General features: G+C 38.0%; 1 protein-coding gene and 1 pseudogene across 1 annotated transcript; both read left to right on the forward strand.

The window, feature by feature from the left end:
- The first annotated feature begins 11650 nt into the window (after positions 1-11650).
- Positions 11651-111271, forward strand: sema3bl (sema domain, immunoglobulin domain (Ig), short basic domain, secreted, (semaphorin) 3bl). Its single transcript, XM_020922335.2, has 16 exons — positions 11651-11955; positions 42531-42691; positions 55724-55786; positions 76121-76240; positions 88256-88346; positions 92669-92785; positions 93143-93285; positions 95138-95252; positions 96455-96524; positions 96670-96814; positions 100778-101009; positions 102095-102186; positions 102303-102344; positions 102495-102720; positions 105487-105617; positions 108855-111271. Exons 1-16 carry the CDS (start codon positions 11853-11855, stop codon positions 109356-109358), a joined length of 2355 nt encoding a protein of 784 aa, XP_020777994.1. The 5' UTR covers positions 11651-11852; the 3' UTR covers positions 109359-111271.
- Positions 111272-126538: 15267 nt separating this feature from the next.
- Positions 126539-131450, forward strand: part of LOC129412342 (taste receptor type 1 member 1-like) — a 6959-nt pseudogene continuing 2047 nt past the window's right edge.

Consider the following 131450-nt stretch of genomic DNA (forward strand, 5'->3'; position numbering starts at 1 on the left):
TAATGAACAAATACTTAATTTAGTCATTCAGGCTTAATAACTACTTAATAACTACCTTAATTAGCACTTAACTTGCACTTAATTAGCCTGTGCTGTAAATAGTTACTCATAATTATTTCATACTTAGTTACTCATGAACTAACCACTTGTGCCTGTTTGTAAATGCATATTTAAGTACAAATTTGAACATTTATTAATGATTCGTAAGCCATGAGAGAATGATTTACCAATACTGCAATGTAATGCTAATTCAGGCAACTATTATCTGTTAGTTAAGTGTTTTTGAGAGCTTTGAATTGAAGACTAATTATGCTTTATAAGGCATTTGTTAAAGCTGGCCATATTCCAGAGTAAGGATAATAGAATCTTCACATTATTTAGGCATGTGATAATGATTAACAAATGTCTGAATAATACCATTAGTTAATGATTCATTTAACCAGTAGATAATACTTTCTGTAAACTCTTCTGAAGTGACTATTTGAACTCAATTTCTTAAGGTACTAAAGTTGCCATCACTTAAGCCTGGAGCATTATAACTGACTTTTCACTTCAACAGAGATGGCAACCAATCTTCACGGAGACTAAACCAGACCAGGTTACAGGTCAGTTCAGTGGAGAGAGAACCCCTCTCACAATCAGAATGCCTGTTTAATGTCATAGTGTGGAATATTCCAGGCAATGACATATCCATAGCAACAAGCAGGTGACGGACCACTAACCAAAAAGTTGCATAGTGCACCTTTAAGAAAAAAAAAACAGTGATGCTAAAATTGTGTAGGAGCAAATTCAGTAAACATACTGAGTTCGTGCTTCTGCTGACCTTAATGCCATAAACTCAGAGAGCACTCAGAGAAAAGCATTTGGAGGTTGACATGTTTCACGGCACTTAGAGCAGAACAAACAGACTTAAATGATTTCCTCATGCTTATCTACAGGGCTTATACTGTGTCTTTAGCACAAACCCTGTCCCTATGTGGTCCCCCTGTGTATCTGGAAGTCATTAATGGTCACTAGTGGTCAGTTTTAGGGTCATGACTCGCTAAGACTCTATGAACTTGCGTGTGGGGGAAAAGTTCAGCAGCTCAGCCAGGCTCTAATCAGTTTAAATTGGCACTCAGGGCACCTCAGGGTCCACAAAGAGGACCCTTGCTGCGTTCAGTTGCCTAAAATGTCCGCAAATAATTAAAATGTACCCTACACGTGCCAAACAGAAAAATACATATGGAGAGTTTTACAACCAAATGCCAGAAACAATGCATTTAAGAAGTGATTGTGTAATTCCCCAGCAGGATCCCAGCACAATGACATATGTAAACACTTAAGGCCACTGAGAGTCACTTGTTTAGGATCATTTATTTAAACAACTATGGCCATTATACAGTAAGACCAACCCTTGCAGCATTTTCAAACGCAATTTTGAGTTGAACTTCCAGTAAATTCCCTTTGGGCGGCAGAATTAGTGACACAAATATAGTGTACAAACTTGTGTGCAGTAGCTGGAAAAACTTTACATTTGGAGGTTAGGAGATGTATTTTGTTTATTAAAGATGCACTATGCAAATTTTCTTTTGGCTGGACGGTCACATTATTGTCTCTATTTTATTGCTGTATGTTGTGCAATACCACATTTAACTTATCTATCTTCTAGGCTCAATTATCTGTGTTGTATTGCTAAAAAAAATCTTGAAAATCATGAATTCCTACACAAAATCATTCAAAGTGCTTTACAGAATAAGAAAGACTTGAAGGGCTAAAATCACAATACAAACAAAAGACTTACCCCTCCTCTGCCCCCCCCCTTTTGCATTATTATGCTTTTTTAATATGCATTGTCCTTTAATAAAGAACAACCCAAAAAAAAAACAACTTTATTGGGGAAGATTTCATGGTAGTGTGCCAGAGAAGTTTCATAATGCTTCTTTAAGTTTCAGAATGCACATTTCTCATAAGAGCCAAGGCCATTATGAAACACTCAGCACATGACTTTGTGCAGTATGTTCATATACCGGAGAGACTTACATCTGATTTTCCACTTAACACTCCAACACTTGTATCCTGCCAGATAACAAGCTCTGAGCGATTTGCAAAACTTGGCTGATGGAGTTGTGCAGGGATTTCTCTTAAGTGTTGACTTTGATCTGTTTACGACAACTGTAAAAGAGACACAGTGAGAATCTACAGAGGACATGCAGACTGACGCCCCCTGTACTGAGGAAACTGACAGTTAAAATATAGTAGCATGAAACACCTCTTAGGTTTGGCTGCATCATTAGTGCATTGCTCACACAGTGTAGTGTCAGAGTTTTTTTTTTTTTGAAGAATACTGTACTTGCAAAACTGACTCTTGTGAGCTTTAGGCCATATTATAATGCTGTTACCTCATCAAAAACATACTTGGAGTTGTGCTTTATTTCATTCACACATGTTTGAGTAACCCTACATTTTTATCCTGTCTATAATCCCAACACTCAGAATGCTCTGTTCCACATTGTGATGTCATGAGGCAGTAGTTTTCAAGTTAACCCCTTAACATCAACCATCACAAATAAGCAACAAACTGTTTGGATCAGGATATAAGCTGAGATAACGGCTGCATTCCCCCAATGCTGGTTAGTGCATAATGCAGTACCTTCCTAGGAACCTTTGGCAAGCACTTGTTTCTAGTTGACGCAAATTTGCAACATACCCACATTTCTTAACATCTACTTCAAGGCAAAAACACACACAAAGCATTTTTTTTTATATATACATATATATACATCTATATAAATTCAGGCGTTAATGGGTTAAGGGGCTCAAATCCTTAAAATTATTCTAGTGAAGTGTGTGGAGTTCAAAAACACAGTGGAGAGCTTCTGTATTACCACATGACATCACAAGGTGTTTTCTGTTTGAGAGAAGATCTCTGCCTAAATATGCAGGATTTGTGCGTTAAACATGTGTGAATGAAACAAAACACAACTCCAAGTATGTTTTTGATGACATTGATCAGAAAATATCATAATATGGACCCCTGAAATGAGATTTCTTTTGTAGCAAGATTCTGTGCAGACATTACAATCACTATCATCAGCGTGAAAACTATACAATTTAAACTATAATAGAAATACAATTACCTTTTAACAAGCTACAGCTACAAAGGTTTTCTCAGACGATTTCAGTTTCTGAAATCACTGGCAGCAGTTTGGTTGAATTCTTGAAAAATGTTTCTTGTGCAAAGCCCTGTAGAGCTCCAGTCTTCTAAAAGAAAGACATGTGCCAAAAACTGTAAAGGGGCCAACCCTGTGCCCTGTCCGCCAATACAGGACACAACATCTCACTCACTCACATCTGTATTCTTATATGGGACAGTCGCAGTGCAAAACCATATGTGCTGTTTGTAATCAGAGAACAAAGGACCTATTAAAGCAAAGCTCACAAACAACTTTCAGATCAATCAGTAGGATTCCAGTGCTCTCATCAGTGCAGTGGAATGACTCAGAACCTTCCAATAAAACTCATTTTGATGCTCATATACTCAAGTGTGGAGCTAAACGCCATGCCCTAAACTGGGATCTGTTTTAAAGATGTCACTAGTGCTTGCCATAAAGCATATTTTCTGTCCTCAACGAATCATGAAGTGTAGTTTATTCATGCGTTTTTAGCTGGAGTGTGTCCCAGCCGCAGTAGGCCTAAGGCGGGATACAGTTGAAAGCCGACAATGCAAATCACAAATACAACAGATGTTCACTCACCAAATGGAAAGTTGGTGGTTTGATTCTCACTACTTGTTGAGAAACCGATGTTGTGTTCATGTGCATGTCACGTCCTCCTTTTATTTTTCAATACATAGTGTTGAGAGGTTTACCAAATAGTGTAACCGCTAGTTGTTGAAGTTGCTTTTTGGCAGGAGATGAATTGTGGAGGAGGCTATTTGAACTCTACAATTATCAAAAAAAAAAATAAAAAAAGAAAGAAAAACTAAAAGAAAAAATCATAATAATAATGTGTATGGAACATCAATTGGGTCAAATAATATGGAGATCTGCTGATGGAGAAGGATTTGGGTGTACAGGAGGAGGACAGGACTACATCACCCATAATGCACTTCAAATCCAAACTGATCTGGGAAAATTCACTAATGCCTGGCGTACACTGTGTGATATTTTCGATTGTTTCACTCAGCCCCCGCTCAAACTGTACGACCAAATCGCAGGGTTTAAAAGTTCACTGCTCACGTTTCATGTTCTGACACGATACGAACTTCTTCAGCAGTGTGAAACCCTCACGAGAGGCGACTGGATTTCAGACAGGTTTGATATTCTTGCGACTTACGACTGTCGATCAGGAGTTGGTTGAGAGGTGTTAATCGGTTCTCGTTACCCCATGTATACTACATGAAACACAACACACGATAAAGTCAAAACTTGTCTTGATCTCAAAAACAGTCGCACGAGTGAAAAATGTGCTCAAAAAGGGCCAAAAATTGCACAGTGCACACCCGCCTTAAATGAAACAAGATGTGCCTGTGAAGAAAATTACATAATTATCAAATATCTGTTTTAGATAGGCCTTTTTGCATTCAAGAAAATAACTGCTGAAACTCAATATATTATTTTTGATATTTCAGACCTACGCAGAACAAGGCAACAATCCATGGGCAAATCTGTTTTGAGTAACACGAATCACTACCCCCTCAGCTCCTCGTCCTTCCCATGTCTCCTCCTCTCTGATTGTGAGAAGTTTAAACATTTACAATAAACCCAGTATCAGTCGCTCCAGTCGCCTCTCCTCTTCTCAAACACATTTCATATTTACCCCCACTCTCTCTCTCTCTACCTCCTACATCGAGAATTCATGAACTCCTGAACTGTCCTTCCCAATCATCTCTGTGCTAAGGGCCAGCTGCATTTGTCAAAGTGACGCAATGTCAAGACGCAGCTAAGTGGTTTTATGTTTCATCCGCACTGACAACATGAAGGGCATAATTTAAACCCACAGGACTGTAGCGGGGTCTGGAGGACGGACTTCTCCTTCATATGTCCGTGTAATCAGACAGCAGACCACAACTGTGAGGATACATGGACTCACAGCGATAGGGTTCACTAAATGACTTCACTTACAGATATATGAAGATGCATAATAGAAGCAGAGCATGTTGTTAGTGATTGACTGTGACATGCAGGAATGTATAAAGTGGTTTTGAGACAGGAATTACACTACCACAAGATTTTCATTCTAGCTAACCAGTCAAATGGACACACTTTTTCATGTTTATTTTATCTTGTGAGCTTTAAGACATGTTAAAATGTTGTTGCCTCATGTAAAACATACCCAGAGTTGTGTTTTGTTTTATTTACGCATGTTTGAATAATCCTGCATTATTAGTCTGTCTGCATCTCCAAAGCTCATCATGCTCTGTTCCACCTTGTAATGTCATGTAGTGGTAGTTTTCAATTTAACCTTTAGTTCAGCAGAGACTGAGGTAACAATATTAAAACAGGTCATTTAATAAGTGCTTGTGTTTGCATTGTACACAGTGTAAAATATTAAAAAAAATACAATAACCCTTTCCACATGCTACAGTTTTCTCACATGATTCCTTTTTCTGAAATCACTGGCAGCATTTTTGGTTGAATTCTTGTAAAAATGTTTCTTGCTGAAAGCCCTGCAGAACTCTAGTCTTCTAAAAGAAAGAAAGGTGCCAAAAACTGCAAAGGGGCCAACCATGTGCCCTGTCCCAGAGGACACATCTCACTCACTCACATCTGTATTCTCATATGGGAGAGTCACAGTGCAAAAACTAGTGTAGTCAGGACCGCACTAATCAAGACCAGTCCAAGACCACAGAGTCCTGAGACCAGGACAATACCAAGACCTCTGAGGGTCGAGACCGAGACAGGACCAAGACCACAGCCCATTGAGACAAGATCAAGACCATCTTTGTAATTTTTGACATTTATTTGCATTTTACAGTTATTTTGGCACATTATATCAATGTTTTTATAAATCTATCTCATTTTTATCACTCGTCGAGGGTCAGACCTCGAGTTCAAGACAAGACCGAGTCCAAGCACCTTCAAGACCAAGACAAGACAGAGTCCAAGCACCTTCAAGACCGAGACAAGACCCAGTCCAAGTACCTTCAAGACCTAGACAAGACAGAGTCCAAGTGCCTTCAAGACCGAGACAAGATTGAGTCCAAATGGGGTTGAGTCCGAAAGGAGACCAAGACCACAAAAAAAAAAAAAAAAGGTTTTTGAGACCAAGAAAGGTCTCGAGTGCTGCAACACTATAGGAACTACACTACCACAAGACTTTAATTCTAGCTAACCGGTCAAATGTTAGGACACACTTTTTCATTCAATGTCTTTTCTTTATTTTAATAACTATTTGCATTGTAGATTTTCACTTATGGCACCAACATGTGAAATAACCCAAAACATGTTTTACATTTTAAATTCTTCAAAATGTCTGCCTTTGCTTTGATCACTGTCTGTGTTTACATGTACGCCATAACGGATTATTATCTGAACATTTTTAAGATTTTATTTAAACGACGTAGAAACCTCAAAATCCGATGTGAGTAATCAGAGGGACCATGATCAGAAAGAAATCAGATGATTTGGCTGTTTACATGTCATTTTAATAATCTTATAACTCAAACAAATCTGATTTTGAGTGTGTATGTAACCACATCCAGTGCTTACACTCTTGGCATTCCACTAATAAACCCTGACGAGGCAAATCTGTGAAGTGAAAACCATCTCCTCATGAATCTGAATCTATTAAAAAATGCAAAATAATAAAGAACTTTGCTACATAATTCTGTACATCTTGCTTATTTTTTTATGTCTTCAATATCTAAGCATAAAGGAAAAAAACTGAATGAGAAGGTCCAAACTTTTGACTTGCAGTGTGATTAGTTTTTTTTTTACTCACGATGATTAAATAATAATAATAATACATAAGACTTAAATAGTGCTTTGCAAACAATAAACAAACACATTTCTACATGAAGAGCTTAAAGGTGCACTGTGTAACTTTTTGGTTGGCAGTTCATCACCTGCTTGTTTCTATAGATATGTCATTGCTCTGCCTCGAATGTTCCACAGTATGGCATTAAACAGCTCTACCTTACATTTATTAAATTACAGGTGCTTTTATAGCTCAAAAATATCTAGAAAAACAGGCATTCTGACTATGAGCGGCGTCGCCTCTCCACAGTTCTTACCTATGACTTGGTCTGGTTTGGTCTCCATGAAGATAGAAGGTTAATAAAAATTTTAATTGCTAAAATTAAAACATTAAATTGTTTATTATTGTGCAAAAATGTGTTTATTCTTGAAGCAAATGTAGATGCTGGGTTCCATAGCATTGTGAGCGCAGCAGTGCCTTGGCAGAGGTCCACACTTTGTGCATGCTTCAGTACAAGAGTGTAGGGTTGCCTTTTCTCATAGTTTATGCCCATCTAATCAAAGTAAACCACAACTGTGAGGCTACACAAGAAGACATGTGTTGTTTATAACTGATAGTGACAAGTAGGAATGCGTATCAAAGCAATCCTGCTAAAGGTAACCATTTTAGGTCCATTGTTACTTAAGCCAGTGTTTCCCAAACTTTTTTTCTGGGGACCCATATTTTAAAAGTCACAAACCTTTGCAACTCAAGTGAATAGACATTATTTGTTAATCACAAAATAAAAGTAGACTGGACCATTATTGAACATTATACTGAGGATATTTTATTGTTGACTGAGTGCTCATGTCTCTTTGAATAATTAGAATTACTCAAGTTTTGAACAATGAAAAACAGTAAATGAACCAGCAATAAAAGGATCCATAAGCTGCCTGTTTGGACATTAAATGTAGTCCATTTCTTTTTCTTTTCAACATTCAACTAAACCAGCAATATTGGAACAAAATAGTCTGTACAACTGTATATTGCAGACCTACATGCAGATCGTGACAAGGCGACACACACACACACTCACACACACAAAAGTAATCTCTTGTGTCCCGCCTGAGCCTTTGGGAAACAATGACTCAAGTAAGAGTAATGTTACTTCTAGTAAAAAACACTCAAGTAGAAGTACAAAGTAGAGCCCAAGAAATCAGATTTATAAACTGAAAATAACATAATATAAATATCTTAAATTTCCCTTGGGATCAATAAAGTAGCTCTCTCTCTGTAATAAAAGGACAAAACATTTGATCACAAAATCTATTGGAAAAGTGTTTTCCCCCAAATTATATACTGTATATGAGCAGTGCATGAAACACTACTGATTAAATAATTTAATATTGTCAAGATGAAAATTTTGTCACCTGTAGACTTACTCTCAGTGGGAAGAGTAACTAAAACATTTACCCAATTAGTATTACACTCCAAAATATATTCCTCAAGTAGGAGTAAAAAAGACTGTCTGAAAACCCACCTTGCTACATGTGTTTTAATGCTTTTCTCTCAATATTTAATAGTAATAGTAGTAAGAATAAGTAATTTCTTGTCGTTTTTCTAGTTTCTCTGTTCCCATGTTTGTCAGTGCTTCACAAAGACACAGTTTCAGAAAAGGATTTGGTCCAATCAGAGGAGACCAGAGCTGAGAGCACTTCAGCCTCACACAAAGACCATCAGAGCAGCTTCAATCACACCACAGAGGAGAGGGGATGGACCACACCACCGCGACCCGTACTAAACATGAGCTGATGTTTCACTCTCCTGCATTTTGAGTGGATGCAGGTTGGCTTTAAGTTCAAACGCGTGTAGTAAAAAATGATTTAAACTTACATTAACGGTCCTGTACTGCGCAAAATGGACTCTTGTAAATTTTAAGCCATGTTAGAATATTGTTACGTTATCAAAAATGTGTATTCAACATGTGCGAATGAAACAAAATACAACTCTGGGTATGTTTTTGATGAGGAAACAACAATATAAAATAGATCAGAGTATAATATGGGCCTTTTAAAGCCTGTTGCAGATAAATCCAGCAGATATAAGACAAAACAGAGAATGAAGCAAGGCAGTATAATGAATAAATACATGTTAAGTATGGACTAACCACAAGAATACATTTTTGGTTGAAAAAAGGATACAAACCAACCCCAAATCCCTAGAGACACTAGAGACCTTAGCTTCCATCTACCATAATGTTGTGGTATTGTTATTTAGGGACCACAGAAACATAAAACTAAGAAATCACTCAAGAGACAAAGAGGACGAGAACAATGTAACATCTTTATTTCATCAGTCAGGGTTTCCCAAAATGAAGAAGTGTGATTTTCAAAACACACATTAAAATAAAGAAGTTTTCTGAATCAACACAAGGACCTGGTTAAATTCATTTTGAAACAAGACAATACGAGTCTATTTACTATTGTCATAATATTTTATTTTTGAGAAATCGTTGCTCTGAAACAATCAAAACACGTAACAACCAAGTTATGTTTTGTGATTTTATGTTTGGCCTGTGGTCACAGTTGCACAATATAAGGCTTCGGGGGAAAGTACACCACCTGCATGTCTCTGTGGAGATGTTATTGTTTTGCCTGGATTGTTCCATGGCACTGAGCTTGTCTATCTCACTTATATTCAATTACAGTTTTTTTCTGTCACCTCTATGACCTGTGTATGACCTGTAACTTGTTATGGCATCACCTGCTTCCCTGGACCCTCCATTAGAAAAAAGTTACATGATGCACCTTTAAATCAAGTGACCCAACATTAATGAATATTTAGGAAAACTATGATGCTGCTATAATGTGGGTATTCAGTTGACTTTGAAATGAGCAAAAACAAACATTACATTTCTACATTCGTTGAATATCTGTTACACAGCCTGTTTATAATTTGGAGTAACTTGTTGAGATTATAGTGTAGAGTGGCCTCCCTATATTTACCCAGGACAGTCCCAGTTTTGAGCCCTGTGTCCTCTGTTCCAGTGAATTTATCAAAAACCAGTGATTTTCCCCAGGTGTCCCTATTTTTGACCGCGAACAGTAAAGAGGAGAATATATTGTTATATATATTCTCCTCATCATTCATTCTGCTGCTGCTCCTCCACTAAAACAAGTTTGATTCTCTGAGCTGTGAAACCAACAGTGGAACATGTTACCAACAGAGCTGATCACATGTACAAACTAGGCACATTCTCACACCTGGCGAAACAGTGGCTCCTTTCAAACCAAACCTGCGCCCATAATGTGGACTGAGGAGTGTTTGGAGAGAGTGTGATGTTCTGGAGTGAATCCATTGAATGATCATTTTGATGACGTTTTTAAGGTGCTGAGAGAACTGGTGTGAATGATGATACAGAATTTTTATGATGCCTTATGATGTCATTTTAAAGACACTCTCTTTGTTTGATAATTAATGAACTATAACATCAACCTGCCCATGGATAACAGGTCGAAATTAGCACTGGCGCTACAACCTGATAAAATACATCTCTCCTGTTAAGATTAATGTATATTATGCACTGTCTCATTAAATAAACTAAACTAAACTAAACATTGGTTTAGCTAAAATACCTCCTCAAGACAAGTGAGTGGTGACTGGACAATGTTACGTGCTCTTGTCACATTTTTATTTATACCAACCATCCCAACCTGGGTGTATCCCAGTATTGAATTTTGAAAATCTAGCCAGCCTAGTTTAGAGGTTGGATACAAAATACAAAAATAAGATTTTCATAATAAAAGTTACATACATGATGTGAGACTCTCTTCTTCTCAATGAACACATCAAACTGCAGCTTCTTTGTCCTGTCTCTGATCCATGGGACAAAAGTTGACAAGGGACCCTCTTCCTGGCACCAACAACAAAGCATCAAGACGAGCTGTCAACTCCAGCTCCCAGGATGCCGGGCAGCCGCACTCAAACCCCCATCCCCCTGTCCCAGGCTTGTACTCAGAGCCGATGGGAGCAAACAAGTGCCTCTCAAAGACCCATGGGTGGCTCTAACTGCACTTTCAATAGCCCCTGCCCTGTGAATGATAGATGCAGAAAGAGAAGAGCTGCTCAAAACACATCCAATGTCTTCATTAAACTCCGGCTCACGTCCCGGAGGAGCAGGAGAGGAGCGAGGGATGAGGAGGAGAAGGTCATGTAAACAGACGTGTGTGTGAAAGAGAGGAATGGGCACAGAAGGATGCCACTTGGAGCACACACAAGTTGTTATTGTAAACTGTGGTCTGTAGAAGTGTCTTTCAAAATCATGCAAACTGCTACACTCTATTGAAGTTCTCAGATGATTGTGGAAGCTTTTAGCACAGATTTTTAGCATTCTTTGTACATTTGAAATATTTTTTTATGCTTCTATAATCAAAATATTCATACACAAACTTTATTTCCATCTGTCATTTGGAAATTGCTGTGCCTAGTTCTGACACACCCAATAATACCTTAACAATTATTGTGGAAATTCACAGCACACGGTCATGGTATGGTGGACTATTGGTATATAGGCTAATAACTCAATTTTAAGTGTAAAAACTTAAAGATAATTCGATAGGCCCATTAATTATTTTTAGAGACCTAAGTGCTAGATGCGTTGTTAACCGCTCGCGCGGAGCTCCTCGCACTTCTCTTTAATCTCTCTCTCCCTCTCTCTCCAGAGTAGAGGCGTGGTGCGTGCCTCTGCCTCTCATTCCAGCACAGACTCGTGTTGGAAGCTGCAGCGGAGCGCGGAGAGACGCAGGAGCCGGAGCCGACCCGGAGCAGTGCTGGTTCAGGTCGCGCTTTTACGCACGGGAGCAGACTGTCCGGACATGTTGTGAACTTACATTTCTGACAACACGTGCTGGAATAATCACTTTAGACGCAGAGTACGATTCAAAATTAAATCAAGTTGACAGTATTGTAGCAAAATGAAGGTATTTACACAGTTATTTCCTTTGATCGCGCTTTTGTGCGTCCACGCTGTTTCATCCTCCAAGTCCAACGTGCCACGGTTGAGGCTTTCGTATAAAGGTAATTGCTGCAATCAAATTCTATTACGTTCATTGTTCTGATTTGGATGCCCATGCGCTGTTTGCAAGGATTCATTTGATTTTGATTACAGCAGTCTGCTTGTTTAGACAGAAAGAGACAAAAAGGCTCAAATAAAATTAAATTAAGTTAAAATTGCTTTGAACTTGGCAGCTTATGATATGTGCGTGTGTTAAGACTCACTTTTGTTTTCCTACTGTTTACATTACATTGCTTGTTTTGTATTGACCGAATGGGCTACTTATTTTAAAAAGTAAAAACATGTGCAGAGCGAGTTACCACATAGATAAGTTGGTGTAGCCTACGCATTATGAGGAAAAGACACGTTCCGGCGTCTCATCCCATCACTACAGACACTAATACAGTGTGAACCTGAGCGCATGTGGCTACTGTTGATTCCAGTGTTTTGTTGTGTGTTAGATGAGGTATTTTTGAACGTTTCCAAGAGAAAGCAGTGCACTATAAACCAGATAGATGCACGGCTGGAGGAGCTTTTGGTCCTGGTTAATTTCTGTGTGGTTGGACGCACCACTGTGAGTTGAAAGTTTATGAGAGGCACAGTAACTGCACGGAACACCTTCAGCTACTATAAAGGCTTAATAAGGATTTCTCATCATCATCACAGTTAACACGTAGCCCGCCTGTGAGCTCTTGACAAGGTTACAGAAGGTTTATGGCCACAACTTGATTTATTATGTATCAGTTTATATTTGAAGCTATAATGAAGTATTTTAGATTTTACTTTGTCCCTTGTGACTCCAGTATCTAAATATGAGAATTATATCAAGTGCATATCAAAGAGCAGAGGTGGAGCGTAATGAAGTTAGTAAAAATACTGTACTTTAGAATACATGATTGGGTTTTTTGGATACTTTTTACTTCTCACTACATCCAAGAGCAGCTATCTGTACTTTTTACTCACATACATTTTCAAAGTATTGTTTTTCTTATTGTTTGAGGCCCAGTGACAAGCCTGAGGGGTTTATTTTTACACATTTGTAGTCTGAGCAAACAAAAATATAGGCTACAAGGAAAACAGTTAGGATTCAAATCACTAACAAAATCATTAGATTGGAAGGTTTATTAGATCTCAAAATCTGTGCACAATACTTTTACTTTTTACTCTTAAAGTACAATTTTAAACAAGTACTTTAATATTTTTACTTAAGCTGACTTTTTCATATGATACATTTTCTTTTACATGAGTATTTCTTTGGTCGTGTATCTGTACTTCATATGTACTTCATCCACAGCTCTCAATGACCCAAACATTCCATTTTCTTATTTTTTATGTTTTCCCTCTTCTAATTTAGTTTTACAAAATCTACAAGTGAGTTATGAAACCAAACTAGCAGTACTTCTCTTGACCACAGACTGTCTCCTCTTGCCTGTGCCCTGTTGTCCAGTGAAACATCCTTTACATGTGTTATTGTGTTAAAGGTGCATTGTGTAACTTTTCTGGTGGAGGATCTGTCAACTGCTTTTTTCCATGGAGATGTCATTGCTTAGTCTGGAATGTTTCACAGTATGGAATTAAACCTTTCTATCTTCATGAACCAAAGCAGACCAATTTACAGGTCAGATCTGTGGAATAATGACCCCACTCACAGTCATTATATGTTTTTCTCAGCTATAAAACCACTTGTAACTGAATAAATGACCAGGGAAAGTAATGACAGGGAGCAGAGTGTTTGTCCACTGATCAGAAGGTTGGTGGTTTAAATCCCACTTTTGACATAAACATCAGTGGTTGAGCGGCCCGGTCCACTGACCCACAGGTTGGTGTTGTGATTCCAACTTCCAAAGATGAATGGAGGGCTCCCATGGTCATGGAAATCCTGGGAAGGTCATGGAAATTGTGAATGTAATTTTCCAGGCCTGGAAAGTCATGGAATTTTGTAAGTTCAATGAAAGTTTTGGAAAAGTCATGGAATTTTATTATCTTTTTCACGCAACTCCAGCAATCTGTTAAGTTCTCATTAGGTTATTATGATTATTTCTGAACATATGCTCCTTTTTTTTTTTTTAAAGAGATGACAATAAATGCACTGACAATATTCTGAATGTTAAAAAAACTATAATACCAAACCATAAGGTGAGTGGATAGGGTTAACATTTTATATTTAGCCCTAAAAGCACAATTCTACACATGTAGGTGCCGTAAAGTCATGGAAAATTTACTTTAGGCCATGAAAAAGTCATGGAAAGTTTTAAAGTTTTGTCAGTGAAAAAGAGTGGGAACCCTGTGAATGCTGTTGTTTTGTCCTTGGGCAAGACACTTCACCCACCTCACCCCTAGTGTCTGCAATGTGTGAATGTGTGTGTGAATGGGTGAGTGGTTCCTTGTGGTAAAAGCACTTTGAGAGCCTTGAAGGTGGAAAAGCACCATTTACAATAGACATAGAATGACAAAGGTGACAGACCCACAGCCGAAAAGTTACATACTGCACCTTTAAAGAGCACAGAGAGTCAGATCTGCGCTTGTATTTACCATCACACATACATATCAACAGGATTTCCTTTGGTTCAGTTCAGGTTTTCATGATAAAAATCCAGTGCAGTGTGAGGTTTTCCTGTCAGACTGACCGGACACAGTGCTAAGAGGGACAGATCAGAGCTGATAATGAAAATAAAGACAGGCTTTAAATCACAGACTCCAGTTCAGATACTATCAGGGAGAGTTCAATATGGAGTAATCCTACGCCATTCCTACCTCCTACGTAGCCTAGACTATAATATGTGTGGTTAGTATGGAATTTTCATAGTTTTTCCTTTCTTTTCTTTGCAAATATTTAATATAGCTTTTATTTTGATCAGTTCCCCTGGACCAGCTTTTTCAGAATGAGTGTAGAGAGTGAGAGACATAGCCAGATTTTACACCAAATGCCCTTCCACGATAATTATTATATTATTTATTGCAAGAAGTGCAAATACTCAGATCATGACATAAGTTATAGTAGTGAACATGTTTCTTTGATGTCTTTATATGCTGTGAGAAAAAGAGCCCACCCATCACTAACCAGGTGGAGGTCCATGTTTTTCATGAGTAAGAAAAAATATATTACATGTCCCGTATATTTTAACTATTTAGTACATAATTTTGAATTCTATAGCTACATAGTAAATCCTGAGATCATAAAAGCCCAGATTCCCCTGCTCACTCGTGCTCCTGCATCTTGAACCAGAAGTGCTCATTAGATACAGATTGCTGTAAATTTGCTGAACATATGCGCTCTCTCTGGAGGTTTGACCTGTTAATTTTCCCTGACCTTTCCTCCTCACCTCGATCTGCACAGGCTCAGCTCCACATCTGTTATTCTCCGTGTAGAAGAGCGCATTCTGATCAGCGTCTTTTTGTATCCAACCTCTCAAGTCTGCATCTAATACTAAAAATGGTCATAGATTTTTAAGATGTTTAAGATACTTTATATATATATATATATATATATATATATATATATATATATATATATATATATATATATATATATATATATATATATATATATATATATATATATATACCTTTTAAACAATCTTTTACTGAGTATTAGAAGCCTACATAAGAGCTCAAAGTTGAGCTATAAAACCATTTGTAACTGAATAAATGTAAAGTAAAGCTGTTTTCCCCTTGAAAGGCTGACGGTTACAGCTTTCCGAGCATATTTCCGGCGTTATCCTATGTCACACGCACGTTGTGTGATGATGTTGGGAAAACGAAACCGGTCAAACACATGCCCTCCATCCATTTTGTTTGGGCCAAACTTTGCCAAAGAGTGTAGTGAGTCAAAATGGTTGACTGTTCTGAGCGTCTGTGTTCGTAACAATTTTTAAAAACTGCTCTAAGTGCAGTTATTTCTCAAATAAATGGCAAATTATGCATCTTGGGATACGTAATTGCACATCCCTTGCTATTTTTATTTGAAAGGTTTATTTCAGTCCAAAAGCACAAAACGTAATAAACACCATGGAAATGCAGGAAGTGAGGTGGCTCTGTGCCCTGGACTTGACATGAGCTGTTTCCATGACTGGCACCAGGAAACTCATGGGGCCATTGCACTTTTTTTGTTTTTGTTTTGAGGGCAATAAGGATATTTTTAGTTTACTTACACACTTGATTTTGCACTTTTGTAGCTAAGGCACTAAATTAAGCATTTTCATACATACTGCGTGTTTTGCATGAAAGCCGTGTACATTTTATTTTCCTTTTTTTTTTTTTTTTTTGCCTATAGCTTTGATTATTAAAAAAGGATATATGACACTTCATTAGGTGGTAAAAAGGTGAGTTTTAATAGAAAAATTAAGAAAAAAAAATCTAGGCGAGTAAAACTGTACTATAATTGCCCTTAGGTCTGGAAGGGTTAATATAATACTGTGGAACATTCAAAGCAGAGCAGTGAAGGATCCACAACAAAAAAGTTACGCAGTACAGCTTTAACGCGCTCAGAGACTCAGATCTGAGCTTGTATTTTAGTGAGTATTAGAAGACTGCATGACATCACACGGTGGAACAGAGCATTTTGAGCTTTGGAGATGTAGACAGACTAATAATAAAGGATTACACAATCTGCTCTCTTCTGCATATTTTTGGTCGGCATCTTTTTGCACCCAAACTATCCATCTAGGACTAACAATTGCCATAATTTTCCAGCTGACTTAATTTTAAGATGTTTAAGGTGCATTTTTACAACCTCTTAGTGAATATTAGAATCCTTTCTCTCAGCACGCAAACTGAGACATGCCCATCGCGAGCACAGATACAAGTATTCTGTCATAACTTGTTGTAAATTTTAATAAGACATATTTGAAAGCTAAGCTCAGTTAGATAATTACTGTTCTTGTTGCTCTGTGCCTAGATGAAGCTGCACTGCCTATGTGATCGTCATTAGAAAACCAGCCACTTCCTCACATCCTGTTTAGTTAACCTTAAATCCGAGCTGTTTGAACCATAATTTCCTCCTTGTATATTTTCTCATGTGTGTCCCTCACATTTGACCACAGTGTGAAATACTAAATACCACACACACCTTTGTTTGATCAACTATTCAAATCCTTATCTTGCAGCACAAATACAGAGCTGGTGTGGATATAGGTCACTGTAGGATTGCTCAATACAGAAATGCCAACAATCAGAATGAATGTAAGGAATTGTTGTTCTTGTGAGTAACAGCTGAAATTGTGGTGTGTGTCAATTTCCTTATAACTTGAAGGTCGGGGGTTCAAATCCTGCGTTCCCCAGTCATGTCCTTGGGCAAGATACATCATATATTATTATTCAAAGCTTGGGAAGGAGTCATATAAGATTGTGATCACCAACCAATAGTTCAGTGGATTTGACCTTAAAGGAACACTGTGTAATTTTACTTCACATGCTTGTCTTGTGGTAATGTTGTTTTTCCTGCTTTTCCACTGTTTTCTATTAAACATATCACTTTAGTGTTATTTTACTACAGATGCTTTTATTAGTATGTTTAATGCCACACTGTGTAACATTCTATGTAAAGCAATAACAGGAAGGTGTACTCTTGGAAAAGTTACATAGTGCAACTTTAAATGTTTCACAGCAGGTATTAAGATTGCAATAGATTTGTGATTTATGTTTAAAGGGCCTATATTACTCTTCTAATCTATGTTATAATGTTGTTTCATACTCAACAAACCAAGCCAAACATACACAGAGTTATGTTTGGCTTCATTCACCCATGTTTAACAGATGTTAACCTGCATATTTAAGTTGAGTTATTCTCTCACTTGTGATATCACGTGCACCACTGTGGTTTGAAACTCCAAACTATGAAAAACAACAGGTTCAGCCATTTTTTCCTATAAGAAAATGGGGTATTTTGATCTTTGCAGCAGATATTCTATTATCTAAATATTTTTTTTCCCAAAGAGTGGGTCATGACTCTCAGGTGGGATGCAAGAGATTTTTTTTTGGGTCGCCTTGTCACGATCTGCATGTAGGTCAATTGGATAATGAAAAGAAAAAGAAATGGGCTACATTTAATGTCCAAATAGGCTAACTGTTCAAAGAGCCATGATCAATAACAATAAAATATCCTCATTATTGTTCAATAATGGTCAAATCCACCTTTATTTTGTGATTTATCTATTGAATTGGGTCTTGAAGGTTTGTGACTTTTAAAATATAGGGCCCCAGAGAAAAGTTTGGGAAACACTAAATTGCATAAATAATTGCAGCCTTTGCGATTTGATTACTTTGGTTTTGATTTGACTGTGATTTCATCCAGCCCTACCCATAATGATCTCCGTCCTTCACACATCACAATCTTAAACCACTAAGTCCTATCTCCTCTTGTCTCGCCCTTCTCCACTCACCTCTAGTCTTTCCCCTTTTCCCTGAACTCATCTGGGTTCCCATAATAACTTGGCGATGCCCGGGAGGTGTTTGCAATCCCGGGAGGATGTAGAGGTAATTCAGCCACAGGAAAAGCTGTCATTATCTCATTTCAATCAATTAGTTTCAACAGGAACTCAGCCATTTTGAAACCGCCAAACCGCTAACATGCATGCACAGTGCTCACCACTGCACTTAAAGTCATCGGATTTGGTGATTTATGGAGGTTTTGAGTTTCGGGTACAATTTGTTTAATGCTGTGTTTATCTAGTTAAGGAAATTTAAAAGCTATTACAATCTTTTGCTTGTGTTTCTTGTTAGCGGTTTTGTTTGTTCAGTATTCCGGAGGGTATTTAGTTTGCTTTTAAATATTACTCAATTGTTAAGCTTCAGTTACTCAAATAGATGAAATGCCTTACTAAGTATAAAACCAGTTGCCGTTAGAAAACATGCAACATGTAGTAGCTGGAACAAAAGAGTTACAAGTCTACTGTATAGTACTAGCAGCATTTAAGGTCCTATATTACACAAAATTGACATTTGTGAGATAAGTCGTGAAGTCATGTTAGAACATTGTGACCTCCTCAAAAAGAGACCTGGAGTTGTGTTTTGTTTCATTCACACATATTTGAGTAATTCTGCATTATTGGTCTGTCTACATCTCCAAAGCTCAAAATGCTCTGTTCCAATTTGTGATGTCATGAAGTGGTAGTTTTCAAGTTAACAGCTCCTTTTACCTTTAGTTCAGTAGAGACTGACTCTTCCAGTGTTAAGCCCAAGTGTTAAAGACAAGTGTTAAGTACACTGTATGATTTTTGGCCCCTTTTGAGCCGATTTTTCACTCGTGCGACTGTTTTTGGCATTTTGCAGAGTTTTGGCTTAATTGTGTGTCGTGCTTTGTGTAGTAAATGAGGGGTAACCAGAACTTATTAATACCTCACGACCAGCTCCCGATCTGCAATCATAGGTCGCAAGAATATCAAACCTGTCTGAAAGCCAGTTCACTTTTAAACCCTGTGATTTGGTCATACAATTTGAGCAGGGGCTGAGTGAAACAATAAAAAAATATTGCACAGTGTACGCCAGGCATTAGTGAATCTTCCCAGATCAGTTTGGATTTGCAGTGCATTGTGGGTGATGTAGTCCGGTTCCCTTGGTCCTCCGTCAGCTCCAGGTGTTCTGCATTAAGTCCTCATTAGGCCCATAGCAACAGTCTCCAGGCTTCAGAGCTCAGGAAAGTCTCAGGAAAGTAATGAGGATGTGCACAGGGACAGTGTGGCTCAGCTGTCAGGTGCACGGGCCGTTTAGTACAAAACCTCATTCAACTGTATTCAAATCCTCCATAGGAAATTAAAAAAGAAAACTGAAGTGATTCTGAAGCCTTTGTAAACAATTACTATTACTCTACTGCTGATGTTCAGTTTTTCAGAAGATATGTCTTAAACAGATTTGTAGTTCCTTAAAGGTAGAATATGTGTACATTTATATTTCAAATTTTGTAAACATGACCTCTGTGCCCCAAGATATAAGGTAAACATGTTTAGTTGGGTTATTGAGTTATTCTTAGTTACAAAAATGGGTTGCCAGTTTCTTTGACTAAAACAAGTTGGAGATGAACTGGACTCTGAATCCTCAACCCCCAGCATGAGCAGCCTATCATGAATCAGTGCTAGAGCAGCCTCTGCACCTCAGTTAGTTTTTTCAGGCCGATAGAGAACCATGTCGGTTCCAGGTCCCTCACCTAATCCCAAACCAACTGTTAATGCGTAAGGGAACCGAAAAGTTGGTTCTCAACGGGAAATCAGTAAAACTTGTTTTTTCCATGTGAACCGTGACGACACAGTAGACGTCAGCAGGTTCATCCAGGTCATACGTGGTAAAATAAACAAACAAAGAAAACATGTGGAATATGGTGGAGAAAACAAGTGACAAGAAGATTGTGAGACCAAATATTTGCTATATCCGTGTTCGCATGGTAAGGTTACATCTTTGGATTGGGCGTCGCTGCCGCCTTCTCCACAGTAGATGTTGTAGCAGAGCTTGAAGCAGATAAATAATGATTTGTATGAGGACAAATGCTTGTTTGTGTCCATGATTGCTATTTTCCTTGCTGCAACATCCACTTTCGTAATGGCTTGTTTTTAATTTGGTGACAAATCCACTCCCTCTGTCGATGATGCATACCATAAATGGTATGAACGTGGGTCGTTCACTGGTAAACACTTTGGTTCCCGGCACCGGCACTGTTCTGGCCGGCCTGAAAAAAGCTAGTGAGGGAATTTTGGAGGTTCTGAGCTTTCACTTGAGACATCTGTCATCAACATGCAGGTTTAGGCACTGACAAGGTTCAGTAATGATTGTAGATCTTTTTTTTTTTTTTTTACTAGCAATATTTTTATCAATACAGTACCACAAACACTTTGTTGTTTTTAAGTATTCATTCATTATTTCCCACATCTTGTTCTCAAAGGTAAAAACTTTTCAGGACTTCAGTTTCAGAGCAGCATAGTCCAGTACATCGACATCCTTGTGCATTTTGTCTTGCATTTGCCCAGAGGGTTCAAGTTAGTGTTTCTTTTTCCTTTCTTTCTGAAGTCGTCTTATGTGTTCCTCCTCCTCTACTCTCTCTCTTCCTCCTCTCTTCTCTCTCTCCTCCTCTCCTCACTCTCTTCTCACCCTTTCCTCTGCTTTCCTTTGTGCATTGGCTGCAGGGGTGCACTCTGGCTCGCAAAGACTCCTGGGGCGTAGTTTTGATCCGATTTTATTAGTCAAAAGTCATGTTTTGTTTTCATTTCCATGTGGTGAATTAATTAGTTTTATGTCTGAGTGTTCTGAGTGCTGCTACAGTTCAGCGGGTGCTCACAGTGCTGAGGCGGGGCATTGTAATCTGTCAAAGGGACACCCGAAATCTGGAGAAGTAAGGGGTGGGTGTAGCACTTTAATCTTTTGGCTGCTTTTCAATGACATATCATCAGTTTTCAAGTGTGGTGGTTGTAGTTACTGAAAATTGGATAAGAAGGAGTTGTGATAGTAATAAGCTGTTTTGATAAATACTTTTTTCATGTGTTTAAAAGGCCAACTCTGTAACTTTTCTAGTGGAGGCCTCATCACCTGCTTGTCTCCATGGAGATGTTATTGCTTTGCCTGGAATGTTCCAAATATGGCATTAAACTTATCTATCTCCATGAAAACAAGCAGGTGACGTTACCAGGCCTATAGTAACAGGTTAGATTTGTGAACAGGAGACCATGCTCACGGTAAGAATGCATATTTTACGAGATTTTGTTTTGTGTGTGTGTGTCTGTTTTGTTTTATTTTGTTTTGTTTGTTTTGTTTTGTTTTTTGCAAATGACTGTATATGTCATAAATGCAAAATGGTTTAATGAGAGAAGTTTATGCTATATTGTATTTTTAGACTGTAAGTGGCACTTTTTTTCATGGTTTGGGTGGTCCTGCGATTTATACTCCGATGCAACTTTTATATTAAAAATTTCACACTGACAGCCGCAAGAAGCTCTAGGCTTGTGTGCCAGTATCTGCTACTTCTATTACTCCTGTACCACTGTCACTTCGTGTTCTACTGCGCATGTCTCCAGCAGAAAGAGCCTCTGTCCTGTCTGTATCATGTCAGTCGATCGCACCATTACTTCTGTACCACTGAAAATGTAAAATTTAAACAAACTGATAAAAACAACTGAACAACTGAGAAGACTGAACACAAATGCCCCCAAAAAGAAAATCATATTTTGCAGATAGCTGCAAGTAGCGAAATATGCAGCTGAAAACAGTAATCGAGCAGTAGAAAGAAAGTCTGGAGTGAAACTTGTGACAATCGGGAGGGTGCACCATGCAACTTTCCTAGAAGTCCTTGGATGGATCGACAAAGCCTGGACTTCAGTGTCAATTGAAACCATCCTGTCGGGATTCAGAAAGGCTGAAATAATTCTAACTGAAACTGATGCTGAGTCTGACGACAGCTATGCAGAAGAGAAAGCGGCACTCTGTTTACCTCTGTAAGTCATGGAGTTGCTCAGAAGTGACACTGAGGATGAAGAATTCAGTGGATTTAGTAATTTGGAATGAGATGGAGAGTTTGGTAAACTTGTTCTGTTCTGTTGTTTATGCTATAGTTATCTGAAGAACTGTTCATATGTCCGGTGCGACTTATATATATTTTTTTGGCTGATGCAACTTACAGTCTGAAAAATACGGTACTGTGGAAGATTCCAGTCAATAAAGACATGGAGACATCCACTGAGAGAACCAGCTGGCCAACCGTGCATCAGAAGAATTACACAATGCAGCTTTAAAGGGCCCATCTTACACTATTTTCTGATCTATGTTTCCACTTCACAAACATACCTGGAGTTTTGTTTCATTCACACATGGTAGTACAGGAAGTGCTCCACTGTGTTTTTAAACTCCATGCACCTTTATTAGAAGCATTTGGACTATTTTACCCCTGCAATTGGCAATCTCTACAAAACAAAAGATAAAAGGTAGCTGTTAACTTGAAAACTACTGATTCATGACATCACAAGGTGGAACAGAGTATTTTGAGCGTGGGAAATGTATCCATGTCCCCTATAGAGCAGAGGAGATAATGCAGGGTTACTCAAACATGCGTGAATCTCAAACTCCGTCTCACAAGAGTCAATTTTACAAAATATAGGAAGTTTAATGAGTGAAGTTTGTGCCATACGCTGGAACATTTCAGGCAAAGTAACAACGCCTTCATGGAGACAAGCACCTGGCCAACCCTCCATCTGAAAAATGTCACAATGCAGCTTTAATTTTAGAATGTAACTCATGCCAACCACTGATTAATTTTAGGCTTTTTCTCACAATCAGTGCAACCATTATTTCTTCCATCAAAACTTTAAGCACTCCCAGACTTTTGGCCTGATTGAAATACCAGCATTTTGGAAATACACTGTACGGTAAAGAGGAAACCAAAAGGAGAAAAGTAAGGGTTTAAATGGAGGCCAGTTGGCATGTCCCGGGCTCTTGTTCACTGTGAGCTACAAGCAGGAGTATTGAAAAGACATCTGACAGATTTTACTGTTTTAGTAATGGTTGACATGTGTTTCAATTTCCCCGTTGGTAGAGGTTACATTGTCCGTGAACATGCAGCCCCAATGCCCAGCGATTTACTGTTTATGAGACACGTCCAAGAGTTTACTACAAGAAATAAATGTTCAAACGCTGCATAAAGCACAATCAGAGGTATTGTTGAGTTACCGGGGAGGGTTAATGGCTTTTTGAGAAGAATAAATGAGGGGAATTGAAGTTTTATTGGCTTTATAATCTTGACTCTAATTTATGATGAATAAATGCAGTGTTGTATATCCGTCAAGAGAATTTAAGGAAATGTCATAATTATAGCACAGGTGGAGGGACTGTGTGAGCCAGATTTGAATGTTATTGTGTGAACGGGATGACAGTGTTTTCCAGGGACTAATAGAAAGCACCAACAGGATTTTATTTTTTGAACCACAGTGCAGACATGCTGAAAATCGAAATATTATGGATAGTAGTAATGTGACGTATGGATACATAGTATAAAGAAATGGAGTCACTCATAGCTTTCCATTCCAGTCAAGTGAAGCCCACAGAGGCACTTACTTGTCTCCTTGGAGATGTTATTTTTTTTTACCAGGAATGTTCCACTGTGTGGCATGAAGCTTTTCCAATAATTATGTATTTACAGGTGATAGGTGATGCAGCTCCCTTTATGTTATTAGGTTCTTTTTTTCAGACCAAGAGTTTCTTTCCATACCTGACAGTTTGGACTGCTCACTAGCGGTCTTCCTCAGCGTCACGTGATGCTACTGTGACGTGTTTGGCCAGCTGATTTAAACAGGTTTTAGCACTGTCTTCCTACCAGTGGAGGCAGCCTGACAGCGAAATCTACAGTCTGACTTCCTCAGGACAGTATCCCAGGTGTGTGAGAGTAAAAAAGCCCCATCGTCCCATTTTAAAGTCCCGTGGGCACGTTTCCGTATTTCGATTGCCTCTTTAATCCAGGAACAGTATTTGTTTTCCTCTGTCCCAATGATGTTTGCTGGATTAAAGAGGCAATCAAAATACGGAAATGTGCCCATGGGACAAAACCTGTATCAATCAGGTGACCAGACACGTCACATTAACATCACTTGACCACTCTGCAGAAGACCACTAGTGAGCAGTCCAAACTGTCAGGTATGAAAACAAAATCTTGTCTGAAAAAAGAATCTAATAACTCAAATTATCGGAAGACCAAATGAACCTCAGGCATTATCTGCTTGTTTCCATTGAAATATGTATGTGTAATGCCATACTGTGGAACTTTATAGGCAAAGCAGTAACAGGTGGCACATCCTCCACCAAAAAGTTGCATAGTGCCTCTTTAATATTTCACAAAAGTTCCATAAAATATATATATATATAAACAAAAAAAAAGAAGTTTGCTGTGTGTAACTTCAAAATTATTTTCAGTGAACAGATGATTGATGAACTGAATTCAAGAGCTCCTGCAAAATATGCCGTTATCAGTCGCAGACATCTGTGTGGATCAAACGACTGGTCCAGTGTCAACACAATTATGTCTTTATGTGGGCACCAGATAAGAGGAGACAGGGGCTTAGACAGGAGAGCAGGGAGAGGTGTGAGAGATGGACATGTTTGAGATAAACCTGAGAGCAGATCACAGCAGAGGCACACGGTCCTGTGCTGATAACTGCAACTGTGTCCTGGAGCCTTGATAAGAGACATGAAAAAGTGTACGTGCAAACACACACATCACATGCTCTGCCAGCTACACATAAACACTGAGATGGGACTGACCAAGACCTTCTGATGGACTGAAACGTGATGGTCTGAAACTATATTTACCAATCAAGTCTTTATGGAGCCTAGATTACAGGTGAAATGGTCATGGGCAGTTTAAAGGGTGAATATTACTCTGTTTTCTGATCTATGTTATAATATTTCCTCATCAAAAACACACCCAGATTCTGTTTTGTTTCATTCACACATGTTTAACACAAACTGCTGAAGTGAAATAAATCTAGACAAATTACATAGTGGTGCTTTAAAATGCATGACAATGACACTAGCTGATTGAAATGTGTTTTGTTTTTCTGACTTTCACAAAGTTTTTTCAATGTTATTTGCGGTTTGTAGACTCAATAACCCACATTCAAAGTGGCTTTATTTACTGAAAAAACACAGGCCTGGCCTCAGCATGTGATCCAGGCCGAAAGACCCATGTGAATTTAAACATGCGAAGCTTAAGCGATGAATGCAAGAGACATGAATGGAGGGATGAATGAGGGGGGAGTGAATGAATATCTGTGAACAGCAAACTAATGGTACGGCTATGAAAGACTGGAGCAGAAATACCACGCAGGTCATGGCTCTACCGCGAGTCCAGATAAAGGGATGAGGAGGGGTGGAGAGAAAGGAAGAGACGGAATTTGAAAAGTTTCGGGAGAGATGAGGGAGTGAGTGAATGAACGACTGACAGACGGAAGGATGAAATAGGACAGAGGTGAAGCTAACACTAGAGCCTTTGAGGAGAGGTTTGAAGCGGTCGCATAGAGACAATGCTGCTTTGAACCTGTGTCATGTGGAGTTTAGGAAGTCCACTATAGGACGTAGGAGCAAAGGGGAAGTACACGGACCATGACTCGATAATAGTTGAAACGTTTGTGCACTGGGCTTTGTTTAGTATGTTAATGTGAAAGTATCAACGTAAACATGCTTGGTATTCATAGGTTTCAGCTTCATGTTTTATAGATGATATATTGAGTAATTTTGTTCATTCAAAAGTTGTTTTTGAGTTTTTGTTTGATACTGAAAAATTTGCTGCATCAGTGATCAACTTCCAAATATCGATTCAGCTGATATAATATTTGGATATATAACTTGATGTCATGAGACTATTTACTGGTCGTAGTTGGCCCAGAAATTCTCAGAATGTTTGAACTTTTATTTATACAAGCTGATTAGCAGTTACTCGAGGAATCAATAACAGTTATATTACAGATTTTGATCAGTTTTGTCTTATTTTATTTTTGTTATAAGGAAATAAATGCTGGGTAACACTTTAGATTAGGGATAATGCATATTAAGTGCTAAATTACACCTTTGTTAGTATTTCTGAAGTACTTTCAATGCATTTTTTTCTAAGGCTGTATTTTGCGAGTACTAACACATTAACTATTTTCTTCCCATTAAAGTGGTGGAGATTACAATAGATGTTTTTGTGCATTCACTGTAATCTTAATCAGGATGAATAAGTGTTTGATTAATACCAACTAACAGCTAAGTAACAGCTAATTAGCAAACCAATTACCACCGATTAATATGTGGTCCCTAAACTAAAGTGTTACCAAATGCTGTTTTCAGCCTCTGCACCGGTGTCGGTTGATATCGAGTATCAGCAGATACTTAAACCTATCGTATCAGAATCAGGATCAGAACTGAAAAAGCTGCATCAGTGCCTTCCTATTCAAAAGATATAATATTTTGTTTTTTAATTTAAATGTGTTACGGCAAATGTGATATGTTTTCCTCATTTAGAAACCGATGCACAAGAAAAGGAACAAGAAAAGGAATTTATACTATTTTACATAACACATATTTCATTTTAATTTCTTCTATAATGCTGTTACTATGCTCATGAAGTAAATGAAGCTAAAAACTATACAATTTTAAAAAAGGGGAATTTAAGAGGATTTCAAGGGAAAAGGAACATTCTTATCCGTCAGCTGGATAAAAGTTTAGGAGTGAAGACGTTCTGTATAATTCCTGTCATCCAGTTACTTTTGTCCTGTTGACTGATTTGAAATTCTCTTTTGCTATTTATCACACCCGGACAACTGGGGGACGTCTATTTTAAGGGTCAGTATAGATTATGTGGATATTTGTAGTCTGTCTTTGGAGTCTGATCCTTCTAAGCCTGAACAAAAACATTTAAATCAACTTTAATGGAGCTTTTAATTGTTCAAATGACATAATTGAGTGCAGTATTTATTTAGTCATTATTTTATTTTACGTGTAATGTCTTTCTTCTTTGAATAATCTATAGCATATATCTAGAATGTCTAGAATGTAGCAGAAGCCAGATATAGTGTTTGATTTGGACGACTAAAGCAATTTAGACCTGTGCCAAAAATAACCCTGTATCTGACAATTCACATCACAGCAATGGATCCTCAGTTACATGAAAATGAAGAGGAACTATTTGTTTAAACTTTAGACAGTTGAACACACCCTAAGAACAACACAGCTTTGCCCATGGGGATCTGACCCATCCTGTAGTCTATTATTATTGTAGGCTTTATTAATACTATTTCAGATCTAATGTAATATAATGAGAAAAATTTGTTTTTGGTGGAGATGAGCCACGAAATCACCGCAAATTCAGAGTCGGGAATATGCGCAATACTCTAACCACCACATGACAGTAATGGCGAGTGATTATGCAAAAAAATTACACAGATTTTAGTTAAAACAAAAGCAGCACACTGACACTAAAATGTTTCTGTAAGCCCGTTAGTTTTCTTGTCTTACACCAACCTCATTAAGAAACAGACTACATTTTTGGAAATATAACTGTTTTATCAATCAAAGTACATTGTACACTTACATGGCCAGCTTACAAACTACTGACCACAAAGCCTGTCATAAAGGGGGTCATAAAGGGGGATTTTCTGGACTGGCATTAACATTATGGCCAAATGTGAAGCAATAAAACTGTAATGTAACCAAGGATCTGCCATAGACGCCAACCAGAGTTTCTCTAAACCAAACTGCACAAATTCTTCCAGGACTTTGAATCTGAGCTTCTAACAACTCCTTGTCTAAACTCCACATGCTAAATTGTGTTGAACTTGGACTCGCTGGTGGGATTACTGGGGGCCAAGTGCATGCTGGGATGTGGTCACAGCTACGACTTACCGGTTCCAGTCTCTTATTCCCACTGAGATGTGAAAACATAATTTGCATTGGTTTTCCTACAGACTTTAATAATGATTCATTTTGTTATCCTAGTTTGATGTGTTTAAGTAATATAAACTGTAAGAGTCCAAGAGGCATGGAAATATTAGTGTAGGAATTTTATTTTTGACTTAATTTGATCAATTTTGTATTGACACTAAAGACTTATTATGACATAACCTTAAAGGTGCACTGTGTAACTTTTTGGTTGGTGGTTCGTCACCTTCTTGTTTCTATAGATATGTCATTGCTCTGCCTGGAATGTTCCACAGTATGACATTAAACAGATAGATTTTTTTTATTTATTTATTCAGTTTTTCATGTTTTGTGTAAAAAAAGAAACAAACAAATACAACCAATGCAAAGCTTGGGGTGCTATTTCACTGCAGTAAGGATGTAGAAGGTGGATCAAGTCTCATTTGTCTATATTTCAACCATTTTGTCCAGCGTTTGAGGAAGAAATGTACTTTGAGTTGTAGAAAAAAAGTCAGCATATATTTCTTCTATGATATCGAGCCACTGATTCACTGACGGTGGGTCCTCTTTAAGACATCGTCTTGTTATTGCTTTTTCTGATGCCAATGGTAGAATCTTAAAAAGGTATCTGTCCGCTTTTTCGATCACTTCTCCATGCGGAGCCAAAAATAACTTTGGGTTCTTGGGGGCAACATAAGTCAAGATTGCATCTGTTTTTTCAAACACATTGTCCCAGAATGATTTTTATTTTGTACATGTCCAAAAAACATGAGAGTGATTCAACTATGACAATCAAACCCTTGTATTCTGGCTGTAATTTGAGGAGGAATGAGTTGTTGTTTGCTGTGTGCTGCACATCAAAAGCCAATCATCCTCTGGTAAAACAATATTCAGCTCCTCATCCCATTTAGATTTAACATAAAATGTGCTGTTACTCTTCTGTATTTGCAGCCATTTATGAAGTTTAGATTTGATAAGCATCTGTAAATACATTTAGAAGAACAGCATTACTGTTATCATCTTGGCTTATTTTCAGTTGCTAGTGGTTTTGTCTAATAAGACAGGCATTCTGACTGTGAGCAGTGTTGCCTCTCCACGAATGTGACCTGTAACTGGAAGATAGAAAAGTTTAATGCCATACTGTGAAACATTTCAGACAAAACAATAACATGTAGAAAAGCATTTGATGGATACTCCACCAGAAAAGTTGCACAATGCACCTTTAAAGTCACAAACCTTTTCAAACTTGAGTAGAAATTTGTTTCACACGAGACACACACCAACATACAGAACATTAAATATTATTAAAGAAAAAGAAGATAACATCCACATTTTAAACTTTCAAAAAAGCAACAAAAAAAAATTAAATACAAAACTGAAACTTAATACATTCCAGGAGATTCAGAGGTCTCGATATGCCTGTATGAAAATGTGAAGAGTAAATACAGCCGTACTGGAGTGATGTTAGTGGGAGTGCAGTTGTGTTGAGAGGCAGCAGCAGGTTGTAGGAAATCCCAGACTTCCCTCTGTCTTGAGTCGTCAGTCACACAGGATCAGCCTGTGTCTCTTATCTGCACCATGACTGATTTGAGTGAGCTGCTAATGAACACGGCCTCCGCAAGTCTGACAGCACATTCAAAGATAGGACAGAACTGCCGCCTCTCACCTAAATTTTATATAGTTAAATCTCATATTTTTGAGGCACTTTGACAATGCAGACTTGTGAAAAGGTTAGAGTGTAATGAAAAAACAAACAAACTGCATTCAGACTGCAGGGCTTAATGCTCAATTTGGATTTTTCTGTGAAATTCGTTTTTTTTGCGAGGTTGTTCACATTTCCAATTCTATGCGACTTGTATGTGATCTCCAGTGTGAACTTTAAACGCCCTAAAAGTGTCCTGCATGCGCATTGGAGGACACAATAATGCAGGGCTTGTCTCCCAAAATACAGTCCAGTTATTTGTAAAATGGACAGGTTACACGTCCACGGAAGCTTTGTTTGTTTGAGTCTTTAGCCTCCTTCTATTTGGCTCATAGGCTCTTTATTTTTTGTTGACATTGGAGCTAGGACCGCCTGTAGCCGCGCTTGACCATTTTTTGGCAATCACTTCAAAAACTGCCTGGTTCCGATAAGACCTCTCCAATTTTGCCTGAATACAGCGATCCTCCCAAATATTAATTAAGTCGCTAACCTCGCCCTCCATTGACTAGACTCCGAGCCTGACGTTTAGGTGGGATGAATGTGACCTGGCTGTTCAGACTGAAGTCACATGTCAAAAGATCAGACGTGTCGGTTTTAAGACCACATATCCAAGTGGCCTGGGTCGCATTTGAAAAAATTGGACCTGTGTCGTTCAGACTGTTATTAAAAGATCAGATACGAGATCACATAGGAGCGAAAAAATCAGATTTGGGTCACTTCAGGTTACAATCCGCAGCCTAAATTAAACTTTTGAAACATACAAATCTAGTTCACGATTTTCAGAGTTTCAATTTTTCCCAGATTGTTTCGACACAGGTAGAAATACAAAGATCTCTCCTACACTGTTTTCACGTCCATAAATCATCACTGGACTTGTTTTGACTGTTCCTGACGTCAGGCTGGCAGTCATGTTGTATAAATGGCAATATTTTTCATGGTTCATTCCTACTGCTGACAGAAAATTATGTGCTAACACCAAATCAAAGTAGAGGGAGTGCAGCTTATGAAAAATTAAGTTTTATAGGCATTATTTTAGTCATGTAACATGGTACTACCAAAGCCAAGGTACACAAAAGCATGTTTAAAGGCCAATAGCAGTACAAATATGTGTCCTATCCTATTCAATAAACTTGTTCAGACTATTCCATTATAAGATCATATATATAAGAGAGCTAATTACCAGCTGCATTGTCTGAACAGATGTGTGTGTGTGTGGAGGGGCTTGAGTGGGAGAACCGCAGTGGGCCAGCATGTTGTGTACTCAGCAGATTCCACAAATACTGTGCTTTCTTCAACAATATACAGCCCCCATGTAATGAATCTCTGCTAATACGTGTAATGAGGCCATATTTGCTTGTTCGAGGCGTTATTTATGTATCTGAACCCGTCAAAACAAAAATCCACTGAGAAATGTTTTGAGATGAAATTGACAGTGGATTTAGTTGAGAAAGTGGATCAGACCAGAGCGTGACTTATGGATTCCTGATGGCATGTGAGTATTAGACCCAGGGGTGTAATAGGCTTCAGATGGGTCCCTCTCTCACAGTAAGCCAATGCTAACAGATCATATCGCCCTAAGTGTGAGGGCCGCTGTACAGGCGGGATCTATGGAGCTTAGCGCAGATTACAGAGGCCTGGGTGCAATTTGTACAGGAGAGATCAGCCACAGATATGAACAAGGCATGTAGTGAAGGTCTGATATAGTTCACACATCTACAAGGGAATTTTTCAAATATGTCACTCAAATTTGTATTTTTTTTACATTGCAATGCACATTTTGTTCAATTTTTTTATTTAAAGATTTTTTTCCAAAAACAGACTAAAGTAAAAGATTGTGTTTTGATTCTGGATGCATTTATTGCATCTGAAAAACATACAAAAACATGTCCTTATTGTCGGGCTTGCATTACCACAAACCTGACTCTTATTTTGCCTGGAGGAGGGCATGCTTGTTTCCATGGTAATCTTGTTCATTTGGAATCATGCAGCTGACTTTTCACCTCTGGAAAGTTACATACTATCACTTTAATTGATTGATGACATTATAAAAATATTATTAGCTTCCACTGGCTGGATGTTATTACATTTTATATGAACCCACTGTTTGTCAGTAATTATCTTGAACCTTAAAATATGTCATCATTATTATCAAAAGGTAATTTATATACCATAATTTCTGGACTATTGAGCACACTTGAATATAAGCCACCTAAGCTAAATTTTAACTAAAATTTTAAAATTGTACATTTATAGGCCACACCTGAATATAAGCCGCAGGTGTCCATGTCTTCAAGAACATTTTCAAGTTCGCAAGCTTTTATCGTCTTTTTGCATTGAGTCAGTTCGTCATTCTGCCGCCGCCAAAATCTCACCATCGACTCATTGATGCCGAGCTCACGTGCAGCAGCTTTGTTTCCTTTTTCGACAGCCACATCAATCACCATTAACTTAACTTAATCAACTGCATCATCTGTATTTCTTTGTGTATTTTTCATAAGGAGTGTGTGTATGAAGTGCAAAATAACTTCAAAACACAATCAAACTAGAATCTTCCTTGACACATCACTCTCCCCGAGCTCTACAGCGCATGTCTCCTGCAGAAATAATCTCTGTCCTGTCTGTGTCATTCAGTGTCTTGTAGGATTTCATCAGATTTCAGTCTCTCTTGGGAGCAGGGTTAATTGTATTGGTCAGGTATGAGTGGATGTCCGGCTACTGAAGTTTGAGAGTTTCTTCTTGTCATTTACGCATACGGGTAAGACATATCCCCCTCACTAATGTTCATTTAGCATCATAACTTATTTTATCACACGGTGATAAACAGTTTGAGTGCGCTGACAATATCACTAGCTAGTGTAGCAACTTCATGTTAACCCTAGAGCTATGTGTTACCCGCACAGACAGCGGCGCTTTCTGCACTCAGGCTGTGCACATCCGCTGTGTTACCAAACCATAGACCATATATATGAATGGACAATGTGTCAAACAAATAATCTGTCCATATATTCGCCGCATCGTTTTTTAAGCCGTAGGGTTCAAAATGTGAGAAAAAAGTAGAGCCGTATAGTCTGGAAATTACGGTAGGCTACATTTATATTTTAGGAATAGTATGGTATGTATGGTATGTTATTTTTCTTTTGTATATGACTTTATTCTTAAGTTTTTTGTTTGTTTGTTTTGTTTTTAGTTAGTTTTTTTTGTTTGTTTGTTTGTTTGTTTTGTTTTTCATTATTATAATGTGGAAACATTTGTACCTGATAAAAAAAGCAGCTGCAATGAATCTTGAAACACATAAAACAGTAAATCATTTTAGATTGCAGCCTGTTGTGTAGTACAAGAGAAACCAACTTGTCTTTCCTTCTACGGGAATATGAAATGAGATAAAAGAGTACTTTTAAACATTCATTTTAAAAGTACAGATTATCATGACTTACATGAAGGCTGTAATATGTTCACTGAGTCAAGTTCTACTTTTAGAAGATGACGTGTGAAACCAGACCCTACTGTAGTTAGCCCTATAAGGAACTGACCTATGATTTGAGAATAAAAAGATATGCTCCCAAAGCCTCCATAGACAAGATTTTTTTTTTTACAAATCCATCATCAGTTTTTAATAATTTTACTTTTCATTTGGCCTATAGTTCATGCTGTATGCCTTGCACTTGTCAGCTGTGCTTATATTGACAAAAGCACAACCTCAGTGCCACCTTTGTTTAATTACTCTGGACATGGGAGTGATGACAGACACATAAAGATGCAAATAAGCAGAGGATCTCTCAGCGACGGCCCTGGGTTCTCTCACAGTGCGTGTGTGCTGCTCCCTGTAAACATGGCTGCCTCTTTGCCTCTCTGTGGTGTGGGTGTTACAGTGGGTTTTGACACCTCAGTGAAACCAGATGCACACATCGCGTGTCGCATGGTTTGGCAGTAGTACAAGCTCCTATGGCCCGGTGCATGCTGGGAAATGAGACACATTGAAGACAGATGTGGATGCTTCCCCCGTGAAAGACAGAAAGTGATATGGACATGGGAGTGGAACAGGGTGAAAGATGGGAGACATGGTTTATAGCAGAATTCTCTCCAAGTTGGATACTCAATATTGGGTCCTATATCCATGAAGGTATAACTGAGTAAAATACGGTTATTGTTAAAAATGTTGAATGTATATTTAAAAAAAAAAGAGTAAAGTCTAAAGAATATATCAATATAAGCTCTGTCTGAGCTCTTGAGTGTTGCTTCACTGTCATCTTGCGTGCTTTTAGAACTGCAAGAATTAGCACGAAACAAAAAACTAATTTGGATTTTTCTGACAAGTACTTTGACATATTTTTATAAACTAGGATTCTATTCAGAGTGGACATTGTAAACAACTTCAGGGGGCATTTGAGAGAAAACTGAAATAAAATTCAATAAACTAATCCCAGTTCAGAACATGTTTGTAGAGCTCTTATAATAGGTAGATTTCATTGCGAAATATTGAGCAGCCGTAGTTTTTAATGTTAATTGTATTGCTGTCATACTGGGGTATTTGGTCTCTTTTTGTATATATGTATGTGTATTTCTATGTGTCTATTAGTCAAAGATCCAGATTGATTATTCTAAATGTGTTTTTTTATAATCCTAGGTGTGCCTCTGTTGCTCCACCTCTAGAATTTTTAAGATATTAGAAGAGAACTGGAATAGAAACTGACATCCTTCAAATTGTTTACTTCCCATTTGAATATCAGTAAAAAACAAAGGTCATGAGTGAGTCGCACTGTGAAAGTCTCCCATCTGTCAGTGCGCCTCCACCTCTGTGTGTACTTAGTGTATACTGTATAAAGTTGTGGTACTACAGTTGTGGTATTTGCGTACTGCATATTTGTGGGGGATTTGTGTGGAGCTCTGAGTGATTTACGAGAAACAGAAGTGAAATGTGAAAGCCTCAAACGGGGCAGTTCGTGTGGTGGATATAAGCAATGTTTATGGAGAAACAGCTTCACAAACTGAACACAGAGTCCAAATACTAACATGCCAAGTCAAATCAACTTGAGTACTTCATTCACGCAAACAGGTATTATACCTCATTTTATCTGCCAAGCCATTGCACTGAATACAATAAAAGGTCTGTGGCCACTTTTAATTTCAAGATTATGTATGTGTAAGACAGTACAGTATTTTTTGAATTATACCAACCATAGTAAAGTTTAAAAGGCCCATATTACATTATTTTCTGATCTATGCTCATGAACAGACCTAGAGTTGTGTTTTGTTTCATTCATACATGTTTAACACACAAACCCTTAGGCTGAGTTCTTCTCTCAAATGGAAAACAGTCTGTTCCACCTTGTGATGTCGTGGAATTGCCAGTCTCTTCTTAACAAAAGGTAGAAGGTAGCCATTAACTGGAAAAATACCATAACATAACTTCACATGGAGCGTTTTGAGCTTTGAAGATGCAGATAGACTAATGATAAAGGATTACTCAAACATGTGTGAATGAAACAAAACATGGTGATTTATTCTTAATTGCAAAAACAATGTTATCCCATTTATTTATGTTATAATTTTGGCTGGCTCTCAAGATGATTAGAAAGTAGAAGGGATGGGTTTCCAGCTGCTACAGTCCAGTTGGTTTGAATCTAAAATGCCTCTGATCTGACTCCTCACTAAACCTGGCACATGCAGACAATCCTTAATCAGTAGTATAATCAAACCATAGGTTGAAATTATTTGGATAATGGAACGCCATCACCAAAAACAATACTCTGTGCTTTGAGAAAAATCAAATCATGAGCTCAACACTACCTTTTGTTCAGTAGAAAATGGTAATTGTAGGGCGAACAGTATCTGAATGATTCAAGTGAAGGTGTGTGGAGTTTAAATACGCAAACTTATTTCTGTATTACCACATGACATTACAAGGTGGAGCAGAGTGTTTTCTGTCTGAGAGAAAAAAACTCTGCGTGTTAAACATCTGAATGACACAAAACACAATTCCAGGTTGTGATGAGGAAACACGAAGATCCACTGATCGAAACATTTTCATTTATTTGGGAGTAAGTGTGCAGGCTTTTCTCATTTTCATTGATGAGGAAACAACATTAAAACAGATCAGAAAACAGTATTATGGGCCGTTTAAATTAATATTTTTATGAACTTCTTGGAGTTCCCCTAACCACTGCTCTTCTGAGATTTTGCTGGACCCTCCCATGGTGTTCCTTACAGACACTGGGCCACACATAGTTTTCTTGTCACTTTTCATCACCCGCTCGAAGGTCAAAGGTCATCTCATGCTAAGGAGCTGTGTGGAAAGAGCTGAACTGATGCAGAGCTGCTAAAGACATGAGGGGCGGTTCAGCTGTCAGTGTCAGATATACAACACGGACATGCCCATCACATATTCTCTTTTGAACTGAATATTTGTGTAAAAAAAATACGATAATTTTCAACAAATATATAGTAATATAAATAGTAGAAAAATATATAGAAGTAAAATGATTAATCGCTTGTGATGGTGCTTTGCATTTCATTTATTTTTTATCACTACAAGACCATTAACCAAAAAGAGAAAAATGGAAACATAAACTACAGAACCAATGGTATTTCAGAGCATATTTATAGACGCAATTGAAGCAGAACAGTTTTTGCAAAAGAAATTTTGTTACAAATGCAGTCAGGAGTGAGATGAGATGTCCACAAAAATGAGAAAAGGCATAATTTATTATAATAAATTATATGGTTCATTTCACAAACTTGGCCTCTCAGTTTCTTTTATTTTATTTCATATTTTTGTGCTGCTCTTGAAGCCAAATGTAAATAAACTGATGGAAATGAAATGTGCGCACAAAGAAGCACAAAGAGATGTTGCCCCATTTTTAATTACATCTTTTCCACCATTGTTCTCATTCCAGTAAATAGTGATTTTGATTTGATTGCAATAAATCCTGCAGTAATAATGATTGGGGACATAACTGTATAAATTGGGTGAGCTCAAACACAGCAGTGGGTACAACAGCACATGTTAGAACTCCCAAACCTGCCTCCTCTCTGCTGTCAAACCACATCTGCCCTTACAGTTACCTCACACTTGGCACCATGTATTTTGCCTGATGTGCACCTAATAATGAGACCCAGTGCTCATCCCGGAGTGAACAGCCTTTGCCAGGTTCAATAACTATGTCATACATCACTGCGGTTGTGTGTGTGTGTGTGGTGGTGTGTGTGTGCGGTTGTGTGTGTGATGATCTGTCTGTCTCTGCCCATTACTGTCTCCAATCCAGACCCATCCTTTATCCCAGCTGCTCTCTCATTGTGCTCCCTCGTTATTTCTTTTGCATGAGTTTGAAAGTTTAGCTTGTGTTTTACTTTTCCTCATTATTTTAGTGAGATGAGGCTAATGGGCACACTGGGGAATCGTGCTGTAAGGCCATTCCAGAGACATTGAAGAGCTCCATAATTAACTAAAGGAGATTTATTTATGCGCCTTTGTTTCATTATTTAGTTTATTCGGTTTATTTAGTTGGAATGTAGTCTCGTTCATTTTGTTAATGTTGTTTATAACTTTTATGGACTTGAGTTATGAAATATGTCTAAATTGTGATAACTTCTTCATTATTATATATTATTGTATAATTCAATTGTATCATTAAAATGAATCATTGCCATCTTTGCTTTTTGTGGAGTTTGCATATTCCTATTTCTGGGTGCACCTTAAAAATGCAGCAATTAACATATTGTCAACCTCAGTATAACAAGATAGTTTTTGTTTTTTTGCTAAATTTACTTTTTTTTCCTGTTCTATTTTTAATACTGCTGCATCTGTAGGTTTCTTTGGCTCTGTTCTTAACCAATCAGAGCAAGTTTTACAGCAAAAAAGCCCAAAACAACAACAAAAAACAAACCACCTAAAGTAAAAATAATATCCTGTTTCTAAGTAAACAAATGAAGGGAAGTTCCTGCCTGTTATACCAACCTTTAATGAATATAACCATAGCATAAATTCGTAAATGAGAACAAAATAATGATCTCCAAATGTTCTGGTGTGGTGTGTGTGTTACAAACCATATTATCGTGCTACATAACAAACCCCATGGGCCCTTCTAAAAACAGAAGTATAGTTTGCATGTGATGCTGCTGTGAAGGCCAAACTGTCAGGGCCTGCTCAGTCTGTGGACAGGCAGATGTATCATGTGTTTGTGTGTTTGACAGGTGAAGACTAGCGCTCCTGTCAGAGGCCAATGACATGAGGACATAGAATCTGTTTAATGAAAGCAGTGATGTTTGGGTGATGTTCATTTCTCTGGGTCCCAGACTGATGATAAATAAACTTCTACTGTGTTAAGTAGTGCTCAAGATTAATCAGTTTGAATTAACGCAATAATCAAATCGCAAAGGCTTTTGGAAATAACATAATTTCCTCCACAAACAACAAAATAGTTTTTTCTCTACTTTAGATCCAGTATGTACAAACATGTTCTGAAATGTGATTATTATATTAGTTTGTCAGTTCATATTTTAGTCATTTTTTTCCTGGACACATTTGAAAATTCTTGTCAATGCTTGTCAGAAAAATTGGAATTTGAAATTTTTCCCAAATCGCTCAGTCTTTGTTTTAGACATCCAGAGTCTCCTGCCTCATTTTACAAGTCTCATGCTACTTGTTACTCAGTTCGTGTGGCTCAGATGTGGATCAGGCTGCACAATTTTGTGGAGTTGGTCCAGAAGTGAACCAGATCTCTCTAAAGCCCAGATAGTACCCTGAGGACTATTCACATGCGTTATCATGCCTCAAACTCCTTTTTACTGAAATTACAAGCGTTTTATCTGCAGTGCAAAGACTATGATGTACTGTTGACACAATACTAACATTTTAAACTTGATTTCAATAGGAATACGCTTGATACTCAATACCACAATGTTAATTAAAATTTCTCCTTTTTAAATTTTTATAGTTTTCAACACAAAATAATTGCACTTTTTTATGTTGTGATCTAGTTCTGATACAAGATCATTCTAAAAGTGTTGTGGAAATGTCCAATAGAGATAGATCAACAGATCTGGCAGATATTTAGACTTTTTAAGGTCTTAAAGGGACACTTCAGAATTTTGTACATAAGACCTCATTTCCTAGCCAGAGTGTTGGAGACGTGTGGTGACACTTTTTCAAATATTCCATCCTTGGATTTGCAGAGGTCGCTGGTGCTAGACTAGAGCATGTCAATGGCCATAGTTATCATGCCACTAAAAACTGTCTTACCCACTCCACAAAGCACCCAAAGCACTTATTATTAAATTATATTATTACACCAGACTGTCGATGTAAATGTCTGTGTCAATAGAATAATTTTATAAGTAAAACCAACCCTGCGTTTGAAGGATTTATGTCTGAGCAGTACCAGCGAGTTGAACTTCCTGATAGAAAGCTTGGCAGTGGTGGCAAAGTAAAATTCCACTGCTGCTGAGAAAATAGTCCCTCAACATGCAACAATTCATGCAATGCAAGGTTAGTTTTATTTTAAACATTATTCTATCAACACAGACATTCACTGGCGTAATAATTGATTTGCTTTAGGTGCTTTGTGGAGTGGGTAAGACTGTTTTTTGTGGAAGGCTAACTATGGCCAAATGCAAATAGATAACTACTCAAAACGTGACTGCACTGCTGTCTTGAAGGTTTGTGGTAAAAAGGGACTTTAGGTGAGTTTGTCGTAAATTAAAATGACATAATTTGGCTAAAAAATAACACAAATCAGCCATATATGCAGTATATTGGCTCAAAAGATATGAGCAGAGCTTATCAGCCATCATTTTCCCTGCATTGTAAACATACTGTATCTGCACTGGCCATGAAAAAACATCACAGTCGATCTTTAGTGTCCAATTTCATTGTGTTTATATACTTTTTTTCAGTATTGACACTGGCTCAAATAGATATCCTTATTGGATACTAGTTGAACTATGGTTTAGCAACTGATTTTCTGTACTTTTGACACCTGTACTATGGAGGAATAGCAACAGTTTCCACTCACAACATACACAAATAAAGGATGAATTTGAAAAGAGTTCTTAAATGGTCCCATATTTCAAAAACACGGTTGGATTAACGCAGGAAGGTTGTAGTTAATAATTCTATGGAAAGAACACGGCGGCTGGTGAGTGGTGAATGCCCAGACTTTTCCACATCTGATGATAAGTACGTTTCCACCTGTCTCAACACAGACCCCCTCCGTACTCCTGATTACACACAAATAAACCTGCCTATCTAGTTACATGTCTCATTTGGCCTGATTTAAAAAGCAAGGATCTGCATGCTCCAGAAACTGCTCGAGTGCAATAAAAGCACGACCCATTTGTCAAATCATTATCATTCGTCATCATTCATGCTTATTCAAAGTTCAATCATTAATTACTGCTTAGTATTACTTACAATCACAACTGAATAGCATCTAACATGTGGATTGCAATGGGCAAACACTAACAGCATATTGTAGTAACTTGAACTGAAATATCTGGTCTGAGCCAAATAATTAAACTAAACACAACAGGGAATTTTCACCAAAAAGCTTTACTTTGTGAAGTTTTCATTAGTTTGCGTGAGTGTATATCATGAATGTTATTAATGGCTAGAGAAAATGGAAAGATAATCCTTTATAGCTCACTGGCAACTGCATAAAGAAACATGTGAAGGGCTGCCAAACTAGAGCATACTGTAGGTAATAAAAAGCTTATAGAAAATGACTGCCCCACCATGAAGTTGGTCTTACACACAAATACATAAGACCATGTCCATCAAAGTTGGGGTTCCAGACTTTTTTCTTAGCATACAGCATATTGTAAATGCTGCTTACAATTTATCTATCTCAAAGCAACAGTATAGCCTTTTAGAGACTAAAAAAAAAACTCTGAGTGGACTTGCATGTCCACAAACCTGTTCCCTTGGAAATTTTGTTCTTTTGGTTTTAAGATTCCACAGTATGGCATAAAATTTATGTGGTTTTAGCTTTCAGTTTCCATGGAATCCTGTAGGTGACATTCCACCTCCAGAAAGTCTCATACTGCACTGAACACTAGTCCAACACTTGGTGAATTCTGCTTCACAATGATAGGAAGAGCCAACATTGTAGCATCAAAAAGACAACGTAGCTATGAACACTTGGCTGCCACAAGCCAGTTTTCCCTGTGGTAACTTTTCTGACACCTCCTGCTTAAAACCCAAAAAGTCAGAAAGATCGTGAGGCTCCACTTTCACGGTCTGTATTCATACTGAAAATCAAGATCAAGAGAGCTTTTGCCCTTCTGCTCCAAAGGGATGCACAGCAATGGTATCACCAACAGTGAAAATTTGCTGAATAGTTATTTGAGAGATGCTGTGTTGTAAGGAAATAAGTGTCATTTAAATATGAGTGTCCCTACACTGGTATCTGTTAATATTTGCCATCAGAAAACAGTATCAGATAGAAAGTCAAAGTATCGATATCAGTATCAGAACTGAAAAAGCTGGATTGTGCATCCCTAGATATAAATACTTTCTTCCACTGTTTGAAAATCAAGTATCTCTGCTTTAACATAAGAAAAACTCAATCACTCTAGTGCCATAATCAAAAGTGCCCCTCTTTACCTCCAGTCTAAATTACCTGGGATAAAAGTATAAACTTTATTAAACAAAATGTGCTGTTCAAATGAATTACAATCACTGAGTTGGATCCTAGTCAAACTAGTGTCAAGCTGAAATACTGCTTTAATCTAAAACATCAGAACCAATAACTCAGAGGAAAACAGAACCTCAAATCCACTGCACAGTTTCACCCAAACAAAAGAGCCGCTGCTACTGTGAGGTGGCCCCGGGGTGCCCTCCATGATCCTGGGCTGAGTCAGGCTGGATCAATAAGAGAGCGAGGGGAGGGCATCTGGCTCTGCTCTCCTGACAGAAGCCTCACAGTCAGAGGTGGTTGACGGTTCAAATCTCCACAGGAGGCCGAGGTGAAATTGAGTTCAGTCAAACCGGGGTGCCTCCTTTTCTAACTTTCAAATCCTGACGACTCCTACACTTTTGGCAACCTACAAAAAAATAGAAAGTAGGAGTAAGTTGTCAACATGTTTTGTGAAGCAAAAAGTTAAACGTTTGTCACACTGATTAATATCAGATGCATGGTAAGGAAAAGAGTATAGGGACTGGGTTGTGCTGATGGTTAAGACTAGCTAGAGTTTGTTAATAATAATAAATAAATAATAATTTAAAAAAAAATAATAATAATAGTAATACATAAAATTGGAACAGTTCCATATTGAAACCCAACCTGTCACCATGACAACGAACAGGAAAGGCAAATAGCAAAGAGAGTTAACAGTCATAGGATATTCTATCTAGGCACTACTTTATCTGTATTAGTTTATTATTACTTCAACTGTGATTACTATTAGAATTTTATTGGCATATTTCCCAGCTCTACTCCAAATGTTGTTCAGATGTTCCTATGGTAAAACTATGATACCTGTTTATCATTTTTTGTATTGTGATTCACTCCTCCTTACCTCTCCACTCTTATGTGTCTGCAGATCTGGTGTCTTCTAACCGCTCCCTGGTCTTCAGTGGACATCAGGGACATCTCTCTGTGTCTTCTGTGTTTTTGGACGAGTACAGAGACAGGCTGTTCATCGGAGGGAAGGACGTGCTCTACTCACTGCTTCTCAAACCCACAGGACAGGAGTCAAAGGAGGTCAGGAATTTTTTTTTAAGACTTCAAGGATTTTATTTTATTTTTTTAAATATATTTGCATTCTTATTACAGATATTTGTACATGGGACAGTGCAACAATACAATAATACAACAATACATTCATCAAGACAAATGTCAAAGATGCTTGTGCCAGATTATAGCATGATACTAATTTACAGCTGTAGTCCCTGGGCAGGTTGGTGGAAATACTGAAAATACAGATTCAATATATACGGATAAAATAACCACAAATAAATTAACTGTACTGAATGTACTAAAATGTACTAAATTCATACAACTGGGGCAACATAATCACAATTTGCCCCACATATCGTCCAAAAAATATCAACAGAATTTATCGGACATCGGCTTCACTGGAATCCAGAGGTGGTGACTTAAGTCACTGTTTTTAGGACTTGAGACTTGACTTGATAAAATGAACTAAGACTTGGGACTTGACTTGGACTTGAGCCCTGTAACTTGAGAAGACTCGATGCTTCTCCTAAAAAAAATTATGTTTTTAGAAAATACTTTCCTCTTTTTAGTTGATAAATGTGGTGCTGAATTTTACAGTAACACTTTTACAAGAACACGTTCCTCCCAATTCTCTGTTTGTTACTTTGGATGTAACTGAAGTACTGTGAGATGGTATCCTCAAATGTACTACAATAATACACAGTACAATACAGTAAAACGGAGGGAACTAGGCAGAACATGATATTATTTAGCACTTTTAAATATGAATTCTTCCTATTCTGGCCGTAATGATTCACACTAACATCTTGTCAAGACATTTAAAAAGGAAAATTGGCATTTCTACAACTCTTATATAAATACTCATATATAAATATACCAATACTTTTAAAGTACAATTTAGCTTAAAATTAATATAAATTGCAAAAATCTAAGCTATATTTGGTACTTTGGTTTAAAGACTTGAAATGACTTGAAGCTCAGAGCAGACGACTTGGACCGATCATGAAAAATCATATTGTTCAATCTTAAGTTCTTGTAGTAATATAGAAAATTGTACAAAGCTACTTTATCACATACAAGTTTAATTATTTTAAGTCAAACAGTCATGTTCCCAAATGCAAAACTGTTTTTTAAAATGAAGACTGGCATAGTTAAATGTGGTAACAGCTATTTCTAAAAGACAGTGGCACCACAATGTATTATTAGAATAAAATTATGAATAATTAGTTTGAGTTTAACTTCATGTTGGTGTGGTTTTATTTTGTGCTAATCCCATCATATGTTAATCATTTCAATACAATTTCTGTTCCAAATTACAATCCTCAGAATATAAAAACACTGAAATTCTTCCATTTTCCACTGTACATTGTATTATGATTTAAGTAGACATGTGTTTATGGCTGTTTAGTTTAACTTTTGCACCTGCCTTTGACTTTTGCTTGAAAAATCCCACTTGTATATGTAACATGAATCAGCTCTGTCCCCTGTATTACCTGCACTCCACAGAAGAATCCATTACCCTGTCAGACAAAGTACTTTTATGCAGGAGTCTGCTCTTTTGGCCCATACAAAAAGTGAGATAAATGATTATATTCAACTATATTCACCAGCAGCACGCCTCCGAGCTCACACTAAACCAAATATTATTATGTTTTGATGCATGTGAGATTATTTCAGCTGGTTCTTGATAATGAAAGAATCCAGATCTGCTATAAATTTTGAAGAGAAAAATGTGTGTTTGGAGCATGAAGTCAATATTTATCCCTCCTACTAAGATATTTATGTGCACTTGGCTCTGCTGTGTGTTTTTTGATTTGTGATTTGTGAGGGGAGTGATAAAATATGGGGCAGGACTCCCTCTGAAGCAAAGAGCTGTTAAGTGGATTCTTAAGTGAGTGTTACTATGTGGGAATTATTAACAGTATTGTGTGTTGTTCATTTTTGAGCATTTTTTAAAAAACTATTATTATTTTTTTATTTTATTATTTATTTATTTATTATTTTTATTTTATTTTATTTTTTTTTTTCAGTTTTGAAATTTTATATTATGAAAAAAATAAAATAAAATCTCACAAGGCGGCAGTAGCTCAGTTGGTAGAGCCCACTGATCTGAAGGTTGGTGGTTCGATTCCAGATCTTGACATAAACATCACATGTTGAGTGGTCAGATCCACTGACTCACAAGTTGGCTGGTGTGATTCCAGCTCCCACAGATGAATGCTGCTGTTGTGTCCTTGGGCAAGACACTTAACCCTCCTTGCCCACAGTGTGTGCGTACACTGGTGTGTGAGTGGTTCCTTGTTGTACAGCGCTTTGAGTGCTTTGAAGGTGGAAAAGTGCTATAGAAAAATGTGACCATTTACCAGAAAAATGTGACCATTTAACCCACCCCCTCTCTTCACACTCATCACACATACAAAACTACACACTGGGCAAACGATGTTCAGAAAAGGTGTAAATATATTCATTTGAAGTCCAGCTGTTTCCATGAATCCAATAATTTAAAGGTGCTGTGTCTGATTTTCACAGTCTTGAACATGAAAACACAACTAGTCCATTTCAAACCTGTTTGGAGCCGAGAGTTCCGAGAGTTTATAAGCACTTTTCACCACTTTAAGAGGCCATAGCAGAATTTACCGTCATGGTGCATCTAAAATTAGAAGGATAATGGACAACTTCATGTTTGGCAGAGAACAGAACTGTTTCTAATTTGGTACAGAAAGCACACATCGTCTCATTTTCACAGTGAGCACTGCTGTCACAATATAGCTGTACTTAAGCAAAACTGATTTTCCTTAATTGAAAACAATTGGATACAGCCAAATATATTTGTTTAGATTATCACCCAATGCAAGTACTACCAAAATGTGGTTGCTGGTTCTCTACTTTCTTGAACCACCTTTAATATTGAACACTCTTGTCCTTGCCTGGGATCTCGAAAACAAATTCTTTGATACTTTACTTTAAGAAGATGTGAGTCTGGTCATCACCAGTTTTCAAATAGGTGTGACTGACAAGTAGATTAACCAGTCGAGGAGATGCACGGTCTGCCCAAACTGGAACAAATAAAGGAAAAAAATATCACTGAAAATCATCGTCTATTTCTACAGAATCAATGAGCCACGCGCTAAACTCTGTTATTCTGAAGTGAGATCAATTTGATTTTATTTGTAAATCATAGGTGACCAGTGAGCTCTTTGTTTGATTGCATGATCATGTTTGACTGGACTTGAGATTTAGCAGAGGGTTTGGGGACCAGATATTCATCTGTATAAAGAAATATAGAGAGAGATCATTCTGGATTTCCAGGCAACGTCTGACCCCAAATTTTAGAGATTTTATACAATAGTTGTCTAGCCATTGCAATTTGACTCCTGTAAACCTTTAAACATACAAATCAGTAAAAAATTATCACAAAAGCCACTGTGGGTGGCTTACTTTATTTGCCATGGTTCAGTGCAACAGTCAGGATTAACTTATCCAACTATGAAAGGTATTAGTTCTGCATTCTTAGGCACATTATGAAAAGATTAGGCCGTGCTATAGACACCTCTGTTCTGAGATTTAAGTATTAATATGTTGGTTTTAAGTCAGAAAATATACAGCATATTTTTTTTCTTAAAAATTCTTTTTCTTCAAAATGCTCTGTTCCACCTTGTCATGAAGCGCTCATTGTCAAGTTAACAGCTACATTTTTATCAATTTCAATAGACCAATGAGGTTAATTTTTTTCTTCAAAAATCTACGTTATTAGGTTCTTGTTTCAGACAAAGAGCTTGTTTTAATACCTGACAGTTTTGAGTGCTCATTAGCAGTCTTCCTCAGAGTGGTCACGTGATGTTGCTGTGACGTGTCCACTCAGCTGATTTAGGTTTTGGCATTGTCTTTCTACTGGTGGAAGCAGGACGACAGCGCCATCTGCAGTCCGGCTTCCTCAGGACAGTATCCCAGGTGTGTGAGAGTAAAAAGCCCCCTCATCCTGGTTTATAGTTCTGTGAGTACGTTTCTGTATAGAAAAAGTGCAGAAGGCAATGGGAAAACACAATATCAATACTGGTGAAACCATACAGAAAACTAAAAAATACTAGAAAACTAAAAAATAAAATAGAACCGAAGCATAAATGTAATGTCATATATGAAATACCCTGCATGCCCTACAATTAAACATACATTGGGGAAACAGGGAAGGCTTTCAGTACATGAAAAAAGGAACATCGGACAGAATGCGAGAAGGAAACAGTGAAGGTGTGTACACAAGCAACAAAACAGAAAGCAGAACAGGAGCAAGTCAAATCAGCCATCTCTGATCACTGTAAAAGAGAGAAGCAAACATCACTGGAACAGAGGAAAACAACATTGTCGCTGGACATATGGAAACATGCCCAGGGGACTATAAACCGGGACAAGGGGGCTTTTTTACTCTCACACACATGGGACACTGTCCAGAGGAAGTCGGACTGCAGATGGCGCTGTCGTCCTGCCTCCACCAGTAGGAAGACACATCACAGCAGCATCAAGTGACCACTCTGAGGAAGACCGCTAGTCGAAACTGTCAGGTATGAAAATAAACTCTTGGTTGGAAAAAAGAACCTAATAACATAAACTTTTTCAATAGAGATTGGTAATTCCAGGTCTGAAATTATCTGAATGATTCTAGTGAAGATGTATGGAGTTTTGAGAGAAGAACTTTAAATATGTGAATGAAACAAAACACAATTCCAAATATGTTTTTGATGAGGAAACAACATTATAACATAGATCAGAAAATAGTGTTATATGGTTCTTTTAACTTCCATAACCCAAACTTCTAATACGCTACTATAATTATACCAGTTCTTTCGGTAAGTTAGTGCTGTATTTTTCAACATGTAATTTGACCATCGATTAAACAAAGCTTTAAGTTTCTCTACACAATAGCTTGATTTCACTTACATTTAGTGGTGCGTGTACTTGCAGCCTGCTCTGTCTGCTGCCAGAACCAAAGCACTCGATCACAATTAGCCCGTAAAAAGTTAAACAAACAAGCATTTAATTCATGTAAATGTTTATCTTGATGGAATAATTACTCCGCTTTTGTTGCTCCCAAATCCAAACACAATGTACTATTTGATATATCCTTTTAATGGTTGTGTAGACTTGTTTTAGCCTGGCTGGAAATTAAGTTGAACAAAATCTTACGGTGCGCTGGGTGTTCTCAGAGATTTGAGCAAAAACACGGGGCCCACCTCTTGATGCAGCTAATTCTCTAATCCTTTTCTCCCAATAAATATAATACGGTGCACAAAAGCAGTGGTAATTCTCAGAATGAATTGAAATTTAAAACTCTTTTCTCCCATGGTTGTAATCTCTTTTTAGTTAGTTTTAGGATTAATAATGTTATTTTCCCACTGAAGAATCAAGCAGAACAATTCAAGGCTTGCTGAGCTTTTGTTAGAGAAGTTTGATTAAAAGTTTGTTCCCAGAAGACATTAGATCAAAGGAACAATTGTTTTACTATAGAAAATTGCTGGCTTTGTTGTGTTTGAATTCCCAGCCAAGAGTTTATGGGTGCATCGGCTTAATTCCACTCAAACACGTGCTTTTAAAGGTGACATCATGAAACTCAAATTAGTTAGTCTTAGGCTACGTTCAGACTGCAGCCTGAAGTGACCCAATTCTGATTTTTTCGCCCCTATTTTACGGACAGTCTGAGTGATACAGATCAGATTTTTTTCAAATGCAACCCAGGCCACTTGGATATGTGTTCCTAAAACTGATACATATCCGATCTTTTGACATGCGACTTTAGTCTGAATGGCCAGGTTGCATTCATCCACCTACACGTCAGGCTCAGAATCTAGTGAATGGAAGGTAAGCGAAGTTAACAAGTTAATTAATATTTGGGGGAATCACTGTATTTAGGCCAAATTGGAGGGGTCTTATCAGAACCAGGCATTATTTTGAAATGATTGCCAAAGAAATGGCCAAGTGCGGCTACAGACGGTCCTGGCTCCAATGTCAACAAAAAATAAAGAGCCTGCGAGCCAAATACAAGGAGGCTAAAGACTCAAATAAATGAAGCAGCTGTGCACGTGTAACCTGTCCATTTTACAAAAAACTGGACCGTATTTTGGGAGACAAGCCCAGCGTTTAGTCGACTTCCGTAAACACTAAGCACTCTTGCTGCATGTGACGTTGTGTCCTCCAATGCACATGCGGGACACTTTTGGGGCATTCAGAGTTCACACTGAAGATCACGTACAAGTTGTATTTAATTTTAATTTTAACTGGAAATATGAACCTCACAAAAAAATCTGATTTCACAAAAAAATCTGAATTGAGCAATAAGCCCTGCAGTTTGAACGTAGACTTAGTGTATTTCTCAACTAAAAGAACTGTGCCTTTCCAGTGTGTTACTGCAAGCTGTTTTCAGCTATTTTCCATTACCATCTGTATCCAGTTTGATTTTCTTTGTTATGTTAAAGATGCACTGTGTCACTTCTGTGGTACACTGTCCAGCAATTTGCCAACTGCTTGTCTCCATAGAGATGTTAGTGCTTTGCTTGGAGTAATCTACAGTAGAGCATAAAATTTGATCTATCTTGCGTTTATTCAGTTGAACAGTTTTTGTTGATTTAAAAATACCCTACAGTGAGATGGGCCGCCTCTCCCCAGAGCTGGCCTGTAACTTAGCCTGGTGCTGTTACCTGCTTATGCCCATGAAGATAGCAAAGCAAAAACGTTTCCAGAGAGACAAGAAGTCAGCAAAACCTCACCAGAAAAGTGTCATAGTGCAGCTTTAGCAAAGAACATAATTACATTACCCTCAATTATATATAGTGTCTTTGTATTTATACTAATAGGTATGAATACTAACATGTACATGGGTCAGTTTGTGCATGTGTATATGAGCATCAACGTGTATTGGATTGTGTGTCTGTACTGTGTAGATTTAAGTAGGTATTCTTTCTTGCACTCATGAAAGATGAGTTTTGTGTTGTTTTCTGTAAACAGTTTTGCTGTCTTGTGTTCTGTTCTATATGTTTATAGGGTTTGGCAAAATAAGTGTTAAAACTTCAGCCTAAACCCCTTCGGTCTGTAGAATATTTTTAGTGACATGCATAATTTCTGTGTTAAATCACTGTAATATGATTAATGATTATGTTAATTGACCAAAGAGAACATAAACTAACTAAAAAAAAAAACATCCTGTGACATAGGTTGGGTTAGTTTATTTGCCATTTGTAGTTAAAGGGCCCATGTTACACTATTTTCTGATCTATGTTATAATGTTGTTTCTTCCATCACAAATAGACCTGGAGTTGTATTTCGTTTCATTCACACATTTTAACACACAAATCGAATATATTTAGGTGGAGGAGTTCTTCTCTCAAGCGGAAAACACCAAACACTGCTCCACCTTGTGATGTCATGTGCCTAGCACTACTCCATTATCTTTTTCCACTGTATTTTTAAACTCCCTACACCTTTACTAGAATTATTTTAAGGTAAAAGGTTGCGTTTAACTTGAAAACTACCACTTCATGACATCATAAGGTGGAACAGACCATTTTTGTAGATGTAGACAGACAAATAATAAAGGGTTTTTCAAACATGTGTGAGTGAAACAAAACACAACTCCCACACAACTTTGTCCTTGCACACTTCATAACTGTGACAAATGTGGATATATTGTTTATATAGCAACGTTAGTTTTACCATTTTTTACATTTAATTTTTTTCTGTGAGTACGAGGCAAGGATTTCATTAAACAAAAGACCTTTAGAATCCAAATCACTCTACAAGTACAATCTAAGTTCACAGAAACTCATGTATTCTCTTTCTGAATGCTGGATTCTGAACAAAGAGGCACCTGATTATTTGTGAATTTAAAAAATCAGATGAATCTTTCATTGTGTCTTTGAAGGCGAAGTCTCCAGTTTACGTCCTAAATTTAGTTCGAACAGAGTCTAAAATGACAAACAGGTCCACATTTCCAGGTCACGTCGGGTTTTCCTGTTCTTTGAAGTGTCAGACTCTATTTCCACAGTAGGACTCCCGCTCTGTGCTAGAAACATGGCTCAAAAAGTCCTCAGGTTTGAAGTGGATTGATTTTACACTGTATTCAAATGAGCTCACCTTTTGCATACACACATAAGTTCAAAATATATCAAACTATTTCAAGCCAACTTATAGCCTGGTTCCAATGTGCTAACAATCAAAGTTAGAAAACAAATTGATTTTAAGTCAGATTCTGGCAAAAGAAACAAAACTCCCCCATATGTTCTTTGCGATAATTCATTTCTTATTTTAAACAGTTTCTCCATCTGCCTCACAGGTGTGCAGGGTCAAAACCACTGGAGACATGTTCGTAATAAAGATGAATTGCACGTATCTATACATTATGGCCTTAGAATCCATACATTAATATGACTGAGGCCTATATATCTTGGAGTATAAGTGGTAACTGGAGCAACATGATAAATGCAGGTAATGCGCTGTTCTTCTTCGGTGCAGGATGTTCCCGGAACTTGGGCTTAGAGGTGCAGGGAGCAAAAAAGAAAAAGAAAAAAAGTTGTTTTTTTTACTTTGTTGCTAGATCTTTTAAAGAGTCTTTATTATGTAATTTTGTCATCTATATATGCTGTTTGCTCATCAGAAACATACCTGGAGTTGTGTTTTGTTTCATTCACATTTTTATTGTGATATAAATTTTTCTGGTCTCTACTGAACTAAAGGTAAAAAGTAGCTGTTAACTTGACATCACAAGGTGGAAAAGAGCATTTTGAGCTGAGATATAAACAGACTAATAATAAAAAAATTACTTAGTCATGCATGAATGAAACAAAACACAACTCCAAGTCTGTTTTTGATGAGGTAAGAACATTATAACATGATTTAAAGCTCACAGGATGAAGTTACTTTCATTGCTAAAAAAAAAAAAAAAAAAAAAAAAAGAACACAATGAAAAACATAAAAATAGCCTGTTCTTACTCTGAGATCTGACCTATAAATTGTCTTGTTTACAAATTTAAAGGTACACTGTGTAACTTTCAGATGGAGGTCCAATGCTTGCCTTCATAACAAAATTATAGTTTTGCTTTGGAATGTTTAATCTTTATTCTTGCATTTATTCAGTTACAGGTGATTTTATTTCTACAAGATAATGGAAAAAAAAATCTTGAAAAACCTCCACAGATCTGACTTGTAAGTAGACTTTCTGACATCAAATGTTTATCTTCATAGAGATAGACAAGTTTAATACCATACTGTGGAACATTCCAGGAAAATAATATCATTCCATGGAGGCAAACAAGTGATGGGCCCAACAAAATTACATAGTGCACCTTTAAGCAGGGTTTCCACGGTCATAGAAATCCTGGACAAGTCATGGAATTTTAGTATCTTACAGGTAACTACAGTGTTCTGTTAAGTTATTATTCGGCTGTTATGATTATTTCCAAACACATCCACCTTTTGTGGATGTGTTTGGAAATAATAAGATGGCAATAAATGCACTGACAGTATTTTGAATGTTAAAAAATATAATATATAATACCAAACCATAAGGTGAGTGGAAAGAGTTAACATTTCATACTTAGCCCTAAAAGTATGCTCAAGTCTACATATGTAGGTCATGAAAAGTCATGAAAAGTTTTGAAATTTTGTCAGTGAAAAAGAGTGGGAACCCTGTTTAAGTCTGTTAGTGAAGACCAGTTTATGTGTTTCTCAACCAGTTTCACTTGAGGTGGCTTTAATAGATTTAACTCTGATAACAACTTTGTTTAGGACTGTAGTAGTATGAAAACCTTCTGGCTCAAATTATCCGTACACCAATGGTTCTTAAAACTACTAGTTGCCCATAATTTAAACCACAATGTTCCAATTTAAATGAATCCACTGTATCTCCTCTTTCCTCCAGCTCTACTGTCCACAAATCTAAACTCAAATCATCAGCTTCGTAGCAGGTTTTGCCCTGCTTTCTATTCACGCCTTGAGCCAAAACAAGACTGGCTTCTTCCTGGTCCAACAAAGGCCTATTGTCCCACAGAGTACTGCTTTGCTTTGATTCATCCACTTCACTGAAAGCTCAGGGCATTTCCTCCTACAGTCACCCACAACATTGCATTATTCATGTGCGGTGAAGAAATATTGTCCCAAGTCCATATTTCATGCCCATCTGAGATCTGCACTCAGCTGATAAAGACTCAGAGCTTTGACAATAGATGAGTAAAAGGAGATGAATTTTAAAATGATACAGTACAGATATTCACTCCAGGGGCTCACTGAGGATTTGATTAAAGCTCTTTAGACTTGAGCACTCAGCATTACAGTGAAGATGGAAGGTATCCAAAAGGTTCTGAGCAGATGTGGTTTAAAATGTGAGTCATCAATAAGATCAGTGTAATTTACATAAGGGGATAAAGAGAAAGTTGGAGTTAGACCATAGATTGTATAAATGGACATAGCTGGCCCATTCCAAACAGGAAGTGAACATGGGGGCACTTCCAGCTCTTTCGACTCTGGCTCCAATTTACTTTACATTGAAAAATTATCTCTCTGTGACTGCTGCAGTGAGTCTCTTCATTTTGGTAATAAAATGTTCGTATTGACCTTCTCTACATGAGCCCTGTGTTTTTATTCTGCAGTTTGTTTTTTTTCTGCAAATAATTTCCTATTCCTAACATAAAGCTTGACGCCAAATTCGCCCCATAACTATTAGCCACCTGAGCTTCATTTGGCTGGAACCAAACACTATGGGTGACATCACACTCCCTTAGTCCACTTCTTTATACTGTCTATGAGTTAGTCAGTAAATTGTGTGCATGATTGGTAATGGACATTTCTTTGGAGTTGTGTTGATGAAGTTAAACTGGCAATCAAAATAGCTGGCCTCCTTTTAGCATAGAGAATTATTCATTATTCACTTAAAGAAAATCAATCATTGGCGTTTCTAAAATGTGCGTTTAGAGCCAGTTGGCATGCATGGTCACATCAATAGTAAATAGTGATCACTGCTTTGTGCAATGATCTCCACTACAATCATCTCTAATTTTTGCCTGATGTACAATGGTAAAATATATTAAGGTTTCTGAGCAGATGAGAGAGCCTTGAAGCCAAATAGTGCGCCTTAGTGTACAGACATTTTGAACAAGCCAAGAAAATGCATTTTTGTTTAACTACATTTTGTTCAGTGTCCATGGTAAACACAGAAACTTTTGACAAAATGAGCAACAAAACAGCCAATCATTTTGGGTCTCATGAATGCATTTTACGGTTCTACAACAAGGCCCAGACCATAACTTATGCTGTCTCCTAGGGCTGCTCGATTGTGGGAAAAAATGCGATTCAATCAGGTTTCAGTCTGTCTTGCAATTTTTAAACACGCAGACGAGGATTTAAATTTAAGAGAAGACTGAAATACAAACTGGCTGCTAAACTTATCACTTCTTAAGGGATATTTAGTTGTTTTTAGAGGAAATATTATTGCCTACAATCTTTGCAACTTGAAAATGACACCACTTTAAACTAGTAATGCACCGATCCAGCTTTTTCTGTTCGATACTGATGTGGATACATTGGCTTTAAAGGGGCACTGTGCAACTTTTCTGTTGGTCTTGCTTGGTTCTATAGATATGTCATTGTTCTACCTGAAATGTTTCACAGTTTGACATTAAACAGCTCTACCTTACATTTATTCAAGTACTGCTGTAGAAAAACAGGCATTCTGATTGTGAGAAGGGTTGCCTCTTCACAGATCTGACCTGTAACTTTGGTCTCCATTAAGATAGAAAGGTTTCATATCATACCGTGAAACATTCCAGACAAAGCAAATAAAATGAGAGATGGAATTGATGGACCCTCCACCAGAAAAGTTACACAATGCACCTTTAAATATCTGCCGACACTTGATATCAGCTGATACTAGGATAGAAACTGAAAATGTTTTATTTTCTTTGAATATAAATGGTCTATAATTACATCTTATCTAAATGTACATTGTAACAGGTTTCTTAGTCGTGGTTTCTTAGTTGTTAAAGCAACTAAGAAACCACTTTGAAAAAAACACGCAAGATCAACAATATGAGGTGTTTTGGGTCAACATTGGTCAGTAAGTCTTTCTACTACACCAATTTTAGACCAAACTGACTTAACTGATATCTTGGAACCGATAAATGATCCCTCAAAGTTTTCGATATCTATGCCGATATCTGATTCCAGTATCATATGGGTGCATCCCTTTAAACTGTGATTTAGATTTGACTGTGCTACAGTTATAGACTGTATAAAAAAGTGGACTAAGCGAGTGTGACGTCACCCATAGAGTTTGGTGCCACTCAAATGAAGCTAACGAATGAAATGCTAATGGTTACAGGAGCGAATGTGGATCCAGGCTCAATATTAGAAAAATAGTGAAAAAAATGCCACCAAGATCATGCAGAGCATGTTAATACAAACATTTTAAGGCCAAAATGACAAGGCTCACTGCAGCAGTTACAGAGAGAGGGGTGACAATATTCCAATGTAAGTCAATGGGAGCCAGGGTCAGAAGGAGCCGGAAGAGCAGCATGAGAACTCCCTATTTGGAGCGCGTTAGCTTTGACCATTTATTTATACAGTCTATGGTTACACTACAATGTCATAAAGAGCCTATACAAATTAGTTAAGGTATGTGGTGAAACTATAACAGTGAAATCTTCTTTCAACTTCTTCTTTCTATCTTACTCCCAGCTCATTTCCAGTGCACTTCTATGGCCAGCTACTTTTCTTTATTGACCTCAGATGATAAATGACCCAGTCTTGTCTCAATTAAGTCAAACTCCCTCTCCCCAGATTTCAGCTCCTGGTTTCAACACTTTTCATACATCCATATTACGAATCCGGCGCCACTCCAGCCCCTATAATCACCATGATGTAGACTTCCCATCCGCATGATTGAAATTTAACAACTCTGCAATGAAGATGAAGTTTGCGGTCGCCCACTCACTCATTACATTGGGAAAGATGCCAGTGTTGTGTTTTAATATTGTGAAGTTATGAGCCCATTTGTAATTACGGCTTTGTCTGTGTGTGTAGATCCACTGGCCCCCGTTGCCTGGAAACAGAGAGCACTGCGTTTCGATAGGGAAGGACCCGCAGGTAAGTGAGCTGTTAAACTAATTCACACTTTAACTAAATTTAGATTTGGATTGAAGAATTAAGAACTAATAAGTCTTAGCGCAAAGCATTTGATGAGATTTTGAAAGACAATTTCCAACAAAGGATGTAGCTGTGAATAAATGCTCATTAAAGGTGCATTGTGTAACTTTTCTGATAGAGGGAATGTCTAATGCTTTTCTTGGTAGAGATGTTATATTTTTGTCCCCAAATTACACAGTGCACTTTTAACTTAGCACACAAAATTTTTTTATCACTAAGGTTTTTTTTTAAGTTTGTGAACTGTTCCCTTTCGTTTGAACTTTGACCTGACCCTGTTTCTTGTGCCTTTAAAAATAAGCCTACAGCTCTTTTTTATTAGCATTAAGCATGTTTTTTTTTCTTTTCTATAAAGCAAATTAGCATTCTAATTGTTCAACTTTCAAAGAGTTTTTCCATTACGGGAATGTTAAAAACAACTAGCATCCAGCTCTAGTCTTACTTCCTGGTTTGCGGATGATAAATGATTCATAATTTCGAATGTTGCACTTTTTTCATGGTTTGGGTGGTCCTGTAACGTATAAGCTGCAAGTAGCAAAATATGCAGATGAAAACAGTAATGAAGCAGCAGAAAGAAAGTTTGGAGTGAGGGAGTGACAATCGGGAGGGTACACCATGGAAATTTCCTGGAAGTCATTGGATGGATCGACAAAGCCTGGATTGAAACCATCCTGTCAGTGTTCAGAAAGGTCGGAATAATTACCTCCGCCAAGGAGGTTATGTTTTTGCTGGCGTTTGTCTGTTTGTTTGTCTGTTTGTTTGTCTGTTAGCAACATAACTCAAAAAGTTATGGACCGATTTGGATGAAATTTTCAGGATTTGTTGGAAATGTGAAAAGGAAGAACTGATTTCATTTTGGGGGTGATCCGGAAGAAATCCTGGATTCTGGATCACTTTGAAATTTTAGTTAACATTGTAGTAAATGGCTCCAAAAATTTTGTTTCTCAATATCTCGGTTAATTATTGACCAAACTCCATGAAATTTGACTCAAGGATGGACAATGGGATCCTCTTTCATATTCCAAAGGCTGATCCGGATCTGATCCAGAAGACTGATTTTATCGCAATTTATATAAAAAATGAGGGTAGTCCTTGGCGGAGGCTTTTCTAGTTCTAACTGGAACTGATGCTCAGTCTGACGACAGCTACGCAGAAGAGGAAGCAGCGCTCCATTGCCGTCACCGCGAGGTTGCAGGGTTGGTCAGAAGTGACACTGAGGATGAAGAATTCAATGGATTTTGTGATTTTGAGTGAGATCTAGAGTTTGGTAAACTTATGTTCTGTTGTTTATGCTATAGTTATAGTTAATCATTAATGTTTTTATATTAAAATGATCATCATTATTATTACTATCTGCACTACTAATCTGCATAAATAAACTCAACTTTACGACATATAAACCGTAACGACTCTAGAGCCACATCAATCCATTTGACATTATAATGTGTTTAATTCAGTTTTGCGCAACTCTCACAAAAACGAAACTTAAAACCGCATTGCTAATTTGCATAAACTCAGCGAAGATAAAACTACAGCTCTTGTGTCGCTGATGCGGTCAACTTTTGTTAGATTAAAAGACATGATTCAGTGAAAAACAGTTTAGTGTGACCAGATTTGCGTTTGTCAAAACCAGGACACCGTACGGGGGGTGGGAGGTGGGGACTCGTCATCGACATTGCGCGACTCTCACCTGGTAAAGCTTTTTCCCACTGGACACCAAAACATATGTTCCTGCTTTGTACACTGTGCACATGGACTCACACTTGTCCCGAACGCAATGGAAAGCGTGGAATTTCTTGTACAAATCATCGTTAAATGCGCATTTGTGCTTCGGTACGCTGCAGACTGACCGACTGCTTGTGTCTCACTCCTTCTGAGTGCAGAGAGCTACATGTACAGACCCCTGTTTGGTCACGCTACGCACAGCAACCTACATTCGGTTTGCTGATTAAAATTAACGCAATCGATGAAATTCTTAATGATCAATTACCGATTAATCGATTAATCATGCCCATCCCTAGTTCATATGTGACGTTAACAGCCTGTTGTTCTCTGTTCTATTGTTATTACTATTACTATTGACTTTCAAGATTAAATGTCAGTTCCTGGTCTCTGATTTTTTAAAATAAATTTCCCCCAAAAAGTGCGACTTATAGTCCGGTGCAATATATATGTTATATATGTTTTTTTCTTCTTCGTTATGCAATTTTGGCTGGTGCGACTTATACTCCACAGCAAGTTATAGTCCAAAAAATACAGTAGATGCAGACAGTACAGTGTGGTCTTTGTTTTGAGCTGCTTTTACAATATCTGTACTAGGGCAAGACAAATTACTTTTATCTATCCGTTAATATGGCCTGGTGTATGTTTAACTGACACATTTTAACCCTGATTTGAACCGTTTTATTTGCGTCTCTTTGTATTTGAAGTCTCAACACAGACCACTTCCAGATGCTCCTTGCTGTAAGTTCACACGAAAATGTTTTTTCTTGTCGAGTGAACAACATCTGCACGTGGCCTCATTTGCCCACAGCACACATGGGTACTCCAAACACTGTAAAGCTGTCATCACGGATACGCTCGGACTCTGCTGCAATTATTATACTGTCATAATGTTTCCGCATCAAAAACATACCTGGAGTTGTCTTCTGTTTCCCTGCACTTTTACGTTGTGTTCTCCTCTCAAACAAAAAACACCCTGTTCTGTGATGTCATGAGGTAATAAAGGAAGTGCTCTACTGTGTTTTTAAACTCCATACACGTTCACTAGAATCACTTGGATTTCACAATTTCAGCCCTGGAATTGCTTATCTCTACTAAGCTAAAGGTAAATGCTGCTTTTAACTTGAAAACTACCACTACATGACATCACATGGTTGAACAGAGCATTTTGAGATTTAGAGACGTAAACAGAACAATAATATAGTATTACTCATACGTGTGTGAATGAAACAAAACAACTCCAAGTCTGTTTGTAATATAGGACCTTTAATAGATATAATTAACGTATTCCTGAAGTTGCCATGACCTATTATCATTGTGGTTATCATCATTTTGGATGGAGCTGCAGGTCTCAATAGCAAATACCTATATACTGACTACAAGCTACGCAGAGTGTGCATTGTTGTCTTGTTGATGCTCATGAACAACCAAATTTTATTTAATATTTTAACAATTTCTCGATTTAAGGAAACCGATTCTCATGCAACAGGTTAGTAGCGGTCAGAAACAAAATTGAGTGGGGTGGAATAACAACTTCAAAAAAATTGCACTCCAACCAAGCTCATATAAAAAGCACTAGATCTGCCCGTGCCAAGTGTGTAATGCAGCGTGTTTTATTGGTTTTCCATTTATAACGCTTTAATCATTAATCCTGATTTAATTGTTGATACCCTGTTAAGGTAAGGTAAACATTAATGTCCTCAAGGGGAGATTTATATACCGACCACAAACGCACTCACTCAAAACACTAGGCAAAAAAAAACAAAAACAGTTCATAAGCCCTGCCATAAAACAAACAATACAATATGAGTTCAATAACAAGCATCCATAAATATTAATAAATTACCATTATCAAACTTTCACAATTCAACATAGAGCTTACAGTAAAAGCTATACACAAATACTGTGTGTTTGTATTTTATGGCTTGAAATCATCTGCCTGAAGGTAAGAGGTCAAATTCTGGAAACAAAAAAAAGTTCTGGGGCGTTGGAGGCCTCCCTTGTGAGCTAAAAACACACCTACAATGCAGAAATGAAAATCTAGCCAAGTTAAGATTGCTCATGAACTTGAATTAAGACATTTTTATCATGATTTGAGTAAATTTCACCTGACAAGTAAATTTATTTACCAGTGGAACAAGACATTTTGTATTTGATATGTGAAAATACATCTGGCTACACTTAAGATTAGAAAAACAGCAACTCTTACTCACTTACCTAGATATTGTTTTTTTTGCAGTGTATTTGCTCAAACTTTTATACCAACTAAGCTGCAGCACCTTCCAATTTCAATTATTATAATTATTTTAACCTGAATGATCTTGTTTTTCTCGCTGTATATTATGTATTGGGGTTTACTATTGTATGCAATGCACTTTAAACCAGGAGTCACCAAACTTTTTTCTCTGGGGGCCACATTATCACTCCTGACTGTGATGATTATATTCTTTGAAAACCACCACATTTTCTTTATGTATCAGAGAAACTGCACGGTTCTTACACTGAACAAAACAATAATCGGTCATCCACTGTTCTTTGAAAACTCAGCACTCTTTGTCAACTTTTTGCACTTTAACACTAGCCATTTTGCTCTCCTTAACTACACTTCAGAACTTGTCAGGTGGCGAAAATTCAGCGGCAAATTCGACGACAAATGTAAATACGTCATATAGTTATTTAAATATAAATATAAATACTTCATATAAATATCACATTTTAATTGACAAAAAAAATCTACAAAATACAAGGAGTAGACGAGTTTTTATTTGCCAAAAAGTAATTTAAAAAAATATTCCATAACAACGTTTGAGGATTGCCTCATAGGGCCAATTCAAGTGGTCAAAGGGGCATGATGGGCCGGAGTTGTTTTTTCATAAATTATTTGCAGAAAGAGTTTATCCTTGTCATCATCATCATCATCATTATCATCATCATCATTATTAACATCGCTACACTGATGAGTTTATGAAGTTTCGTCCTTTTAATTCCAGTGGGAAAAGGCTCTCTCACAGTGAGCTGTAAAAGTGTAAAAGTTGATCAGTACTTTTGATCTGAGACCAAACAACCCCAACCTGTGGGATCATCAGGGACAATTTTTATTTTTCATTTGATCATGAATTTTTTTGCCTGAAAATTGCTTCACATCCTTTTATTAAAACCAAATGAACCCAAACAGCCCTTAATTCCCACAAGTGATTCAGTGCAAGCCAATGCAAGACCAATTTTACGTTTTTATAATCCATCACAGAATACTAATGTTCATTCAAAAGAGTCGACTATTAATTTCCACTTTCTTACTGCCCTACTTTTATGTGATCTGAAATGAACTCACAAGTCATCCACAGAGATCCCAAGATGAAGTGACATGGGTGGATTGCATCATGCCTCCAACGCTAACGCGGTCCCAATGAGCAACACCCTTTCTGACAGTTTTTTAAAGCTCTGATTTGCTTTGCCAAAACTACCCACTTAACATGTGCTTGGGATTTGAAAACTGGATTAAAACATGTGCTCCGGGGCAGTTTGGGGGTCCCAGAGGATGACTACTTTAATGAGAATCACTGTTTTTTGCCTCAAGTTGTTGTTTTGTGAATTCTTGACAGTTGGGCGCAATTTTCACTTTCTCATTTCTAGTGGAGGGTCCGCCACCTGCTTGTCTCCATGGAAATGTTACTACTTTGCAAAAAATGTTCCACAGTATAGATTAAACCCTTATCTATCAAAAGGGAGACAAGGAGGTTACAGCATTAAGCTACAGTACAAGTCAGATCTGTGGAGAGTCGCCCCTATTTACAGAAGGACTGTATTATTGAGCAACAGAAACACCATAGACGAATATGTTTAATGTCATACCATGGAACATTTAAGCATAATTAGCAACATTTCCATGGAAACAAGCAGGCAGTGGGCCCCTACCCAAAAAGTGGCACAGTAATTTAAAGGTACCGTCTGGAATTTTGAACATAGGACCTCATTTTCTAGTTAGCTAGAGTGTGGGAGACGTGTGGAGACACTTTTAAAAATATTCCATCCAGTCCTTGTATTTGCAGAGGTCGCTGGTGCTAAGCTAGTGCATGTCAATGGCCATAGTTAGCCTGCCACTAAAAACAGTCTTACCCACTCCACAAAGCACCCGAAACAAATCTATTATTACGCCAGACTGTCGATGTAAATGTCTGTGTTATATAAATAAATAAATAATGTTTGAAATAAAACTAACCTTGCATCGCATGAATCGTTGCATGTTGAGGGACTATTTTCTCATATATCAGTCCACTGCTGCCAAGCTTTCTATCAGGAAGTACAACTCGCTGCTGCTGCTCAGACAGAAATCCTTCAAATGCAAGGTTGGTTTTACCTCAAACATTATTCTATCAACGCAGACATTTACATCAACAGTCTGGCGTAATAATAGATTTGCTTCGGGTGCTTTGTGGAGTGGGTAAGTTTTTAGTGTCAGGCTAACTATGGCCATTGACATGCACTAGCCTAGCACCAGCGACCTTGGCAAATACAAAGACTGGATGGAATATTTTAAAAAGTGTCTCCAGATGTCTCCAACACTCTGGCTCACTAGGAAATGAAGTCCTATGTCCAAAATTCTGGACTGTCCCTTTAATCCTGCAAAAAATAGCCTGCAAAATGAAAATGCAATATATCTGATTTTGAAGTATGGATCATGTATATTTTGTTTTGCATTACTAGTCACATCCTTTTTTCCAAGATATTTGTTTTGCTTTAAAAGTTATTGGTTGTCGTAAGAGGCAGGGGAGTTTGTAAAAAGATTCTTAATTAAGGATGAAATAACAGAGAGGGAGCTTTTAAAACATGAGACACCGGGAGGCAGAGGAGAGGGAGGACTGGAGATCTCATTATAACAGAGTTTGGACCACAGGAAATGAACACAACTTATGTGGATGTACCTGTTTATATCAGTGTGTTATTGTCACATCTGTGTTTGCTTTCAGGGGGTAAGAGGAAATTAGGTCAAAAGTTATAAGGCCTGTCACGATAAACACTATCGACTTATCATCACTTATCAATTTATAAAAGTTGGAACTATATTTTTCGGGGACAGTACTGATCATGAGTCATTTTTTCTTTGTACTAGTAGTATTTTGGGGTGTTTTTTTCTGCAATATGATACAATTTGAGCTGTAGAGGAGAATTATGAACTAAAACTATACGAACTAAAGACTAAAGTGTTGGAATCTGCTCATTATTTCTTGCAACTCGTGTTCATTCTTCCTCAAGAGTACTTTTTGTGGATAGTTCTGCTTTATGGTTTATGGTTTGGTTTCAGTATTATCGTTTATCATCTATATTTTCTTCAGCAATGTATTGTACTTCAGAATTTGTTATTATGACAGGCCTACTTATAAATGGGAATTTGTTAGGCTACAGGTCTAAGGATGTTCTAAAACAGATAAAAAAATAAAAAAAAAACTTACAAAAAAGTTATTTTAGTTTATGTTTTCTACATATAACTTCAGTAAAACCAGAGATTAGTGAAGATGCATTAGTTTAACTTCTCCCTTCAAGCAGACATAAGATAGTGACCAGAACCAATACTTGATCAGAACTAAAGAGGCCACTTGGATGAGTTTTTTATTTGGTCATTTTGCAGCACTACAAAACAAAACAAAACAAAACAAAGCATAGACTACAATCCCATGGATCATGACTGAAAGGGTTTAGGCTGAAGTAAAAAGTATTTCTAATGCCTAACCCTATTAAACAATGACAGAATTCCAAGAAAGAAAAGCAGTGTATGAACAATCTTCAAAACATAACACGATATACTCTTTTTTTATATTTATACTAACCCCTCGAACAGAAATACAATCACTTTTTTTTCTTTTTCTTTTTTTTTTTTTTAGTTCTTATCTTCATTTTTTAAAGATACCAGTTTTGTTTTTGTTTATGGTCATACAAACTAATAATAATGATAAAGAAGTCACAAAATGTCAAAATGTAAAAAGCAATGTTAAAGAAAAGCATGTGTTTACTTGTGAAGACAATATATCTAGTATAGGTATTTCTGTAAGATTTGATTTTTATATTGTTTTTTGAAGTGCACCAAGTTAGTACTAGTTCTGATATGGTCATCTAAACTGTTCAATAAGTCTAATCCATGTCTGCTAACACACATGCTTTTGAGAGTGATTGTGAAAGAGTCTAAAGCTTTTGTCCAGTATACAGAATTTTTTATTTTTTGTTGTTTTGGAACCCACTTGGACAACTGAGGAATTATACAAACAGAGCTGAGTGGATTTCATCTGGTTGGACTTCTTCATTTGCTTATTGAACCAAAATTATGTAAACCTTAGGAGTCAAAAATCCATTGTTAATACCATCACATTTGAGTTATTTTGAATTGAAAATGTATATTTTTTTTGCAAAGAGGTGGTAATATTGTTTGAACAAAAATGAAATAAAAACAGGACTATGTCAACATGCAACCAAAGAAAATTCTCGCTAAACTATCATCATGTTGCTACAGAAACAGTTACCAGAGAGTTTGGAGGGGGACTCAGAGACCTATAAATGTCAAACGAGGACTCGAAAGAAGAAGGCAGGAAGAGGCCTGTACTTTGAAGTAATAGTAGTATTTAAAAGTGGTCCCAATCAATCTCTCAGTGGCTCTGCACATAAAGTAGCTCTAATCACTGCCTCCAACTCACGACCTAAAGGGAGTAGTCATGTTCTGCTGACTGTACTGTGCTGTGAAACATGCTGTCAGACTTTCCTAACTCCTACAAGCTACTGATTATTACTTACTGATACTACTAGAACACAAGTGATTTCTTCAGCTCTAATTTATTATGCCCTTTTAATAGAATGATAATTTTTACATTCACGAAGGATGAGAAAAGACCAAATTCCCACAAGATGAGATTGGCTCCGTGAGTCTGAGATAACAGAAGATTTTGACACAATTCATTTTAAATACAACATGGGATTCAGTTCACAATTTTGGCCTCACAAGTTTTAGAACTACTTCTCAAGGGGGGTGAGTCATCTATGTTTAACTCTTTTTGTTAGGGCCAAATGTAGACATACTGTATCTTCACAATCTTGTGCCAGTTTTAATAGAGATGCACCAGTCCAGCTTTTTCAGTTTCGATACTAATTCAGATTTTATGGCTTATCTGCCTATACACAATATAACAGATACTAGGACAGGGACTAAAAATAGATATTTTTTCTAAAAACAAAACGTGTGTGGAGCTGTTATTTATCTCTCAAATTTGCAACAGAACAACTTTGTATAAATAAAAGTTCAAATATTAGACTTTCTGGACCAACTTAATCTGTAAATTGTATACTAGGGATATAACAATAACCAAAATATTGTGATATCATAATGTTAAAAGTCTCTTGATAATATCATGAGCCATCACAATAAAACTAATTCTCAAATCGCTTTGCTTAAATTCTTTGTTAAGGAGCAGCAACAGCTAAAAGAAACAGAGGGAACTACAATTTTAATAATTCTTATCTCTGTTTCAGCTCAGTTTACATGATGAAATAACTTTTTACATATTTTTAAATATTAACTCTTTGGTTTATGACAGAACCAAAGGCTTGTCAAGGGATTTTAAAGGAAAAAGTAGTATATTCACAACTTTGTTAGCCTCTACAAAACATAACCATAAATCTCTTACCATGAGATGCATATCGTGAGAATATCGTACTGAAAAATTTTAAGATATCAGCTGAACTGTTATTTTAGAGCCTATACCCAGATTTTCATGGATCTGCGCCGATATTTGATACCAGTATCAGTGTCAATACATCTCTAAATTTTATATTGCAAGATGGCACAATTCTGTTCAGTCCGCACCATTCACCCCAACCCAACTCACTTTAAGGAAAAATGTGTGGAATGGTAGTTTAAGTTGTTTTGTTTTTTTTTCTCTTTCTCTTAACATCTGTCCCCATCTGGAGGCAGTTTTGCATAGTGTTTGAAGTGGCAGGTGTGACTTTGGTGTCCTGTATCGGTTTTATTAGCTGTTTCCTCTCCTTAGCACCCAAAGGACTCCCTGTGTGAGAACATGGGTGTGATATACTGTATTGTACGCACCAGAGCAGAGGCCACGCTATCACTCTCAAACCGCACTGATCTTTGGCTGTGGCTCAGGTCCCACAGGTCATATGTCCACTGTGTTTCAGTGTAATGTGATGATTTATAAGCTTCTTCCTGATTGGCTGGAGGAAGGGAGAGGCTATATTTTGGGAATAAAATCCAGATACCAAAGAGCAAAGTTTGAGTGTGAAGTCAAAACATAAATTCCAGTGTGTTTTTGGACAGAGAATGGGACAGATATGGCTATGTTTAGTATTATTGTTTCATTGTAGTAGCCCAGAGGGTAAAACAGGCTGTGAGTTTTGTCCAAATTCTGAAATTAATTCTGAAATTTAGAAATCTAAATAATCTTTAATAAAGACATCTAACGCAAATTGCCTCCAGGAGTTTCGAAGTGCAACGGGTAGGTGGATTAACCAATCAGAGAGAGAGAAAAAAAAAAGAAGAGGACTGACAAACAGCACTAACTCCAACTGAATCTTAGACATTAGACTTAGACAAGCCTTGACTGATTAAAAAGTTATTTGGACTTAGTAGGTCACACATCACAATATATTATAATAACAACGCACAGAAATATAAAAGGTAATAATAAATTCAAAATAAGTAGCAAAAATAGTAAGAGGCCGGTGTCAAATAAGGCATAATTATACAAATGTATATGCACAAGTAAAAATAAAATATAGAAATATAGTAATACAAAATATATCTTGGTTATATACAAGAGGTGGATAAAGAAAACTAGTGCAAAGATGACATATTGATTGATTAGAGACAGATGCTTCAAATACTTAAGTGGCTGTAACTGGATTGTTCATAAACAGTTGTCAAATTTGCTGTGCGTGTGTTTCCAGGTCAGAAAAGATGAGTGACTTGTTTCCAGGCTAGTTGGCAGCTATTTTTCAGTCAGCCCCAGAGCAGAAATTGTTACAGAAGTTGCTTTGTGCATAAATTCATACCGGTTTTATGGACATTATTTCACTTCTAGTTAAACAGAATCCCTTTCATTTCATTGGATAATTTGAGTTGCTAAAAGCTGATATAAAGTAGGTTAATTTGTGTGGGCACCAACAAGTCAACAGTGCACTCGCTGAAAGAGCTTTGTCCACATAGAACTTATTTATAAAGATTGACCAGTATGGGTTTTTTTCATTGCTGATGCTGATACCAGCTTTTGGGTCAATATTTAAGGTGGACTTTGATTATTATTATTTACTACAAACTCACTCACAGCCCCTTTTTACTACAAACCTTTAAGAGAGCTATCATCATGTTTAGTGTAGTTATGTCTTTGTTTTTAAGCGTTAAAATAAAGGTTTGTGTTACGTTTTAGGCAGCAAATCGACCAAAACTACTGTAAATATCGGCCGGTTGTGGAGATTAAAGGTCGATAGCTGCTACACTAAAAAGTCCAATCGATATATCAGTCTATCTCTGCTTTTTTACCATCAAGATCAGCAGCCTCATGCAAAATAATACAAGGCGGAATAAATAATGATAAATACAGTGAAGACATCCCTACACACCCAACCCTAACACACTTGACCTACGTGACAAGGCAAAGTGGTTCATCTACCATACACTCCTACTATTTACCTCAGTGGGACCTAAGACATGTTAACAATTTAAAAATATATTTAAAAAGCAAGTCAAAATGCATATATCCATTTTGTGTGAGGAGTCATAAATGTTGTAAATGAATTGGTCCATGTCAGACTCTTCCGTGTCCTGCATTCCTGCACATTTGTCGTTTGGCTTCAGTGAGATGGATGGCAGCTGCATGTATCTACAAAGCTCACCTCACATACTGCCCTGAGACACATGTGCTCCCCCTCCTGTGTTTGTGCGCAGTCTCGCTTAAACATAACATTCAGGTCAAAGGGCAAAGGTCGTGACACTGTTTGAATGGACTTTTGTGGGAAATGTGATTGAAACAGTTGTGTGGAGATTGTATGGTCTAAAATATATTATTTATTGTGATATAGGATAAGACAGCATGCAGTAGGGTTGTTAAAAATATTGAAAATCAGATACTAATTGATATTAAAACTATGTTGATACTCATTTGAGCGGGTATCAATACCAAAACGTCACATTTAGAGGACAGAAATGAAGCTTTCCTGAATAGCTTTAGAATGATCTTGAGTTGTATCAGAACAAATAAGAGCACATAGATAAGTATATGCCCCTGGACCAGTCTGGAACTTACCTGGACGACTGAGGGTTTACACAGATGTAAGGTCACCGAAAGTCACAAGTACAATGATTTAATGTTGAAAATGAAAGAAGAATTGGTTCTCAAACTGCAGTATTTATAATCAGTAATTATCAGAGTAGTCCTATTTTAGATCAAGTTTAGCCCTAATTTATGATATCTGATTTACATGTGGGAGGCTGATTTTTCTTGGGTGGTACTTGGTGTGAAAAGTTTCTGGTCTAAAGAAAGAGTTTTTGGCCACGTTCAGATTGCAGGTCTTAATTCAGATTTTTTTGTGAAATCCAATTTTTCTGTTCACATTTCCAAATAAATGCGAATTGTATGTGATCTCCAGTGTGAACTTTAAACACCCCAGAAGTGTCCGGCATGTGCATTGGAGGACACAATGATGTCACACACAGCGAGCATGCTCAGTGTTTTTAGAAGTAGCCTAAATGTTTGTCTCCTAAAATACGGTCTAGTTCTTCATAAACAGACACTTCATTTGTTTGAGTCTTTAGCCTCCTTGTATTTGGCTCACAGGCTCTTGACATTGAAGCCAGAACCGCCTGGAGCCGCGCTCTGCCATTTCTTCAATCATTTCTGAAACCGCCCAATTCTGATAAGACCCCTCCAATTTGGCTTGAATACAGCTTTGAATACCCAAATATTAATTCACTTGTTAACCTCGCTTTCCCGCCATTGACTAGACTCCGAGCCTGACGTGTAGGTGGGATGAATGCGACCTGGCCGTGCAGACAGAAGTTGCATGTCAAAAGATCGGATATGTATCGGTTTTAGGAGCACATATCCAAGTGGCCTGGGTCGCATTTCAAAAATATCTGATCTGTGTCGTTCAGTCTTTAAAAGATCAGATACAGGTCGCATAGGGGCAAAAAAATCAGATTTGGGTCACTTCAGGCTGCTGTCTGAACCTAGCCTTTGTTTGTTTTTATTATCGTCATGGTATCAGAATCAGTACTGCATATTGTGTCTGTTCTTTAGTATCAAAATCAAGACTGAAATGTTAGTATCCTGACAACACAGACACACTGTATTGTTTGCTTGCTAAAATCATCTTTTGTTAGATGTTTTTGGGGGTGTGGTAAGCTCTGTGGCGTACATGGAAAACAAATGATCATTCTCACAAACACTCACTAATTTAGATTCACGGTCACACCTCACACGTAGAATGAGAAAGGCTTTCCACATTGCCCAAGTCAAAATCATACGACGTGGGTTTGCATGTAAAAATAAACATATATGACCCTACTTAGACTATTGACAACTCCCAGTCTATTTAAAGTATAGGACCACAGTAGACCATTCATTTAGACGTCTCCCCTCCACCGCCCTGTGACCTGGTCATCATTAACTACAACTCCCACAAATAAATATTCCTGTGGTATCTTCTGCTGTGTTTCGCCACTATCTTTGCTCATTGTAATTCTGCACACAGCGCTGTGAAGGGTGTGTGTGTCAGGAGGGAGCAGCGCGCTAGTCCACATTTCATAGACATTTGTGTTTTGAGTAACTGTGAGACATTTTTAGTATGCACGTCAGACATCTGCGCAGCTACAACTTTTACAGTGAGTGAGGATTGTCTATCGGTGCATTGTGTTAGAACTAATGATATGATTGATTAATATGGATATACAAGTCTGAAAATTGACTTTAAAGGGGGTGTGTTATGCAAATCAGAGTTTTTCAGCGTTTCCCGATTCTTTCCGTCTCATTTACCCATTCAAAGTATAAAAAGTATTACAATGAATCGTGTGTTTCAGTAATCTATATTCTTTTAAAGTAAGGACAGTGTTGCTCCTTCCCATACACACTTCATTCTCCAATGTTTATTTCTAAATCAGCAATACACGTAGGAGGAGCGTTACTTTTTGGCTATTTTGGAACAAATGAAAAAGTAAAGCAAAATGTACACTATATGGAGAGAAAAGCGTAATGGGTCTTCTGTACTGACATGGATTGAAAGACAGATTTGACATTTGTCTGTGAATAAAAATAAAGGCAGTGATACCCAATTTACCATATTTTTCAGACTATAAGGCGCACTTAAAATCCTTTAATTTTCTCAAAAATCGTCAGTGCGCCTTATAATCCGGTGCGCCTTATGTATTAATTCTGGTTGTGCTTACTGACCTCGAACCGATTTTACGTGGTACATCAAAAATCTGTCAAAATGTTTTAGTACGACTTTGGTAATCTACAAAGCCACACTGCTTGATGGATTGTCAGAGCATTACGGCTACCGTAGTCAGGAGCCTCGCGGAGTAAGTGAGTCGTGTTCTTTAGTTCAACAGGAGCTGATCAGCAGCAAAAGGAGCGAGTTCCTCATAGGAAATAAAAACACAAGCTTAAATTCTCCACCCACATGCACATTCATAATACACATTCACCAAGACAGGGAGGCAACACTGGGAAAGTTACGCCACAATCTGCCAATGGATCGTGGACGCCTAAGATTCAGTCTCAAGTGTCGTCTGTTTGTTTCTCTTAATGCACTTTATAATCTGATGCACTTTATGTATGAAAATAGACGAGAGAATTCAACATTATTGATATTGTGCCTCATAATCTGCACTTTATAATCTGGAAAATACGGTACTTAATTTTGAACCATGAGTAAAAAACTATTTTCAGAATGAACAGTAAGATCCTTCGTCTCTCTGTTGTTGAACCATGACAGCAAAAAGATGGTTTCTTATGGTTTTCATCCAACTTCTGCCTCTTAAAATATGCAAAATTATTCTCATTCTTGTATAGTAACTAAAAGTCCAGTAAAGGTGAATACATCCAAAACTCTATCCCAGTCGTTTCCAGTTTCCATCTCTATTGGACGATCCTCGCTTATTCTTGATTTCTGTGTCCGAAGCCAGGGGGTTTTCCCACTGTGGTGTTGGGGCATATAAATGTAATATAGCATGTTTCCAGTTTAATAATGGGTTTGGTGGTTTGGGAGCTTCTCTGCTATAGACTGGCCATGGTCTTGTTGAATTATAATGAGTAAAAGATGTTGCTGTGGTGTTGTGTGGTCTATTCAGTTCATCCTAACGTCAAAATGTAGTGTTTATTCACTCATTCTCCAACGTGACTGGATTAACTTTGAAAGAAAGACTGGATTAACTTTGAAAGAAAAGACATATTCTGGAAAATTAAAGTTATTTGAGGGGAGAGATACACAGGCTAATAGTCTGCCTGTAACCACTTTTCCGGTCAAAGCTTTACGCCTCATCACACACCATATTATCTATCTGTTTCATGGTTGACCGTGCAAATCAAATTTTTGGCAACTTGGTCCATTTTTGTTTATGGAATAAGCAACCATACAATAGTGTAGAGCACCTTAATTTCTCAGCAGTCTTCTTGACTCCATTCTAATCCCTCCACCGGCTTTACGTTTAAAGTCTTATATTACACAAAATTGACTACTGTGAGCTTTATGTTAGAATGCTGTGTCCTCATCAAAAACATGCCCGGAGTTGTGTTTTGTTTCATTCATCCATGTTTAAGTAACACTTTATTATATCTGTCTGCATCTGCAAAGCTTAAAATCCTCTGTTCCAGCTTGTGATGTCATGAAGCTGTAGTTTTCAAATTTTTACTTTTTATATTTAGTTCAGTAAAGATTGGCAATTCCAGGGATGGAGTTATACAAATGATTCTAGAGAAAGTGGTTAAAAATGTGTGAATGAAAAACACAACTCCAGGTCTGTTTTTCATAAGGAAACGTTAACACAGATCAGAAAATAGCATAAAATAGCACCTTTAACGTCTCCTCAAAAAATAGATTGTTCTGCCATTTTGCTCGTCTTCAGTGACGTCATTCAAATACGTCATTGCTTGCTTGTTGTTTAGTTTACCAGGATGTTCCAAATCTTATGTTTGGAGAAAATGAATCACCGGACAACAAAACTATCTTGTATCAGAGTTTTGGACATGCACTTTTGCGACTTGGCCTGTTCCTCTCCTTTGCTCTTCATTATTAGTTTGAGAGCACCCTGGTATGTTTCATCTGGAGATGGATCTTTGAGGATGGTCCGAAGAACATGTCCTCCTGTGAACTCAGCATGGGTTTGGCGGCGTTTAGATTGCCGGTTGTTTGCTTGTGTGTTTGCTCGGAGTTGGAGCGCGCTCACTTGTGCGTCAGTGTTTGGATGTCCGCTGTGATCTTCGTCTTCAGTTGTGTTTGTTCTGGATACACTCTGCCCTTGATGTCCATGGCCTCTCCCATCTCTGTTAAGGTTCACCTCTCTGGTGTAGATCACGTCTCTGGTGCAGATCACATCTCTGGTACAAATCACATTTCTGGTACAGATCACGTCTCTGGTACAAATCACATTTCTGATACAGATCACGTCTCTGGTACAGATCACATCTCTGATACAGATCACATGGCTCTCACAATTCAATTCTGCTTGAAATCAGAACCATGGAGAGGACATTTGCTTTTACAAATTAACTTGGACAGAGATGGATCTACAAAACCAGGTGTCAGAATGAAAAACAGTAAAACAAATGAATGCCACTCACTACATACTTAATGTTAAAGGAGCACTGTGTAACTTTTCAGGTGGAGAGTCTTCTATCTGCTTGTCTTGATGCTATTTTCCATGAATGTGCCACAGTATGGCATTAAACTTGTTTATCTCTATGGAGACAAGCAGGTGACGCCAGGTCTAGTTACAGGTCACATCTGAAGAGAGGCGACCCCAGTCACCCTAAGAATGTTTTAGACAGTATTTAAGAGCAATAAAAATAACAGTAATTGAGGAAATGAAAGATGAACTTGCAATACTGGGTAACATTTTATGCAATAATATATCCATGAGATAAGCAGATAGTGGATAACCTAGCTCACTCCTGATTGATATATGAAGTGTGTTCTACACATTATCAATCTGGAATGGCTCTCCCATCACTCCCAGTGGTCAGGAAAAAGCTGAACATCATGACAAATATTTGAATCTGACTGTTGAAGTGTCACAACAGTGCAACAAGCTGAAAAATCTGACTTTTCTTACATCTACATACAAAGTGCTTAGCGTCTGCATGTTTTTTACAGTTTTCAATGCAGCAGTAGCTCGTGTATTAAACTATGTTAAATAAATCCCAAGATCCTATCATAATGTAAACAAAATTAAAATACAGACAGACTGCACCTCTGACCTTACCTTTATCCCATAATCTTGGCCAAACATAAATATGTGTCCTATGCATTAGAGCTCTATACTTTAAACAATCAACTAATAACACTGCCTGAAGCCACTGATGTTAGATTAGCTTTGTTTTCCATGTCTTGTATTTATCCTTCCTCTTAAACTTTACTGCAAAGTCTATGATGGCTTGCTTTGAGCCTTTGGCAGTGTTCCTATTTTACTGAACATGTTCTGGGTGAAATGTGATGTTTAAAATGCTATTAATACTTATTCAAACCCTCAAAATGCAAAGTGAGTGAGTATAGAAAATCCTGCAGTAGAAGCATATTTGAGGTGAGCCAACCTTCTGTTGAGATTTAAAGTCTCTTGTTGCTCTGGTGAATCCTGGCTAAGCACTCATCTCTGCAGTCAACAGGGCGGGACGGTCCCAGCATACTCCCCCTGTCAACATCACACTGCACTCTGCCCTCTCAGACCACACAACCTTTAAAACAACTCCCCAAGAAGTCTCCTGGAAATGTGCTGTGGTCCAAACAGATCCCAAATCACTCTTTCGCAATTTGCAAAGCTGCACCAATAGATCTTTATAGTGTAATGCATACCTATTCATTATCCTTTTACCAGTGAGGATTTTTCAATAAACACGCAACAGCGGGCTCTCAGAATCCCTCTTTACACAACCATGGTTTACTTTCGGTATATAATTACAAGCCAATTCAAGGCCTAATTGAAGGCATTCTTAATGTAATTGTGTTGATCTAGTTTTGTTTGAGAGCCTGTGGGATGAGGTCAACTTTGCCATTGACTTGGTTTATTTCTCAGGGTCTCTCTAAGAGTCTACATGTGAGGAGACACTGGTAAGGAGACAGGAGTACGGAGACAGGGGTAAGGGAGGAGACAGGATTAAGAGTCTGTATGTGAGGAGACAGGAGTAAGGGAGACAGGGGTAAGGAAACAGGGGTAAGGAGACAGGAGTAAGGAGACAGGGGTAAGGTGACAGGGATAAGGAGACAGGAGTAAGGAGACAGGAATAAGGAGACAGGAGTAAGGAGACAGGGGTAAGCAGACAGGAGTAAGGAGACAGAGGTAAGGTGACAGGGATAAGGAGACAGGAGTAAGGACACAGGGGTAAGGAGACAGGAGTAAGGAGACAGGGGTAGGGAGACAGGAGTAAGGAGACAGGGGTAAGGTGACAGGGATAAGGAGACAGGAGTAAGGAGACAGGGGTAAGGTGACAGGATAAGGAGACAGGAGTAAGGAGACAGGGGTAAGGTGACAGGGATAAGGAGACAGGAATAAGGAGACAGGGGTAAGCAGACAGGAGTAAGGAGACAGAGGTAAGGTGACAGGGATAAGGAGACAGGGGTAGGGAGACAGGAGTAAGGAGACAGGAGTAAGGAGACAGGGGTAAGGTGACAGGGATAAGGAGACAGGAGTAAGGACACAGGGTAAGGAGACAGGAGTAAGGAGACAGGGGTAGGGAGACAGGAGTAAGGAGACAGGGATAAGGAGACAGGGGTAAGCAGACAGGAGTAAGGAGACAGGGGTAAGGAGACAGGAGTAAGGAGACAGGGGTAAGGTGACAGGGATAAGGAGACAGGAATAAGGAGACAGGGCTAAGCAGACAGGAGTAAGGGTAGCTAATTTATCAGTAAAGATGAATGAATGTCCATATTGTACATTGTATGTTTTTTGTTTGTTTGTTTGTTTGTTTTTGTCCTTTTTATGTCTAGCCAAAAATTGTATCCAAGAAAAAAGTATTTGGAGAAAGTACTACTCAAGTGAGAGTAATTCTAAGAACAAGTGTCAGGACATATCATCTGATTTAATGTTAGATTTTTTGTGGATGTACCACTGTAATTCTAAAAAAAAACCTAAACTTTCACAACAGTAAAAGCAATATATGTGAGTAAAATACTGAGAAAAAATATTTCTCAAGTACTACCCATCCCGGCAGAGTTGGTTGGTGTATCTTTATTTTTGGTGGTTGGTTCCATGAGCTGGAAGTCTATTTGTGTCTGGGGTGAATGTTATCAGTTATGGTCTCTTTCCCGCACCACCACTCCCTCACCCTGCACCCTTCCACTTGAACAGCCACATTGTGTTGTGACGATGAGGTGAGTGAGTAGGGCCCCAGAACAGGGCTTATGTCTAGTGGTTAAGGCAGTAAACTGTTTTGACCCCAGACAGTGACTTCCTGTAATGATGAAACCGGATTGGTCAACGACAGACACAGGAACATGTGGCTGGCTCTGTTTATACTTCAGGTCTGTCAGTATTTTTGATCCAGGACCAAAACAGAAACCCTTGAGTTAGTGAACAATTGTTTCACAGAGATAAGGCTGCATGAGAAATGAACTAAGAAAAGAGACTTGTCTCAATGGGAATGATGTCAAATGTAAAAATATTTATAGATAATAACAAATTCAATTTTAGCTTAAAATGTGAGATTGTCCATTGCACGTTTATAATTCATCAGCCAAGACTTTTTCTTTTCTTTCTTTCTTTCTTTCATTTTTTTTCAGTCCACATGTCCACAATTTTGGCTAATTTCCAGACTTGAAGGATAGATACAGTGGTGTTCTATACACACAGATCACATTTCAGATAATAAAGCTCATTACAAACATGTGGAAAGCATCATTTTTATTCAACTGTTCACAGAAAATCAACTTATCTGCTTTCAGAGAGAGTCGCAGGGAGAACGTGTGTCATTTATTAAAACAGGCCATGCACATTTGAAGTAACAATACGTGCATTTAAAGTGAGGCATAAGGAAATCTAATAGAAGTATTTTATGTTATGTGTTTCCTTATCTACTTCATCAGGCTCGTACAGTCGACATTGTTTTGCCAAAAGTACCCGCTGGCATAAGTCAAAGAGAACATTTGATATCCCTCGCTCAAATTACATCATGACAGAGCAGATTAAGAAGGACCATGACTATGATGTTTTTATAGTCACTATCTTCTTTAATGTTATCAGTGTTATGTTCAAGAGTCCGGACTTCAAATTAAACATGAATAAACATAGATAAAAGCACTGATCTATTGTCCAGTAATAATATGAAAAATAATGTTTTGCTGTGTGTTTTTCAGACGGAGTGTGCTAACTTTGTGCGCCTGCTGCAGCCCTATAACCGCACACACCTGTTGGCCTGTGGGACCGGGGCCTTCCACCCTATGTGCGCCTTTGTCTATGTGGGACACCGCGGAGAGGTCAGTCCTCACCATTACACCCTCTATCAATATTCTCATTTATTACACCACACTTTTCAAAACCTTGGTGTGTCTCCAGAGAACATTAGTTTGCCTTTTCCTTCATTTGTGAAGAAAAACTGTTAGATGAAGTGTTTTTGCACCATTAACTCTTTTTTATGGACTTCCTTCAAATGTTTACAAAGTGTAAAATATTTGGGCTGTGCTGTCCTTAAAGGAGTTTTAGTTTGGACTCTTCCCACTCTTCACTCTTTTATTAGTATGGAAGGCTGTTCTCCGTATTAGGGCATTTCAACACATGTTTACATACACAATTTATGTAAGGCCATAGTATATAATAATGGACATATACTGTGCCATATTTTCTATGGTGTCACTCAGCCCCAGCTCAAACTGTACGACCCAATCGCAGGGTTTAAAAGTTCACAGCTGATGGAACTACTTCAACAGAGTGAAACCCTCATGAGAGGCGACTGGATTTCAAACAGGTTTGATATTTTTGTCACCTACGATTGCCAATCAGGAGCTGGTTGTGAGATATTAATTGGTTTGCTTTACCCCATGTATAGTACACAAAGCACGACACATGGTCAAGCCAAAACTCGGCAAGATCCTAAAAACAGCCGCAAGAGTGAAAAATCAGCTCAAAAGGTGCCAAAAATCGTACAGTGTACACCTGGCTTAAAACACTACAATAATACTGACTCTGCTTTCTCATTTATTGCTGTGCTTAAGTGTGTAAAGTGTGTCCTGAATATTACAAGAACACATATTTATGATGCTGAACAAAAGATGTCACATTAGCATTGATGCAGAAATGTTTTACTCATATTGGAACATTGATGCATTATGTGAGAGAGGCGATTTCCCCAAACCCCGTATGTTGATGTGAGAATAAAAAGATAATGAAAGTTGTACTCACATGTTCATTAGTCAAGGAAAACCAAGTGCCATTAACAAATCACTTTACAGCACTCTTCATGTTTTATGTACTTTATTCTTCACACTTCTCTCACACACTTGACACTTCGACACAGTGGCTCTTGTGTTTCTCAAAGGTTAAAAAGGTGACCTACTTTTCCCACACTTTGTCCTTTTGTTCAGTCCCACAAGCCGCTGTTGTTCTCGTGCTCCAGCAGCTCTCACCACTGTATATCGTATGTGGCCTGTGGGAGACTCAGTCCAACAGAGCGGGAGGGAGGGTCTTGAAACCAGGAGTCTAAAACCAGACCACAGCAGAATGGCATTAAACTTAGAGATGAAGGGAATACTTAAAGTCAGAATAAAGGCTAAATGGGAATGACTCTCCCTGAAAGCGATTGGAAACCAGTGATCTGAACGTTCACGAAAAAACAACGATGCTCCTGTCTGATTGGTCAGTCTTCACAGTCTCCACACTACTGGTGATTTTATTTACATTTTTAGTTTTTATTTAAAATTATTGCGTTGAAGTGTGGGGAAACTGCTATAAGACTCATTTACTGTGCTTAATTTCACTGCAAAAAGAGACATTAGGATTGCTCACAAGGTCCACTATCTGCATCCAACACACCCATTTTTATTTTATTTTTATTTTTTATTTTTTAATCATCTTAAATCTTAAAACTTAAAACTTCATGATCCGGTAAACAGAGGAGGGACCAAGTCGTTGTTTTGCAAGTCTCAAGTAATCTCAAGTCTTTGACCTGAAGCCCGAGTCAAGTCTCAAGTGAAATGCAGGCAAGTGAAGTCGAGTCTCGAGTCACTGGCCCATAAGTCCAAGTAAAGTCCAAGTTGTCTGCTTTGAGCTTCAAGTCATTTCAAGTCTAACCAAGTAATCAAAACCAAATATATAAAATATCAAATATATCTTAGATTTTTGCAATTTATATGAATTTTAAACTAAATTGTACTTAAAAAAAAAAATCATTGCATATTTATATATGAATATTTATAGAGTATATAAGAGTTGTAGAAAAAAAAGTCTTGAAAGGTCTTAGAGTGAGTCATTACAGTCAGAATAGAAAGAATTCAGATTTAAAAGTACTTCTCAAGTCTTCTCAAGTCACAGGCCTCAAGTCCGAGTCAAGTCCCAAGTCATTGACCTTCAAGTCCAAGTCGAGTCCCAAGTCTTAGTCCATTTTATTAAGTCAAGTCCTAAAAATAGTGACCAAATCATGACTTGCAAGTCCCACCTCTACTGGTAAACTTTAAAACTGCTCAAATTATGTTCAGGGCACCTATCATCTCTCTTCCAGCTAATTTAAATGATTTATTTCAAGATGGAAATGCTCATCATAACTACAAACTTAGTGGTAATAAAAAATGTATCAGCCAAAATTTTGAACTTCTTTAAAGTGAATGTGCATCTCAGTATCTGGAGTTAATCTGTGGAACAGATTATCAGAAGAACTAAAAGTGTGTAGGAGCCTGGTACAGTTTAAATTAATTGCTAAAATGTCTTGTCTTGTTAGTTTTAAGTTTGTAGTAATAGCAGTCACAATTTCTTGTAGTAGCAACAGTGGTATCAGTATTGTAGTAATCTTGCAGTAAAGTTGACTTTTTACTACTAGTTTCTGTATCCAGCAGAACTTCTTTTAGAGGATTGGCTCTGACCCATGTTGCCGTCTCATTGCACCATCACAGTTTATACTTGCCCTTTCTCTCCTCTGTTCTTGTGCCCATTCTGACCCCGTCCCGCTGAGCCCTATACGGACCCCCTGCTCAAGACTGCTGTGAGTTGGACCGCGCTAAAACAAGCACCTATAAGTCGCCCTTAAAGCTTCTTTTCATTAGTATTCATTGGTCCTACAAATGGCTCCAATGAAGTAAAGTAGTGTTGTGAAAGGGCAGCTCACTAAACGTACACTGTGCCCTATAGACAGAAGAGGTGGACTGGGAGTCATTTGTTGCACTAAAATGTCTTGGCAGCAGGCACATTTGTTCAATTAGCCCCAGCTTCTTCCCACACTGTTTTCATTGTGATGGTAAAATGGATCTCTAGTTTCTAAAATAAACGTCACCTAACAATAGTGGTCAGCCCCCATTTGGATGATAAATGGAGCTTAATTTTATCTGCTCTGATCTAATGGTGAAATTGGATTGGTTTTTGCATGTGGTGGGGTTTTCTTCGGCCCATTTACCGGGGAAATACTTATGCAACACTTGCATGTGATCATTTCTACTCAGTTTGGAGCACTCCTGTGTTAGTCTGTCCTCAGATGGGACTATAAACTCTATAAACTGTGTGATGTCACCCACAGTGTTCAGCTCCAGTCCAATGAAGTTCATGAGGCTAGCAGTTATAGGAGCATATTTGGAGCTGAGTTCCATATTAGGAATAGGAATTTATTTACAGACAAAATAGTGAAATAAAAACACCAGGATCATGTTGGTCTGTGTACCATTCATTTTTTTGAATTTAATTTAAGAACGAAAAACAATAAAACAGGAAAACAGTTTGTTATTTCATCATTCTGTTTTAGCGTCAAACAAAAAACAGATTTCGACCTCTATTTCCAATATTTGATTTAAAGTTTATTTCAAATAACACCAATCAAAAAACAGTCAACATGCCTACTTCAGTTGCGATATTTTATTCTCTCTGGTTTATTTGTCCTGGAAGTTCTGCTGCTAGAAGGACTTACCTGAAAACTCCATGATGAGAAACAGGACAACAGCCACACTTCAATAAATTCTTTGTTTAGCTGACACTGAATTCATACGTGGCGCACTAAACAGCATAACTTCCAGGACAAATAAACTAGAGAGAAAAATTTAAATAGGCACCGAGACTGTTTTTTGTTTGGTGTTATTTGGAATAAACTTTAAATTAAACATTGGAAATAGAGTTAAAAATCAGTTTTTTGTTTGACACTAAAATGGAATAACTAAATAACAAACTGTTTTCCCATTTTATTGTTTTTTGTTCTTAATTGAAATTTAAAAGAATGAATGGTACACAGACCCATGTAGAGCAGGTTAATACAAACATTTTAAGACCAAAATGATGAGGCTCACTGCAGCAGTTACAGAGAGAGGGAAGATCATTTTTCAATGTAAAGTGAATTTGAGTCAATGGAGCCAGAAGCGCCCCCATGTTCACTTCCTATTTGGAACGTGGTGGCTATTTATACGTGGTTAGCTATTTATATATACAGTTTATGGATGGAGCACTGTGGTATTGGACTAGGGTGGGATGACCTTTAACCTCTGAGCTGTTTCATCAAGCTGTGGTTCGAGTCTGCCTGCGGTGGACGTGTTGTGATCTTACTGTCACGATCACTCGCGCCAAACTCTGCATTTGATACGGTGTACATGATCAGTTTTGAAAACAGACTTCAACAGTGAGACAGGGACACGAGGCAGGCCTGCAGCTGGTCAAATATAATCACAGATAGAGCCTCAGTACAAGAAATACTGTCAGAGATGTTGTATTATTACACTGTGTTTTATTCACGGTCAAAAGCTAGATATTAAGTTGGAACTTTTATGACTGAGGCTGTTTTATGCCCAGTGTTCAAGTGACGACCAAAAATAACATGTTCATTCAATTCAATCAACAGTACTCCACAAGAAAAGTTATGTAGTAGATCTTATTATTCACCAACAATTGAGAGAACCTTTTCTTATTATTTTTAATTTCATATAGAAGTTTGTCACAAGCATTGCACATTTTACATACATTTTAAACAAGACCTATTGTGTTTTATTCTGTGTGCTCTGTAGCTATAATCTCTGACACCCATGGATCATTATGTTATTATTTGCATATTTAATTGCAATATGTACCTAAAACAACCGCATTAGGAAACTGTCATCACAACAAAGAGTCGGCACCTTTGATTGATAACTGCAGATCATGCGGAGCAGCTGATTTTTTAGGGTAATTTCTAAGATTTTTCTCAAAATTAAACTCTAAATCAAGTCATTTTTTTATTTTTATACCGAATTTAAAGGGATGATTCAGAGTCATTTCAACCTAGGATCTTTTGCACCATGACCTCTGTATTACATCAGTAGTCAGCTGCTGCTGGATAATAGGTTGGGTGTAATTGACGATCAAATTGGGAGAAATGGGGATAAAATCTGATGTAAATTGATGATAAAGGAAATGTGGGAACATAGGGCCCAATTGTGGAAAAAGAAAACAACAAACTTAGAAATGAGGGAACATAAGGCTGAGAGAACATAGGTACACTCCAGATTTTTTATTCATTTGTACCAAAATTATGACACAATGCTGCTGAATCCTGCACATGTCATCAATTAAGAAAGATAACTGTGGATGAGTAAATGTTGAGTGGAAACAACTTTTACATGCTTAAAAGTAAAAAGTCAATTCTGCTTTAACAAATTGTCGTGAGAACCAAGTCTGTACTTTCTGTTTTTCCTCTTCACACCAGGCGCATTGTGTAAGTAAATAAATATTTACTTCTTATTTGTTTGATGTAAGCGACCAGAACTGTACTGGAGCTGCTTTGTTTGATGACAAAAGTACTTTTTACATATCACATAAACACACATGGTCCTCTGTCATTTTTCACGTGAGAGTTTCCAAACCAGATGCTCTCAACAAAGTGACAATCATTGTGGAGTTTTGTTGTGTATGTTACATTCATCAGAGCAGAGACAGTTTTGGACAACAATATTTTCTTTGTGAGTGCATTAGTGGCCTAAATCACACTGGGGCAGCCATGTGTGGAAGGGAAGGCCAACCAAAAAAGTTAAATTGATATAATTGTGGAGCCCTAATCGAAACCAATCTGATAAACTATGATTAATAAGTTACTGTAATAATCAACTACTAATTTAGTAGTTTATCTGAAATGTACCTGAATGTATCAATATATTTCTTTTGGAACAGTGTAGGTCTGATGGAAGATGGACTGATTAAGATAAAAAGGGAATAATGTGTTTTGGTGATGGTGAAACCTGTCTCCTGGTGCTGTTGCTGTAGTGATAAAGGTGAGGAGCGGGACATGGCACTGTGAGGGAATGTCCATTTGGATTCATTTGGGCTTTGAGAATCACTGACTGTATTTAAATCTAAAAACTTTCCGAAACATCTCCTGGACCTTTTTGAATGCTGTTGTGTCTATCATGAGCTCCACAGGGACATGTCCTTGTCTGTGTCCGTCATGAACATCTCTGGGCTGGGTGTGGTGCATTCTGGGACAGGACGTGGGTGGGATGACCTTTGACCTCTGGGGTGTTTCATCTCATTTAAGGATCCAGTCTGTGTCTGTGGACATATTGTGATCTCAGTGTCACAGAAACCTTGGATTCATGAATATTTAACAGTCAGACCTTAAATTGTCAAATATGATTTACACATTCATTTAATTGTTTGAGCTGGATTTGTCAGATGATATTAGAGTAAAATAATCTTTGTTATTACATTACCTTTACACATTTCTTACACATTTCTTGTGAGAGGTGATTGGTTTACTATTCACTTGCCAAGTAGTCAATGGGTTATAATAAAGTCATATTTTTAACTCATATTTTGATTCATATTTCAAGCTGGTTGCACAACTGCGTTAATGTGCATTTCAGTTTAGCCATAGTAGACTAAGGCTAAGTAAGGTTATGGTCCACTTTCCTTCAGTGCATCTGTGACAGCCTGTTTGGAGCAGTGGGGACCCATCTCCAGATCTTGAGCTACTCTTGGTCAGACAACCTTAACTGGAGGATATGGTGCATGTTTTGAGTTGATCAGGGAAACCAGAGTGCCCAGAGGAAACTCACCCAGACATACGGAGGAACATGCAAACTCAACACAGAATGGGCCGAGTGACGCAGATATCGAACCTTCATCCACTTCATCCACTCAGCCACCATCACAACACTGCAAAAACTAAGATCTAGCCAAGTTAAGATGACTTGAATTAAGAAAATGTTATCATGATATGAATCAGTTTCACTTTACAAGTAAAATTATCTACCTATCTATCTTTTTGTACTTAAAATATGAAAACACATCTTAAAATAAGAAAAACAACAATTCTTTGCACTTAAAATAAGAAACAAAATTTGATGTTGCTTGAATTAAGAAAAACGCACTTATTGTATTGGTAGATAATTTTACTTGTCAAGTTGTTTTTAATTTAAGCCAGTTTAACTTGCCCAGATATAGATGTTTTGCAGTGAAACCATTCAGAAAATTAAAAATGTAATATAGTTGATACTCTTGTAGTAGTCCTCATGCCTCAGTTGGTCCAGTCAGACTAAACGTGCCCCCCGGGGTCCTGTTTAGTGGGCCATGAAAATAAATAAATATGTGGAACATTTCACTGAAGGTTCAGACCACACACACATGTTTAACCATTCATAACAACAAATAAACAGAATATAAATGAGCCAAAGTGTCAAAGGACATTAGAACATTTGAGTACCACTTATCCATGCTGAGAACTGCTGTACAGACTTGATACATGTTGAATAAAGTATAATCTTCTACCCTTCCCCTGGATCAAAACCATAGCTATTATTAATAGCACTAATATACTCCTAGAATTACATAGTTTTAATACACCCATTTGGTTTTTCATGTCTTCCTCTGCACAAATTGCATCAGTCATGAGTCAAATTGTAAAGAAAATCACCTAGTTTCAGTCAAATCATGGGCAGAGAGACAAAATGCTGTCACTAATATATTTCTGGCAATATAGCAGTTTATATCGGAGAGTATGACAACTATAAAAGTACATTTTACCTCAGTATATTCCATCTGAAAAATGTTAAAGATGTTACGATAAGACCCTTTCCAAACCTTGAAGTGATTGCTGCAGAAAACGTAATCAAATCATCGCTACTACTGTATACACGGAGCTGTGATCCAAAAGGCCATACAGTCTAAAAGCTTGTGTCTCATTATAGTGTATATGAACTCTGCTCCTGCTGCACATTACACCGGTCGCTTTAGTCCAGACTGAGCCAATCCAAACACACAGTACTTCCACATAGAGAAACATCCAGGCCACATTCATAAGAGTACGGCCAAAATAAATATATCACAGCCCATGCCTTTAACAGAGCCGGACCACTGACTGCTGCACAGCGCTGCACATAAACATGTCACACATTTAAGAAGAAGGGAAAAAATAGTTACATGAATGGAATTTTTGTGAAATGCTGTACTCATTATAATATTTATGTAAAGTTCCTGAGCTCCTGATGCTATCTACTGTACATGTGAATCATTACAACCAAAACAAAGAACACAATAGGGCTAATAATAAAACGATATGACTCATTAGGATCATGAACAATTATACAAAATATGACTCAGGAATAATTCACACTCCGGTTCCAGTAATTCAGTGGACTTTACTAATAACTAGGTATGTAACAATATCCAAATCTCATAGTACAATATTTTCATGATATACATCTCACCGTATGATATCTATTGCGATATTTTGTGGAGACTAACAAAACCGTGAATATGCTACTTTTTCCTCTTAAAATGCCTTGACATGTCTTAATAAGATTTAAAAGTGCTTAGAACTGCTATTTCTTCATGTAGTTTACAACAAAGGCAGCAAAGGATCATGGTCGATGTATTTCTCATTTTAGCTATTGCTGCACCATAACAATGAATTTAAGCAAAGATACTTGTGATTCGATATATTGTGATGGTCCACGATATTATTGAGAGACTTTTGACGATACGGTATCATGATATTTTGGTTATTGTTACACCCCTACTAATAAACCTTACTCCTACTGTAAATAACATAGCTCCTCTCTTCAGAAATATATTTTAATTTTTTAATTTTATTTGCAAAAGTGGTCATGTTATATATAGCGCATTTCCAACTTCAAGGCACTCATAGCGCTTTAAATCAAGGAGCCACACACCCAGACACTGGGAGCAAGGTGGGTTAAGTGTCTTGCCCAAAGAAACACAGACAGCATTCATCTGTGGGAGCTAGAATCTAGGGTCACTCAATCAAAGATGTTTACAGTATGTCGAGAGCGGGATTACAACTGGCGACCTTTGGATTAGTGGACGAACACTCTACCAACTGAGCTACTGTCGCTATAACATTTCTGTACATATAATTAAGACAACACATGGGTGAACTGGAGCATGAAGGAGACAGGCCTAGTTGACAGAATTCAACCATATTTTGCATATTTTATTTGATGTAGTATATCTTCTATTGCCTAATGTTCAATAATTTGTTGATTTGTAAATTTTTGCTTGCCTATATTACTGATCCAGCTCTCTCTGTGCAGTGGGATCCAGGCTTTAGACAGACATACGGTATAGATATATATGACCATACATAATCATGTGTATCAAATGTATGGAAAGAATTGTGCTACAAAGTTCTGTGAGGGCACAAACATAAAGGATCCATCTGGACTCATGGCAGTTTTTATAGCTTCAGAACAGAGCGTGTGTTTATTGTGGTTTAAAAGTGCTTATAGGCGAGTTTTCATCATTAAGTCACTCTGAAGCTAATCTAAAACATTTCTTAAGAATATGACATTATATTTAACAGCCATTTGTGCTTTTAACTCAATACAAATGTATATTTTGTGGATTTTCTCATCTCCCTTGTGATGTGGCTTCAACAGAAAACTCCCAAATTTAAACAATACTCCATTGTGAGTCACAGAGATGTCCGGTTCACAGGAAGGGCATTTAATTCTGTAATCCAGATTTACAGTAAATCAAACTGAACTTGTAACATTTTGACATCATTATTTCAACTTCATTAGTTTAATACTAGTTATACTTTTCTGAATCATTCTGATGATGCTGTGGTATTTTTGACAGACTACATACTTTTATGTTTTTAACAAAGAGATTATCGACTTTATAATGCCAACGTCACCAACTACCATCTAATCACCTTAAAATACAAAAATAGATCTACTCTATCACTGTCTATTGGTGGTTTCATTTGTAGAATATGACAATATCATACTTCCTCATGGGGGTCAAGAGGCACTTTTCCCTTTTCCTCTGTGTCTTTTATTTATTTTATTAATTTTACTTATTTACTGCTATTTTATGATTTTTATGGTTTTTGCTTTTATTTAGATTTTACTGCTTTTATTGTTTTAGGACTGGTATGATCAAATTTTAGCAATTTACTTTTTTGTTGTCTTCATTTAATGATCTCTGTGCAGCACGTTGGAAACTGCTTTGTTTATGCTATAGAAATAAAGTGGATTTGGACATTTCTTTTTTGATTACATAATAAATATCAGAACAGAACATTTGTATTCATTTTAGCTGCTGCCATTTTCTTTTAAATATTATTGGTTATATAAAGTTCAGTTCCGTACAGCCTCCACAGAGGAGTGTTTTAAGTTAAAGACTTTCTGTCTTTTGGCACTGCATTAGTTGCATGGTCCTCTGAGACTTTTATTTATTTACATAAAAAACATTTTCATTTGATTTATAGTTTTAACCATTTTTAGTACTTTAATGTTTTTTATTCATGATATACTGTTTTTTATGGTCATAATTTGGAATATGTGCAATAAAAATAAAGTGGATTGGATTGAAAGTTGTAATGTTATCTTATACTCGGCAGCAGTGTAATACAGTATATTTACTTGGATCAAATTAGATAGTAAAGTATGTAAATAAAAACATTTAACAGTAATATGGCTAACCACTGCGATCTTGCAACTTGCCACACATTGTTCTATTTCCAGATATTAAGATACTCACGTGTTGTATTTTAAAACCATAATATTGAAAATAATGTAGCCTGTATACCTCCAACTTTACTCATAGAGTGGAAATAGTTTACAATTGCAGTCTGCAATACAGTATATGCCAGTTGACCTGAATTTGCTTCCATAAAAACAGTCCTGTCTAATATTTCATTTTCTTTCAGTCTCTCAAACAAAGATTTTCCTGGGAACTGTGTGAAATAAATGCTTTTTGATCATTTCCTCCATCTTGGTTCTCAGACAGTTCAGTGAAAGGACAAGCCCAAATAGATTCTAAATTGAGCCCCTGATTTGGTTCAACAGTGCATGAAGGATTACTGTGTGATATGGGACTTTGTGACGCTGCACTAAATAGTCTCTGGGCAGCACCTCATTTTAAAAGTGAACTATTTGCAGCTAATGAAGTGATTTCCCAAAAGAGAAGTGCGATCTTTAAGAAGGGAATAAATAGGTTTATGGAAACTTGATCTGATCATTATTTTATGTAAAACAAGACTGGTAACTATTACAGCTCAGTTGTCAGTGATTTTTTTTTGTCATAAAGTAGTGGAATCTACATAGTTTCACATGAGAATAGCCCTGGTCCACTTTCCCACTCGCGATATGTGTTCATGTAGGAATGAAACAATAAAGGTAATATTATAGAAAAGCTTTGTTTTTTGTAAAAATCTCAGAAAGTCTTTAGTTCTTTAAAAGAATTTAATTATTCTTTTCCTGTGAATCCTAATCGGATGAACGATTACACAGACATTGATAATTAGAACGGATGTAACAAGTAACCAAAATATTGTGATACTGTATCGTCAAAAGTCTCACAATATTATCATGGGCTGTTACAATATATCGAATTACAAGTTCCTTTGCTTAAATGTATGGTTTTACAGTAGCAACAGCTTATAAACATAGGGAACTACATATCCCATGATTCATTTCAGTGCAGAAAACATGAAGAAATATGTTTTTTACTTGAATTCTTGGTATTATGATGGAAATAATTCACAGCAAATTCTTGTCAAGGTTTTTTAAAAGCAAAAAACTGTCCTATCTACAATTATATTAGCTTCTCCAAAATATCGTAATAAATATTGTACCATGAGATGCATATTGTAATAATATTGTACAGAGAGATTTGTATATTGTTACATCCTTAATAATTAGCATACAAATAATAAAACAGAAATTGGTTTTACTTTGTTTAGGATGTTTAAACATATCAGAATCAACTTGTGATCAATGTTTTGAGATAGATCAAAACAAAAGAAAACTGTGCTGTTGCATCCTTACATTTCTTGCTTGTGAACATTGTCCTGATGTCCTGTGCTTGTTTTGCAGCATGTGTTCTCTATGGACGCCGCTAATGTGGAGAATGGACGAGGGAAGGTCCCACACGACCCCAGTCTGCCCTTCGCCAGCACCTTCAGCGGTATGTCACATCTCATATTGCATCTTTTATATAATTTACTTATGTTGTGCAGAGGCTATGCATGAAATCCAAACTGACCAAACTAAGCAACGCAGTGGAGTTGCTCAGGGCTGATGTCACAACTCAACTTCTGGGTCTAATAAAATTCTAAATTCTGGCTCTATTTTAGCATTGCAAAAATGTGTTGTATTCAAAATGCATGCTGAATATTGCGATCAGTATTTTTGCAATATTTGGATGCAACCCCATCTATTCAGGCTCAGAATTTTTATAAGGAATAGCATTACAAAATGTTTTCTTATGCTGGATTACATTTAGCAGTACGCAATCTTGGAGCTTATATGTTTTATTTAGTCTATCACTACTATGATTACTTCAGCCTGACCTTAAAATAACAGTAAAAGTCATTGTTAGTTGAAGTAATATTGTCTGTTACTTTGAGGTACTGTTGTTTGAGATCACAAGGTCCCAAGACCAGGACAAGACCAAAACCTCTGAGGGTCAAGACCGAGACAAGACCAAGACTTTTAAAGGCCGAGACAGAGACAAGACCAAGACCATGGCCCATCGAGACAAAATCGAGACCATTATTATCATTTTCAACATGTATTTGTATTTTACAGTTATTTTGGCATAAATATATCAATGTTTTTATAAATCCCATCGAATGCCAAGACAAGACCACGTCCAAGCACCTTCAAGACCGAGTCCAAATGTGGTTGAGTCCAACACGAAGACGAAGACTGCAAAAAGAAATGGTCTCGAGGCCGGTCTAAAGACCAAAACTGGCCTCAAGTATTATGACACTACTTTGAGGTATCACAGTTAGTTTCTCTTGGACACATTGTCACACTGACCTGTTCTGGCCCATTTAGATGCAGCTGTTCTCCATAAACATCATTTAAAATTTAAGTTTGGGCATTTTTTACAACATGTTGCTAGGAAGGCTTTGTGTGGCCATGTACACAGATCTATTCATTGTAGATAATAAAAACGACAATAACATCAGTGAAAGATAGAGAGAAAGTTATTATTTTGTTCTCCAAGTACAAATACGGTCTCTAATTTCACTTAAAACTCAGTAAAATTTACTGTCCAGGCAGATGTGCAGATCCCACCTTGCGTTATGTGTAGCCCATAATGCATTGTGTCTGGCAGGAAGCTCCCCTCTCAGAGCCAGGACCCCGGTAGTTTGGATCTAAGCTTAGACCAAACTCAAATAGTTGTCAAATCGTGTCATAGGATCTGGAGATGATCAGTAGCCACACCTGCAGATCATAATGTGGGAATGGTTATTGTGTACTTGCTGGAAACACATACACATGTAGTTCTGCTATAGGAAGGCCCAATACAGTCATCAAGGCTTTAGCTGATGAGTTGTCCTTAAAGTTACATCAGAAAAGCTGTGAAGTTGGTATATTCTTACCCCAAATATGATGTTTCACTGTAAACCTCAATCTTCAATTAAAACAACTTTGTAACAGAAACAGGTTGACTTCCTGTTCAAAACAGCACAACAAGAATGTTTTAAACCTCCCCAGAGTCTTATTTGTTTTAATAATCAAATAATGAACTATGAATCAATCAAAATACAACTCTGTGCAAACTAATGATGAGAAAAAAACATTATAACATGGTTGAAAGATCATTTTTACCATAGACTTTAGGTTACGTTCAGACTGCAGCCTGAAGTGACTCAAATCTGATTTTCTGGCCCCTATTCGACCTGTATCTGATCTTTTAATGACAGTCTGAACGATTTTTTTCAAATGCGACCCAGGCCGCTTGGATATGTGCTCCTAAAACCGATACATATCCAATCTTTTGACATTCGACTTCAGTCTGAACGGCCAGGTCGCATTCATCCCACCTACACGTCAGGCTAGGAGTCTAGTCAATGGAGGGAAAGCGAGGTTAGCGAGTTTATTAATATTTGGTTGGATCGATGTATTAAGGCCAAATTGGAGGGGTCTTATTGGAACTGGGCGGTTTTGAAATGATTGCCAAAGAAATGGCCGAAAAAAGAGTCTGTGAGCCAAATACAAGGAGGCTAAAGACTCAAACAAATGAAGCAGCTATGGATGTGTAACCTGTCCATTTTACGAAAAACTGGACTATATTTTGGGAGATAAGCCCAGCGTTTAGGTGCCTTCCGTAAACACTGAGCACACTTGCTGCGTGTAATGTCTTTGTGTCCTGCAATGCGCATGCAAGACACTTTTGGGATGTTTAAAGTTCAAACTTGAGATCACATACAAATCACATTTAACTGGAAATGTGAACGACACAAAAAAATCCGAATTGAACATAATCCCTGCAGTCTGAACACCTAGCCTAAGGGAGTGTAATGCCACCCATAGCATTTGGCTCCAGTCAAATGAAGCTAACAGTGCTAGCAGATATGGGAGCGAATTTTGAGCCAGGACCATATTAGGAACAGTAATTTATTTAAGTACAAAAATGTAAGTAAAACATCAGGACCACGTAGAACGGGTTAATATGAACATTTTATGACCAAAATTACGAAGCTCACTGCAGCAGTTACAGAAAGAAGGGTGACAATTGTTCACTTGTCAAGTCAATTGAAAAGTTGATGGTGCCGAAAGCTTTCCCATGAACATTCCTGTTAGGAACGCGGTGACTAGTTGGGTTAGCTGTGTCCTTTTTATGTCTATGGCTTTCAACTATGTTCCCTTTAAGCAAATAACACAGCATTTCTGATCTGTAAGTAAATGCTGGTTTAAAAAAAAGTCTATTTATGTCTCAAGCATGTTCTAAGCAGGTTGTGAAATGGCAATTACCAGTGAATGTGGGTAATTGTCTTAGAGTCTTATAAAAACCTTTGATAGGAAATCTAGATAATATAATATATGTAGAAATCTTTTGGTTGCAACATTTCAGTGGACTCTGTATGACAACTACACAGCAAGCATTGTCCTTTGTCCTTGACTGAACCTTAAGATCTTTGACCTCAGTGTCCTCCCCCGTCTCGGGCAATGACCTCTGACCAATGACCAATGACTTTTGGATCAATAAAAAACAAACACATATTTTATCAGTAACCTCTGTCCAAAATAAACACTTTCTCCTTGACATGAGACTAAACTATTAAGCACACACATTAGGCTTTCAACAGCTGATCCCTCCTTATCGCACACAAGTCCCCAAACTATTTTAAGTTGAAATTAATCAAAATATTTAGTACAATTTCTAACATTGTCTAGGGATCTCTGTTTCCTTGATAATTCCAATGAAATATGACTTATGGATGAGATCATTTTCACACCCTTGAACATTAGTCAACTCAATAACAACAATTTAAAAATACAAAATGGTGGTATCTCTTGTGTAACATTGCCTTAATTTGAAAATGGGTCCAGTGCTTATTTCTACCCACCGCCAATTCCAAGAGGTATAATGTTTTTGAGTAATGGCAGACAACAACGGCTAAGTGTTTTTCTTGATTCAGGAAGGATTGTGTGTCTACATTTCCGTGGTTTTGGTCTGAAATCGAACCCAACTTATTCTCAGTGGAGGATGTAAAGTAGTAGTTGTGTGTCAGGCATTATTTCCTCATTGTTCTGCAGTGTTCACCCGCTCTCCTCTGACCCATTTCTCTGGATTAGGGAGTCTGTTTGGGCTTGGTTGTGGTTCTGGTCTTGGTCGTGGTCTAGTCTTGGTCCTTTTCTTGGTCCTGGTTTTGATCTTGGTCCTGGGTCTGGTCTTGGTATTGGTCCTGGTCTTGATCTTGATCCAGGTTTTGGTCCAGGTCTTGGTCCAGGTCTTGATGCTGGTCTTGGTCCTGGTTTTGATCTTGGTCTTATTTTTGGTTCTGGTCTTGTTCCTGGACTTGGCCTGATCTGGGCCCTGGTCTTGATCTTGGTCTTGGTCCTTTTCTTGATTTTGGTCTTGGTCCTGGTCTTAACCCTGGTCTTGGTCCTAGTTTTGGTCCTGGTCTTGTTCCTGGTCTTGGTTCTGGTCTTGGTTCTGGTCTTAGTATAGGTCCTGATCTTGGTCCTGGTCTTGATCTTGGTCTTTACAGTGGTCTTGGTCCTGGTCTTGGTCTTGTTCCTGGTCCTGGCCCTGGTCCTGGCCCTGGTCCTGGTCTTGGTCCTGTTCCTGGTCTTGGTCCTGGTCTTGATCTTGATCTTGGTCTGGATCTTGATCTTGATCTTGTTCCTGTCTTGGTTCTGGTCTTGGTTCTGGTCTTGGTCCTGGTCTTGCTCTTGGTCTTGCTCTTGGTCTTGCTCTTGGCCCTGATCCTGGTCCTGGCCTTGGTCCTGGTCTTGATCCTGGTCTTGACCCGGTCTGTCTGTTTCCAGGAGGTGAGCTGTACACTGGACTGACAGCGGACTTCCTGGGGAGTGATCACGTGATCCTCAGGACGATGGGGGGACGCTCCACCATGAGGACAGAGACCGACCAGAAACTCCTGCACGGTAACTTTTACTTTTACCACACACAAATATTTTAGATTTACCTTTGAAATTAAACATAATATTCAGCTTTTTATATTCAACAATATTGTTACATTTTAGTCCTTGGGGACTGAGAAATACAAGAGGAGCAGCAACTCTACTCTAAGCTCCAAACCAATTTTCTGTAAAAGGAGATCTTGCTATTCTCTGTAACCTGTGCCCCTCCACATGTTAGAAAGCCTTATAAAACGTATTTTGTTTAGTTTTGTTTGTCTGTCTTTTGTTGATTTTGTCACTTTTTTAAATTGCATCCCCAGAGGAAATGATTCTGTTCATGGTGCCAGTTTTATAACAATCTAAAACCAGTTTTCCCTGTAGAGCCCAGGTTTGTGGCTGCTCACCTGATCCCAGACAATGACGACAAAGACGACAACAAAGTGTACTTCTTTTTCACTGAGAAAGTGACCGAGCCTGGAGACAGAGAGGGAGCCATCTACTCAAGGATTGGGCGAGTGTGTGCGGTGAGACATTTGCCTTTATATTTCCAATAAATAACTTTGGACAAATGTGCAGTAAAGTGTGACCATCAGATACAGACATATAAAACCACATAAAAAGCTGGCACAGATTGACTCAATTGCTGTATCTTGTTCTCCTCGCTCCTGGGAAAAGATAAACAGTCTCTTGGGGCTGTGCAGTCTTGTGGTTTTCTCAGGAGACTACAAAAGAAATCTAATATCTCAGATGCGTCCAAGACTCACACAGCTGTCAGGCCCAGGCTCTGTTCCAGCTGCTCCAAATGTTCCTCACATTCTTTCACGCATCCATTTCAAACCAGATGCTGCTGCTATGTCCACACGCAACCTAAATATTCTGCTCAGGCTCAGCCATGAGCTGTTCCACTTGTAATGTAAAATCTGCCTGATTTTTCAGTCGGTGCCGTCCCTATCACAGTCTCTCAGGCCAAAATAACGTCATCACTTCACAAACAGATCCTAGTGCCAAGAAGTAGTCAGGTCCCGTCCAATCCACTTAGAATGAAACTGTACAAGAAGAGGATCTGGCATTGAAACACCTGCTGAAAGGAAAAATGATACAACAAATGCGTTAATGCTGTCATGCTTCAAAAACTACTTGTTTTGGACCAATTATTTGAAGTAACAACTGAATGCAAATACAAATATTTTACGTAGTATTCAAATTTAGAGATATACACATCCAAGACTTCTGACCCGGTGTGCTTGTCCAAAAGGTTTTCAAAATACTAACCGTCGTAAATCAATGCAAACCGTTAAAGAAGAAAAAGCTGTGGAAAATAAATAAAGAAAAATAAACATATATTATTAAAGTTGCACTGTGGAACTTTACTGGTGTAGAGTCTCAGTCTGTGTGTAATTCGTTTAGTCCTGGTTTAGACCTGGTTAAGTCCTGGTTTATTCCTGGTTCAGTCCTGTTTCAGTCCTGGGATCAGTCTTTGTTTAGTCCTGGTTCAGTTCTGGTTCTTTTCTGGTTTAATCTTGGGATCAGCCCTGGTTTAGTCCCGGTTTAGTTGGTATGCGGCACAAAAGTCCTGCATCACAGTTTAAGTCACGGAAAAGGGAAACGGCCGTTATCCATTTTCTTCCATTATTTATTTAAACACAAAATCATCAAATCAAAAACTGAAAAAAACAAATTGTTATGTTTTTTTTGTTTTTTTGTTTTTTGGAGACAAATAATGTAGAAAATATTTAGTAGTGTTTCATTTTCTTATTTTTTATTTTATTTTGAAAAACTAATGAACGAATGATATACGGATTGGTCTCCTACCTGTGTGTCTCCATGGAGATGTTATTGCTTTGCCTGGAAATTCCATGTTATGACTTTAAACATATCCATCTAGCATTTATTCATTACAGATGTTTCTGTTGCTCAAAAATACAGCAATTCCTTCAGTGAACAAGGGCAACTCTCAACAGATCTGAACTGTAATATGACATAGTGTAACCTGCTTGTCTCCCTTGTGATAGACAGATTTAACTACACTGTGGAACATTATAGACAAAGCAATAACATTTCCATGGAGACAAGCAGGTGAGGGGCGGACCCTCCACTAGAAATGTTACGCAGTGCACTTTTAAGTTATTTCTGAAGTAGTATATTCTTATTTTAGAATGTATTTTAGAAATTTGATATGAATTTTATATTTCTGCACTAAAATGTTATACTTGCGAGAAACACGCCAAAGAAAATAAGCGTCAGTTCACACGTCTCTTAAACTCCCTTAAACCCGATCGTGTCATTTTTAAACTGCCAATAATATTCTATAAAAATATGGGACTGAACTCAGCAGTGTTTTATGGATAATTTTTACTGTTTTTTTTGCTTTGGCAGAATGATGTTGGCGGTCAGAGAGTGTTGGTGAACAAGTGGAGCACATTCATAAAAACCAGACTGGTGTGTTCGGTGCCTGGACCTCACGGTATCGATACACACTTTAACCAACTGGGTGAGTCTGCAGACTATCTCAGTTAGAATATGTGAAGTGAATAGTTACAGTCCAATGTTGTAAAATTATTGAAAATTGTGTGTCTTGGTTTTGTGAGTAAAATATCTAAGGTGAAGTTCTGTGTTTGTACTTCTGTGTGGCTCATATCACACTATTTTCAGATCTACAGTATGTTGTAGGGGTGTAACGGTACATGTATTCGTGCCGAATCGTTTCGGTATGGAACATTTGGTTCATTGCAGGGCTGGACACGAGTGAGTTCGCGCAATTTGTCTGTTTACGTTCTGCCACTACATTCCGCTATGTCCCCCAAACCACATGAATCCTCGCAGAACTATGGTCGTCGCGTCCCAGTCCTCACTTTTTTTTTACTGCATTTCCACTACTACTATTTATTTTATTTTCTCATTTGTATAATGTTAAAACAAATTGGTGGTTTAATAAACACACAAATAAACAACAAGTAAATGGTTTTGCATTTTGTAACAAAAATGAACCAAACTGTAACCTAAAAACTGAAGTACATACCGAACTATGATTTTTGTGTACCGTTACACCCCTAGTATGTTATAATCTTTCCTCATCACAAACAGACCTGGAGTTGTGTTTTGTTTCATTCACAAGTTTAAAACACAAACCCTGCATGTTTGGGCTGAGTTTTAATCTCAAACGGAAAACACTCTGTTCCACCTTGTGATGTCATGTGGTAATACAGGAAGTGCTCCACTGTTTTTTAAAACTGTATACCCCTACACTAGAAGAATTTGGATTCATCCAATCTCTACAGAACTAAAGGTAAAAGAAGCTGTTATCCTGAATACTAAAGCTTCATGACATCACAAGGTGGAACAGAGCATTTGGAGCTTTGGAGATGTAGACAGCCTAATAATAAAGGGTTACTCATACTCAAACATGTGTGAATGAAACAAAACACGACTCCAGGTATGTTTTTGATGAGGTAACAGCATTATAACATGGCTTAAAGCTCACATGAATCAATTTTGTGTAATACGGACCTTTTGAAGTAAATGATCATAAACCAACAACCAAAGACACATGTTTTTAGTAGTTACATCAGAGCGCCTGTTTGATCTTACAGAAGTTTATGAGGAAAATGGCAGTCTTGTTAAATGGCAGTTGTAGACAAAGTAATTGATGTCAATGAGAAAATTTACTATTACGTTGTCTAATTGTGAAAACAGAGGATGTATTCTTGCTGAGGACCAAAGACGAGAGAAACCCAGATGTCTACGCCATTTTCAGCACCATCAGGTAAATCAGTGATTGTATAAAACTCTACAAGTGAATCAATGATCTATAGCATCAGTTGTGCTTAAAAATATGACTTACAGCTAATAATTCATCATTTATGTGCTGAGACTACACATGATAGATTTCTGCTTTGTCTTCTCTACAGTAACGTGTTCCAGGGCTTTGCAGTATGTGTCTATCGTATGGCTGATATCAGAGAAGCTTTCAACGGACCCTTCGCTCACAAAGAGGGTCCAGACCACCAGTGGGGGGCATATGAGGGCCGGGTCCCCTATCCCAGACCAGGAGTGGTGAGTTCACTTCAAGGTTTCTATATTATCCTATTTACTGATCTATGTTAAAATGTTGTTTCCTCATCACAAACATAACTGGAGCTGTGTTTTGTTTTATTCACACATGTTTAACACACAAATCCTCCACATTCAGCTGAGTTTTTACACAGATAATAGAGGAAGTGCTCCACTGTGTTTTTAAACTCCATATGCCTTCACTAGAATCATATGAGTAATTTCAACCCTACAATTATCTAAAATCTCTACTGAACAAAAGGTAAAAGATACAGCTTGTTAATTTGAAAACTACACCTTCATGACATCCCAAGCAAGGTGGAAAAAAGCATTTTGAGCTTTGGAGACACAGACAAAGTAATATTAAAGGGTTACTCAGACGTGTGAGAGAAATAAACCTCAACTCCAGGAAAGCACTGTTTTCAATCAAATGATCAGCAGCTATGAGATCATAATGAAGGAATTAGTCTGTTTGTCAGGAATTTTGTTTTAACGGTAAATGAGGAGTCATTGTTGATGAAGTTCAGTTTTGAGAACTGTATGGCTTTGTACCATAAAGTAATAAATGCAACATCAAAATCTGTCAAGGCAATGAATGTGAGAGAGAAGTGTCTGGCCTAAAGACACACCAACAGGGTTATAGGAGGACCACTCTGCTATGTATGTATAAAAAAACTGATCAAATATTCTGAGCAAAACTAAAGTATTTGTTGCCTCCTCATCAGAGTAAGCCCTACATGTACGTAAGCTTTAACACAGTTGGACATTTCTTTGGCCTTTCCTCTGGGCTTCATTGTTGGTGCTGCTTATTTTGCCTGTTGGCTTCTGAATGTAATAAACACCCTAATTTACTTCTATAAACCTGCGCAGAGTTTTCCCACACCGCATATTCAGGAGTACAGGGCACTTATGTTTCTTTTAAGATGTCTTATTTATTCTCAGAAATGTGGGATACATCAAGTCTGCTGATTTTATACTTTAATACTATTGTTTTACTTTATTGCCATAACTCACAATAGTGTAATGACTCTGATACAACAAACCCAGGTCTAGGTTCCACTTCTCATCACATTGCAAAGCCCTTTCTAAACACACTTGAAGTTTTAATCCAACTCAGATATTTATGTTGGGTCTTAAATGCTCCTTTTGGTTTAAACTAGTTTCAGAACAGATTTAAAAAATACCACACATGCTTTGGTAGTGTGCAGCGTGTTGCGGACACCTGCACAACTCTCTAGGGTTTGGACTAATGACAATAACATCAGATAAGTGAAGAAAGGCATTGTTTTTTGTGGACTAATTGTTTTAGGATAACAAGAATAACAACGGAAGAGGTTTGGTTTGCTAAAGGAATTTGCAGGTTATCCTAATGGAAAGCATTTCAAGCTTGCCTCACCTTTATTGTTCCCTACAAGTATAATGAAGTGTATCTTAACCTTAACCTTAAATTAATTATAAGTTGAAAACTTTCTATTGAAACATAGGATGTGCCACTTTAGTCAACATTATTTGGCCGAGAGCATAGGATCCTTCCATGAGGCAGGCACCCTTACTTACTGTATATTTCGGACTGAAAGTCGCACTTTTTTTTTGGTTTGGGTGTTTGCTGCGACTTACACTCCGGTGAGATTTATATATTAAAATTTTCACACTGACATCCTCGAGAGGGCGCTCTAGGCTTATGTGTCAGTATCTGCTCTCCTTATTACTCGTGCACCACTGTCAATTCGCGCATGTCTCCTACAGAAAGAGCCGCTGTCCTGTCTGTATCATGTCAGTCGATTGCAGTATTACTTCTGTACCACTGAAAATGTAAAATCTATAAAGACAAATGATACACAAATGCCTCCAAAAAGAAATGCAAGTAGAAAAATATGCAGGTGAAAACGGTAATGCAGCAGAAAGAAAGTTTGGAGTGAACGAGAAATTTGTGACAACCGGAAGGGTGCACCATGCAACTTTCCTGGAAATTATTGGATGGATCGACAAACCCTGGACTTCAGTAACAACCGAAATCATCCTGTCAGTGTTCAGAAAGGCCGGAATAATTCTAAATGGAACTGATGCTGAGTCTGACAACAGTTATGCAGAAGAGGAAGCGGCGCTCCGTTTACCTCTAGAGGTCGCCAAGTTGCTCAGAAGTGACACTGAGGATGAAAAATTCAATGTATTTAGTGATTTGGAGTGAGATCAAGAGTTTGGTGAACTTGTTCTGTTCTGTTGTTTATGCTATAGTTATCTGAATAACTGTTCATATGTGACATTAACAGCCTCTTGTTCTCTGTTCTATTGTTATTACTATAACTTGACTTTCAAGATGAAATATCAGTTCTTGGGCTCTGATTTTATAAAATTAATTTCTCCCAAAAAATGTGACTTATAGTTCGATGCGACTTATAGTCCAAAAAATATGGAATGTATCATAGTTCTGTGCATTATAATGAGTGGTATGGATCTTTTATATGGATTTAATGTCAAAATCACATCCAACTCCACATGACATATTAACCAGATGTTAAAATGTGGTGTGAACAGGACCTTTGTCCAGCTCCACTTTGGGGCTGATTACTGGAACATGACCTCCCAGGACCCATTGCTGTATGTGTACCTAACAGATCCAGTATCACATATCTCTCATGTCTAATAACTCAAACATGTGTCTTTTACATTATCTTTGCTCATGTCCAGTCCAGACTGCACTTTAAATTCCTCCACCGTAGAAACCAGACCAAGACCATCACATTGCAACACTGCAGACCTCCTATTGTTATGATAAGAGGGGGGATAATATTTATAACAGACAAAGCTTCTGATTGGAACAAATGACCAGTGTGTTATTATCATCTGATCTACTGACTGACCCATCTCACAAGAACATGCACGCAAACTCCAAGGCCTATTATTCTGTTTGTTTTTTCTTTTAATGGAATTAGCCTTCAATTCAAAGCAAAAATTAAAAGAGTATGCATCATCAGTTATTTTTCTTTCATTTTGGTTTCTCTTCTGGAGTAATCACAGACACATATTCAAACAAGCTGCTTGTAAATGCCCTGCAATTACTTTTCCGTGGCGGTTTTGGTTGGTCGGGTTGCAACAGAAGTAGGATTAGATGCTTGTTTTTTTTTGGGCCACGGAAAGTAAAATTTATTTGCCAACCTTGTCAAATTAGGAACCTTAAGTGTCAAGTTATAATGTCAGTTTGTTTTTGAACAACTTTTGAAATGTCCCTTCTCTTTTACTTTTTGGACCTGACTGGAACCTGTAATGATTCTGCTTCATATTAACCAAACTTTAAACACATTGAAAATAAGCAAGTTTTGGCTGTTGGTAACAGAGCTAATTCTTTTCTTCTGGCAGAACAAAGTGAATTCCTCAAAACACTGGTAATTAAGAAAAGCATGTATTTCAAATGAGAAGGTCCAGAGATGTGTTTTTAAATGTCTTTTGAAGCAGCTGCTATTCATTTTAATAATTCAGAAAGCATAAGAAAGGTGTTTCAAATCTGGAATTATATTTGACAACCAATAAGTTTAAACACACTTATTAGCCTTATTCAAGTATTTCCTTTTATATACACACACACACACATATATATATATATATATAATTTATTGTGTCAAAGTTTCCCCAGAAAAAAAAAATATTCTTGCTTGACTTTAGTATTTATGTTTTGTTTCTGTTTTTGATCACCATTTACCCCCCACCCTTATTCAAGTACTGCATTTCAATGTTATCCTAGTTTAGTTCATAGTAGTAGTTTTATTCTGTTCATATCTTAGTACTGCATCTACAATTATAGAACACATTTGGATCAAAAGGACTGGCAATGGCCCATATTTGGGGCATAAACACATCAATCACCTCCAACCACAAAACCAAAAATGGCGCAAAACAATGCCACTGTAATCTGCCAACAGGCTAAAAGTTGATCCAAAAATATGAACTCTTTTGTTTATTGTTTTGCAGTGCCCCAGTAAGATCACAAACCAGCCGGGCAGAGAGTTTGGGAGCACGAAGGACTTCCCAGACTCAGTGCTGCACTTCGCCCGCAGTCACCCGCTCATGTGGAGACCCGTGCACCCCGCCCAGAAGAAGCCCGTCCTGGTCCGAGCCAATGTCCCGTACAGACTGCAGCAGATCACAGTGGACCGCGTAGAGGCCGAGGACGGGCTGTATGACGTCATGTTCATCGGCACTGGTATGACTAACACATTATCATATGTACATTATGATCTATGTGAAGTTATGATCTGACAAGCAACCTGTTAGAGCAGGGGTCATCGAACAAAGGCACTTTAGCCAACTCTGGCCCGCCACACCCCTTTGACCAGCCCCCCCAGCCCCTCAAAAAGTTGTCATGGCCTATTTTTTTTTTATTACTTTTTGGCAAATAATAACACATTGTATTTTGTAGATTTTTTCAATTAAAAAACTATATTTATATCAACTATTTATATTTTCTATTTAAATAATTATATGATGTATTTATATATGCCGCCAAATTTTCATCACCTGACAAGCTCCAGATCAAACAGTGACAGTCAGCGCACGCATAGAGTTCTGTAGTGCAGTTAAGGACAGCAAAATGGTTCATGTTAAAGTACAAAAAGTTGACAGACAATGCGTAGTTTTCAAAGAAGAGTGGACGACGATTGCTTTTTTGTTCAGTGTAATAATAAGTTTGTCTATTATGTAAAGAAAGTGTGGTGGTTTATAAGAATATAATCTGCATCGTCAGGGTCATACAATTCTGTTATAGGGCCGACCCGACCCCGGCCCCCCATTACAGTCAGGAGTGATAATGTGGCCCCCAGATAACATAGTTTGGTGACCCTGTTTTAGAGGGAGGTAGTAGGTTGTAGGTTTGCAGTTTGTCCCACATATGATCTGTTCAAAAGTTTATTTAGGTTAGTTCAACAAAGAATTGGTCACTTTATGTCAAAATTTTCCAGGTGTTAAAGGGCCCATATTTTTCAGTCCTAGAATTGCCAGCCTCTTGTGAACTGAAAGGTAAAATGTCGCTGTTAACTTGAGAAATACTGCTTCATGGCATTGCAAGGTGGAACAGAGCATTTTGCAATAAAACACTTTTAAAGGAAAATAAAACTGTGGTGAATCAAGATTGATACAGTAGAGTGTGTTTCAACACGATCAGGTTCAAAGTTGTAGTGATTACAAATTATCAGCAGAAGGCTTCAGTATATACCTGACACCTGTGAGCTGGTCCAAAGTATAACAGTTACACCCACTGCAGGTTTAAACAAGTATGTGTGTGTTTTGCAGATATTGGGACACTTTTGAAAGTCATCACTCTGCACACTGGAAACAGCCTGGAGACGGAAGTGGTCACATTGGAAGAACTACAGGTTTTCAAGGTGAGTTTGGTGAACAAGTTAGGAGTAATGCCTCAAGGTCTATAAAATGCTGTTTTGTTTTATGTTTAAGAAATAAAAATAAAAATATAATGCTTAATCCCAGCTTTAACTTGCAGGTTCCTACTCCTATAACCTCAATGGACATATCAGTCAAAAGGGTGAGCATCACTGATTAATTTTTACTTTTTACTAGTTTTGCTGTGAATGAAGCTGTAGTTTTAATTAATTAGTTTGTTGTATTGTAGCCACAGCTGCCCTGGAGCAGATTCAGTATCAATTACTTACTTGCTTTGACCTTTTCCTCACAGCAAGCCGTGTTTGTGGGCTCAGATGTGGGGGTGGTACAGGTGAAGCTGCACCGCTGTGAGACCTATGGGAACGCCTGTGCTGAGTGCTGTTTGGCCAGAGACCCGTATTGTGCCTGGGATGGGACGTCCTGCTCCCGATTCGTCCTCAACAGTAAACGTCGCTATCGCCGCCAGGACATTCGCCATGGCAACCCCGTACTGCAGTGTGTCGACCAAAACATGAGCGGTAAGACATCAGCAACTTATACTGGAGTCTCTTGATCCAGGCTCTGTTCATTTAAATTAATTGGAAATATGCTGAAAGTTTACATTTTCCTAATTTTGTGTATGACTCTTGTCCAAAAAGGAAGCATATATGTATATAAAGGTTATTAACTAGAATAAAATAAAGACTATTGAATTGGATGGGTCCAATACTGTAGAACAGGTCTCTATTTCTCTACGGTAAGGTAGTTCATCCAAGGTTCCCGAATCAAATAACTCCCACTTAAATTGCATACAAAATATGTCCTGGAAAAAAAAATACACAATTATAGATTTTAGATGCTATAACAGAATAATGAATACAATACTGTTTACAATCTATGTGAAATGATTTCTCAACCTCTATCAGCAATCATCTAAAAGAGTGGTTCTTAAACTTTTCACACCAAATACCAGCCAAGATAACATATCTGTCTGAGAACCACCACATTTAAACCGGCAGTATATCAGACCTAAATTAGGGTGAAATTGATCTCAAATTAAACTAAACAATGATGGTAAATGGTAAATAATGGTTAAAGTGGGACTAAACACATAAACTTTTCCTACAACCACATTTCAGATAGAGATGTTAAACTGGGCAGAGGACTAAAGGGGAGAGTACAGGACAAGAAGGGGTGGGGTCTGGAGGTAGAAGGAACAGTGTGATTGGTCTAACAGGCATCTACACTAAAAACTAGAGACATCTGGCTGTAATCAGAGCAATCCTGTGGGATGTCACATAGTACTCGGAATTGCAATGGATTATTTTGTAACACAAAGTTGCAGATTACGTAGTTTGCTCTGAAACTGCCCCCCAAAAAATGCTCAAAAGGACTAGGAACAGTACGCAATACTAACAAAAAAACATCACAGAGTTTAATAGCAAAATGTGATTTAGAGCTTAGTTCCACTTTAGCTCAAAGAAGAACAAAAATCATGAATAGATTTATCTCTAAGTGAAACAAATAACACCAGATGTAGCATATTAAAGTTTGAAGAAATACTGATCTAAAACAAACAAAGAGACTTGAGCAGGAGCGTAAAGAGGGGATGACGGGGAGAAGTTCAGGTGGCCATGCCTGAGGGAGCTGATGTTTGCACACGTCACTTCAGGTACGAGCTCCTCCTTCAACAGCACACAAGAACTGCTTCTACAAAAGCTCTGTGTGTTGCAATATCTCTGTCAAGTGTTTTTTTAACTCAGACTGAAGTGGGGTCCTGGACTTAAAGATCAATATTGTTAAGACTTTTGAAGGAGTTGTTATAAATACTCTTGCGCAATAAATATAAGCATTTAAGGGTGAGGTTAAAAGCACACGCACACTTTTAACTTGAGTGAGTCTTTGGCTGTTTACATGCACAAACTTTGGATTATTATTTGTAGTTGAGAGATTTTTGAAATGTTAGTTAAACAGTTATATCAGATGAGTATTATGATTTTCTTTGGGAAAATTATGCAAACTAATATGGGCAAACAAAGAGTAACCATAATATTTTTTAAGAGCTTAAAGTCAGCATTGCTAAACAGAGACCAATCAAGAACTAAAGACTAGAATTTAATCAAGGGCGGGCGAAGGCTGCACAAATTATTGAAAAAAAGAAAAGATTTTCTGTACTATTCCTGTTAACTTGAAAGAGAAAATGTTAAATATTGATTAGAAGAAATTAAAATGTAATTTAAAATTCATTTTCACTCAAATCTACTAACTGTCACATGTCACCAGGTAATTTTGGTGATCAGATTTCATTGCAGGTAAACACGCTGCAATCAGGTCCTGCACGGGTCCATTTTTGGAGACCCGCACCCACGCAGTTCCGCACTACACCCACCAATTAACACGTGATTATATTCAAGTTAAATCCGCACTCGCCCAGACCCGATAACATTCCACCCGTTACCCGTGATAAATCGGGGTCAGCCAATTAGTCTGACAGCCCAGTAGTCCAGGACTAAACCAGGATTGAACACACGCCATGTCATTAGTAAATTATAAATGTATACACACTGCAACCGCAAAGTCAATCACCAGGACAAACACCAGGACTGGACCAGGACTTAACCAGGTCTAAACAAGTGTCATAAATGTAAATATATACACACTGCAACTGCTGAACCAATCGCCAATCGTCAGGACTTCACCAGGACTTAACCAGGACTAAACCAGGACTGAATCAGGACTTGACCAGGACTAAACCAGGTCTAAACCAGGCCAATCACCTCCGCTGATGGTTTCATGTAATAAATACACTAAAGTCACTCTCTCAGCCTGGTCTGCCATCATTCCAGGAAAAAAACGGGAAATGGCATTTGTTTCCAGGGCAACAGATGTCCTGGATGCATGTCAAGTATTTTTCTTCCGTTCGTCGTTCATTTGATTCATCTGACCCGCTCGTGTGTAATCGCTACCCGTCTGTATACTTACCCGTAAAACATTAAAACCTAACCGTTTCAGCAAATATTTGCAGGTACCCGACCCGGTGCAGGACTCTGAATCAAATCTAATTATACTGAAACATTATACATTATTCTACTAATCTTTTCATGTAATCTTTTTATTTTCATGTAAATGTACTCATTGATTCAACTGCAATCTTGGCCTGGAGTTCTTTATTGCATTAACACATTTATGCTACAGTAGTCCACTTGTCAAAGTATGCTCTGTTTTGTTTGTTGCCTACTCCAGCCAGTATCTATTTTATTTGTTTAATTTGCTTTACATTTTTCCATCTTTTTTTGACTGAACAGAAGAGCTGGATGTCCCAGAGGAGAAAGTGGTTTATGGAACAGAAAACAACAGTACGTTCCTGGAGTGTATCCCTCGCTCCCCACAGGCTTCCGTCAGCTGGCTGGTCCAAAGAGAAGATCGCAAGGAGGAGGTGAGATAGACCATACACCACTATTAATATATAGCCTATCTAATGCTGTTTTCATACTTCCTAGAGACTTAAGATTAGAATTTAATCAAGACGAGGGCTGCACAACTTGGGAAAGAAAAGTAAATTTTTCTGTAGTATTGCAGTATCCATTAAATATGCGATTTATGTTTGAAAAGTAGCATTCTGGTCATACTGCACATTTCAAACACACCCAGGAACGCATTTGAAAGATGTGAACTGCTTAACTAATTAATCATTAGACTAACGGACAGGATTAACAAAATTTTTACCCTTAAAAGACAGGATACTGTGTTGCAGAAGACATTCTAATTTGCAGCCTTTGCTAATTGCACCAACTAGGGTCGTAGTACTCGAGACCGGTCTTGAGACAGTTTTTCTACGGTCTCAGTTTTTCTACAGTTACTTTTTCTACGGTCTCTCTCGTTTCGGACTCAAGCATATTTGGACTCGATCCTGTCTCAGTCTTGATGGCGCTTGATCTCGGTCTTGAAGGTCCTTGGACTTGGTCTTGTCTTGGTCTTGAATGCGCTTGAACTCGGTCTTGTCTCAGTCTTGAAAGCACTTGGACTTGGTCTTGTCTCGGTCTTGAAGGCGCTTGGTCTTGAAGGCACTTGTACTCAGTCTTGTCTCAGTCTTGAAGGTGCTTGGACTCGGTTTTGTCTCAGTCTTGAAGGCGCTTGGACTCGGTTTTGTCTCGGTCTTGAAGGCACTTGGACTTTGTCTTATCTTGTACTCGAGGTCTGACACTCAACGAGGGCAATTATGTTTCATTACAGCTGCACTGTCGACAATGAACCTATACCGGTGTGTGGGAGTGTGGGAGGCATTTCACTGCAGCCTGTGTGCTCATTTGATATATATAAACCAAAATAACTGTAAAATATAAATAAAATAAATATTGAAAATTAGAAGATGGTCTCGATTTGGTCTCTGTCTTGTCTCGGCCTTGCCCTTTAAAAGTCTTGGTTTTGTCTCGGTCTCGAGTCTCGAACCTCAGAGGTCTTGGTCTTGTCTCGGTCTCGAGGCCCTGTGGTCTCAGACTGGTCTTGGTCTCGATTAGTGCGGTCTTGACATCAACACCAACTGACACCAGCTCAAATTGTGATTTTGATTTGATTCTGAGATACTGCGCAGCCCTAATGATTCAAACCCAACTTGAACAATGACAACACTAGGCCTGTATTGGGCAACAGCAGCTCAGGTGGTAGAGGGTTTGTCCACTGACCCACAGGTTGGCAGTGTGATTCCAATTCCCACAGATGAATGCTGTTGTTGTGTCCTTAGGCAAGACACTTAACCTGAGAAGGTGGAAAAGTACTGTATAAAAATGTGACCATTTACCATGACCCATTTTTATCAACTATGAACAGGATCTAAGCAAAGATCTGGACCATTTTAAAGGTCTAAGCACAGACAAAAACTTCCTACTTAACTGGGAACTGAACCAAAAAGTACCACTAACCTACCACACTAACCTGTACCACACTTTAGGTACCACAAAGAATGCTTCCTTTAGCAAACAGTGTCTACAAATACTTTCGAGTGTGAATTTGGCACGTGTCTGACACTTTTGACAGCAGTCTGACATATGGTTCAAATTAGAACATTATATTTTCAAAAAGTAGAGGAAGTCGTGTTTTGCTTGCACAAACACTGATCTTTTTGCAAATCACATACCACCTACACTTAAATTGTCACTCAAATCAACTCTCCCATGCAACTTTACAAAGGACTTTTTCAGTAAACTGTGTTGCTTGGTTCCCCACACCCACTGCAGTCTTTTTCCTGTTTGAGGTTGTGTTTGTCCAAGCTTTATGGTCTGTATTATAGCATTACCGTCATTCACCATTTTTCTGAAAATAATGGTCCATCTGTCAATCAAAAAAGAATGACAGGCGTATTTGTGCTCGCTCCAAAGAGCATTTTTTAAACCTGAGATCTGGTGTGGCAGCTTGTTCGACAGGCTGAAGGAAATGGTTTGAAATGTTGGATTAAAATGTAGGAGAGTAAAAGGTGAGGGATTATAGATGTGGGTCTGTGAAAGATTTGTGACTGTTGTGTAAACATTCAAGAGTAACATGGTTGAGACACAAGCTGCAAATACTAAAAAATGTTGAAATATTATTGATATCATTACTCATATTTTGCAATACATATTGAATGATGAAAAAACTGTATCAGTGCAACCCTAATAACAATATCAATGTGCACTTCATTAAAAAAAAAAAAAAAAAGTTTCTATTCTGCCATGATTATTGTTACTGATACTTTGCATTGACATCAAGCTGGGGTGTCTCATGTATGTATATGGTGAAATGTTCAGCAGTTAATGATGGTGACACAATGCACAAAAAAAAGTCTGCAAAAATAGAACATTTAATTAAATAACACATTTTCAGGAGTGTTGTTGATCTGTGATCAATACAAACGTTCATGGTCCTGTTTAGGTGAGAATGACTAACTGAAAAACTGTTGGTTAATGGCAGCTAGCTTGTGACTAAAGTTTTATGTGCGAAAGACTTGTTTAACACCCAAAATAGGACTGAGTATCATTAAGAAGTTGCCGATATGATACATACCTCGATATATAGGTCACGATACGATACACATCTTGATACAGTGCACTTTCGGTTCGATACGATATATTTCAAATTGATTTGATACAGTTCAATAAAAAATGTTAATAATAATCATGGCTGTGATACTAAAAGTCTTTGTTAAACCACTTCTTGTACAAAGCTCATATGAAACACTCACATAAACGAGTTTCCTTCCTCTAAACATGCAACAAAACTATAGTGCTGTAACAAAATAATTTAGTAAAATATACAAAAAAAAAAACTAACTCTTGGTGATATTTCAATACAGCAGCCCATGATATTGATACTGTATCATCACATTAAACGATACAATATTTCGATATTTTTGCACACCCCTATCCTAAAATCAGCTCACCTGTTGTCCAGACAGTTCTTTCTGGTCAGATTTTGTTAAAGCAAAGCTCAGATTAATGTCAAACTTGAGTAACAGAGTTTCAGACAGAGCAAGGCCTCCAGTTAGCTGTACACCCCCAGGGAATACTGGTGGCATCAACTGCAACAGTCAGCTGCATTAGTGTTTCTGAAAAATAGACATTGTTCCACAGTCTAGTTGACACATTTTGTTCTCGATGTTCCAGCACTGTAATCCTTTCCTCTGCCTCTGATTCTTCTTTAGGTGAAGTTGGACGAGCGCATTATGATTACCGAACATGGCCTCCTGTTCCGCCACCTGTTCCGTCAGGACGAGGGTCTGTACATCTGTCGATCCAGAGAGCACGGCTTCTCTCAGACCCTGTCCCGCTTGAACCTGGAGGTGCTGCCCGGAGACTCAGTGGACGAGTTCATGCAGAGAGACAGCCACCCTGACTTCAAGGACCGCTCTGGTCTGGGGTACCGCCCGTGGACCCCCTGCAACAGCTACACCAGGGGCACTTCCACCGGGCAGTTTGGCCAATCACGTACCTGGTTCAAAGACATCATGCAGCTGATCGGTCCGGCCAACCTGCCCCACGTGGAGGAGTACTGCGAGAGGATGTGGTGCAATGATAAACTGAGGAGGAAGCATAAGAGCATGTTGGAGAAGTATCGGCAGGCCCAAGACAGCGCCCGGAAAGCCCGCAGTAAGAGTGTCAGTGAACGCAACAGGACGCCACGAGATCTGAGCCGAATCAGCCAATAGGAGCATACACAGGGGGACTAACATGATCAATGGAGACGTATTTGGCACTGAAAAACAACTAGAAGCACCTAAATGAAATAGACATTTGAATTTATAGTTCACCTCCTGTTTGACCTGAAATAGCAAAATTGGACAATATGGAAAACATCCTATAATGTTCAAGTTATGAGAATGACCAGATTTATGTTTTGGTTAATACAAAATTTGAAAATGTTGAAACACAAAGTTACTCCTATTTGTTAATCTTGTCTTCATTGTAAACTATCACATACAAAAACACATTTTAATAAGAACTGAATACAATTTTTATTTCAGATCAGGTGCAATACAGGGTTAGTGGTGTCTTTTTATGCCGATGTCAAATTTGTAGAAAATTCACTTAAAAATGTTGCGCAAAACTGCAGCTTGTGTTTCAGTGTCATCTGGGTATTTCCCAGAACTATTACTTTAAATACAGCTCAGAGTGCATCTAGGGATGGCAAAACATGTTTTATTGAAGTCAACAGTATCCAGTAATCATCGATATCTGATCAGCAATGCACAGATGTGGCCCAGCTGTGCGGCTTGGATGTAGACATAGTTTTGATTTAGCTCATGTTTGAGTTCAGTTCAGTTTCTGGTTTATTTCTTGGTCACATAAGACCTTGTGGGACGACAGTTGACCTTTCAACAGACAAATGCAGACTGAATCATATCACTGTACATTGGTCACTGGCACACATGTTAGAATCAAAGATGTGGTCAGCTATAAGCAAAAATTACTGTAAAGAGGGCTTTGAAATGCATCTTCCTGGTCTTTAACCACATTCACTATCAATCCAATCATTTGTTACACTGCATCTATCATAATAATAGCTATTGACTCTAAATGGAAATGTTTGAGGGGCAGCAGTCTACAAAGCTAAGATGAAGTAATGAAAAGAAAGCATCAGGACTGGAGAAAAAGATGAAGATGAACAAATTCTGATATTAAAATTACTGTACAATATTTTTGAAAATACAAAAAAAGACTCATGGTGGTATATTTATTGTTCTTGTAGTGTGAGTGAGAGACATGTCCATAAAACTGCAAGTTCAAAACAAACATTTATAACTGAAAAAGTGAGACTTAAATAAATGGAAATGGTACTGAAAGTATGTTATGACTACTATATCTGTAACTGTGGGGAGGTTGGTGCAGCTTATAAGCCCGTATAATATACATTTGGTGTTTTTATTGTTCAGTAAACATGAGGCTGTTTCAGAGTGATTGTGTAGTGGTGTAGCATGTGTTTAAAGTGCATTTTGATGGTTTTGCATGCTCTCATTCAGTCCCATTGTAAATTTGTACAGAGCGTTCTGTTAGACCTTTTATATCTTCAGCCTTTTCTGTAGGTTTTTATTGGTATTCCTCTGTACTAAACAAGTGTTGTTTTTTGTGTAGGTTATCTTGTAAATATTTTTTCCCCCCGGTTTGTCTGAGTAAGGCACAAAGCTAAAGTGTAAACGTCCATCACGTTGAAAAAATAATGAAAACCAGTAGTGATTTGTCCAATACGATATGCGTTATCATTTCGTGTCAAAGCAAACTCTGAGTCAATTGTTTTATTTATGAATTTACAGCATCTTGTGCTATTTAACATCAGTGAAAATAAAAGTGAACTTTTTTATTTCAAAATAATCACCTGTCTATTTATTAAACTTTTATTTAGCCAGTGTAGATATGATTTGGAATAATGCAAACTCCACATAAAAGTCTTTTGCAAAAAGTGCACTAACCACTCTGCTACTTTTATTTCGTTTATTTGGAGCAGGTTCGGGTTGTAATTGGGATGGGAATACTGGGCAGACGCCTAGCAGCTCACAAAAGTCCAAACTTTAACCAGAGCAGAACGGCTTTGCACCCACAATATTATCGTAAATTTTAGCTCACTGTAAACACACACGATCACATTTTAAACCAAAGAGCAGCGGCCAAGTCTGACTGGAAAATATTTCTTTGTTTGAATGCAGTATTTTTCTGTCCCATTTCACTGCCTGATGGTTTATACATCCTGCCACTGTGAATTAAATTAGCTAATGTGGTGAGGCTGTTGTTCATTGTGTGGGTGACCTGAGCCAGTAAGTCATGACCTTTGACCTTTATTTTCAAACAGGAAGCACGTTTAAATCAGACACACCACATTAGGATTTGACACCGTCCACTTAAACAGGTGTGCCTGAACAAATCGCTGTAAATGAGCTGAAATAAGGCATTTATATAAAATGAAATCCCCTGACGAGCTACAGCCAACAATACGACATATTCACTATGATTTTAGAACTACTTTTTAACACTTTACATAAGATTATACTGTGCTAAAACTGTGTGGTTCATTTATGGAAGTTCTCATTAGCTGAAGAGGCCATGTCTCATGTGAACCCTCTAGAATTCTCTCCCTGAGCTGCAGAGGCTGCACTAGCACTGACTCATGACTGACAGCATGTGCTGGGGTTTAGGGAGTGAGGAGTCAGATCAGAAAGAGTCCACATTGGGTTTAAACAAATTGGATTTCAATCATCTTGACAACCAAAATACCAAGTTATATATAACATTAACAACTTGGCCATTGTGTCCAATGTATTTTGTAACTAGGTCATGTTTTAGAAATAACATCAAAATATGTCTCCTTTTTAGCATTAAGTCATCTCAAATATTACATAGAGTTGAATAACTGTAAATTGCATCCTTAAATTGCATTGGTGTGTTTTCCTTCATTTCTCAGTGTTAAGTGGGGACAGGCATTGTGTAGTAATCCACGGGGACTATATTCAGAGGTACAGGCTCCACTGTGACTGATCATGATTAATTTAAGTCCCTCATTCTCAGAGCTGGAGAGAGACGCTCTGGAGAAATCCCACTGTACAGAAACATTAGCCCCAATAGGAACAAATCAGAGCCTCACCCTGTGGACCTGTAATCTGAACTCTAATGTGAAAACACTACAACTCTTATCAGGAGATGAGAGAGGCTGAACAGGGTCGGTGTTAAAGGCAGCTGCCATATTTGAGGAATACATAGGAACTAGATATTGCATTTGTATTTAAACTATTCATTTAGTACCTTTAGTGCAGTTTCAGTATAGCTCCTGAAGGTCCCAATTTTAGTAATACACAAATACTCACAGTTGTAGTATGGTAAGACATATTTGCTGATAACATAGTTTATTGCAGTACCTGTTTTTATTATTAATAATAACTGGTTAATTCGCCTGTCAACCATGGCCTCTGGAATCAGGAAGACAGGATATGGCTCCAGATCCACTCATCTTTGTAAAGTTTTGCCAAAATGTGCGGTTCTGTCTGGTCAGGTAAAGTATTCTAACTTGGCACTTGCATAGCTAAGCCTATTCACAGAATCAAACTTGAAACCCACGAAGATATTCAGATATTTGAAATCATTTTAATTCAGCATGGTTTTACATCTGATGCCCTTTCTGTTAGTACTATATTAACTTGGGCTTTATTCAGAAGGGAGGATCTTGTAACCATTGTCCTGGTCCTGTAGTTATACTGTTTCACAATGGCAGTATAAGAAAAATGCATACAATTGTACACCAGGATAACAAGATAATTTATTGTACAGTTAAGATAATGAAATAGTTATCAAGTTTATATTACAAACTGCAGATGGAGAAATGCATCAAGGGAGAAAAACTCAAATATATCTTTTTTACTGGGCCCTGAGGGAAAAGCTCCTAAGTGTGTCACAACCTGAAGTGTAGCTGTTGTTCATAATGAGAGCCATAACTCATGAGCTGATAGTGTTGTTCTGATATAATCTCTATGGGACCACAGACCAATGACAAAGTGAATGTGACCCAATTTAAGTGAATGCGCATGATTTATGAGTCACCATTTAGTCCTGTGTCAGTGCAGAGTCCAGGATTCTTGTTCAAAGTGCAATCATAATAAATAGTGTTGGTCTAAAAATATAATGTGACATTTGAAATCATGAGGGGTTTAAAGAGGGGGGACTTTATGTCTATGGGGTTTTAACTGTTACACATAGCATATTTAGAGCAACATGTTACCTTTTATTGTTTTGAAAATGCTATATTCACTGAAAACAACAGATTAACATTTTTCATAAGTTTTAGTTTTGGTTTTGACACAGTAAGTCTCCCCTCCATTTGCTCCCCACGTTAAGTCATTCCCCCTTCAGAGCACAATCACAACACAATTGCATCAGATTTGTGAAGTTGCTGTGGACACTTTTGTATCATGTTTTCATATATTTATGGAGAATTGTCATGGGTGCCGGTGACGTAGGCTTGTGAGCTGAACATTGCACAGAATCTTACAGCTAAATGTAAAGAAGGTTCGAGTAGGGCCTGGTAGAGATTACTATATTACTGAATAGGGCTGTAACAATATCCACATCTCACGGTACAATATTTTCACAATATTCATCTCATGGTACAATTTTTATTGATATTTATTTTGTGGAGGCTAACAAAACTGTGAATATGCTACTTTTTCCTGTTAAAATGCCTTGACAAGACTTAATTCAAAGAACTAAGGTTTAAAAGTGCTTAGAACAACTGTTATTTCTTCATGTAGTTTGCACCAAAACGGAGCAAAGGATCATGGTCAATGTAGTTCCCTTTGTTGTTTTACTTATTGTCGTACCACAACAATGAATTTAAGCAAAGAAATGTGTAATTCCATTTATTGTGATGGTCCACGATATTATTGAGAGACTGAAGAGGAAACAGAAGTAACAAAATTGGAGCGCTACACTGGATCAAAAAACTTACATACAGGTGATCATCAAACCGGAGGGATAGATTCTTGTAAAATAGAAAAATGATGGCAGAGGCACTCCGATTTGCGGTGAATTTATTAAAAGTCACGCCAACACGTTTCGATTACTTGGTCTTCATCAGGGCTAATTGAATGAACAGCAGGTGTGACCATTTATAAAGGGTTACGAACCCAAGACACGTGATAGTTAAAAACAAAACATTTTTCAAATTTTTCAAAACATTTGCATGTTGAATCCAAGTATTTTGAAGAGAGACTTTATTTTAATTATTATTTAATTATTGAGAGACTTTTGACAATACGATATCACGATATTTTGGTTACTGTTAAAGCTCTACTACTTAAACATGCATGGATGACATCTAAAACCTCTTCAGACATGAGGGAGCAGCATTATAACATGGTAGAAAGCAAAAAAAAAAAAAAAAAAAAAAAAAAAAGATTTTACATAATACACTCTCTTTAATGAACAGCATAATCAAAAAGACTCACAATGTAGAATACTTCAGATACTTCTAAAAATCTGTAACTCCATAATTTTACTACTTAAAATCGCATTATGTTGTATCATTGTACCTAAATATGCATTATGTAACATGTCTGGTGGAAATTGCACAAGCTGTTATTGTTAAATGTTTCATAATATAGCATTAAAGTTATCCATCTATCTTCTTACTCCATTGCCAAGTCACAGTGCAACCTGAGTGGGTGGCCAAATGAAAGAGAACTAATCAGGATTTTGCCTAAACACATTTTATTTGATCTAATATCTCAGTTGTGACAGAGACAAATATATTTCACTAAATAATAATGGATTTAATTACAAAATGTGATCCAAAACTAACAATACAAAGGCTGCCAGTACAAACACACACATCCACTGCTGATCCCAGCAATGATTTTTGGTTACTTGGTGGAGGGTCTACTACTTACTTGTCTCCATGGAAATGTTGCTTTGCCTAGAATGTTCCACAGCATAGATTAAACATATCTATCACAAGGGAGACAAGCAGGTTACAGCACTACAATACATTACAATTCAGATCTGTGGAGAGTCACCCCTACTCAAAAAAGGAATTATTATAAAGGAATTATTGTGTTTCTGGGCAACAGAAACACCTGTAAATGTGTTTAATGTTTAAATGTGTTGTCTGTGAATAAATGCACGATGGATATGGTTAATGCCATATCATGGAAACATAAGTAAAGCAATAACATCTCAGTTGAGACAAGCACCTAGCAGATGCTCCACTAAAAAAGTTATACAATGCAATTTTATGTATGTCCGTCTCTAAATCTCAATTAAAAATGCAGACACCACAATCAAACACTTCCACACAAAATTTGAAACATAACTGCTGATCATATTGTATCAACTTATCCTAATCATCTTACTCATTAAAACGCAACTGTAATAGCCTGGATAGTAACGTTAGCGGTATAAGAGGAACAGAGTAGAGCCGACTTGTAGTGCAGATCCCAAGTGCATTTATTCCATGTGTTCCAAATATTTATGAAAGTATAAAGTTAAAAACAGGCATGGCAAAACCTGCACTCACACAAAGCATCTTCTCTAGACAATGGTGAGACTGACTCTTTTTATAGGCCACCTCCTCTAATTGGGTGAGCTCATCTTAAAGTGCAGGTAAGTTCACACAATTTCAATTTAATATTTAAAAAGTCAGATATCAAAAACAGTGCTCTAAATATTCAATTACATCAATGTGCAAAAACATCTCTCTTTATTAAATTAGCAGTGTTTTATTATTCATTTAAAAATACTAAATAGAAAAGTTAAAATATCTGTGCTCCTCTCCTCCTGACAAAATGGTTGCCTGTCCCAGAACCTTCTTAAGGTGCTCCGGCTGCCCGCACTCTTTTAGCCGGGACACCTGAGGCAGACAACACAAGAGGAGTACAACTAGTTTCAAACACAATTACTTCAATTAAATGCACTTATTTACTTATTTCATTTTCTTTACAGGTCACTTGCATTACTCTCATCTGTTAGCTAGCACAGCCTTTGTAATGGACTAGTTACTTTACAGCAACACTATACAGCAACTGTTAGCCTTTTTTTTTTTGTTACACTACAGATATGATGCCCAGGCACTGGTATAAAGTATTTCCAAGTTCTTTTTAATAAATTAGGAGTCACCTTTTAGTGTACCTATGAAGGAAGTTCCAAATAATCCCATCAAAAGTAAAGCAGGGAAGAGAGAAAGTGAGAGAACAAAATGGGGAGACGGAAAAGAAACCACACACAGAGGTAGTTTGCTTATTGGACTCCAGGGGTCACTAAAGATTCAGGATTTGTAGTAAAGATTATTTTTGCATGTATCTCTACCATCTCGGATCTGATGTCTGTGCTGTGCCCCAGAATCATAGATGAGGCTGTTTTTGTTTGTTCTTGAACACAACAGGAGATGTTGTGATGTATTTTTGGACACAACAGGGGATGTCATTTGCCGAAAAGTTAATGATGTTTTAGGAAGGATGCTCAATGAACAGCCCAGTTACATCACAGTACTGTTCACTTTGGTCTACTTCCTGTTTACATGTTGATCCTCACAAGTCTTGATTGTGTCACTTCCTGTTCAGAGGCAGGTTAGTTTGAGGAAGTGCCTCTCCTCTGTGTCAGGAGCCAGACTTACTTCCTATTACACAGAGTACTGTACACTGAACAGTCAGGACCACGTGTGGACACAGTTCAGACTTCCACATTTAGAATACATACGTGCAGTGTTTCACCCAACAGGCCCAAACAAACAAATCTTATTATTCCACTTTTTCAGTTTCAGTATAGAGCAGAGGTGGAAGAAGTACTCAATATTGTTACTTAAGTAAAAGTACAGACACTGGAGCAAAAAAGTACATTAGTAAAAGTAAGAGAAACACATAAAAAAACAATTTAGTAAAAGTATTAAAGTACCAGTTTAAAAATGTACTGAAAGTGTAAAGAGTAAAAGTATTTCACACAAATTTTAAGATCTAGTAAAGCTTCATATATTCTGATTTTGATACAGATCTGTGCTGTATTTTGTTCAGCAGAAATAGTTGAATCATATAGTGTTTTAATTTGTATATTTTTGTTTGCTCAATCTATGAATGTGTTAAAAAATAAACCCTCAGCCTTTTCAGCAGGACTTAAACTATGATAAAAATAGTTTCACTTTTCAGTACTGTTCAAAACTGTAGAGGAGTAGAAAGTACAAATACCTGCTCTCAAATGTAGTGAAGTCAGAGGAAAAAGTATCAATTTTAAACCTAAAATGTATACTTAAGTATAGTACTTTATTACTTCTAGCATGGGTCTGATTTGTCACAAAGCAACAAACCCCCAGTTAGCCCTGATAGCTAACCCAGTGGACTTATGCAAGCATCTGTCCTGGCACTACACTGTGATAAATTTGTATTTACCAGTGATCCAAATACTGTAGTTCTACAGCTCATGTATTTAGGTTGCTTTGTGTATTGTTTTTGCCTTGGACATTTTCTCTTCTGACTGATTTTGTTTGCATATTTCCCCAAAACACCCCATTTTATGATGTATGAGTCCAGTCTGCATTAGAGCAATGTTTTATTTTGTACAGTCATGTAACAAGGCACACACAACTTACTTTTATTTCAATCTGTCTTATGATTTGTGAAGTTACTGAATGTATTTGTATTTTGCCATGGATTTCGATAAATGGAGAAAATGTAGTCAGGTTTGGCTCTGTATCACACACCATTTCATTCACTTGACTTTTTCCTTTTGTTTTGTTTAAGCAGTATATTTCGTCACCGCTCATTGCTGACCTTTTGTGTGCTCAGTTGTAGAAACCCCTGTGTTTTTGGTGTCAGCACTTCTTTAGCTCACAGAGGCTAATCACAGAGGTAATCGTGGCTAATTAACCTCATTAATCATGGGAGCTGTCAATGGGTCTCCAGCTCCAACTCACTATTTCTATGGGCGCTTTTTTTTTTCAGGCAGGAGAATTCACTGAACAGGAGCTAGACTGCCTTGTTTGTGTTGTAATGATAGAAGAAGCAAAAGTCATAAAACTATCAAATACTACTACTGAAACTGCTACTTAAAGGTTGTATAGAGGATTTTCCAAGGAACGAGAAATCCAGCGACTGTTTGTCCTTTTTCAAATGTTGCGCATGCGTGAAACCACCCCCCCTCCCCTACAGCTCCCTACGTAGAAACGCCTCCTCCCGCCTCCTCTTTACGCCAGAAACAGGTTTGTTTACAGCCGGTGCGCTGCACATGACTTGTAAACAACTAACTACAGTGTTGGTTAGGCAAGGCGGGAGAAGTGAGGAATGGGGGAGCGGGTGTGCGGACATTTCGTTCGCGGGACGAGAAGTGAGGAGCAGGGAGAAGAGCGGAGCAGGGAGAGAGGGAGAGGAGAGGGAGGGGCGCGGTGCACGGAGATTCCGTGCCCGGAGAAGTGAGGAGCAGGGGGAAGAGCGGAACGGGCAGCGGGGACAGGAGCAGGAAAGGGGTGCAGAGAAGGTTGCGCGGAGATTCCGTGCGAATGAACTAGCTACAACACGCAGCAGCAAGCGGACTCTTTCTTTGCCTTGAAAATTACGTTTTCAGACATAGGATATCGCTTTCGTGTCCTGAAAAACATTTGACTAGCTCTTGGAAATAAAGTACGTTTTCATAATAAGCAGAAGTGACCTGTCCAGGAGTAATTTGGCGACCAATGCGTCAGTCTTTAGACCCTGCGTCTGCTTCAGTCGCGCCATCGCTGGAATGAATCTTCAAGAATCACCTTAGTTTGGCTTCGCTGCTTTTCCCCTTGTCTTCTTCTTTCAGCGACCTCAAAAATGGACTTTCTTTTGCGGCTAACTGCTCCTGGATTCTTGTCTGCCATTGCAACAACTTTGTGCGAACTGCGAGGAAGATATAGGTCAAAAAAAGCCGCTAAGAACTGTTGCGTTGGTGGAGTAAACAGCGTCTGTGCGGCTTGCGTCTGAAAAGTAAACAATATTGGATTTGTACCAAATTCGGGGATTAAATTTTATGCATGATTACAAGCAAAAACGTGTATTACGGACATGATGTATTTTTCACAGTTGGCCAGTAGGGGCGCAAAGACTCCCCCAAAAAATAGTTAAAAAATTATTACAGGGACATGTTTAGTTCGATCGTGCTGAAATTTGAATCACTAATGCACGATTTTGGCCTGAATATAATACACTATAAAACATATGAAAAGTGAACACTATAGTGTCCCCTACCATAGACATGAAATGTCAACATTATTGGATTTGTACCAAATTCAGGGAATAAGTTCTATGCATGATTATGAGCAAAAAAATATATAACGGACATGGTGCATTTTCCACTGTTGGCCAGCAGGGGCGCAATGACTCCTAAAAATATTTAAAGGTGCATTATGTCATGGGTCTAATGGACAAGCTGTCGGCCTGGGCGGATGACGGGAAGAGAGAGTGGCATGACAGTGGTATATAATTTTGTTTGTTGCACTGAAAAATATATATATATTAAAATATATATATATATATATATATATATATATATATATATATATATATATATATATATATATATATATATAAAATTTAAAAAAAACATGGTTTACATGGATTAAACTTTTCTATTTCCAGTTTAGTCCCCACCTCCAGAAAGTAATTTATATATATATGTATATGTGTATATATATATATATATATATATATATATATATATATATATATATATATATATATATATATATATATATATATATATATATATATATATATATATATATATATATATATATATATATATATATATATATATATGTAGTACTTTTGGTCCCAGTATCTGTACTTTCCCCTGAGTAACTGCACTGAGCACATCTTGGCCAATGACAATGTACACATGAAACTTACTCCTCTGTGTCTTTCTCTATTTCTTTGTATATTCCTTTGTATCTATCTCCATTTAATAATCTACTAAGGAAATACATTCATTTCTTTCCCCTGACTGCCCTCTACTGTTCAGGACTGGCATGACACAAGATTGTACAAAAAATATAAATATCTTTCATTATTTTATAACATTTTGTATTGTTCAGAAAACAAAACCATTTTGTCACTCATTAGCCCACCCACCATTACCAGAAGTCAACATTATTTAAGTAAAAGTATTAAAGCACAAGTTCACAAAAATGTCATTGTTAAAATGTTAAAAATTAAAACTGAAGTATTTTGTGCAGATTTTGAGATCTAATAAAACTCAAATGTAATGATTTTGATAAAGATTTTGCTGAATTTTATTTAATAGAAACAGCTGAATCAATCTTTTTATTCCAGTTTTTTATAAATTTCTGTTTGCTCAAATTAAAAATGTGTTAAAAATAAACCCCTCAGCCTTTTCTGCAGATCTCAAAAAAATGTTTACTTTTCAATCTGGCTCAAATATGTAGTGGAGTAGAAAGAACAGATAAAAGTAGGGCCTGACCGATATATCGTTTGGTGGATATTATCCGTGATATGGGCACTTGAAGACATAGCGGCTATCAGCCAAAATCTAGCCGATCTGGGCTGATGGTTCACATGGGCATGTTATACCTAGTTATAAAGCTTAGACTCTTAATATTTATCTGCAGAGTAATTTGAACGCACCCCCAGAGTCACGTGACTCACGTGCCCTTGTTTACACCTGTGTGCAGCTGTACACATGCACAACACTGAGTGTGAGGAAGGATGTGCTTCCTAATTGAATTAATGTACTGGATAGCTAAGTGGGAACCCACAGCAGGTGATCGGTAAGAATCACTTTGACGCTTGACTTGATTGGAGGATGTTTATTGGAGGCTGTCTGTATGGGTATGTGTGTGTGTGGTTCTGAAAAGACAAGAAATACAAACAATAATGAATAATGTAAATGTATACAATATGAACATAAAAAAACTATACAAATAACATGTAACAACTGAAAACCCTAATAAACATGGTCAAACTGACATATATTACTATATATACATATATATGGCACTGTCAGTTTCACCAGAAAGGCAGAAAACGAATACTACTGAAAATACAAGAGCTCCATCTGGTGGTTGCAAAAATAGATAACAGGCATGGCTTCCTCTGGTGGCCACGAAGGTAAATACAATACCTGCTCGAGGCCTGCCTAGCGAGCGCGTGACAAGGCTTGCCTCGAGCCAACAACCAATTAAGAACCACGCCGTGCGTGGGTTACATAACTACGAAATTAGCGACAGAATACGAATACTCGGTATCGGTAAATGGAAATCAACTAAACACGGCAAGGTAAAACACAACATTATACGTATAATGGCGAACAAGGCTAAAGGAAAAAGTAGGCACAAGCTAACAACAAAGTGTAATAAGAACAAATGATATAAAACTCACTCTCATTGACACACATTCAACAATGAACACTTACTTGCATAGAACGCACACACTTCACACAATCAGAGGACAGCAAATACAAAAAACAAGCAGGTAATAACAGCGCCACACTAAACACTGCTGCTTGCATCGAACTTTTCAACCAACTAACAACTAGCTGCAGGCTGAAGAGTCCAAGGCATCTTCTGATTGGACGAGAGTCCAGGTGAAGCGAGGTGCACGGCAAGGGAGGAGAGAGAGAGTGTCAAAGTCTGTGGCCACAAGGGGGCCTTTTCTACAGCCGCCCCCAGATTTCCGTAGAAAATCTGCAACTCAAGAAAAGGCACCTGTAGATGATCCGATGGTTAGTCTGGTAGCTCTGGAAGTTGGATGAGGCGTGCCACAGGCCGGGTGTAGGTCCTGTCACCCACCTTCACCTCTGCTGTCCGTACTTTACCATCGAGTCCAGTGGAGATGGCAGTCACTTTACCCACTGGCCACAGTGAGCGGGGCAGTTGAGAGTCAATGATGAGGACCGTCTTGGCGATGTGCAGGTCTGGGTTCTCGGCGTTCCACTTCTGACGAGCCTGAAGGCTGGGAAGGTAGAACCGGATGAAATGCTTCCAAAAGTGGTCGGCCAATACTTGGCTGTGGCGCCAGCGTTTGCTGCTTAGGAGTCCAGAGGCAGGGTACACCACCTGTGGCAGAGAGGCATCTGGTCGACCAATGAGCAAGGAGTTAGGGGTAACTGCATCAGGGTCTGCTATGTCTGCGGAGGTGTAGCCTAACGGTTTGGAGTTAAGAATCCCCTCAATCTCAATTAACAGAGTCCGCAGGACTTCTTCTGACACCAGCTGAGCTCCAAGTGTTGCTTGTAGAGCTTGTTTCACTGAACGAATTTCACACTCCCAGCAGCCGCCAAAGTGGGGGGCATTTGGTGGATTGAATCTCCAGTGGATCTGCTGAGAGGCAAGCTGGGTTTGGAGTTCTGGTGCAAGGTCAGCAAAAGCCTCACGGAGCTCTCGTTCACCACCCCTGAAGTTAGTCCCCTGGTCTGAGTTATTCAGATGACACTCATTAAATTCCCACAAGTGCTCTACAGATGGATACCCCTTTACTGGAGACATATCTAAAGCAATAGCCTCTGCGTTTTAAAGTGAGACATGAGATATAGCGAAATCACTTTTCCCCGCAATCCACAAGACTGAAATGTATATTCTGGAGGGAGACCTTACGAAAAGGCACGTAGAACCCACTACTTTGGATTTGCACAAACATGTTCTGAGATGTGATTCTTGTGTTGGTTTGTCAGCTAAATTTCAGTCTTTGTCGATTCCTTTGGATGCGTTTAAAATGTGAACTTTGAACTTTGAACCCTATTAAATCTGAAATTCTAGCCAACGATCACGGTGTCAGGCACACGGTGTAATAATCTTGCAACATTGAGTTTCCTCCCTCTTCGTACAGAATTTATCTCCAACTCTCTTATCGATACTTTTTCGTTCCTCCAAAATCATCGCCATCCTAAGTCTTCGGCAAGACTGAATTTAACTTGCGCTAACAAACAAACATAAAACTGGCCACCTCACAATTAAAAACTATGAAGTAACCAGTACAGTAGAGGCACTTAGCTAGGTTACATGACTGTGAGAAAAAAACCTAAATATTCAAGGCGCGTCTAGGTTTTTGATTATAAAGGAATGGTTGTTGTAAGGATTTTCTTTGTCCTCATCTTGGGAACTTAGTATCAGGTGCGTCTCCTCCTACCTCCTGACTGCTAATGTGCACAATATGACATTCAAAACAGATGCCCCTTAAATATTTTATCTTCATAGTTTACAAGCGACGTGTTTGCTCAGCTGGACCGTTCCCCGACGAATCAGACAATGCGTACGCAAACAGACAATTCTGATCGAGCGGGGGTGCCTTTCCACAAGATTCTACCCTCGCCCTCCTTAATGGATATGCTTTCCTCTACGTATATTTGTGCGCTAGAAAGTCTAGATTTACACTATTATGTGAGTGAAAGCCTCTGAATTGACGTACTGGCGTTCCTGCCAAACAATGATGTGATATGCACCGTTTTGTAAAGAAATATTTTTGCGAATAATTAGTACACTTGGGGTATAAGTAAAAATACGTCAGCTTAAGTGAAAGCAAGAAGCTCCTGTGTTTTAAAAAAAATATTTACTTTGGGTTACAATAATTACAGCCGCAAAAGGTTACCATCTAAGATCTAGACTTATTGGGAGACAGTGTATTTTGAATTGGCATTTTGTCTGGCCAAACATTAATGTTTTTGAATTCCGATAATTCAATTGATGTAGGATTATGTTAAGTTCCACATTGTAAACTACGCGAAGAGCAACTTTAAGACGATTTAGAGAATCTAGACTGGACAAAAACTATACAGATGCAATCACAATTATCAGCGGCATGTCTGTGGTACCAGATTCTAAACTACAAGATTTGCTCCGTTCTGCCAGTAAGGATACTGCCCAGCTGAGGATATGGTTGTTGTTCGCTGGCGTAGGGATGGCAGCACTGATGCAACTATGCCCATTCAAATTTGCACGCGCTCCTTACCATACCATCTCCTATTCGGAATCCCAAATTTAGCTTCCACTCCTAATTCTATGAAGTCGTTCAAACTTCAAAACTCACAATCTCGTTCTATAACCAAATACTTGACTCTCTCCGCAGCTCTTGATCCACTGATGCCCAAGCAAAAGACATGACAGACCCTAGCGAAGCGCTCCCGTTAGCAGTCAGAAGTGCGAAAGACGCGCCTACCATGGGCCCATAAACTTAGAAGAAAGTACTGGTCGAAGTGAAATCTTAGCCGTGTCCTGCATTGCTAAACTCAGCGCCATAATCAATGGGAAAACAGTCAAGTTGCACCTGACGGAGAAGTGACAGTTGGCTTAGCGATAGTCGTTGGCTGGGTTAATTATCATTGCGCTTTGCCAACTGTCAGCGCTTTCTATGGCCGCAACATACGTGACTAATCATCTTGAGTGCCCGAGAGTTGATTTATACCAGCTTCCCCAAAAACAGACGTTGAACAGCCAAAAAGGTGCACCCCCCGTGACAACCGACTCAGTCCGTAATTGAAGTTACAGGCAGTAAGTTTGCGTTGAACATCATAGTCTGGCCACAGTGGTTTTTAAGCTCTTTTTTAGCCGGTTAAGGAAGAAGCTAATCAAGCGCTCGGAGAATGAAAGAACGAAAGAAGGATAACTTTAGCAAATGTGGAAGCGTGGACATGTATATCAACTGCTCTTGTTAGTATCAATTCCCGAGCAGAGGACGACTGTAGGTGTGTACGTTAGGACCATAAATTGGCTCAAAGACAATCAACGCATGGCTAGATCTACCCAGTAAGTGTTTTTGTTAGGCTAAAGTATCAATTGTGTTTTTAAAGCCTACAAGAGACTACATAGGAAAAATAGTGTACAGACGAGGACACTCAGGCAGGCAAAAAAAATTAAAAATTGAGCTGAATTCATTCAGGTTAGGAAGCAATTGGCTTTTTAATTGTATATTTTTAAGTTGTTCAAACCAAATGAATGTGTTAATGAAATGAGGCATCCGTGCCTGCTCTTTTTCTGCCTGAGCATAGGTGTGTTCAATTCGCGAATAATAATAATACTACTACCATTCACGTGTAACTCTCCAGCGGCTGTCTCGAAATAACATCGCTATAAGAGTGAAGTAATAAGCTATGCTATCGACTGATTACTTCTCGAAGAAATGTGTTAGCTGTCAGTGAAAGAGTCCACCTTTTAATGCGTTAAAAGTAAAAAAAATTGTTTGGCCCTGCTACTTGCCATTTACTCGTGATTTTTACTTCATTCCACCCAAGTGCTCTTATCTAATTGGATAAGTAAGTTTGTTTATTATATAGTACTTTCCAATCAGGTGCTGTTTGGTGCCCAGTATAACAGGGACATTGTAACTAATATGTGTGTCCTAGACAATCGACATAGTCGGCACCAGATAGCCCGTAAAAATTTAAAATTTAAAATCATCCTGCGATAAAAATAGAAGTATTCTCTGTTGGAATCGTGTTGCCACAATCGGATTTAGCATCGATAAGCTCGACAAACACAAAAAACCAGCAATCTGATGTATTATTGCACATACTTAACTTCACTACATCAGACTGCACAGCACAGTAGTAAGCAAACAGTTCAAGCTTCGCGAGCAAAGAGCCGCTCCAAAGAGTCAACAGAGCTATATAGACAATCGTCGATTTGAGATATCGCGCCGCTTAAGTGCAATTTGGCATGACAAACTTCGTGTGCTCAGGTTAAAACTCGGGTAATTTCGTGTCTAAAAGAGAGGATCGAACTTAAATCGTCGCCATTAAAGGCTGCCAGCGAAACACAAATTTTTGCAATTAAACACAACAACGAGTGACACAACAGCTTTGATTCCCGCGCGTACTCGTCTCGACACAACAACGCAGCCAACTTAAACTTCCAACTTATATTAAAACTCCACAGCACAGGTGCGTAAAACCACAAAAAAAAAAAAAGCTCCGTGATAATTCTTTACCTGTGGATTTTCCATACTGTCCGCGTAGATCTTGCGTCAGCATCAGCAGCCAAGACGAGCGCGCGCATCTTGGAATCCGAAGTTAGTAAGTCCAGAACGTTTAAATAATTGTCACCAAAATCGAGAGAGTTGGGGAAAGTCCGGTGGAGACGTGGGTAAGTGTTTACACGCGGACAGCGACGAGAGAAGAGAAGGAGAAGTGTGCTACGAAGTGTGGTTCGCACTTTTCCATTGAGCGCGTAATCCCCCACACGAGCCGAGTCCTCCGTGCTCCCCCGATACCCGCACCGCGGCATCTAAAAAGCGACCCCCCTCCTTTCGTGTCCCTCCTCGCTCCTCTCATGCTACTTTTTTTGCACTGTCAAGCGAGCGAGAAGCCGGGGAATGCGGGACTGCGGCGCCCCCACGCGGAGAGAATGGGAAGGGGGAAGCAGAGCGCGTAATGTTGGACTTTTTTTTGATACCGATGCATGAAGGTAAGGTGGTCTAACACAGCCAAACCACAAAATAGGAGATTCCAAATTTAGCTGCAGTTTACTTTAGCAGAAGTGCAGATTTAGATTTAATAAAGTAAAGAGTAAAAAAATAAATAAATAAAAAGTAGAAATCAGTGTCTCATGTTTTAACTTCTGAATTTCTTTTTCTTTCTTTTTTTTCTGGTAAATTGTAGTCTGTTTATTTGTTTCCTTATTATTATTATTATTATTTATTTATTTTATTTTTATTTTTTTACTGTTTTATTATTCGTGGAAATTAATAGCCCGTTTTTTCAGTGCAGTGAATGTGGAAAACCTGAGCCCATTTGGTGAAGGAGATGACAAGTGAAGTGAGTACTTGAAATTATAAACCTGACTTCAGATCTTCTAAAGCAGGTAATTTCTTTGACCATGGGTTTCGTGTTATGCGCTCTTCAGCTGTGAGGATTTCGTAAAAAGGGATGGACTATGATCAGTCTGAGGAAAGTTCTACAGGTGGAGAAACATCACGACTATGAGATGTGGGAGGGAGTCATCATATTTTAGTTTAACCTGCGTTGTATACTGTGTTTAGAAGTCAATATTTAAAGGTGCACTGTGTAATTTTTCTGTAGGGGTCCACCACCTGCTTGTCTCCATGGAGATGTTAATGTTTTCTTGGAATGTTCTACAGTAGAGTATAGTATTAAACATCTATATCTCTTATTTTGATAAATTACTGTTTTTTGTTTGGTTGGTTTAGCTAAAAATACCTTAAACAACATGGATTTGTTTTGTAAGCTGGTTTGTCTCTCCACAGATCTGACCTGTAACTTGTTGTGGTGGCATACCCGCTTGTCACCATGGAGATAGACAAGATGTGTTTTTTGTTTTTGTAATGCAGTACAGTACCAGCGGATTTACCAAAAATGAAAAACAAAACAAAAAAAAACACCAAAAAGAGATAAACAAGATTAATGCTCTACTGTGTAACATTTCTTGCAAAGTAATAACATCATGGAGACAAGCAAACCAAGCTTTTGTGACTGTCAGCAGGCCAGGAAAATACTGAAGAGTTCCACAAAACACAATGAATATTACTGATAATTTCTAATAACTGGCTTTCCTGATTTGAACACAATTGCACTGTGGTATTTGGCGTTCTCTAAACATCAGAATTTAAATAGCTGTCAGTGGGAACAGTTTACACATTTGTTTCTCCTTTGGTGTTTTTTTGTATTTAGAAATCGCATGTAGGCAACAAGGCAGCAGCAGAATCACTCATGTGACTAAGGATTCTCCAGTGATTAATGACTTCAAATGGAAATGTGTTGGTTTTAACACAACAGATAGTAAAAATGTCTTCCTTTCTTTTGGTTATGTATTTGTAAGAATTTGTTATTTTATATTTTTGGGAGTAAAGTAGTGTAGTGTGTAGTGTTCAGTTTGTGGTTTGTGGGTTCAATTCTGTAACTGACAGAGAGTTTAGGGAGTTTTAAATGGGGCTTGTTTGAGCTTTTCCACTCCGGAAAACACTATAGAGTCCCACTGGCAACAAAGACTTTTTAAAAAGTTTGTTCAACTACATGGGAAAAAAAAATCAGGTACTGGCCCTTTAATAAATTAGTAACCTGATCAGTGTTTCATGTAATTTTAATTTACAAATCTGCATTGCCTTGAAGTAATGGGTGAACTGTGCTTGGATTTTTATGCGAGCCTCATTTGCCATAATTATTCAAGGTAATTTTTGAAATATATTGGTCATGGTGATTAAGTGCTTGCATGCGGCCTTCAGATTTAATAAGTTCGTATATGCTAAGAGCTTGCTTGTAAACTGCTTATACAGCATGTTATATAACCTGTTAATTTGGCCATATTCATTTGCCTGTATTTCTTGTCCTCGTAATGTAACTAGGAATTATGACGTGATCTGCAGCTTCTGGTCGTCACAGCTCAGTGGCAGAAGAGGTGGAATAAAGATGGATGAGATTTGTGTCGTTCATTAATACTTGTCACTTCTTCCCGACTCTTTCCGGAAAAAAAGAGGATACTGTCACTTTAAGAGCCTATTTCAACTGACTGACTGTCTGAAGGTGTATGGGTGCAGAGTGCAGAGAGTGTTTCAACATTCAACAGAGAGAATACAGGCTTCTTATTTCTCTCACATTTCCTGCGTCTGGGTTGACTGAGCTTCCTAGAAAAAAAAGACACAAGATAAAAAAAAGTTATTTTGAATTCATTAACCATTAATCACTGGATTTATATCTCACCTTTCAAGACACCTTAAGTACTTTACAGAGCATTATTCATTCACTCCACACTCACTGGTGGTAAGATACTATTGTGGCCACAGCTGCCCTGGGACAGACTGACAGAAGTGAGGTTGCCAATCTGCGCTATCTGCACCTCCAACTACCTCCAACACACACACACACACACACACAGACTACTTTCATACTAGGCAATGTGGGTGAAGGGTCTTGCCTAAGGACACAACAACAACAACCACCAGGATTTGTAAAGCTAATATCGCCATGTGAGGTCAAAAGAGCGCACAGTCTCTTCACATCCAATATGGCTTTGTAGAAATGGAATGTTGGGACTTCTGGTGAGCGCTGTAAGATGGCGGAGTAGCTTTTATGCCCTTCCTGACCAGAAGCTGAGAAAACTCCATGCAACTGGAGAAAACGGAGGTTATGATTATTAAAGTTACTTATGATGTGTGGAACAAGGTCTAAGGCTGCGTTCAGACTGCAGCCTGAAGTGACCCAAATCCGATTTTTTGGCTTCCATGTGACTGTATCCGATCTTTTAATGACACACAGATCCGATTTTTTCCAAATGCGACCCAGGCCACTTGGATATGTGGTCCTGAAACCGATACATATCCGATCTTTTGACATGCAACTTCAGTGTGAACGGCCAAAGCGCATTCATTCGACCTACACGTTATCAACAAGCCACAAACGTCACTATTCTGCGCTGAAGTAGGCGAAAATTGTTAATGAACTCCGTGTCACTGAAGCGAAGCACATCGCCACTCACCACTCTTGGCTACGTCTCCACATCCACACGTTCCTGCACGTAAGCTGCACTGCCCTGCACAATACGCCACCTCCAAAAACCTCGTCCTTCTCCTTCTCAGTCTCCTCCTTAAAACAAGTAAGTTGTTCATGTTCTGGGCTCCAGGTACGAGAGGAACTTTAAAATCTCCAGGTGCTCAATGCTCGCCTCCATTTTTGGACAACTTCCGTAAACACAGAGCACGCTCGCTGCGGTTGACGTCGTCGTGTCTCCAGTGCACATGCGGGACACTTTCGGGCCGTTTACTGTTCACACTGGAGTCACATACAAGTCGCATTTAATTGGAAATGTGAAAAAGACCTCGCAAAAACATCAGATTTCACAAAAAAAATCGGAATTGAGCGTTAAACCCTGCAGTCTGAACGTAGCCTAAGAGACAACCAGGACCTTCCAGAAGCGAAATTGGCACGACTGTAGACTCACCCGCGGACACGGAGGACAACAATACTAACATGCAAAAGGAACCTGAGCTAGCTTTAGCGGGTGATGAGCTAACCACGGCTAAAGCTATCCTATGTTTGACCAACAAAATCACAGAAATGAAGGACGAGCTGAAACAAGAGTTGACTAACTTCAGGACTGAGATTAATCTGAGGAAATTAATGTTAAATTAGTCTAAAAATAGAACAGAATAAAATAAATACACTTTCATGGAGATGTTATTGCTTTAGCTGGAATGTTTCACAGTATGGCATTAAACCTTTTTATCACCATAGAGACTCCAGGTCAAATATGTGGAGAGGTGATCCTGCTCACAGTCTGAATGCCTGTTTTTCTTTGTATTTTTGAGCTATAAAACCACCTGAAAGTTAATACAAGTAAGATGTGGCTGTTTAATGTCATACTGTGGAACATTCCAGGCAAAGCAATGACATTCAGTATCCATAGAAACAAGCAGGTGACAGACCCCAAACCAAAAAGCTACATAGTGCATCTTTAAGTACATTTTGAGCACATTTCATAAACATTAACATATTTAATATATTTCATTTACACATTTATTTTGATGTTATTTAAAAACATGCAGTAATACAACTCTCCATCTTTCGTCTATCAGAAGTGCGTTCCATGTTGTTGTTCTATCTTTTTCTTGTTGGCTGCTCATGGCCCTGCTCGTCCTGATACTAGCAGACTGCTGTGGAGGCTTTTGTTGGGTTCACATTGATTTAATTCGAGTGGAGAGGCAGATGAAGGCTGCAGACGAAGCTTTCCTCTGAATGCATGTCTCTCACGCTGTGCGCTGAGTTTAAGCGATCGCTGATTTAACGTTCGCTGTAGCACAGAGATGGACTTTGAGCTACATGCTTTTGGATGTTTTGGATACAGACGTGGGCTGAGCCAGGGATAAGCCTGTAGGAACAATGTTTGAACTTTTTTTAAGTTTTAAAGTTGCACTGTGTAACTTTTCTGGTTGAACGTTCCACAGTAGCCCTTCAACTTCTTACCTGTCCATAGATTTGACCTGTACTTTGGCCATCACCTGCTTAGATAAAAGTTTAATGTCATGTTTTAAAGCAGGCATGTCCAAACTATGGCCCGTGGGCCAAATGCGGCCTTCAGACACATTTTTTTTGGCCCTGAGGCTTCCAGGTGAATTGGCCCATCAATTAAAGATTTTTTTTTTATTGCAAGTTTTTTGGAAAATCTACTTTGGTAAAGCTCATATTTAACATTTAGTGTGTGATTTTAAGGATCTAAGCATGAATAAAGACTGATGGCTCATTCTAATGTGTTAAACCCGCACATATTTGAATTATTCACTCGAATGAGTATCAGTCTATGGCCCTCGATCAGCCCTCTCCTTCGTCTGTGTTTAGAGATGTGGCCCTTGATGAAAAAAGTT

Source organism: Boleophthalmus pectinirostris, unplaced genomic scaffold, assembly GCF_026225935.1.
Source record: "Boleophthalmus pectinirostris isolate CB_2022bp ecotype Guang Dong unplaced genomic scaffold, ASM2622593v1 HiC_scaffold_8, whole genome shotgun sequence".
NCBI lineage: Eukaryota > Metazoa > Chordata > Actinopteri > Gobiiformes > Gobiidae > Boleophthalmus > Boleophthalmus pectinirostris.

Bases quoted from the DNA above. Each gene is read 5' to 3' on its own strand.
- sema3bl (XM_020922335.2), top strand. From the start codon at position 11,853: ATGAAGGTATTTACACAGTTATTTCCTTTGATCGCGCTTTTGTGCGTC. The intron at 11,956-42,530 runs GTAATTGCTGCA...ATGTGTCTGCAG, and splicing joins GTTGAGGCTTTCGTATAAAG to ATCTGGTGTCTTCTAACCGC. The intron at 102,721-105,486 runs GTAAGACATCAG...TTGACTGAACAG, and splicing joins TGTCGACCAAAACATGAGCG to AAGAGCTGGATGTCCCAGAG.